Raw genomic sequence first — 144,179 nt, 5'->3', positions numbered from 1 at the left:
AGATGTAAGAGCACTAACCAACTGGTGTGGGCACGGCGGTGTGTGCGATGGCAGTCACTGCTCAATGGCGGTGCCACAATGTGTGATGGGGGTTTGGGAAACTTGCCCGAGAGCAGCGAGACAGTGATGGAGCTCGTGCCACGGCAGCGTGACGGTGGTGGACCTCATGTGCGGCAGCGTGACGGTGCTGGAGCTCATGCGCGGCGGCGTGACTATAGGCGCCAAGGATTTCAAAAATAATCAAATGTGAATTCGTTGAGTTCCTCATTAGGATTGAGATATTTTATTTTACGTATAATTTTAATTTTCAACAAAAATGTAATCCGTGGGTAACATTTATATTTCTGACAAAAAAACTTGTCTCTAGGTAAATTCCGTCAAAATTTTTATCATTTTCCCATGGATTATGGTAGGTCCATAAATTTCGTCCGTAATATAATCATTTCCAATAGAATACATTTTGTGTTCGTTCGATAATTAAAAGTTATGTAATTAAATATAATTAGTTAAGATTAAATTACAAAATTAGACATAAACATTTTAGTTATAATCTCATGTATAAAAATAAAAAATATAAAGTCAGGTGCTAATATCTCCAAAAATAAGAATAATTTTATAAAAAAAAATGTCTACAAATGCATAATGTTATTCTATTACATATTTTCTATCCTAAAAAGAATGATAAAAGGACGTGCTATTTAATGGTTCTGAATTGTTATATTAATGTAATACTGTTATATATCTTGTTTAAAAAGTGTTCAAAAAAACTTTTTTGTTTAATTCGGAATTGGTTACGCAGTTTATTAACATTTTGTATGTGCTATATACTATTTTTGGTAGTGACATTTGAAAATTAATCAATTAACAGAAACTATACTTTGTTTCAAAAAGTTACATGTTTTCCTTTTTTTGAGGGAATAATTGATTTTATACATAAAATTCTATATTAATATTTACATTTTAAAAATATAAAGAAAATTAAAATAAATAGTTAAAAATTGTAATTCACTTATATTTTAGACATTCAGGATTCGTAAAAGAATTAATTCATTTAATGGTTTGTTTTGTTTCCGTAAGAAACACCTAAACATACAAGATTTAAATACTAATTGTTCTTACCAAAATCCAAAACCGTGGCACGTTAGTGTGGTTGTGGTTGAGTGGGGTCTCGAACTTCACAGTCAGCTTAGAGAAGTGCCTTTGACATGAGGGGGAACCTACAAAATAAAGGACTCCGATGCTCAAATAAGAATATGTGTAAGGAAAGTAAAGCAAATATATGTTGTAATGGAGCTCGTATGAGCGAGAGAGAGGAACACAGGCTTGTTGTTGTGTGTTGAGTGTGTGAGCAAGTCGTGTAGAGTTGTTCAATGGAACCTGTATTTATATTAGTTGAGCGAGGATGTTTTTAGGGATTATTGTAGCCTTGTAGATAATTCTCGGCTTATAGATAATAGCTGGGAGTTTATAGATAATGTTAGAGATAAACATTTGAATTATAGATAAAGGTAGAAGATAATCATACCTTGTAGATAATGTGGCATTATAGATAATTTAATATATGCCAATAGATAAAATATTCAAACACATTTGAATATTAGTTAGGTTAGAAATAACCTGTTTGTTGGGGAGGCCAACTACTAGGGGTCAGGTTTCCACGCTCCTGTAACAGGATTGACGTGGAAGGTTGACACATGTCTCTGAGTGTCAAGTAGGATGCCACGTAGACTTTGTGGGTCCTAGACAATACATAAGCCCCCCAAGCTTTAAGCTAGCTTGCGGGTGACAAAGGTTTCCTAGTGCTAAAAGATATTGTCCCATGTCGAAGGAGTTTGTTTGATGTCTGGGGCAGTAGTCTTCACAAGCAAAGGGTGACGAGTTTGTCAAGCCCCCAAGTGTGGACGAGTATTGTCTTGTGTCAGGTGTGGCAACTTTGACGAGTGTGGGAGTTGCAGGTTGATGTGGCTTGTCAAGCCCCTGAACCTAGACATATGTTGTCTAGGCTGCCTTTGTCAAGTTGTCCGTGATGAACGTGTCTTCGACGTGTCAAGTAAGGTAAGTTGTCGGATTTGACAACTTTGCTATTTTGTGACCCTTGGAGAGTGCATTGAAGATAGCAAGTAACGACTATCTGCTATAGCAAGCGCGTGTGGCACACACACAGTACTCTTGCATACGTGTCACACATGGAGTGGGCACATACTAGAGTAATAGTCGTGCATGAGTGGTGGGATGTTATGGGGCGAAAATTTAGGGAACCTCTTTAGCTCCTTCCAGTTACCGAAAAGTTCATCTCCCCTTTAAATGGAGTGGACGTTTGAATTCAGGTCACTGTTCATTGTCTTCTTGCTTCCTTGCTTGCTCTTGCGCTTTCTGGCTTTCAGTTTCCCTTTCTTCTTCCTCCAACTTCCAAAGGTACTTCTATCCACCTCAATGTATTCTTTTCTGTCCAATTCCGCCATTGGACGGGGTGGCAGTGATTGTTCGCGGCTGACAAGTGTACCGAATCGCACAAGTAGTATAAAATGATAAGAACCGAGTATCGAACTCTCGGGGAACTTGTGTTATCTGGCAAGCTATTTTGGTAAATAGGTGTCTGGTATGAAAAGATGATTGTGGTTATGAACAGGTATGTAAACTATCTATGCAAAGAGAAAGAAAATCACGCAAGAGAAATGTTGTGTAAAAACAAGTAGAGAACGCGTTGGTCTTCCTAATATGTTCCTGATGTTAAAATGGATGTTCTCTATCTAACAATGCCCATATATTCCTATGTTGTCTCCTGGACTGCTAGACCCAGATTCCTCATGATAGCCTAACCTAATCCTAATCAAGCCTCGTCCGCAGATTCCTCTTGTAAGACTAAACTCAACCAGGACCGCATTAAGACACACATACACAACTAAGTTCTTGTACCCCGATTCCTCGTGACAGTACAACAATTTAGCCCCGTACTATCAAGGACTTTACAATCAGACCAGTTTCCACTGTTGAATGATCCTAACAAAGCATGCATCTACGTGATCAAGGTAAAGGCATACTGGAACGAAAAGCAGATAGCACAGAGAACACACAAAATATCATTACATAGATAGAAATATATTTACATCAGGTACCTATAGGGAAGATCCAACAGAGGATTTAGCTTTCCATAGTCCGGAAACCTCCTTTACAACACAGAGAAGAAAAAGATGAAAGATTGCAAAAATACAAGTGGTGAGGATGTTTCCTTCACCTCTAGGATCTCAATATCACTCACAAACTCATCTCAACCTCTTAGAATGGCTTCGCTTTGAGCTCTCATCTTTGCAGATCTTTACACAGCAAAATCTCTCAAAACTCTTTGGAACTTGGATCTTTCTCTCTTTAGAACTTCCTACACATGGAAAAGCTTCAAGCCAAGGCCAGACTCTTGTGCATGCACAGGCTTCTCAAGAAAAAATGCCAAACTCTCTCAAAAAATCTGATTTCAAGCTTAAATAGGTGGGTTGGTCCGTGCTCGCTTAGTGCAAATCTGAATCGCTTAGCGCGCATAAGTGGATTTTGGCTTAACACGCTTCTCTCGCTTAGCGTATGAGCTAAAGCGGTGCGCTTGATGACCTGGAGTGGTGCGCTCAGCGAACTTGACAGCTCATCTTCTTCTGGATTCTTCCTCACACTTAGCCACTGAGTGTCGCGCTTAGCGAATGCTCGCTAAGCCAGAAGATTGGCTTAGCGAGAAGGTGAAAACAACACTTTTTCCAATTTTCCTAATTAACCTGAAATTGAGAGAAATTGATTATTAAACACACAAAACAAAAGTATGAATTATCTATTACCTATATTTAACAAAAAGTACTTATAATATTACAAAACAACTATAACTTGGAGAAGTTTGATACAATATACACAAGTTTTATACACAAAAGTTAGTCATATTCATCGACTAACAACTCCCCCAAATTTACAGTTTTGCTTGTTCTCAAGCAAAAGAGAACAGCTCACTTGTCCTCAAGTGGTAAAACATGCAGTGTTTATGTACAAAGGTGTATGCATCAAAATTTATTGATTGCATGATGAGAAAGATGAAGCAATGTGTACCTATCACTTGTTTTCACAGAATATGCAAATAGACAAAAAGGAGAGCAAAATGTGAACTATACAGTTAGATGAAGTTAATCATAAGATAGATATCGAGGAAAGTAGCTCAAACCACAGTCTCACGGCTATTGTTTCACTCAAACACAAGTGTTTAAGCTATTCATTGATAACAACTAACAGGAGGTCCAATCTTTGCATTTCATCTCATGCCATCAAGTCAGAAATGTATAAATAGAATCAAAAGGACTTTCTCAGGCTTGTAGTGAGGTTTGGCTACAAAAATTCATTGGTTTTTCTAGGATTCAAAGGTTTAGATTCTAAGAGAGCACAAGTCCTAGACTTATCCCAATGATCTTTTCTTGTATCATACAAGTATCCTTCTCACTATTTTTCTTCTCTTAAGTCGCTTTTGACCTTATTGAAACAACACACTTATTCTTTTCTTCTTCCCTTTTTTTTTTAACATACAATTTATTTGTTGTGTGTGCTGATACTTAACCTTTTTCTTTTCATTCTAATTGACTTCCCTCCCCCAAATTTAGAGTAAATTTGCCTTGAACCATATGCTCTCCTAGAATCTAAACAAGGTATCAGGAGATAAGTTTAGGGTTCAATTCATGACAAAAATCATTCAGCTTATAGAAGGAGCAAAAGATACAGTTATCATTCAAGGTGAGCTGTTTGGTCAAAAGAGCTTGTGTATATACAAATCATGGCCTTCATCATGTTCTAAGTTATACATATCATTCTAGAATTCAGAGATTCATGCAAAGATCATTACTCACAGTTAGTCGTTCACTCACAGAGTAAGGTCACACTCTCACCGGTTTTTGGTTCAAGCTTTTTCTTTCATAATCAGTCTGTCTATTGACTAACAATTCTATTGTAAGTTCACACTCTTGTTCTTTCTTTGTTCAACATGCATATTTGTTCAAATTCATGAAAGGAAACATAGATCTCATCTTACGCAAGCATTCAATTTAAAAAAGGCATACATCCATTTCACAAAATAAATAAACTATTTCACTGCCATACCAACAAAAGTTAAGTTTAACTATTCCAGATGCTTTAAGATGAGCAACTACACTACTCATGCACAAAACTAATAAAAAGTAAATAATTTACTAACACCATAATTATACTAACAAATCAAAAAGTGCAAAAAATCAATAGAAATTTAAAAGTCCTATGATTGGTCCTGGGTGTCCTGTGTCTGAACCTCCTCCTCTTCTGAAAAATAAAGTACAGGAGTAGCTACAGGAGAGGCGTTCGGAGATTGGACTGGGGTGGTTTGATCCTCAGGCGTGGAAGGGTCTGCTGCCTGCTGTGGAGAAGTGGTATCTGCCACTGGTGCCAGAGGCTCTGGAGTGGCTTCAAGAGACTTTTCAGAGGTGGCTGCAGCTTCCTGAGTTACAACTACCTTCATTTTCCTGATTAAGGGCTCAGGAGTTAAAGACTCTGATGACTCATCCTCCGGCTGATGGGGTACCTGAGCGGCGAGATCTTTGTCTTCCCTGTGAAGAGGAGGTTGAGTCCCTGGCCAGGCTACCCATTCATTAAATTGCTCTACCGTCAGGATGGAGTCTGGAGGCGCTACCAGCTATAGGCTTTGCAGTAAAATAATCTGCCCCTGATGTATGCTTCGAAGCATGGCTTCAAAAACGTTGAAAATCTACAGGAGGTAGGGTAGAAGGAGCTGTTGTCATATGTGCTGGAGGAGGAGCTGCTGATGTAGAAGCTGGATGAGGAGCTGCTGATGTAGAAGGAACCCCAGCTGGCCTCGCCTTTGGTCTTCTGGCCCCCTAATAATAACTGTTGGATCATCCGAGTTCCAAAATTTTTTCCTTATGTAGACCAAATTAATGACCGGGCTCAAACGTTCAAAGACTAAACTGTTGGAAGCGACTCCTCTGGACCTACATAAAGCTGTGATCTATCCAGAGATGAGAGCTCCGACATTCATGTCCAACTGAGTAACTAGGCCAAAGGTTAACCTAGCTCTATCCACAGTCAAATCCAAGGTGTGGGAAGTCGGAGCCAGGTTGGAGTATGAGAGAACACTCCAGACCTGAGTAAGAGTGGTTAGATCTTTTCTGAGGATCATCCCAGGGTGACCTTCAGCATTTAAAATAAACCCTCGGCCGGGTATGCACAGAGCAACCTCAATTTCCTTGATGTCAGTAGGCATCCTGCAGTATCTTGAGTAAGCGGGTAAAGATTCACCCTCAGTAAGCACCACAGGTGTTTCTAAAAAGACATTGAGGTTGTTTGCATCAATCCTTATCAAGTGGCCCCATATTCTGACTTGTTTTGGTGAAGGTCCCTCAGGACTGTAGAGGTTGGCATAGAACTCCTTCACCAATGCTAGGTCAATGCTATTGTCAGCTAAATTGGTGAGGCGCTTATGGAAGTTACGCCTCTCCAATTCAGCCTTAAATTCATCCAGCTCTGTATGATATATTTCCACTTTCCTCTCAACTAATATATGTCTTCCCAGGACATTATCAGTGTATTTGGTCCAAGCCTTAAAAGAGTGGAATCTTCTTGTATCATATTGAGTGTTGGGCCTTGAACCGAAACTTTTTCTTTTCCTGGAAGACATATGCAGACAAAGGAATCAAACATTTGATCATGACTCAATTTATTAAAAAAAATCAAAAGAAAAACTTTTAAAAAAAAAACTGAAAAAGACACTCTTCGCTTAGCGAGACAACATTCGCTTAGCAGGCCTTCATAAAAGACACACGTCTACTTAGCGAGACATGGGTCACTTAGCGGGCTTCACAAAAAATGACACTGGGCTTAACGACATAGGAATGCCACTTAGCAGAAAATGCTAGGTTACAGTGTCTACAAAGTTGGCTTAGCTGGCAAGGAGCCCGCTAAGCCTAAGGTTAGCCGCATGGATTTGCGCTTATCCAAGAATAAGTTGTGCTTAGCGGCACTAAACTGAGCAAAAATTTCACTAAGTTATGTAGGCTTAGCGAACAGGGCCGCTCAGCTCAGCAGATGCCGCAAGGAATTTCGCTTGGCGCAGGAGATCCTGGCTTAGCGGGCGGCCAATCAATAAAAAACTTTTACTAAGTTACCCGGGCTTAGCAAATCAGCCTCGCTTAGCCACAGGTACTGTACCAGGTGGATGAGTGTTCATCCTCAAGAAATAAAATCGCTTAGCGCGGTAGGCGCGCTCAGTGAGTTCTTCAGGAAAATGCCTATATTTAACAACTATTGATGAACTCGCTTAGCACGGTAAGCGCACTAAGTGAATTCATTGCGTTTTCCAGAAAAAAAATGCAGAAATAGTGGCACGTTTTCTTCCATATTTTGGGCCTCTACCTAGTGGATTAAACATGCACAACCCTCAATATAGTTTTTAGACACAAAATGAACCTAAAGTCTTCAATTTTAAACTATTCTTAAAACAGCAAAACCCTAAAAGTTTAAACCTACTCTAGAGTTGTCTATCCTAAGGTTTGATAAAATAACAAAGAGAAAGATCAAGGAACTTACTTGTGCTGCGAATGATTGATGAGAACAAAAGGATGCAAAGCAAAAGAAACAAAACGCACAGAGAGCAGTTTGAGGGAGAGAGGGAGCATAAAGGGCACAAATTTTTGGAAAGTGGGTGTAACTGATGTTGCACCCACTAAGAACGTTTCGTTCTTTTCGCTTAGCGGAGAGGTTCACTAAGCGAGAAGGCGAGATGTTTGGTTTCTCAAATTTTCCCGCTCAATGGCCCGCGCTTAGCCAAATTCAAAATTCAAAAGAAATTATATATATATATATATATATATATATATATATATATATAGAATTTGGCTTAGCACGAGGGTGTTGTCACTTAGCAGGATCTCCAGATCAGAAAACCTGCAACTTCCGCTAAGCCAAGCTTTAGTTCGCTTAGCTGAAATTATGCATTTTATGTGCATAGAAGCTGGCGCTGAGTGGTTAAAAGCATCGCTTAGCGTGCATACTGCCGCAAGCGATTGAGCTCAACGACCATGAATGGCGCTAAGCTACATCAAATCCAGTTTAATCTGCAAGATAGTACGCTTAGCCAACAAATTCCTCGCTCAGCCCCATGGCCCTCAATTCTGGCCGTAATGAATTGCGCTTGGCAACACTGGGTCTCGCTTAGTCAAGGGAAGCCGTCGCTCAGCGATTAGTCTGTCGCTTAGCTGAATTCAATTCGAATTGATTTTGGCTTAGCTAAACCTTGGCTAGCTTAGCGGAATTAATCAGCCTCAGATGCCAGGGTTGTGCGCTAAGCACTTAAAAATCGTGGCTTAGCGCATGAACGATTATGCGCTTAGCGAGAAGCAGGCGCTTAGCGAAAGGACTAATTTTTAAAAAGATTTTCTAAGTTTTAAACTTAGTCATTTCCTAAGAAATTGAAACCCTTAATTTTACCATTCAAAGGGAGGCTGATATGCTCCAATGTTTAGATTATACAGCAAGTTCCCAATGATCAAATGCATGAAAAACCAAAAATAACACAAATTGAAACTGCGTTGCTTCCCAGGGATCGCTTCTTTAACGTCATTAGCTTGACGTTTTTACCTCACTGGGCGATCTTACGTTTTGGTTCTCACCTTCAAAACCTCTTGACCTTCTCCCATTACCCACAAGCAAACATTGTGTTCTAGAGCAGGCTTGTCATCAACAAACAAGTCAAAATCAATTTTCTAGTCTTCAAAACCTAACTCCAACTTCCTCTTCCTCATGTCAACTATACAGCTTGCGGTCAACATGAACGGCCTCCCCAAGATTACAGGGATGTCAGTATCTTCAGAGATATCCATGACCACAAAGTCTGCTGGGAAGATAAAATGCTTGACCCTGACCAATACATCTTCAATTACTCCGTAGGGCCTGGTAATGGAGCGGTCAGCTAATTGTAGAGTCATTCTAGTGGGCATAATCTCCAACTCTCCCAATCTTCTACACATGGAGAGTGACATCAAATTAATGTTGGCTCCCAGATCAATTAGAGCCTTTCCCACATTGACTTCTCCTATTGAACAAGGAATAGTTACACTCCCAGGATCTTTATGCTTAGGTGGAAGAATCTTTTGGATCACAGCACTACAATTTCCTTCCACTATGATGTTTTCCTGATGAATGTACTTGTGCCTCCTTGTCAACATATCTTTCAACAATTTGGAGTAGAGTGGCATCTGCTACAGAGCTTCGCCAAAAGGCATGGTTATTTCCAATTTTCTGAAAATATCCCAAAATGTTGCCAAATGACGATCTTTTTCTTTCTTGGAAGGTACCACAGGATATGGTACTTCCACACCTTTGTCCACAGCCTTTCCACTTCTACTCTTCTCTGAAATTTTATTTTTTTTTCTTCTTTTTCATTTTTCTCATTTTCTATTTCTTTTTCTCCTTCTTTTTCTTTTTCTTGGTTCTCCATTTCTTTATTCTGGACCATTATTTTCCTCCCTTTTTCCTGATTCTCTTTACCCTTTACATCATTTTCCTTAACCTCAACACTTGTCTTTTCACCCATTTGCTCCTTGTACACCACACTCTCTTCATTCTCAGCTTCCACAAACTTTTTACTCCTAGTCATCACAGCCTTGCATTCCTCCTTAGGATTATTTTCCGTATTTGCTCCAAAACTATTGGATGACTTGTCAGTTATCTGCTTGGCTAGTTGTCCCACTTGGACCTCAAGGTTCTTTAATACTGACTCAGTACTATTATGATTTGACATCGTTACCTGTATAAACTGAGTCAAGATCTCTTCCAACTTAGTCGTCCTCTGAAAGATGTTAGACCCTTGTTGAATTGTCCTGTTTGAGGATCCACCCTGGTCTTTATTGAACTGGTTGCCAGGGTGTGTCCTCCACTGTCCTTGCTGATTATAAGGACCTTGTTGGAAGCCTGAAAAACCTCCTTGAGTATACCCTTGCCTCTGCTGATTCCCCATGAAATGAATTTCTTGAGTGTTTTCTTCAGTTGAGATGCATTGGCCTGTCTCATGAGCTTCACCACAAATGGTACAACCTGTGACTTGCAAAATAGAAGAATGTGTAGGTTGTCCAATCGACAGTTTAGTTGGCAGCTTACCAAGTGTTTCTGTTAGGATCTCAAGTTTCTTAGATAGAAACTTGTTTTGTGCCAACAAAGAATCGTGTGATGTTAGCTCTAACAGGCTCTTCTTTATGGGTTGATAGGTTTTGTCCCTCAGAATGACATGATCACTGACTGACATGTTCCCTATGAGCTCAGTTGCTTCTTCTGGGGGTTTCAACTTTATTTTTCCCCCAGCAGAAGCATCCAGTAATTGCTTGGTTTGTGGTCTCAGCCCATCTATGAACATGTTCAGTTGGATTGGCTCAGAGAATCCATGGGTGGGAGTTCTTCTCAGTAAGTCTCTGAATCTCTCCAACGCCTCACTCAAGGATTCATCAGGTAATTGATGAAATGATGATATTGCTGCCTTCCCTTTAGCAGTCTTAGATTCTAGGAAATATTTCTTAAGGAACTTTTCCACAACTTCTTCCCAGGTTTTAAGAGTGTTACCTTTGAATGAGTGGAGCCACCTCTTGGCCTCTCCTGCCAGTGAAAATGAGAAAAGACTGAGCCTAATAGCTTCATCTAGTACACCGACAATCTTAACAGTGTTGCAAATCTACATAAATGTTGCCAAGTGTGCATAGGGATCTTCATTAGGTAATCCTTGAAATAAATTTCCTTGTATCAGATGGATCAAAGAATATGGGTAGGTGATGTTGTGCGCTTGCACTTTAGGACGTGCGATGCTAGTGAAAAATTATGGTACCAAGCTACTTGAATAGTCTTTAAGGGTAGTCCTCTGGTCGTGCTCATCTTCCATGCAAGCAATTTAAGACAATTGATTAGTGGATTCCCTTGATGATGGTGAATCAGGTGATGATGAATTAGAAAAATGGGTCTCTTCCTCAATAATGGATGCAACTGTTCTGTCTTGCAAAAGTTTCCTTCTCTCAGTTCTGTTCCTTCTCAGTGTAGCTTCAATTTCTAAGTCCAAAGGAACTAAAGTGCCTGTGGGAGATCTATGCATAAACAGTACTAACAGAACACCGGTTATCCAGTTCAATAAGAGAAGACCAATATAAATTAAAGAACAAATATTCATTGAAACAATCAAAGAATAACAAATAAAGAATAGACACCTAACAACGAGCTAACTTTCCAAATAAAAAGAACTTCCCCAACAACAGTGCCAAAAACTTGTTCGTGGCTGACAAGTGTACCGGATCGCACAAGTAGTATAAAATGGTAAGAACCAAGTATCGGACTCTCGGGGAACTTGTGTTATCTGGCAAGCTATTTTGGTAAATAGGTGTCTGGTATGAAAAGATGATTGTGGTTATGAACAGGTATGTAAACTATCTATGCAAAAAGAAAGAAAATCACGCAAGAGAAATGCTGTGTAAAAACAAGTAGAGAACGCGTTGCTCTTCCTAATAGGTTCCTGATGCTAAAATGGATGTTCTCTATCTAACAATGCCCATGTATTCCTATGTTGTCTCATGGACTGCTAGACCCTGATTCCTCATGATAACCTAGCCTAATCCTGATTAAGCCTCGTCCGCAGATTCCTCTTGTAAGACTAAACTCAACCAGGACTGCATTAAGACACACATACACAACTAAGTTCTTGTACCCCGATTCCTCGTGACAGTACAACAACTTAGCCCCGTACTATCAAGGACTTTAGAATCATACCAGTTTCCACTGTTGAATGATCCTAACAAAGCATGCATCTATGTGATCAAGGTAAAGGCATACTGGAATGAAAAGCAGATAGCATAGAGAACACACAAAACATCATTACATACATCAGGTACCTACAGGGAAGATCCAATAGAGGATTTAGCTTTCCATAGTCCGGAAACCTCCTTTACAACACAGAGAAGAACAAGATAAAAGATTGCAAAAATACAAGTGGTGAGGATGTCTCCTTCACCTCTAGGATCTCACAATCACTCACAAAATCATCTCAAGCTCTCAAAACAGCTTCTGCTTCGAGCTCTCATCTCTGCAGATCTTCACACAACAAAATCTCTCAGAACTCTCTAGAACTCTAGAACTTCCTACACATGGAAAAGCCAAGGCCAGACTCTCGTGTATGCAGAGGCTTTTCAAGAAAAAATGCCAAACTCTCTCAAAAAAATCTGATTTCAAGCTTAAATAGGTGGGTTGGTTCGTGCTCGCACGCTTAGCGCAAATCTAAATCGCTTAGCGCGCATAAGTGGATTTTGGCTTAGCGTGCTTCTCTCGCTTAGCAGATGAGCTGAAGCGGTGCACTTGATGACCTGGAGCGGTGCGGTCAGCGAACTTGACAGCTCATCTTCTGGATTCTTGTGCTTAGCCACTGAATGTCACACTTAGCGAATGCTCGCTAAGCCAGAAGATTGGCTTAGCGAGAAGGTGAAAACAAAACTTTTGCCAATTTGCCTAATTAACCTGAAATTGAGAGAAATTGATTATTAAACACACAAAACAAAAGTATAAATTATCTATTACCTATATTTAATAAAAGTACTTATAATATTACAAAACAACTATAACTTGGAGAAGTTTGATACAATATACACAAGTTTTATACACAAAAGTTAGTCATATTCATCGACTAACAGTGATTCTAGGGGCTCGATTGAACAACCTATCATGGATCGAGAGATCATCTCGGTAGGCAGTTTGTTGTATAAGGATACTCGTCGAGATGCCTCTAATAGCAAGTCCTCTTCCTCGGAGAGGGTGAAGAATTCGTGTCGAACTAGTGGGGGCACTTTTAACCCTCGCGGAAGGGCACGACCTTCTACTGTTGGATCAAGTGGCCTCAGAATAATTAAAAGGGGGGGTGAATTAATTATTCCTAAACCTTTACTAATTAAAAAATTACTCTTCTTAGGCTTTCACTATGTTGTTAAGTAAATGAAGAATAAAAAAAAACTTAACCAAAAGTAAAACCGGGAATTAAAGTGCACAACGGAAATTAAAAGAGTAGGGAAGAAGGAGACAAACACACAAGAGTTTTTATACTGGTTCGGCAACAACCCGTGCCTACATCCAGTCCCCAAGCGACCTGCGGTCCTTGAGATTTCTTTTCAACCTTATAAAAATTCTTTTACAAGCAAAGATCCATAAGGGATGTACCCTCCCTTGTTCTCTTTGAACAACCTAGTGGATGTACCTTCCACTAGAACTGATCCACAAGAGATGTACCCTCTCTTGTTCTCAGTCAAACCCAAGTAGATGTACCCTATACTTGTACCACAAAGGATGTACCCTCCAATGTGTTAAGACAAAGTTCTCAGGAGGTTAATCCTTTGAATCTTTGTGAATGGGGATACAAAAGAATTCTCAGGCGATTAGTCCTTTGAAATCTTTTGTATGTGGGAAAGGGAAGAATAAAAAGAATTCTCAGACTGTGTCTTATTGAATTCTTTGACAAGGGAGAAGGGAGACACAAAAGAATTCAGGCGGTTAGTCCTTTGTTCTTTTGGAAAAGGGAGAAGAGAGACACAAAAAGAATTCAGGCGGTTAGTCCATGGCGAATTCTTTTTGGCAAAGGAAGAAGGGAATGAAAAGATGAATAGCACAGTTTTCAAGGTTTGGAAAACCAGAAAACTTTGGAAGGATTTTGGCAAAAGGAAGAAGAAGAAGTTCAAAGAGATTCAGAAATCAGATTTGGCAAAAGTTTGTTGTGTAAAGAATTGTTAGAAAAAGTTTTTTGTTTGCAAATCAAAGCCTTGCTTTTATTGACTCTTCAAGTCTAGTCAAGAAAACTATTAGATGAGTTATAACCTTTAGAAAAACCTTAAAAACCATTTGGAAAAGATATAAATTTCAGAAAAACTTGAAAACTATTGGAAGAGTTACATCTTTTGATTTTGTTCAAAAACTATCACTGGTAATCGATTACCAAATCAGTGTAATTGATTACGCAAAGCTTTTTTGTGAAAGGATGTGACTCTTCACAATTAAATTTGAATTTCAACGTTCAAACACACTGGTAATCGATTACCAAATACTTGTAATCGATTACAACATTTTGAAATTAATTGGAACGTTGTAAATTCATTTTGAAAGCTTTTTGAAAACCATTTTGCTACTGGTAATCGATTACCAGAGAGTAAAAACTCTTTGGTAAAAGGTTTTGAAATTCATGTGCTACTCAGTTTTTGAAAAAACTTTTTAATACTTATCTTAATTGAGTCTTCTCTTGATTCTTGAATCTTGATCTTGATTCTTGGAACTTGAATTCAACTTTCCTCTTGATCCTTGAAGTGTACTTGATTCAATCTTGAACTCATTCTTTGATTCTTGAGATCATAATCTTTGTTATCATAAGTGTTCTTGACTTTTGAGCTTTTTGTCATCATCTTTGTTATCATCAAAACTCTTTGAATCAATCTTGATTCATTATGAAGCTTGCTTCTACATCTACAACTGTCGAGGAGCCAGTCTCGGTTACTATAATCCTCCCTCATTGATGCAATCCTACTCCGCAAGGGCATTGGATAGAAAAACTCCAAGTAGATTGGGCCAGAGATGCAAGAGAAGGCCCTAGGGTTCTTATGAGCCTTAGGGTAGATTTCGGGCCCATGGGCTAAGTACGAGCCCGCTTATCTTTGTAAATATTAGATTAAGGTTTCATTATTTTTGGGCCTTGTATTTAGGGCTCCATAATGTAGGTAGGGTACCCTAGAAATATAGGATTTTTCAGCCCTTGTATTTTAGGGCACCTAGACTAGTTTTTGTATTAGGGGTAGTTTTGTAATTTCACATGCACTAAGTGGATATTTGATGTGTGTGGTTGGAAATAAATTTAATTGAATTGGTAGAAGCCCAATCCAATTAAATTTTAGAGGGGGAGGTGAGCATTTGCTTACTACACCCCATTGCCACATCATATAGTCACACTTTGTGCATGTCCTTCATGCTTTTCATGCCTCATGACACCTAAGCACACTTAGTGGAGAATCTTGGAATTGATCTTGGATTAGTGGGCTGAACCATAACTAAAATTCACTAATCATAATTAGTGAAATTTTGGCTCCAAAGTTTGGCTCCACAAATTCAATTTCAAATTCAAGTGAAATTTGAATTTCCCTCCAATTTTGTGTGACACTTAGGCTATAAATAGAGGTCATGTGTGTGCATTTTTTTGAACTTTGATCATTTGAATATTAACTTCAGATTTCAGAGCTCCTTTTGAGCACAAAATTTCGTGCTCTTCTCTCCCTCTCCCTTCATTCATCTCCTTCTTCCTCCAAGCTCTTATCCATGGCCTCCTATGGTGGTGAGCTTCTTCTAGACTCATCTTCTCCTTGAAGTGGCGTCTCCTCTCTCTCTTCCTTCTCCATTCCGCTGCCATTTATCTTCCAAGAAGCAAAGGAATCCATTGATGAAGAAGATCCTAGGCCTACAAGCTCCAATGGAGCTTGCATCATGTGGTATCAAGAGCATCTTCATCTAGGTGATGTTCTTTTGCTTCCTCTATCTTTTTGTTCGGTGAATTCTCTTTAATTCCTTGTTTTTCATCTTATTCTCCATGTATATCCTCCATTGTCTTGTGGTTTGGTGCTGTTTAGAGTAGATTCAAAAAAAATAAACCGATTAAATCTTAGATCTACACTTGTTCTTGCATTTCTATGCTTCAAATTTTGTAGATCTACTCTTGAATCTTGTTTTTGTGTTGATTTTAGGTTCTATGATTTTTCATTCATAATATTCTTGTGCTGAACCTTAGATCTAAATTTTCTTCCAAAATATTGATTAGAAAAAAAAAACTCAAAAATCTAAGTGTAAATCACTTAATCCATGTTGTCTTAGAGTCATGTTTAGTCATAGTAATTGTCACATTATGTTCTAAGTTTGTGTTGAATTTTTATTTTGTTGATTGAATTCTAGATACATTTGTTCATGTATTCTTGTCATTCTTAGCCTATCTTTTGAATTTTGAGTCTAATTCATGCATGTTATTTAGTTCATAACATGTTCTAAATCAATTCCTAGAAGTAGTCTTGTTGTTGAACTCTTTTTTTTTTTTTGTTTTCTAAGTTTCCTACATGATGCCTATGATGAAGTTGAGTTGTGGTGCTGAGTTGTGGTTGGATTTGTGAATCAAAATAAGTCTTAAGCTCTCTTTAATTGTGTTATTCAAGATAATTGAGCATAAGCAAACACAAATTGTAACTATCCAAGCCTTAAGCAACATAAACACTACTCTTGATTTCTAGGTTGAAATCGCTGGTGCTGGCAGCTTGAACATAAGAACTTGTATAAATTACTGGGAATTGGTCACTACGTTTTTTGAGCTGAAACTTTTACTGAATTTTCTAAACATCTGGACCAAAATTATAAAAAAAGAACCAAGCGATTTGGATTAAAGGAAAAAATAAGAAAAATCTCACAAGTTGGCAGAAAAATCAGTGTCCAGGAAAAAAAAAAAAAGAAAAGTGAAAGGAAAGTGTGCTTGTTGTTTTGGCTCAAAATTTGTTCTATAATTGGTGCCTATTTTATACCAATCCTAGTTCTGAAATTTCAATTGAAAATTATTGTGAAAACAAGTGCCAAAACTAGAGGTTTCTTGAGTCTTTTTTTTTAGAGTTTTTCTACTCTACTCTAAAGCCATTCTAGGTTTCTCTTTGAGTCCTAGCTTGCTCTTTTGTGCTTTTCATTGCTTTAATTGTTGAATAATCCTTGGAAATTTGTCTTGTTAAAACTCTATTGGTTTAGCTTTCATTTCATTTTTTTTTTTTTGGTCTTTGGTTATTGCTTGTCTCTTTGTTTCCTTGGTTGTGAGTTGCCATATAGGGAATTGGAAAGGAGGATTGGTGCCATATCTTGAAGAATTTGAGTCAAGAAGAAAGGGGCCAACCACCTTAAGAGCTATTGGACTAAGAAGCACTCCAAATTGAGTGAAACACTAAAGAGAGAATAGCCACCACAATTGAGGACTTTTTTTTTTCTTTGTAAGTTTGTAATTGGCAATTTGCTTTGCTTTCAAATTTTGTAACAAAAAGGCCTTTCATTGGAAGTAAGTTGGGAGCCTCCGCTAGGTCACCCTACTTCCATTTGTGTGTAATAATAATTTTAGGCAATTTCCCCTTAGGATAGTGAGTGTTTTGTTGGGAACCTTAAATGAGGTCATCCAAACACTCCTAGGATCCGCCTAGTTTGCATTTCTTGCACTTTAATTTCTTGCTTATTTTCATAGCTTATTTCCTTTACCCTCCATTGTCGAACCGCCTAGATAGCTTGCCTTTTACCAATTAGTTTTTACCTTATCTTTCACACCTCTTTTAGTGTTTATTTTGGCTAGTTTCAACCATAGTTTATTTTACCTTTTGTTTTCAAACCCTCAACAAGAAAGAACCATAACTTAGGAATCAACATGAGTCTTCATTCTTCATCTAGTGTTAATGGTGAGGGTTCTACTCCTAAGGACCCCTTGTATAAGATATTAGATGAGTTGAGATCCCTTAAGTTGTGGAAAGAAAAACAAGAAAGAAAAGAAAAAGGTAAAAAAAGAGTGGAAGAAATAAGTCAAGATGAAAGAAAGAAAATAAGAGAGGAAGAAAGAAGAAAAATAATGAAAGAAATGAAAAGAGAAAAACATGTCTCCTATAATAGTCATAACTCTTGCAAGAGCCTAAGTGAAGAACTTCGTGACTATTATGAAGGAAGGCATAGGTCACATCTTAGACCTCACTCCCATAGGAGAGAAAATGAAAGAAAGCCTCAAGAGGTTAACATTAAACTCCCATACTTCCATGGGAAGGACAATGTAGAGGCCAATTTAGATTGGGAAATAAGGGTAGAGCAACAACTTAAAAGGAAGTCTACTTCAAAATCTTATGGCTCTCACTCTTATCCAAAGAAAGACCAAGGTCAAGGAATCTTAGGGGTGAGACCTTCTAAGCCCAAAGATGATAAGGGGAAGACAATAGAAAAGCAACCCCTTAAGGCTAGTATGCAGGAGAAGACTAGCTCCATGAAGTGCTTTAAATGTCTTGGAAGAGGACACATTACTTCTCAATGCCCCACCAAGAAAACCATGATTATGAGGGGCCAAGACATTTATAGTAGCCAAGATGAGGCTACTACTTCACCTTCCTCTAGTAAAAGTGAAGAAGCAAAAGGGGAAGAATCTAGTGAAGAGATCTACCCCCAAGAAGAAGGACAACCTTTAATGGTTAAGGAGGAGTGTAAGGAGGTAAGTGTCTCCTCCAAGAGGTTAGCTAAGAAGGAAAGACATTTTGAAATAAAGACAAATATTAAAGAAATTTCCCTTCTTAGACAACCTCCACATTTTCTCCTTTGTAAAAAGACACTTGTTAGCATTGCCACATCTCTTAGGCTTGAGTTTATTCCTCAAGTAAAGGAGTTGTTGGATGAGGGTTTGGTTCACAAGAGATTAAATCCTTGTGCTTTGTTGGTGCCCAAAATAGGTATTATTAGGCACCAAATCCCTAAAATAGGTGGTGTGATGAATGCTTTGGGTGGTGCAACACTCTTTTGTAAAATTACTCATGCACCCAACATCTTCATGATTTGTGTACATAGGGACTCATTAGGTAGGTTTGTTCTTATTTTTAGTTTCAATACAAACTTAGGCACTCATATGGGACACCTTAGGTTTGTCATACTTTTTGGTAGGAATAATCAACATGAAAATACAGAAAAAGGTATGTTCTATTGCTTTACTTTTCTTAATTTTTTAAATTGTGATCAAAGGGTTCCCATGAACCCTAAGAGAATAAAGGTCATTCCTGAGTGGCCCGCTCCACCAAGTGTAAGAAAAATTTGGGGCTTCCAAGACTTAACAAACTTTTACAAAAGGTTTGCCCCATATTTTTCTATACTTGTAGCACCACTCATTGAGTTGGTGAGGAACCATGTTCCTTCATGGGAAGATGCCCAGGAAATGAGTTTTCAGACCTTACCTTACTTCAACATACTAAACACCACTAATACATATGTTTTTGTTCTTTTTACAGGTGTTAAGGGAAGGAGCCCAGAGTATCAAGAACCACAGGATTTGAGGTCAAATCCTTTTCAAGGGGGAGGGAATGATGCAATCCTACTCCGCAAGGGCATTGGATAGAAAAACTCCAAGTAGATTGGGCCAGAGATGCAAGAGAAGGCCCTAGGGTTCTTATGAGCCTTAGGGTAGATTTCGGGCCCATGGGCTAAGTACGAGCCCGCTTATCTTTGTAAATATTAGATTAAGGTTTCATTATTTTTGGGCCTTGTATTTAGGGCTCCATAATGTAGGTAGGGTACCCTAGAAATATAGGATTTTTCAGCCCTTGTATTTTAGGGCACCTAGACTAGTTTTTGTATTAGGGGTAGTTTTGTAATTTCACATGCACTAAGTGGATATTTGATGTGTGTGGTTGGAAATAAATTTAATTGAATTGGTAGAAGCCCAATCCAATTAAATTTTAGAGGGGGAGGTGAGCATTTGCTTACTACACCCCATTGCCACATCATATAGTCACACTTTGTGCATGTCCTTCATGCTTTTCATGCCTCATGACACCTAAGCACACTTAGTGGAGAATCTTGGAATTGATCTTGGATTAGTGGGCTGAACCATAACTAAAATTCACTAATCATAATTAGTGAAATTTTGGCTCCAAAGTTTGGCTCCACAAATTCAATTTCAAATTCAAGTGAAATTTGAATTTCCCTCCAATTTTGTGTGACACTTAGGCTATAAATAGAGGTCATGTGTGTGCATTTTTTTGAACTTTGATCATTTGAATATTAACTTCAGATTTCAGAGCTCCTTTTGAGCACAAAATTTCGTGCTCTTCTCTCCCTCTCCCTTCATTCATCTCCTTCTTCCTCCAAGCTCTTATCCATGGCCTCCTATGGTGGTGAGCTTCTTCTAGACTCATCTTCTCCTTGAAGTGGCGTCTCCTCTCTCTCTTCCTTCTCCATTCCGCTGCCATTTATCTTCCAAGAAGCAAAGGAATCCATTGATGAAGAAGATCCTAGGCCTACAAGCTCCAATGGAGCTTGCATCACTCATTATGCTTCCGAGGTGCGGGAAGAGCTGGCGACGGCGGCGGTAGCGGATATATGAGGTTGTCTCCCCGCATAGGACCTAACATGAGTGTTAGGTCATCCTTGTCTACCCCAGCCATTGCTGGCTATGAGTGGGTGAGGGATGACGTGCTAAAATATAAGTCTTGTCTGACCTTGTTATTGTCTAGCTAGCGCTAGGTGAAGCTAGCGAACCCCGAGGACTCTTGTAAGCTGGCCGTTCAGACTTGCAGGAGTGATGACCTCCCGTTCTTGAGGATAGTGTCTGGTCCTCTGCCTTTCTTTACCTTGTATAGATGTTTGTTTGAGGTCCTGGGTGTCATTCTACCCTTGATCGCTTTTAAGTGTGCTTTGCTGGAGCACTTGAATGTGGCCCCTTCCAAGCTTCACCCGAATAGTTGGGCGATGGTGCGAGCTTTTGAAATTTTGTGTCCTTTTTTCAATGTCCGGCCTAGTGTGTCGGTCATCTTATTCTTCTTTCAAATAAAATTGTTAGGCAAGATTGGATGGGTCTCCTTGAACAATGTGTCCAAGAAGCTGTTCGAGTTTGAATCAAACGTATTTCACCATATCAAGGACCATTTGTTTAAGGTCCTGGCTACTAATGTCGTGGCTGATGGAATGCCACTGATGTTTAATAGGGACGGAGAGCCTCGCTTCCCATTCTACTGGCAGTCTTATCCCACTAGGTTCAAGTCGTATGATGAGGATTTGTTGACCCTTGTGGAGAGAGTCAACAAAGCGATTTTGGAGCAGCTACCGGCCTCGTTGGATGTGTGGGTCATCCAATCTCTTCCTTCGGTGATTGATCCTCTCGCTACCTTGGATGGTAAATGTCTAACCTTGTCCTCGTTTGTTGTATGAGGTTGGTGTCAGTGAACGTCTAACATGTGTTTGTGTTATTGTCTTTGTTGTTTTGTAGGTATTACGAATGACTTCTCTTGGAGGCGACTCGTGATGCAGGTCGAACCTGTAGTTGGGACCATGCCACTGTCTGTTGCTACTCCATCCATTGGAGAAGGGGGCCAAACTGCTGGTGAGGTTGGTCCTGTTGTTGTTGTTGCTGAGGTCGCCCCCAGTGCTCTTTCCTCTGCGTTGGTAAAGAGGAAGATGGATGATGTTGTTCAGCCGTTGGGCCGCAAGAAGTCGAAGGACCCTATGAGCCTCCGCTCCCTGAGGCAGGCTGTAAGCTTGGGGCCCACTACGGGTTGACTCACAACTGCGCAAGATGTGCCTCCGGATTCACAGGCCATCGAGGCTCCTATTGCTGCCATTGTTGTTGCGAATCCTGCTCCTTCACCTCCTCCTATGGCTTTTGTTCAAGAGGTTTCTCCCGCTGCTATTTAAGTTGTTGTGCTAGCCACTCAGGCTAAGTCTGTTATGGTGTTGTCGTCCACTATTGCGGCCCCTTTATTAAGTGCCGGTGAGGCGACCACTGGTGCTCTCCCAATGCTGCCTCCTTCTTCATCGACTCTAGTGGCCCTCCCTGATGTTGTTTTGGCGAGTATGGCATCGCCTTCTTCATCCCCGCATCTCCCTCGATCATTTGTACACATCTAGTGATGTTGACTCATTGTGGGGTGCCACTTACAAGCTAGAGTAGAAGACCCCGACTGGCTTTGTGTCAGCTTTTGACAAAAATCTCATTAGGTCGGTTGGGGTGAAGAATGTTATTGACTCTACCAAGGTATTTCTCCAAAGGAATTTGGCAATTATGAAGGAGAATGGACTGCGACACCAATAGGCGGTGCAAAAGTTTATATCCTTGGAGGCGGAGGTCGCCAAGTGGAGGGCTACTGCTCGGACTTTGTGGTGAGTGGAGCACCTTAAGGTGGCCAACGCTACTGTTGCTTTTGTTAAGGCTGTAAGGGGGAACCACCAACTATATTCTAAGGTTAGTGGTGCACTAGCCAAGTTGTTGTGTACCCGGTTAGATGGTGATGATTTATTTAGATGATGCAAGAATTTGCAGGCTGAGAAGATGGACCTGGATGGCAAAGTGAAGAGCATGGTGGCAGAGAAGGACGAGCTTACCAAGAGAATTACTAACTTAGAGGCCCAAATTAGGGAGTCAGAGTCCAAATTGAAGGAGTCCGAGTTGCGGGCTGTCAAGGAAAGGGAGGCCAGCAAGGAGCTCGAGGAAGAGCTGATTTTGTACAAGAAAAAGATCATGGAGCAATATGAGAAAGGCTTTCTAAAGGTCATTAGGTAGGTTGGTTTCTTTGTGAATGACCTTGACTTAGGTCTCTTTGATCCCTTCAACGATCTGAAGGAGGGTGTCTTGTAGGCATGGCAACGGGGCGGGACGGGGACGAGTATTGCATTTCCCACCCGCGTTGTAACACCCTGAAATATTGATAATTATAAATTGATGTTTAATTGTATTTATCGTGTTATTTGATTATATGATTGAATTGAATGAGTTGAGGTATGGTGTAAATTAGTCGTGCGTGATTTGCTTGATGTGGATGTTAAGTAATGTGGAGTTTTATTGACCTAAGTTGAAATTATGAGATTTCAAATTTCATCTAAACCTATTCCGATAAAACTATGATCCTGGATTTGTTAACTGTTGGATTGTATTCAAATTTTGATTGTAGGTTCCTAACACATTTCCTCACAATCTGACCGTTGGGATTTCAAAATTACAAATTTTCACCTCTCACTTAGCGTGAAAAGCGCACTAAGCGCAATTCCAACCCGAGAGGGAATTGCGTTGAGTGAGAATTGTTGCGCTTAGCGCAAGAGGAATTGTGCTCTAAGAATTGTCAGGCTTAGTGCCAAAAGTGGACTCCCAATTAGCAAGACAAGCTCGCTAGGTGAGATCTACAGATTATAAATACGTTTTTCAGCGTGAAAAATATGATTTTTTTTTCACTCTCATCCTCTCCAAATGCCCACCCAAATCCCAACACTTTTTTCTCCACCACCCACGACCACCGGTGGCCACCACAAGCCGTTGTTCCTAGTCATCAAACCACCACACCAAGAGAAATGTTTTAATCAGAGTGGAATCCTCAGAATCCACCTCAAGGATTCGGTGGAGAAAAATCCCTCAATTATTTCTTTTGTAGCTTCTCTGAGGAAATTGACTTTTAAGCCTTTCTCTTGGTTAGTTTGAGTTTATCTTAGTGTCTCTTGTGTTTTGGGTACTATAATAGGGTATTTTTACACTTCCTTTGAAGAATCCTTGAAAATGAGACGTTGTAAAAGTTATCTTTTTATAAAATTTATGTAATTTTCATGACCTTCATTGAACCCCGGTTATATAGGCGTGATCGAAATTTCAAAATAACGTCTCCTTTTAGTAGAATTCGAAACACCCCCTTATCCCTTTATGTTTTGACAATGGTAATTAACCCTGAATGTTGTCATTAACCTTGTTTCTGAAATCTATACTAAATTTCCTTCAATTTGGTATATAGAACCTTGTGTTTGGACTGACGAACGTGAACGAGAGAGGTCTTTGAGAGATACAAAAAGGAACTGATGTAGAGCTCACGATAGGTGAGGGGAGTTTATTATAATTTACGGTTTTTGATACTATAGATGGGGTCAAGGAACCTAACTATGGGGATGTATGCCTTTCCCTATTGCATGCTAGTTTTCAAGAAAAACAATGTTTTGACTAATGGGATCGATATGTCTATTATTGATAAATGACATTATTGTTTTTATTAGACCTGGGGAGTGTGAATCTCAGGCATGAACTGTATATGTATGTATATGTGGAATGTGATTCATTGATGATATTAACTGATATGGGATGATGTTGTTATTGATGATTATGTTGATATGAGATTATGTTGTTATTGATGATAATATTGATATGATATGATGTTATTATTGTTGATAATGTCATTGAGATGAGATGACGATGATGTTGAGAATGATATTGAGATGAGATGATGTTGATGTTGAGAATGACATTGAGATGAGACAATGTTGATATTGATAATGACATTGAGATGGGATGTTGATGATGATGAAAATGTCATTGTGTATGTACATGGGGGTGCAGTGGCCGTGTTGAATATCCCTAGTGAGGGAAATAGAGTGGTTAAAGAGTTTTAAGCATATTTGGAGGGGAATGACTTAGAATCTTTAATTATCCATGGTCAGTGCATTGATGTTGCTCATGTTTCATACTTCATATTGCATAGAAATATTATAAACTTTGTGAGTAAGTACTTGTAGTTTCTCATGAGGAGAAATACTTGTACTTGGGGGCATGTCTCTCGGTTTGAAACTCCCTTGAGACTCAGGCTAATCACCATGGGGGGGGGGAGTTGCATGTGCAAGACAGGGTGACCTCGACACTTACTACCTAGTTTTCCTAAGTAAGAGTGTCGTGTGGACACGCTTAGGCTATTTGCTTGATGAATGGTATCATATTGCATTTGAGAGTTGAGGTCAGGTGCATGTATCATACTGAGCATGATTGATTGGAATTATGGATGGATGATGACTACTTGTTGAGTGTATGTTGGACTAATGGATGCTTGTGTATGATTATGGTAATTGTTAATGTTTTCTTACTAATTATGGTTATTTGATTTTTGTGTTAATTTCTTTTAGAATAAACTTACCCTCACAATTTTTGTACCGTGTGATGATCGCAAACCTTTGTTCATGGGAGCAGAATGACAATAATAGAGTACGTGAAGTGATATTCTTTTGTGGAGCCACCAAGCCGACGTGATGACGTTGGATTATTTTGGAAGAAAGTTGTGTTATTTTAATCAACTCCTCTATAGTTGGTTCCATAATTTTATTTTGAATTGAGTATGTAAATCACAGATTTAATTATACGTATGAACTAATTTACTTTCCATTATGTGAATGATGTGTACTGAGTTACTATACCTATATATATATATATATGTGTGTGTGTGTGTGTGTGTGTATGTATGTATATATGTATGTGTGTATTCATTTAAGTAATGGTGCGTTGTTTGGTGAATGTATATCGTGAAAAATTTTCTTTCATTTTTCATAAGCAAATTAACGGAATTTTCAATTAAAAATTGAAATTTTTACAGTCTAGAGTGGTGATATCTTGACGACAAGGTGGGGTGGTTACACACGCCCCCGACTTTGTGATCGATCCCCGACCCCGCCCCCGATCCCTGTTGGGATTAAAAAATACGTACCCATTGCCATTGGGGGTCGGGTTTCCCCGCCCCGCCCCGCCCTCGCTAGTATTGATTAATATTTATAAAAAAAAGAAAAAATATTGTAACTTATTGAAAAAAATGGGGCCAAAAGACACTTACGTAGCAAAAAAAAAAAAAAATAACAAAGCCAAATTCAAAATATGGGATCATTATCATAATTTAAAAAATTACTAAAACAAATCAATCAATTCAATTAAAATCATAAAATTTGGGTATTGCATGAGAAATTGAAGACATGCATATTTAATTTCTCCTAAAATACAATACCATCTAAATATATGTTGTCCCAACAATAAGTAACATATGATTCTGTTTAGCAAAAAAAGAAATACTAATATATTATGTTGGTTGTCCTTCAAGTTCTAATTCAGCAACTTAAACATGTTTCATTCTTTCAAATTACATAATAAAAAAAGAATCAACTTAAATTGCTCAGCAAATAAATCTTGATCATTCCTCCAAATTAGTGACACTTGTACCCATCATTTCACCAACATAAAAAATAGAACAAAAGCTTATATTATATAATAACAAAAATGAAATTTAGAATATTATTTACCTTCATCATCTGAAACCATTTCATTCATTACAGTAGTACATTCAGCAACAACTTTATAGCTCATAGAACCTATAAAAATACATTACAAGTATTAGTTTGTTGAATAAACACAAATATCAATTTAACAACATATATGAATAAAACTTTACCAATATTTTCAGCGCTTCACAACCAACTTCTAGCACACATTAAAGCCTCTAAAGTAGTCCATTGAAGTCGACTACGATGTGGGATTAGTTGACCATTGGTGCTAAATGTGGATTCTGAAGCTACGGTAGATAACAGAATAGCTAATATATCCTTAGCAATTGCCTAAAGTGTTGAATACTTGACACAATTAAACTTCCACCACATCAAAATATCAAAATCAACAGCTCTTGGTAAAACCTCTTCTTCTAAATAGTGGTCCAACTTTGATTTAACATACGAACTTCTAGCCATTTTTTCCTTATAATAAATCTATCATACTCAGGTAATGCATCACCAACAACTTCATTACCAGTAACATCACCAATATTACTACCAAAAGAGTCTTTGTTCATTTTCATTTGGTAATCAGAAACTAAGTCATAAGACAATTGTTGAATGCACCTCACTTGAGTAAAAGAGTCATGTTCATACAATTTTTCATAATACTAAGAAACTTTATCTTGTACCTAGGATCTAAAATAGTGGCAACGCCCATCAGATTATGAATCACACCCTAATATTTACCAAATTTGATCGTCATATTTTTTTTCCATTTGTTGAATCATTGGGTTAGGAGAGGTAATCCATTGTTTGATTGCCAGCTTAATCTCACATATATTTGGAAAATACAAATTAGCAGTTGGATGTTTAGTAAAGAAAATAATTCAATGATAGTATTGAACAACTTCAATCTCCCATAAACATCCTTTGTAAATTGCCACTGCAAAGTACTTGGCAAACAAGTATATTGAGACTCTCGTTGCTTTAATCGAAAAAATACATCCTCATATCCTTTGGTAATTTCAAGCATTTTGTAAGTTGAGTTCCACCTAGTTTGACAATCTAAGGCCAAATTCTTAGTGTAAGGGATTCTCAACTGTTTAATCGCTTCCTCAAATTTTTCCTTCCTTTTAGGTGTTGCTTTTCAGTACACCACACTATCCCGAATCTTTTCTACACCTTCTTCCACCACTTTCAACCCATCTTTTACTATCAGATTAAGGATGTGTACACAACAACGCATGTGAGGTAAAGACCCATCCCTAAGCAAACTACCTAAGTGCAATATATCCTTAATTTTATCAATCATAACATCATTTGTGGTACAATTATCTAGGGTGATAGTGGACAGTTTTGTGTCAATATTCCAATCCATCAAACAGTCAGTCAATACATTACAAAGTCTATCACTTGTATGAGGAGCGGGAACATAAATGAACCTAACATAAAAATAGAGATATAATATAAAAAAACAACCAAAAAAAGAGATATAATATAATCATATTCAATTATTTTATAAAATAAAAGGCCTAATAATATAAAAAGTTTAAATCATTTAATTAGCTCAAAATCTAACTTTGTAAGTTCCAACAACCATAAATGTAATGAGTTGTAATAGCCATATACCCCCTCTTCTGATTGGTTGAAGTCCACATGTCTGATGTAATGGCCACTCTTCCATCAAGACTATCCAACAACTTCAAAGTTGTTGCTCGTTCATTCTCATATATTTTCATTATCTCCTTCTTAATTGTGTTTCTAGTAGGATCCTAAAACACAGGTTGAAGGGAAGCAGAGTATCTCCTAAAGCCAAGGTGATCCACAATTGATAGTGGATACTCATGAATAATAATTGCTTTTGCTAGCTCTCCCCTTGCATATTTTGCATCATAAGTTCCCGCACCGAACTCTTGCTTTCCTGGCACAATATCAGGTGTAAGAAATGTTTGGTCCTTCATCCCTCTCATAAAAATCTTGTACTAAACACAAATCTTATTATGTTGCCACAAATGCTTGGTTCCATTTTTTGATTTTCCACCAAGAAATTTCTTATAATACTTGCATTCAGCCTTGTCCAAACCATTGACTTTAATTCTTTTAAAATGATGCCAAATCTTACTTTTCAGCCTACATATTCCTCCCTGTGCCTCCACATTATTAACTTCATCTTCATGAGGTGAAGAAGAAGAATCAACAATAATAGGTGAAGGAAAAGGTGTAAGATCATCTTGAATAGGTGAAGGATTCTGATCAATTGGTGAAGGTGAAGGAGACCGATTAATTCGTGGAGGAATAGGACAAATTCCTTCCAGGGAAAAACTAATATCTTCCATTGCTTTCCTGGAAAGAAAACAAAACATTAATATCATAAAAAGTTTTTCCCAAACAAGTAGTATGGTAAATGCAATAGGCAAAATATGCAGTAAATTTGAGCAATGGCCCACTAATTCAACAGTTACACTAATTAAGAATGATTTAGTCTGGTAATCGATATACATATATTTTTCTTTTAGGAAATCAATCAATGAAAAAATCTAAAATTTATCTTATTTATAATTTTTTTTCTAATCTTTTATGGTGTTTTATTAGGATAAGAAATAGAGTAGTTTTTTAGCACTAGATATATAACATAGTAATTAACCAAGGGGAGATATAGAAAGACACAATTTGTCTAAACATGGTAGGAAACTAAATTAACCAAAAGGAGATATAGCAAGACACAATTTCTAATTTCATCAAAATCTCCTATCCACTTTCTTATAACGGATGTAGTATACAAGTCCAGTGCCTTTGATGCAAACACCCATACAGTTATCCCATAATTAACTTGGTGGGAAGGCAAGATACTTAAATTCTTATCACCAGTTGTTATGTCATTTTTTTAGTGTTGATTGTACTGCTTCATATCCTTATCGATGAAAGAAACATGGAAGAAGTTATCAGTGTCTTCAGGATAGTTGCATAAAACACTTTTGGAAAGGTTCACTTCAATACACAATTATATTTTGGATGGAGTTACGTGTACTCTATACACATTGACCAACTCATCATCAAAAGAAATAGCAATAGATAAACTGGAAGTAGACTATTAGTTGAGTGAGTGTTTCTTATTTTTTTTCTCCTACATTTTGCAGGTTCATAGCAATGTTGTTTCATTTGATATAATTTATGCCGAGCACTACTATATATTCAAGATTTAATCTTCTAGGCCTAATCAGATAAAAAACATTGATGTTAATTGGTAGCACAGGAAGACATCCATGTTGAATTAATGAGTTGGTTTTGAACAAAATTTTGCATGGCAAATTGAAGCCCTGTGGATGAGTTACTATGGGGACAAAATTTAAGTTAGAACAAAAACAAAGGTGTCTCTCAAGAGTAAAGATGTTATCATCAACTTAGATAGTGCTAATGGAATTTTGGAACCTCAAAACATAAAGTGGAAGATTGTCCAATGCTACATGATTAGGCAAAATCTACTCCTCAAAACCAATGGTTGTTACAAAGCTGCTTAAAATATTTGCTTATGGAAATATCTTTCTCATAGATAAGAGGAGCGCCGACATCGGTTAACTAACATGCCTCATTAGTCGGGAAACTCCATGATAACGTGAAATGAACTATATTAAATGGTGTTGATAAAATATTTACAATTAACGAAATTTATTTTCAATGAGGGATACTAAATAATAAATGTTAGGTATATTATATTAATGGAAGATATATTACTTTAACATGTGTGCTTGGCACAAACAAGCATACTATGCGCCCATAACACAAACAACCAAGGTAAAGGTTTTTCACTTTTTTTACTATTTTCCTGAGAACATAAACAGAACCAAAATGAAGCACTCAAAAATTTCAATCAAATTAATAAACTAATTAAATGCTAAGATATAGAATAGAACATGTCAACAAAAAGCTATCTTGATGTTTTGGGACATGTGTTTTGATGGTCACAGGAGGAGGAAATGGAAAGCTGCAACGCAATCCACTACCAACAAAGCAAACCAGACACTTCAAATACTCACAACACGATGGATGGTTAAGACAAAGAGACACCTTGGTGTCCTCGTCGATGGCGGAATTGAGATCGGAGAAGAGATCGAAGCAGAGGAGTGGGAACTCCAAATCGACACTCCAAATTGGCAGTAGAGTAAGGAGTGAGGAGCCGTGACACATATTAGGTTTTATGAATTAAGTTTTGAGTTTTGAGTTTTAACTTTCGAATATTAATATTTAATACACTATAATTCCGGGGCAGGTTTGGGGTTAGGTCGAGGCAGATATCACTAATCCTATACCCGTCCCCACCCTTGTTTTGGGTTATCGAGGAAATCTTGAATCCAACCTCAAACCCGGTCAACAAGGTTTTTCTCCATCAAAGTGGAGGTGGGTTTGATTCGGTTCCCACGGGTCGGATTCCGCTGCCATGCCTAGTGTCTTGCTTGATGAGGAGGAGATTGATGCAGAAGAGAGGGCTGTTGATGAAGGTCAGGGTGCTGCGGAGCAAAGTGATGATGCCAGTGTCTAGGTTGTCTTTGTTTTTGTCTTTTTTCTTCTTTTTTGGAATTTGACCGCATAGGCCTTGCAACTATGACAATTATTTTTTATTTTCTTCAATGCACAAGCTTTCTTTTATGACAAATTTTGAACTGTGTATGTCTTATGTGTATGTATGTTTCCTTTGTCTTTGTAACGCTCCGTACTTGTGGTCGTATGAATAGGCTGCCATGATGTAGGCAACGAGGGAAGCAAGACCTTGTTGATGTAGAAGTAGGACCGTGGTGGTCTTGTAAAGAGTAGAATGACGCAGAGTCATCTCAGGTTTGATTTCAACCTGATTAAAGGTCTTGTCACCCATCTGTTGGGGATTCCTTTTGTTTTGTGGAGCTTCTCCCCTGATGGTTGTGAGGAGTTGTGTTTGACTTGTCCCTAGTTGAAGGTCTTGCCTAACCAGTGTGGGGATAGGTCGGCTGACTTGCTAAGTTCCTCCTCTGATGATTATGAGGAGTAAGTGTGAGCTACACCTGATTGAAGGTCTTGTAATGCAATCGGGTGGTGGGTCGTCTTGACCTGCTGAAGTACTCCCTTGATGATTATAAGGAGTAAGTGCGGCTTTGACCTAATTAAAAGTCTTGCTGAATAATGGGGTGGCAATTCACTTGGTGGAACTTGGACCCTTGACGGTGGTCATCATAGTTGCTACATATGACCGGACCAAGGGGGTACCTTAGGTTTGGCAGCAATATGTATCAAGGGCAGACCTTGGGTTTTGCAAAAATGTGTACCAAGGGCGAACCTTAGGTTTTGGAGATGTGAGTACCAAGGGTAGATGTTAGTCGTCATTTACCCTACTCGCTAAGCTAATTGAGTTCCAATAGTCAATTTGGGCTAAGTGCCTGATGGCGCTAAGCCTGTTTAGTGTGTCGTGCTAAGCGAGTCAGTCTCGCTAAGCGCAATTAGCTCTCTATCAGAGAATAAGCCTTAGCGAGCCATGTTCGCTGAGCCATTGTGTTGTTTCAGCTAAGCGAGTGTGTCTCGCTTAGCTAGAGTGTGTGTTTTTGTGTTGTCACGCTAAGCGCACCCTGTGCGCTATGCGAGGGCTGTTATTTTTATAAGGCGCGCTAAGCGAGCTAGTCCCGCTCAGCCCCCAGTTTGTTTTTCAGTTTTATTTTTCTGCTTTTAGTTGAAATAAAAACATATCTAACTTGAATCCTGTGACTATTTTTGATGCAGATGGCCTCTAGGAAGAGGAAAGCCACAACATCCTAGCCCTAGGAGCCCTATGATACCACGAGATTCACTTCTAAGGGGACCTGGGAACGTTATTCTCAGAACATTCACTCCCAGAACATCCTTTCAGAGAGGAATGTTAATCTCTTTGTAAAAGAGTACGATGAATTCTGGCGGGAGCTGATCAGGCAGAACTGGCACAAGGCCTTGACCCAGTATATGGACGGGCACATTGATGTGGCTTGGTCAAGGAGTTCTACTCGAACCTGTATGATCCAGAAGATAAATCTCCAAAATTGGTTCGAGTTAGGGGGAAGATGATCAAGTTCGATGCCGTTTTCCTGAATGCCTTCCTGGAGAAACCATCGATTATCCAGCCAGGGGAGCAGTACACCTCTTACTCTCTTTTCTGTAGGATGTGCACAGATCCTCAGGAGCTTACTTCCAAGCTCTGCATTCCAAGGCGTGGATTTGTTTTGAATGCTGAAGGGGCGCCCTAAAAGCTCCAGAGGAAGGATCTGACGACACTAGCCCAGACATGGAGTGTGTTATCACACTCCAACCTCACCCCCACTTCTTATATGTTCACTTTGAATATGGATAGGGCAAGGTTAGTCTATGGGCTAGTCATGAAGATGGACATGGACGTGGGCTCGATTATCTCAAGCCAGATCTCACAGATGGCCTAGTCCTCATCACCGCCTTATGCGTTGCCTGAGGAGTTATCTCAGATTCTTTAACTTTTGAGTCCCTTTTCCTTGCCATTATTTTGGCGTACATAAAGAAGAACTGTTGGAACCTGGATGATCCCACGATCGTATTTCCAGGGACCTGCAAGGCTCGGGCTCGAGGATCTGAAGGCTCATCTTCTTCTGCTTCCCTTGCTCCTGCTTCTACACCTCTAGCTCCTTCTGCTCCAGCTCCACCACCATCAACATTAGTTCCAGCACCCTTCAGCACCTCCATGCAGAGCTCAGACGTTCTAGTGCCGATGTTGCAAAGCCTCCACCATGACTTATGCCTAGTGATGCTAAGTATTCACAACTTGGCTCAGCATCGGCCCATCATGAGCATGGAGGAATTTACAACTCAAGTGGCCTGACCAGGAGTCCAACCTTCTCCTTTGGGGGGAGGTGAGGCTTTCGTAGCCTAGGAGCCTCAGCTAGAGCCTTGGCCTCAGCCGAAGGCCACTCCAGAGACCACCCCGCAGACTTCTTCAGTTACTACACCAGGGGTAGAGGTCTCAGATGAGGAGTATGGCGCTGCAGATATAGATTATGTAGCAGATATGGTAGTAGCGCAAAACACTTGGGATCCATGGCCTGTTACAGCTAAGGATATCCCTCAGCCAGCCCAGGATGCTCCCTCCTTACCTCAGGATGAGCCCACAGCAGCACAGGAAGAGCCATGACAGGATTACCATTTATTTTTCTGCTTTTGATACATTTTATGTTCAGTTTATGTTTTTAGTTTCAGTTTTATATTTCAATTTATTTAGTTAGCAAAGTTTAAAGCTTGTTGAATAGTTTACAACTTTGATTGATTATGTAGTGGTTTGATTTGATCAAAAAAATTTGTGTTTGTGAATGATTTGAATTAATCGATTGCATGGATTGAGTGAATTGTGATACGTAGATCGCTTGCTTTGAATAAGTATGTAGTAATTAGAAGAGAAAGAACATGAATTAGGGGCATGACTGAAAATGTTAGTTGGTTTGACAGATAAATTGTGAAGGTAATCATTAGTCACAACCCGGTGAGTGTGTGATTAACTATGAAAGAACGACTAACATTGGGTACTGATTTTTGCACGAATCTCTGATTGTTGAATGAATGCATGAGTTTGAAGATGATGAAGGCCATGATTGATTGAAATAGCCACTTAGCCAAAGAGCTTACCCTGTTCATGAACGATTTATCCCTTGCACCCATGTTGAGCTGAAAATTGATTGATTGACTTAAACCCTGAGCTTGTAAATTGTAATCTCCATCTACCTTTTCTTAGGTTGTAGGAGAGCATCATAGTTCGATGCAAATTTGTTCCAAATTTGGGGAAGATTATTGGGTGATAACAAGTGTGGTAAGACAAATAACAACACACATAATAATATCAAAAAGCAGCAAGTAAAAGCTGCTAAAATAAAATAAATAAAAAAGGAAGAGAAAATTCAAGAATAAAAACTGAGTGTGTTGTTATTGAAGCTAAGGGAAGCAAAGTGTTGTAAATATTGAAAAGCAAGTAATAGAGCTGGAATAAAAGAGAAAAAGGTTGATCTAAGGATGAAAGCTCTCCTAGAACTTAAGCTTTTGCATCCTAGAAAAACCATGAATTATTTGCAGCCCAGCCTCATTATAAGCCTAGAAAAGTTCTTCAGATTCAAATTTTGTGTTTATAATTGTATGTCATGAGATGAAATTCAAAAGTTGGGACTTGTGTTGGTTGTTGATTGATAAATAGCCTAAACACTTGTGCTTGAGTGAAATAGTGACCATGAGGATTTGGCTTGATGATCCTTCCTTGATATCTGTCTTGTTTGCTAGCTTATTTCACTTGTGTTGCTTAATAATCATGTTCCTATCTTTGAAAATCTGCATATCTTGTGAAAAGTTGTTGGTTGAAGCATTGTATGCCACTTGTGTCATGTGATTGAATGCTTGGAAACAAACACAACTATGAATAACCACTGCGAGCTTGTCACTTAAGGATAAGTGAATTGTTCTTTCTTTGCTTGAGGACAAGAAAAACTGTAAATTTGGGGGAGTTGTTAGTCGTCATTTAAGACTAACTTTTGTATTGAAAAACATTATGAAATTTATGTCTTTTCCCCAATTTATAGTTCTTTCTGTAGGTTTGTACATATTTTTATGTTTAGTTTAATTTTGCTCAATAGAAATGCCATTATTGTGAATTAATGTGTTTTTGACTTCAGTTTCAAGTAAAAGGATGAAGAAGATGGAGGTCAGCAGCTGATGTCTCGCTAAGCGAGGCTTGTGCGCTTAGCGAGAATCATTCGCTAAGCGAGACACTCAGCCCGCTTAGCGAGTTGGGAGAATCTGGAGGAGAATTTGCCATTCATCTGCACGTTTAGCGCATTATCAGCTCACTCAGCGGAATTTTACTAACTCGCACTCAGCGCGAAAATGGTGCTAAGTGAGCCTTCAAGGACAGAAAGCCCTTTTAAAGGCTGAAGTTGGAAAAATCAAGGAGGATAGCATATCCAAGAGCGTAGAGAGCAAAACAGAGGCGCAAAATAGAGCAAGGAAGTCAAAAACCTCAGCTTTCAAGAGGATTCTAGGTTTAGGAGTAATTTCTAGGTTCCTAGAGGTGGAGACATCCTCACCACTGTGTAATCTGTAATTTTCTTCTAAAACCCTCATCTTGTAGTTGAAAGGTACCGCCTTGCGATGGAAGGATAAAGTTTTTGTTGGGGATTTTTGCTGAGTCTTGATGTAAATATTCTTTACTATCTATTTAATATTGTTTTGATGTGTTCATTGCTTCTATCAACATTTAATTATTGTATGCTTTTGGTTTGATCACCTATTTGTGTGTAAAGTTAGGATTTTTAGCATTGGAAAATGTTTTGAATCCTTAGAACTAGATAGAGAAGAGCTAGATAACTGTATTGTCTGGACGAGGGATCCGAGAACGAAGTTTAATTAGAATTAGCCCATTCATGTGAGACATTGGTGTTTGGGATAATTGTCCTCAGCATAGAACACAGAAACAACATTAGATAGAGAAAAACCCTTAATTGCATCAAGTTACTCAGTAGAAGGATCCAACGTTTTAATCATTTGTTTATTTTTCGTATTTACTTAGTTAATTTCATAGTTATCTTAGAATTGCAACTATATCCTGTTTTTATTTCCATTTCATGATGTTACACAAATGTCAACTTATTGAATGAACGCTTTTATGAATGAAACAAACTCCCTATGATTCGATACTCAGTTCTTACCATTTTATACTACTTGTGTGACTCAGTGCACTTGCTGATAAATTTCGCAGTTGTCCTAGAGGCAGAACAACATTGGGTTTTTTATAAGCCTGTCTTCATGCACAGATAAAAATTATGAATAGGAAAGATTGTCAAGGGTAGACCTTGCATACCTTAAGTTCTCGTAGAGATAGGACTTAGTGATGGAAAAGGCTTCAACAAGGGTGAACCTTGGGTTTGTGGAGCCTTGGACCAAGACATGTTTGTCTTGGGTTTTGTTAAGTCTGCAGAGCTCTATCGAGGCTTACCAAGGATGGGCCTTGGATTTTGTAGACCTATAAGGATCAGCAAGCGTGGAGCTTGGGTTTGACGAGTTTTGTGTGCATTGTAAGTGTTGTGCCCTTGTATACATGGCACTCACCGTGGGTGGCATGTATTGGAGACGAATTGGCTTGCTCTTGCATATGCACGTCTCACAAAGTGGCAGGTACTGGAGACGTGGTGGTGTGAATAAGTGGGACTCACCAAGGACGAACCTTGGGTTTTACGAGCCCTATAGAAGATTGACCAGGGAATTTTCCAACCTAGGTTTAAAGCGTTGTGTTCTTGCATACATGTCACTCGTCGTGGGTGACACACACTAGAGACGTGGTGATATGCTCCTGCATATATGTTACTCACCATGGGTGACACATACTAGAGTCATGATGGTAATACTTTCTTGCATGTATGTCACACGTTGTGAGTGTCATACACTGGAGACTTAGCAAAATGCTCGTGTGCACATGTCGAGGATGGCACGTACTAGAGGCTTAGTAGTTTGCTCTTGCATATATGTCACTTGTCGTGGGTGACCTATACTGGAGGCATAAGGTTATGCTCTTGCATGTGTATCACTCGCCATGGGTGACACACACTGGAGGATTGTTAAGATGCTCGTGTACACATGTCACTCGTCATGGGTGGCATGTACTGGAGTCACCAAGATGTTAGGCTCTTGCATGTGTGTCACTCGTCATGGGTGGCACATACTGGAGTCATGATAGTAATATGCTCTTGCATGTATGCCACTTGTCATGGGTGACACACACTAGAGGCTTAGTAGGGTGCTCATGCACACATATCACTCGCCATAGGTGGCATGCGCTGGAATCACCAAGGTGATACGCTCTTGCATGTGTGGCACTCACCATGGGTGTCACACACTGGAGTCGTAATGCTAGAAGAAGGGCTCAATAAGGGCGGACCTTGGGTTTTAAGAGCCTCAAAGGTATGACTATGGATACTATTGTCTTGATAAGAGAAATGTGAAAAGGAAGGGATGTAGAATTTTATTCAATTTATGTAATTGAGTATAAATTCCCTTTGTTACCCTAGATGTGCTTTGTTAAAAACCCTTCAAGTCAAAACTGTGGATTTTGTATTTTTGCGACAAAAGACTTGAGTAGAGAAAATAGTACAACATTGGGTTTAGAGTGTAGGTCAACTGAAGTAGAACTTCAGGTAGGTGACACTCCATGTTCGTGGGATTGCTTTGTCATCCAACTCTTGTAGTCAGTACGCTCGGTAGTCTAAGTTGGTTGTGACCCTGAAGGGACCTTCCCAGTTGGAGCCAAGCTTTCCCAATCAGGGATCTTTTCTAGCTTCACCTTAGACTTGGCATACGAGGTCGTCGGGTTGAAAGGCTCATAGAGATAAACATTTGAATTATAGATAGAGGTAACAGATAATCATACCATGTAAATAATGTGGCGTTATAGATAATTTAATATTTGCCAATAGATAAAATATTCAAACACATTTGAATATTAGTTAGGTTAGAGATAACCTGTTTGTCGAGGAATCTCGTTGCTAGGAGCTAGGCGTTGGTGCTCTTGTAGCAAGAATGACGTGGAAGGTTGACGCGTGTCTTTGAGTGCCAAGTAGGATGTCATGTAGATTTTGTGAGTCTAGTATAGTACATTAACTAAAAGATATAAAATAGAAAGTAACTATAAATTAAAAAAAGGCTACAAAAATGAAACTTTTCCCGTATATTATATATTTTAATTTAAAGAAGACAGAAGAAGATAATTACCAATTTTAGTAATTTTACAATTTTAGGAAAGGGACAAATTATATGTCCCTAACATAAATTAAACTAGAGTGTGTTTGGATGAGAGAATTTAAAGAATTTTAAATTCTGAGAATTTCAAATGCTTCAATTTAAATTCCTTTATTTTTAAAATTTTGTGTTTGGATACAACCTCTCTCTTCAACAATCACAAAATTACCTCCGGTTAAACCTCTCCAGCGACAATAGCACCTCGGGATCCCCGCACCTCAGCCAGCTCGACGAGAATGCTGCCACCCCCGATGATCGCAGAAACATCAGACTCGCTATCGACTTGCTCTACTGCGACGAGCTCCCTCGTTGTCGTACCTCACGCTTGACTCTGACAACGGGAAAAAACCCCTCCTCCGAAAGAACGGTGACTTCATCCCTCTATAATACCTTAACAAAAACACCCTCGGCTTCCCCAATGATCTGAATGGCGAAGGCCTCTTGCTCTAGAAACTACTACTCCCTCTCCAGTACCGCCATGGCGACGCCATCGCCGGTTCCATCACCATCCTCTCTGACGCCAAACTCCGTTCAAATCCAAACAAGTAAGACCTCTTGAGAAAAAAATCCCTAAAACAATCCTCTGAGTTAACGTTCACCAGAGAGCATGTTGTTGGAGAGGTCGTTGCCGGTGAGCTCGTTCCCGGAGAGGGCGAGGTACGGGAGGTTCTACCAGGTGCCATACTCGGGAGGGATCTGACCAGAGAAGAAGTTGCTGCCGAGGTGAAGGTGGCGGATGAGGGGCATGGCAGCGACGGAGAGAGGAATTTCTAAATTCACTCCCTTGAGGATAGAATTTGAAATTCTATTTTTTCAACTAACTAAAATCCCTTTTAAAATTCTAAATTTTTTTAAATTCCTTTTACTAAAATATTCAAACAGTTACTTTTAATAAAAAAGAATTCAATTTCCTATAAAAATACATTACCTAGTTAAATTATCCTATTCAAACACACTCTAAACAAAAACATTTATGTTAAAATTAATGTTATAGTTAACAATAAAGTACTTTTCAATTATTCAAGTATTAAGATTATCACCCCAGTAGAAAAAAAAGTTATAAACATGATGAGAACAAATTTTAAGCAAAACAACCTCTTATCTAAGATCAGTTTGTGTCACTCATTATGTTTCTGCTGCATGGAAGAATCCTCAAAGTTCAAACTCATAACTCATAAACCATGACTATGCTTTCATAAACCTACAACAATAAAGGCACAAATTATATATAACTGAAGCACTGACAAATGATATTGAAATACACTTTTTTATGCTGCGCAATGAATAATTTCAAAGGTTGAATTCAAAACACAGCTCCAAATACCCGTATGAAGCAACAAATGAAAATTTAACTTGTTCCAATACCACATATCATCAGATGAATAAACAAAACCTTGGTCCAAAAAACATGAAAAAAAATCATATTTAAAATCAAGTAGCAAAGGACAAACCTCATAAGAGAGCAGTTGTTGGATACTCATGGAGAAAAAATAGACCTTGAAGTAAAATGTCATCAGAAACAGGGGCTTGGTTAGGACAAGGGGGGTCATGGTCCCCCCAAAATTCTTACAAAAATATATAATGTGTATATATATATATATATATATATATATATATATATATATATATATAATTATTATAACTTATCAAAAAATAGTATAATTTTTAAAAATATTTATTTTTTACTTCACACTATTAATACTTTTTATAATGTTTTAAAAAAAATTAAAATTTCTTTATTTCTCAATTATTAAATTTTTTTAAATCATGGAAAGAACATAAATAAATTTGCAGATAAAATTATTTGCTCCTCAATTATCAATAATTTTAAGTTATTGAAAAATAATAGTTTTTTTTATATATTTCCATATAATTTTTCTATCGTATAAGAAAACTTAATATTTATTTTAATATTTTCACAAAAACTTGTAAAAAAAATTCTATGCTTTATTCAGTACTGAATGGGTGTATAAAAGGCATAAGAAAAATATAAGAAATATTATTAATAAAGTAAAAATATGTATTTTGATATCATAAAAGAAAATTTGTTACAAAAATAGTTAATATTTAAATTAAATAATTAAAAATGTTTATAAAAATTATTATTAAAATTATTATATTTAATTTGTAGAATATAGTTTGATTTAGTTTGGCCCCTCCAAATTATATTTTCAAGCTCCGCCACTGATCACCTGGAAGGTTTTAGTTATCCTTTCTTCAATAATAGCTTTTTGTGTATATCTTTCTGAAAGCTTTTGGCTTGCTTTTCTTCAAGTCACTTAGGGATTAAACGCTGAGAATATTCAATATAAAAATAGTTGGTTACTTATTTTTGAAAAGTATCAGACTAATAAGAAAGCAATGACACATATAATTTGAAATGTTTTTACTCTCTTGATCATAATCTGCACCTTCCTTGTTCTAATCTTCATGAAATCTCTGTTGCCCAGTCTATCGCATACTGATTTTTATTTCATTTCATATGATTTGATGAGGCAAATGAGAGGCATGGCAAACAATTTATGCATGTGGATTTTGTTACAATTAAGAGGTAGAAGAGAAATTTTTGGAAGCCAAAAAGAATTTCGTTTTAGGTTACGTAGAGGCATAGATACTCACAATTTCGTTTTTCGTAAATAAAAAAGTGATGCAATCCTCATTTAATTGAAGAGAACAAATGCATTGAAACTAAAAGTGAATTAATATTGACTTTTTTTTTTAAACGAACAGGATTAACTCATTTCATTGATATAAGTTGGAATATGATTAAAGACTTGGATTCGAGCATGAGATGGTGATAAGCTGTGCGCACTGAGTATATACACCATTCCTACTGGAACTCCAAATTAATTTGTCATTAGAGGCAACATTTAATAGAGGAATGGACTGGGTAACAAGAAAATCAGTTGTATTGAATATTTGTTACGACAAATCCAGGTGCCAAGATGAATTCTCAAGATGAACAAGTGAGGCAACTGTAAGATTCTCAAGCCCACTCGGTGTTGGGGTCATGACATGAGAATTCCTGCCATGTTTAAGCCAAGGTTGATTCCACACATTATCAAGTGACCATTTCCAATTCTCCATTTAAAACCGCTCTTAATCAATACTTGTGAAGCACGGATGTCACGCCATATAAAACTTGGATTATTCCCTAAAGGGGCATCCAAAAAACTTCCCATGGGAAAATATTTTGCTTTGAAAACCTTAGTAACAATAGCATCTTTGTTTGTGGCAAATCTCAACGCTTTCTTCCTTAGCATTGCAAGATTAAATCCATGGAAATGACAAAAACCTAAGCCACCAAAATCTTTTTTCATAGTTAATTTCTCCCAATTGAGCCAATTGATTCCTCAATGAGTCGTTTTTATTTCCCTCACGAAAATGAATTCATCATTTTCTAGAGTTGGACTTCTAAGGAAGTTGGTAACAAGAAAATGCTCATGCAATAAGATGGAATAGCTTGAGCACAGAATTTGATAAGAATTTCTTTACCAGCTTTTGATAGATGCTTAGGTTGATGCATTTCTAGAGTCTTTCCTTCAAAAAGCCAAATACTGATTTCTTGCTCCCTATAATAGAAGGGAGACCAAGATATTTGTCCTAGCCCATCTGGTTGGTAATACCCAAAAAAAGAGGAGATACTTTGCTTATCAAAATGAGGGGTGTTGATGCTAAAGAAGATTTTTTATTTCTGAAAATTTACGAGTTGACCTGAAGCTTTCCCATAAATATTTAGAATATTTTTTAAGATAATGGGTATATTCCTTCTCATTAGTCATGCAAAATAGAAAACAATCGTCAACAAATAAGAGGTGTGAAAGGAAAAAGGCCCTCTACACACCTTGATACCATGAATATCACCTCTACTCTCTATTGTTTTCTGAAGAGAAGAAAGATCCTCAATACACAAAATGAAGAGGTAAGGTAACAATACGTCATCCTATCTAAGCCTTTTCTTGGGAGAAATAAGTCCTACAGAATCTTCATTGACCTTGATTAAATAATTCATAGATTCTAGACAAAACTTTATCTAGTTAATCCACTTGTTGTGAAATCTCATTTTGGACATCACATTATAAAGGTAACTCCATTACACTCTATTAAAGGCTTACCGATGTCAATTTTCAGAGCCATTTCACCAATTTGCCTTTGGTCTTGGATCTCATGAGATGAATAACCTCATAAGAAATAAGGACATTATTAAGGATGGAATGCCCTTCAACAAAAGCATATTGCTCCTTGAAAATGCATTTCTTAAGAAAAGGTTTTAAGCGATTTGCAAGAGTCTTGGAAATGATTTTGTAGAGGATATTACAAAGGGAGATGGGTCTGAAGTCCTTCATGGGTTGGGGATTGTTTGTTTTGGGAATAAGGGCTATGGTAGTGGAATTAATTTGAGAAGGGAGAGTACCATTTTCAAGCCAAGAAATAGTTGTAGAGAAAATTTTTGGTCCCAACTGATTTTAGAATTTCTGGTAAAAAGTTGGGTTAAGATCATCAGGTCTAGGGAATTTATAAGAATTCATTTGGAAGATAGTATATTTAAACTCATCAATGATAAAATGAGAAGTTAGTTTAAGGTTATCATTAGGAGAAATGCAAGAAGAGATATAATTCAAAATTAAGTCACTTTCATTATTTTCATATGCAAAAAGGTTTACAAAATTATTCTTAGCAACATTATATATAGATCTTCTTATGATTGAAAAAGGAATGTCCATTATCATCTGTAAGAGAGGAGATGGAATTGAACTTCTTCCTAGCACTTGTATAAGAGTGAAAGAATCTTAAGTTCATGCCATCCTTTAGCCAATAAGCCTTTGCACACTATTTCCAATGGGTCTCTTCTTAAGCAATCAAGCTGATAATTTTTTCACACATAGAGGAATAATGAATACCAAAAACTTCATCATCTTTGCATATGAGATCTTCCAATTCTTTACGAAGGCCTTCTATTTTGGAGTGAAATTCGTTCCTTATATGACGACCCCAAGCATTCAACTCAGATGAGCAATTTTTCAACTTAGAAAGGATATCTTATTGAGGCAAATTTGCTAGGCCATGCTCCACAACAGAGTAATTAGAAGGAGCCACAAATTCTTAAAACAAAATTTCTTTTTGAAATGCCTTTTTTGTCATGGAATCAAGCTTGATCAAAATAGGTGAGTGATTTGATTTTGATGAGATAGTATTGAACAAACAAAAGTATTGAATTAATATTGACTTGTTTCCTACTAATTACTCTGTTGCATGCTTTGTGTTAAATGAAGCATTAAATGCCTCATTGGATGTGTTACTCCATTTATATTGGAAGAGTGTGATGTTTATTATTTTGATATCAATTTATAAGTTCCAATACCAAGTGATGTTCTTTTGCACGTTTGATGAGGAGATGAATGCACTACTAGAAAAAAGGCTTTTTACGACGGTTAATAAGTGCTTTTAACAACGGTTTTAAACCGATGTTGTATATAACATCGTTAAAATCATGTTGTTTTTTACGACGGTTATTTTAAAAACCGTCTTTGAAAGTAAGAATAATTCAAAGACGGTTATTAGTTGCGTCTGCTTTGACATTCAAAGACGGTTATTAGCTAATAATCATCTTTGAATGTCGCGTCTGCTTTGACATTCAAAGACGGTTGTTAGCTAATAACCGTCTTTGAATGTCGTGTCTTCTTCGACATTCAAAGACGACTATTAGCTAATAACCGTCTTTGAAAAACAATTTCAGAATTGATGCTTTTTAACACCAAATGTTTTATATATTTTTTTACTCTCTTTTCAGGCATTAATTGTCATTTTGTCCACACATTTTTCATATTAAAATATCCAGTTTTAAATGCAAGAACCCAAAGTCAATGTTCACATATTTTCCTTTAATCATAAGATGGAGCAAGACAATCATCAACCATATTCAAAAGGTTTAGGTTTTCTAGTGCAGCAGCCACCCGTTCTTTATCATTTAATTGTTTGTTAACTGCATATATATTTGTGACAAAAAAATTAAAATGCATTAGTGTGAGTGTCATGATCAATGATTTATATAAAAAAAAAGGATTCTAAAAGTTAACATGTTGTAATAGGTCTGGCAACAACATGCATCACTCTCTAAGAAAGAAACGACATGGCCAATCATTTAAGTAGAAAGACATCTCTGGAGTTTAGATAATATTTGAAGTAGTGCAGTAACTAACACACCCATGGGAAGAAAGAGAAAGAAGTAAGGAATTAAAAACTGCAGCTTCAGTTGCATGAGATCCAGGTGCCACTCTGATATCCACCTAACCAGAATTGGAAAACATAAATAACGTAGTATTCACAGATCAGTAGAATATTTTGTTTGATATGTAAGTATAAATTATGCATATAACAACCATAGTTTGATAATGTATACTATCATATAACTAGGTAGCAATACAAAAATAATACAGAGAAGGAAAAAAAAGTGTGGGTTATAAGATGTCAAACAGTATTGCAGGTGGAAGATATCATGAAAGGAACAGGTATACCAACCAATGGTAGGAGCTAGTATGTTCTCCTCTATATATCTTGGGAAGTTAAATTACTTTTAAAAACTAGTAAAGGATTTTTGTATTTTTTTATATAAATAAATAGTTTCTTCTTTGAAAAAAGAATTTCTAATTATAAGTTTTTATGATATGTCCATCACACACAACAAAAAGTCCTTTCTATTAATCTTATAACAAATAAGTCATCAAGACATTTTTGGTTCTCCAACTCCAAGTATCAATCAATTATCAGAGCAAGTTACTGAACTTAGAAAAATGGAGAATACCTTGTATCATGAAGGCAAGCTTCTCATGAGCTTGACACGTAAGCATAGACCTATAACTGTTGCCATACTGCAATGTTCCACTGTTGGAGTAAATGTAACCCTGAAGAAACAAGGAAATTAAACATTCCATAATCCAATAAGAAACCCAAAAAATGAAAAAATAATAATAATCACAAATACCTCACATATTATGCTGATCATCAAGTTCAACTGCTTCCTCGGTAATCACCTTAAGCTCTTCCAAGGAATATGGATGCTCAGGGTCCTTTATATCTCTTATATGATTTGTCAATGTTAAGAAAATATTAAAGTTACAATTACCAACTCTTTTTTAATTTTTTGAGTAATTACCGAAAGAAAACACAAAAGAAATGAAATTTAAATTTTTTTAAAAAGGATATCAAAAACCTCTTGTTGGTCGATTGGTTCGACATCATACTCATCATGGGGAGTAGATGGAGCTCGACGCTCTTTCTTTTCATATATGATAGGGTTCACATTGATTAACTCAGTTACCATTTTGGCCAAGAGTTGCAACTTGCTCAGCTAGGGAAACAACAAGGAGTATTAAAAAACCAACCCAAATATGATAGTTGGAGCCTGGAAGGAAGAAACCTCAAAGTTATGAACGAGACTTTTCTATGTTGCATTCATAAAAATAAATTATAAAACTAACCATAAGAATTAAAAATAATATGATTGCATGTACATTTCATCACAGTTTGGTCTGGTATAGAAAACCAAATGGAACCAAAACACTGCTCTAATTTGCCATTTCCATTATTGCAAGCATTGCTTCAGTAAAGCAAGCACAAAGTGAATAAATCATGAAAAAAAAATTATGTTTTTAACTCTTTATGTTTCTTGGTGCAAAGCTTTTCTAGTGCAATTCAACCTCTGATGTAAGGAAGTTGTGATGGGCATGACTCAGTTCAGGATGGAAGACCAAACTGATAATGTGATTCAGTTTTCATAACCAAACTATTTTTAATGGTTCATAAACCGGTTAGGATTTCAATGAATCAGTTCAGAGCCAGCTTGGTCAAGAAATTAGTTCTAGAACCGGTTTAGAATTGTAGAAGCAAAGCTTCATGGTGAATCAAAGGTGTTTTGATGATAACAAAAGATGATGATAAAGGTGATGACAAAAAGCTAAAAGATCAATCAAAGAACAACTCAAGTGAATCAAAGATCAATCAAAGAACAACTCAAGTGAATCAAAGATCAATCAAAGAACAACTCAAGTGAATCAAGAGCAATTCAAGAGTTCAAGATACGAATCAAGAAGAATTCAAGACTCAAGAAGAAAGTTTAGAGTCAAGAATCAAGATTCAAGGTTCAAGATCTCAAGAATCAAGATCAAGATTCAAGACTCAAGATTCAAGAATCAAGAGAAGGCTTAATCAAGATAAGTGTGAAAAGGTTTTTCTCAAAAATTGAATAGCACATGGTTTTTCTCAAAACATGTTTACCAAAGAGTTTTTACTCTCTGGTAATCGATTACCAGATTGTTGTAATCGATTACCAGTAGCAAAATGGATTTGAAAAAGTTTTCAAATTGAATTTACAATGTTCCAATTAATTTCAAAAGGCTGTAATTGATTACAATATTTTGGTAATCGATTACCAGTACCTTTGAACGTTGAAATTCAAATTCAAATATAAAGAGTCACAACCTTTCACCCAAAAGCTTTGTGTAATCGATTACACTGATTTGGTAATCGATTACCAGTGTTTGTTTCTGAATAAATCAAAAGATGTAACTCTTCAAAAGGTTTTTGACTTTTTCAAATTGGTTTTATGTTTTTCTAAAAGTTATAACTCTTCTAAATGGTCCTCTTGGCCAGACATGAAGAGTCTATAAAAGCAAGGCTTTGATTTGCTTTACAATACACTTTTACACTTATTCAATCAATCCTTTACAAGCCATGAATCTCTTTGAACTTCTTCTTCTTCTTTGTACCAAAAGCTTTCTGAAGTTTTCTGGTTTTCTAAATCTTGAAAACTTGTGCTATTCATACTCTTCATTCTCTTCTCCCTTTGCCGAAAAGAATTCGCCAAGGACTAACCGCCTGAATTCTTTTTGTGTCTCTCTTTTCCCTTTTCCAAAAGAACAAAGGACTAACCGCCTGAATTCTTTTGTGTCTCCCTTCTCCCTTGTCTAAGAATTCAAAACGACACAGTCTGAGAATTCTTTTGATTCTTCCCATTCCCTAATACAAAAGTGTTCAAAGGACTAACCGTCTGAGAATTCTTTTGTATCCCCATTAACAAAGTATCAAAGGTTTAACCGCCTGAGATCTTTGTCTTAACACATTGGAGGGTACATCCTTTGTGGTACAAGTAGAGGGTACATCTCTTGTGGATCAGTTCTAGTGGAGGGTACATCCACTAGGTTCAAAGAGAACAAGGGAGGGTACATCCCTTGAGGATCTTTGCTTGTAAATGGATTTTTACAAGGTTGAAAGAAATCTCAAGGACCGCAGGTCGCTTGCGGACTGGATGTAGGCACGGGTTGTTGCCGAACCAGTATAAAAACTCTTGTGTGTTTGTTTCCTTCTTCCCTACTCTTTTACTTTCCGCTGTGCATTTAATTTCCGCTTTTACTTTCTATTAAGTTTCTCTTCTACTCCTCATTCTCTTAACAATTTAGTAAAAGCCTTAGAAGAGTAATTTTTTAATTAGTAAAGGTTTAGGAATAATTAATTCAACGCCCCCTTCTTAATTATTCTGAGGTCACTCGATCCAACAAGAATCAGTTTGGTTCCAAACTAGTTATAAATAAAATAGTTCAGAACTTACATGGAATCAGTTTTTAAAACTCCCAAAGGGGCTAAACTGTTTCACCAGAGCTTTTTTGACTGAGAACCATCATGATGTGATGCATGATGCAGACAATCTAGGAAGATTACCGACTAAGTTTCCAACTTTCCATACAAATTACAAAATACCAATACACTGTTGATTTATTAAAAGATACACATCTGATATTCTGAGCAGATTCAAAATCAATACCGTAACAGTGAAGTAAAATTTTCAACCTTTATGTAACAAAGCAGTGGATCCAAATAAAAAAAAACATCAAATTCACTCATTTGAGTCTTAGGTAAAACTTAAAAGATATTAAAATCAAGGAAAAAATACCTTAACTGAAAAATGAAAGATACTGCCAAGGGGTTTATATAGATAAAAACAACCACTGAAAGGATAACCAGTTACCTGCATCAAAAACAAAGCAACACAAAGATTAGCACAAAAGTACAATAACATAGAAATATTATACTAATAATAGTAATATAAAAATTCAATTAAAATATACTGATAATGTATAAAAAAATACTCTGTCATCTAATAATAGGTTATTATGTATGATAGGATTATTAATTTCTATAATATTTCTTTTAAAATGATATTTATAGTTTATTTTTAGTTGATTAACTGTATGATTTACACTAACAATGCATGAAGTTTAACGATACATCTTTTTTGTCAATTTATAAATTATAACTACATTAATAACTACGTAAAAAAAACTTCATTAATAAAAAGCGAAGTCGATTTGCATAAATTGACTACGAGAATCATGCAATAACCTTGATTTTTGAATCAAGAAATTTTTTACTTAAAAGAATAGAAGATAATCAAATCAATGTGTTTCCTAAGAACCTTCAAATGTTTCCATAATCTTTTAAAGACGCCACAAATAAAAACTCAGATATACAGGGAGGATACGGTGTGTCAGAAACACCAGTAAAGTAGCAATCACTCAAATGGGATTCGGTAGGACTATGATGATATGAATATAAATGTGGAAGCTAAGGTGATTACAAATTAGTAAGAAAGAATAAATATAATAAGCTTCAAGAAGGAGCCTCATGTAAATATTGATCGTTAAAGTGATATAGATGTAGAACTAAGGCCTCTGCCGGTGACTGCTGCTGCAGAAGCTGGGCACTTCACATAAATTGCCCAAACTGGTTTGAATAGAAGTTATCACCGGGGGTTGTGTAGGCGAGGCCTGTTGCAGAAAACACGACCATTAGCCCTCACAAATGCTGCTATGCCGATGCTAATGCCCGCCCACATTAGCGAAAAGAAGATGTGCCGAAAATCATATTGAACTGTTGGAACAATGAACAAAAGATTTCACACCATATGAATACATAGTTTTATCAATCTAGCAATTTAGAGACTCATTCATTGCCCTAAACCTAGGCTAGCAAACTCTGTATAGAGCATTAGGTATCCAATTAACCAAGACAACAGACAAAACTTGCTTAGATGCGGATCAAATTTCAGGACACCTTAAAAATAATGTAATAAGTATAGGCATATGTCATTCTTTTTACAGTACATGCATGTCAGCAATGAGGTTGATGAGATTATTGTTTCTAATTAAAACAGGACAATGGGTGTCAGGTAACGCTTTCCCATTTTCATTATATTAACTAATAAAGTTATTAGCCTATTCGAGGATTCTCGTCGTACTAACCAATAAGTTATTAGCCTGTTTAAAGATTCCTGTGTACCTCAGTTCTCTGCTTCAATCGAATGGTTATTCCTCCTATTTTTGCTCTCTTCTCTCACCTATATTCTATTTCTCTCTACCCCCCACCCCCAAATTCTTAGTTTAGCCTTCATGTAAATTTGTATCCGAAGTTATACAAACAAAAGTCAACTCACCTTGCCTCAGTGACATGGCTGCAAAAAGGAAACCAATCAAAACCAGACCCAACGCCAGAGGAAATGACTGCAAAAATAAATGGAGTAATATTAATATCAATTGGATGACTTCCTCGAAGCATTTTATATTGATGAACTACATACCAGCAAAATAAGCAATGCAAAAAAAAATTAAAAAATCATATTAATATTTCAAATCCAGCAACATAATCACTTAAACATTTCCTTGACTGAGTAGTCTGGTTGCTTATTTGAATATCAAAGGCAGTTTTTGATCTAATAAATAAAGCGCAAATGATTAAGTTTCATGTATTTAAAACCTATGGCCCATTGCAACCCACCACTTTTCTGTAGGGTTAGGCCAGTGTTCTGTAAGCCTTGAAAGGAAATCATGTCTCACCAAACATTCAATAAAATAAATAAAAAAAGAGAAAAAAGTTAAGTACTTATTTAATTATTTTTTTTCCTTATGAGACATAGGTCATATCCACATAAATTAGATTTTAATTAAGTACATGCATTTAACCAGACATCATACAAGTTAAAATATATTTATAAATAGTGAACTTTCGAAAAGTTGATCTTAAACTAAAATAGAAGCTTCAAGCTTCATTCAGGAGCACACTTCCATCTAAATTGTACTCACAGCTTCAAGGCATCCTTTCTGAGAAGTGGCGGCTGTATCTCGGCCAACAGAAACTATATAATGTCCTTGCAAGAGATCAATTGCATCCTTCACATGATAAAAAAACATGAACAGCTTAAATCAATTACTAATAAATTTTTTAAATTAACCTTTAAAAATATTAGTTTACTCGAGATCTATTTAGCTGGCAGTAAATGATATATTGCACAAACTATCTTAAGATTATGATCCACGGTAAAATATGTACATGAAAACTCAGTATCTCCTAAAGCATAATTACTGACTGTTACACAGCAAAAACAAATCTAAAAACAACTTTGAATTAGGATGCAGAAGGTAGAAATCAAATATATAAGGACAAAACCTAGATAAGATAATGAGTTATGATCCGGTAGTGGACACTGGACGCCTAAAGATTCAACATAATAGGTAGACTACTAGAGTACCCATACATAATGATAAATGAGCTACACAAACCTACTTCGTTCCATCAACAAAATTATTGAAATAATATCGTAGAAGAGCATTGACACCATCTTGTAGTATCCCTTGAATTGTGCGGTGCCCAAATCTGAATCCCACCCAAAAAAAAGTAATTTGGGAAGACAAACAGGTAAATTCAAAATCATAACAACAACATATTTAAACCACTAGACAATGATGAATCTTATCAGAAATTTATTAAACCTCGGTATAAAACAATTTCATAATAATGTTTGTTGTTATTGGTAAGCTTTTGTGATTCTAGTTGAATATAACAGTTGATGAAATTAAATAGGAATAGAAAAAAAGCACAAACTAACATGGAAAAAACATTATGCACAATTACCAAAATGGTAAAATGATAAAACCATGAAGCCATAATTAAAATTCTTACCCTATTATTAGTTACAAGAGTCATACTTATACACTACTACTACTTTAGACAATACAATAATAGGCAGCAGTATATAATACAAGACATTAGAAATGATGGTTTAAAATTATTCCATGCCAATGTAATTTCAATATAGAAGAACCTTTATGGGCTCATAATTTCTCAATCTTCTTTATATGTGAGGTACACTAAAAGCTTTGGAAAGATTTATCAACAAATACCTGACAAAGTCTCCTTTAAGAGCAGGAGTTCCTGAGTATTGAATACTTATATCATCCCCATGATTAGCCCACACTGACCACACAGAATCAGTCAGAAATCTCTGTTTCAAGTGCTATGTAACTATGAAAATTGAATATATTAAATGAAGATAACTACAAAATATATCTATATTTCAAAGCACATAATCATAAAATTAATTATCACTTACAGATCTTAAAGTTTTCATCCAGATTTGGATGTGAACTAATGGTTTCTTCAGCACCAAAGACACCAAGCCTTCTAAGCTGATATTCCAACATATTTCGGCCTATCATGCTCTGCATAAATATTTCAACATAAGTAGCAGGAAAATGATGTCACAAACAGTAACACACGCATAGCTAAGTGAATCAACTAACCTGAGTTACATTTGTACGGTCTAAACAATCTATACAATTGGTCCTAACAACTCTAACTTGCTCCTTCATTTTCTCTCCTTTTCCATTCAATAGAAGATATCTATAATTCCAAAACAGAAATGCAACCCAGGGGTCAGATTTTTATTTTTAAATCTCTCAAATAGATTTAAATACAAAAATTTATTATAAAATAGATTTAATGTGTTAAGGTGATTTTCCAGGGAAAAAGAACTTCATATATTTTTTAGACAGCTCATAACATTATGCTTGAAAAGTGTCCAAGTTATTATAGCCGATGGTTCCAAATTAAGCAACATTACAAACATAGTAATATAAATTATTGGTATTTGTTCAAAGATTAGCAGTTCATAAAAAGCTCCCTGCGTGAAACCAATAAATGTAAGCATGAATCAAATTATTAACTAATCCTAAAGAAAGGAAATATCTAATAGCTAAACTAATAAAAAATTCCATACCCATTTCTCTCAAGGATATCTTGAATTTGATCATACAGGATTGAGAGACGATCAAAATGAACATGCCCACAGACATGGTGAAATCCAAGTGCAGATATCTACAAAAAAAGTCAAATACGCATGGGTGACCCAAAAACCCAAAAGAATGTATGTATATCAACCTAAAAATTAACTGAAAGAGACTTCTACCTTACATCATTACCAGCCACATGCTGCGATGCATCACCAAATTTTTCACACAGTCGCCCTTCTCCGCCATGCTGAAAAATACCAAGGAAAATGAAGAGGACTCAAATGTATGCACGCTGATACATAACAGCTCCATGCACGTTATCACACACTCTCAGGGACATGTATACAACATATATTTATAGCATTTTGGTTGGTGCACATAGGTTGCACACATTCTTTATGGTTGTATACAAAATTACAATGCAATTACATACACCATCAGGTAAAACCATCAACCATCGTATGAGTATTCGCAACTCATTTTGCATTGAAGAATATTTACCTCGTTAACAACATCAACAGCCAATACTGCCCCATATTTTTTCCTTAAATCTAAGAAATGCCTCTCTAGGACTCGTGGCTGCATCTTAAGCAAAGAAATTTAAGTGAAATACACATAGAACATTATACATAGATCTAAAAATTACAACCATCAACAACCACGTACAGCTTCCTCAAGTTTCAATAACTCAAACTTTGGTTTATAAGTTAAGTCAACAATTTGCTGCCAGAGGAGTGGGATAGAACCACGGACCTGCAAAAGCTCAACCAAGATGACTATGATATGAAATGAAATACATGTTTAATTAACACAATATTGGGTGGTACATATACAAGTAGCATTTATCATACAAAACTAAAGCAAGCATCCTAGCTCTTTTGGCTTAATCAAAAAGTCATGTATTTCTGGATCATACAATGGCACAAGTCACCCATTCTATAATCTAAGATAGTTACAGTGATCTCGATGAAAAACCTGCTAATACTAGTTTACATCCAACATTCCAACTATCACAACCATATATAACTGGTTCATGACATACTCATAGAAAGCAATACCTGAACAAATGAAGCAGTATACCCATTAAACTGCATAATTTGTTCTATTTCCACAAAATTGGCAACATAGCCATCAGGATCAACTCCTCTTCTCCACATCCGAGTTCCTTTAAAGAAATGAAACCATATTTGTACCATCAGTCAACCACCCAATAAAAGATGATAACGGCCTTCTTAAAGAGTTAAAGCAACCACCAATGACAATCTATGTGTTGGATCAAGTGGTCTCAGAATAATTAAGAATGGGGGGTTGAATTAATTATTCCTAAACCTTTACTAATTAAAAAATACTCTTCTAAGGCTTTTACTATGTTGTTAAGAGAATAAGGAGTAGAAGAGAAACTTAACCAAAAGTGAAAGCGGAAATTAAAATGCACAGCGGAAAGTAAAAGAGTAGGGAAGAAGGAGACAAACACACAAGAGTTTTTATACTGGTTCGGAAACAACCCGTGCCTACATTCAGTCCCCAAGCGACCTGCGGTCCTTGAGATTTCTTTCAACCTTGTAAAATTCCTTTTACAAGCAAAGATCCACAAGGGATGTACCCTCTCTTGTTCTCTTTGAACCTAGTGGATGTACCCTCCACTAGAACTGATCCACAAGAGATGTACTCTCTCTTGTTCTCAGTCAACAACCCAAGTAGATGTACCTTCTACTTGTACCACAAAGGATGTACCCTCCAATGTGTTAAGACAAAGATCTCAGGCGGTTAGTCCTTTGAAAACTTTTGTATAAGGGAAAGGGAAGAATCAAAAGAATTCTCAGACTATGTCATTTTGAATTCTTTGACAAGGGAGAAGGGAGACACAAAAGAATTCAGGCGGTTAGTCCTTTGTTCTTTTGTAAAAGGGAAAAGAGAGACACAAAAAGAATTCAGGCGATTAGTCCTTGGCGAATTCTTTTTGGCAAAGGGAGAAGAGATGAAAAGAATGAATAGCACAAGTTTTCAAGGTTTAGAAAACCAAAAAACTTTGGAAAGATTTTGGCACAAAGAAGAAGAAGAAGTTCAAAGAGATTCAAGGCTTGTAAAGGATTGTAATAGATTGATTGGATTGTTAGAAAGATTCTTTGAAAATGCAAAACAAAGCCTTGCTTTTATAGACTCTTCATGTCTGGTCAAGAGAACCATTTAGAAGAGTTATGACATTTAGAAAAACTTAAAACCAATTTGATAAAGTCAAAAACCATTTGAAGAGTTACATCTATTGATTTATTAAAAAACAATCACTGGTAATCGATTACCAAATCAGTGTAATCGATTACACAAAGCTTTTATGTGAAAGGATGTGACTCTTCACATTTGAATTTGAATTTCAACGTTCAAAGGCACTGGTAATCGATTACCAAAACATTGTAATCAATTACAACTTTTTGAAATCAATTGGAACGTTGTAAATTCATTTGAAAAAAATTTCAAATCCATTTTGCTACTAGTAATCGATTACAATAATCTGGTAATCGATTACCAGAGAGTAAAAACTCTTTGGTAAACATGTTTTGAGAAAAAACCATGTGCTACTCAGTTTTTGAAAAAACCTTTTCATACTTATCTTGATTAAGTCTTCTCTTGATTCTTGAATCTTGATCTTGATTCTTGGAAGCTTGATCCTTGAATCTTGATTCTTGATTCTTGAAATCAACTTTCCTCTTTAATCTAGAAGTGTTATTGATTCTATCTTGAACTCATTCTTTGATTTACCTTTGAGCTTTTTGTCATCACCTTTGTCATCATCTTTGTTATCATCAAAACATCTTTGAATCAATCTTGATTCATCTTGAAGCTTTGCTTCTTTTCTCATACAAAAACTTTTCAAATTGTAGATGTCAAGATGGTACAGATAATTTTAAATCTCATAATAAATCAAAAGTATTAACATGTGTAACAAATAATATTCATAAGGATCTTCATCTAGAATGAAATGTTTTTATTTCTCTCCTCAATAATTGTAATTTATAATCTTTTTATTGGTTCATCCAAAGCATGAGACCTGTTGTTTCATTGATAGTAATTTTAACTAATTGATAAATATGCTATTTGATCTCCATTGTTTCTAACTGGTACCTGCTAAAGCATTGCTTTCACAGCTCAAGTTAATCTACTTTGCTTATGTAGGGGCATCTTTCCATTGTATCTATCTCTTTGGTCAAATATCAAAATAGATGTCATGTTATTGGGAATGGTCCTCATTCACAAGTTCCCTAGCCAAAACTGTTAGTAACTAAAACATATTCTCTAACCTCTAACATCCATTTTTACATTTTTAGTGCAAACTGAAAGAAAACTATGATGCAGTGCAACTGCAAACAATTCTCATGATTTCTTTCACTATCACCACCAAATTAACCATTAACTAATTTCACAGCATCAGAAATTTTGATTCTATAAATGGTAAGGAACATAAATACATATGATATTTATAAGTGCACAGTCAAGCTGGAAACAATAGATTTTTCTTTTTTGGTGAATGGAAATAAATAGAAATTTATCCGAAAGCTTTAAATACCATTTCTTCCTGTGCATCTCCTGGCAGTCAAATTGACATCAATAATATCTTTCCCAATGACTGCTTGAAAGTGATGAAAGCCTATTTACTTGTCAAGGATAACCTTGAAAAGAAACAGTTATGTGATTGCACAATAACATTGCAAATAGTTATTCAAATAAGGATGTTGCCTTGAACTACAGGGAGCAAGTATGGTTCAAGCTGGAAAACACAGGATTGCGTACTTATTGGTTAGTAATATAAAAATGCATAAGAACTAAAGATATTGAACAGGTAAAAATAAAATTGCCACAAACCTACCTTGTTATCTATAAGCACTTCTAACATATAATTGTTCCATAGGAATCGAGGCTCTGCCTGTGATCAATAATTTAGTAGCATAAGTAGAACAATAGGGCAAGCCAAAAACTGCAGAAAAAATCAATTCCGAGATGACATTTGCATAGCCACCAGGAGTATCACTTAGGATTAGGAATAGTATTGAGAATAAAGTATGTAGGGGGATTCTACCATGGCATCAGCACCATTTTTTTAAGATAAAATAAAATATCTCTAATACTAGCAGGCTTGTGGCAAAACAAAAGGAAATAAGTACCTGTCTCCAAAGAGGAAGCAATCTAGACTCATCACCCAGGTCATTCAATCGTTGTGCACTGCAGAACATAATATAATAGAGTTTCACAATTTATTTTGACTATATACCAAAGATAATCACTTGCATCCTTTGTTACATTTATTGCAAACAAAACATCCTACAATCACACTCTAAAATCTTCCTGGACTCTAAAAAATCATATTCTTCAAAATATACCAAAAAAAAGTAATTAATTAAATTATACCTCAAAAAATGCTCCAAAGAAAGTATCTGGAATTTTTCTCACAAATCCTTTAGCATTTACAATTAAGGTTCAAGTTTGCTCTGCAAAGCAGGAAACTGTGAGGCAGGTCAAGTAAAGAAGACAAATCTTAATAGGAAGGGACATGCTTGTTTGAATTCTGTCTGTACGATTTCAAGTGTTTCTCTCTTAACTTGTATTTATAGAGGAAGAAGGGTGGAGATAACACAAAATAAAAAACTAATTTATAAATTAAAATAACAAATTAGAGATAATTTAGTTGTTTTCTATTTATGATATCTCAACTGATTTGATTTTTAATTTGCTTCAAAAAATGTCGCAAAGCTTTCTGTTGTGGGTTGAAAGTTGAAATTTAGGATTGGTGATTATAAAAAAAAAAAAAAACACTTCTATTCCAGTTATTTTGGTAGATATGACTGGATTGGTGGTAGTAAAAAAAAACTGGATTCGTGATTAACTTCTTTCCAGGAATGATTGGGAGATAATCTGGTGACTGGTGGTATACTAGTGTTGGCTGCAAGGATTGTGGAGGTTCTACCATACCCTTAAATATTAATTAAGTAAGAATAATGTATGCATACACATTAAACTCTACTTTTAAACCAATAATTATTAATTTGCATGAATGTCATCTTTTTGTTATTTAGTAATAAAATTATTACTCATTTCGATTTAATCCTTAATCACTAAATAGTTACAATATTTTTTCTTTTCAATTTAAAAATTATGAATGTTTTAATTCAATTACAGATATTGATTTTGAACTTCAATCATAGATCCGTTTCCTTATTTGCATGGCATGTTTTATAAATCTAGCAGTTGTAAATGCCAAATCCTGGACAGGTCTTTTGTGAATTGGACCTCCAAATTCTGTAAACCTTCATATTTAACAGAAAGTTATGCCACCCATAACATTTCATTTCCTCATTTCTAAATTTGACTGTCATAGTAAAAAAAATGTTTACCAGCCACTCCAAGCCTTTGTCCAAATCATAGGCTTATAGGGTCTATTTGGAGTAAATTTATGACAATAGAAGCCATTGCAGGTGTTTATCTGTTACCCCAAAGATGAAACAAATTAATTTAACAAAAGAAATGTAGTGAACACATAACTGTCTGAGTGCTACTTTTAATTTTCTATATTTTTTAATAAGTTACATGTCACTGAAGATTAAAATAATCATAATATTCATAGAAAAACCAAAAAGAAAACCAAGGTATGCTAATGGACTATCAGAAGATTTCATTTTAGTATTATACAACTTTGAAGATGAAGAGTGAGAATGCTTACCATTAGATCTGGTGCATCATCTTCCTTGCACATCACCCAAGGGACCCCAGTTTCCATTTCAACAACCATTTTTGCAGCCCAATTCACATAGTTTTGACCAGCAGCTCCTTGCAACTTACTCTATGCCCCATATTCATTCTCAATCTAAAACAACAAACACATCGTGAATCATGAATGCACCATTAAAATTCAAACTAGATCTAGAGTGAAAAGCTCATTAGTCATAGCCACTAGTGGTACGAAGAGAAAGCAATGATTTGAAGATTAAAATTAAATGCTATGAAGAGAAAGTAAAAACACATGCATACACATGAAGCCCACTACCACATTGAGTTCTCCAGCCCTTTGGAAAATTTCTTTCCCAACTTTATTTGTCATCTGCAACAATAAAACAAAAATAAACAACCCTTGTAATAAAAAATTTCTTAAATCCAATATTATTCAAATAAACATATTTATAGCCTTTATTTTGGATATCCTGTTTAATCATCCATAGACCTGTCAATAATATAATTGTGATTTACTTCAAAAGGTCCGCTGAAAACCTAAGGGTCTTCCCTTGCTTGATATCCTTCCATCTGCCCTTAATCACAAGAAATTAAAATAACAAGTTCCATTCTCTCAGCCCAACAATTTTGTAGAGACAACAAAACACAAAATTTCATAAATATATTTCCAAATAAATACAAGCCAATATTTTGACATTTGTCTCTGTAATGTTCACAATAACCAAAAAATTTCCTATGTCAACTAGGACTTTGTACATTGATTGCTTTGAACTTTAAGAAAATATACTGCCCATTTCTGACGAATTGTTGTAATTGTTTCGTTGTCTAACGTCGTTCCATCAAGAAACCACTACAAAATATGAACAATACAAAGGGTGTACTTAATGAAGATGTAAAATCAATCAAAATACTACTGAAATAGTAATTTCAAGTTGTTAAATCAAACATATCATGCTCCAATCATTCTTTAAACCCCCACTAACGATGTTCCACATCCAATGCATCACGTAATAGCCACACTCATACCCTCCACTTTGAACATGGCTCTAAATTCAAAATAAATAATAATTCGATCAAACAATTGTATTGAGGTTATCATTTGAATATACCATGCTCCAATCATTCTTTAAACCCCCACTAACAATGTTCCACATCCAATGCATCACGTAATAGCCACACTCATACCCTCCACTTTGAACATGGCTCTAAATTCAATATAAATAATAATTCGATCAAACAATTGTATTGAGGTTATCATTTGAGCATACCATGCTCCAATCATTCTTTAAACCCCCACTAACGATGCTCCACATCCAATGCATCACGTAATAGCCACACTCATACCCTCCACTTTGAGCATGGCTCTAAATTCAATATAAATAATAATTCGATCAAACAATTGTATTGAGGATATCATTTGAAGATCAATACTGGAAAATAAGCATTAATTGCATCACTAACCTTGACTTCAATCCACTTAGGAGTTCCTTGATTATTTGTACCATCCTTAGTTGTGTTTGTTGTCTTCATTGCACTGCTTATAATAATAGCAGGATCAACATCTATACGATGATAAAAAAATGGTTCACAAAAAATATTACATTGCATGATATGAGGGACAATACAAAACTTTACTTGTTAATTGCAATTTTGATATGAGTATCAGGCTTCTTACGTAACGAACAAAACCATGCAACAACATTGGTCGCAGGACACAGTACTACAAGTTGCCAATGACCCCTACAATAAACAATTATTAGGTACGCAGAACTTCAACATTATTTATAACCATTTGAATTAATATTACTTACTGATTTAAGTAAGCTCCTAGGTACACCTCTCATTGAGATTCCTTGAGCCATGCTTGTAAGTAATGCTCACATTCAGCACGTCGGTCCTTTGCATGGTGTATCGATTGTGGCTAAAGGAATCCATACACGGAAGCATGACCCAAAGTTGTCTTCCACTCATCCAAAAACCTGCTTTGATAAAAAGTACATAAAAATTGATACTGATGCATACCATACAGAATACTACTTAACAATGAATCATATTAAATTTACTTACAACATCCATAACTGTAGTATAGATATGTTCAAACATTTGTATCCTGCTACTATTTCATTTACATCAGAGAATGTTAAGAAGAATGAAGCATCAACATTTGGAAGCCCAAATTTGCTTCCATCCCACTTCAACTCAACAGGTTTGTCGTACATGTAATATAGGCTCTTAACCAGTTGACGCAACGAATCATGTTCAAAATCATTCGTCCCCCTTTCATCTGTTTCGGGAAGTTTCTTTGGACTAGTATGGGACTCATAAATGTGTAATGAAAACAACAATTTACATAATCTCACAAACTAACATATATCCATGTAAACAAACAAATGCAGCAAATATAATAACACCAAATTTACCTCATGTGACATTTTTTTCACAAGATTTGTTGGCCATGCAATGAATGATTGAAGAGCCTGCCTGACATATTGAATCTCTGATGTCGAGAAGGGCACTTCGGCGTCACCTTCTATAACACTCACCCTTACAACATCATCAGCATAAGTGACATTGTGAATGGAAGACCCCCCCTCACATATTTTCCCAAATGCCACCAACACCGTAGTATGTTGTCGTTGCACGTATAACCCCATAGTGGGTTTTAAACTCACATATTTGCTGCCTGATGGGTCAACATCAGCAGTTTCTACATTACTTCCTTTAGTGCTAAGACATGCAGCCAATGCCTGTAAATCCACCACAATAAGGGGAGAGTATTGTGATCCCATCTGACTTAACTAAATGAAGATCTGACTGGACAACTCCTTCTTAAATTCCTCCAGACTCCTCTTGTGTTGTTCTTCATATTCATTCCTTACTTGTTCCTTTATGTTTCCAATAATGTCAACCCATTGTTGCTGCATTAGTGTTGCTGAGGAACTACTCGAGGTACGTGTTGCCCTACCATAAAATTGAGTAAGGGTCATACCAAATCCCGCTGCACAAACTCGACCTGGATGTTCCGGTCGCCCAATGGTCGTATTCAAGATGTCATCCCAACCATGGGGAACAAAACTACCTTGCGTCATCTGCTCTTCTAACGAGTCCTATAAGAAGCACGACATATTGAAAGAGTTAATGAGGTACTAATTATAAAACAAACAAAAATTACTTTCAAATTGATTATAATCATGCTCCAACTCACAATTCTATCCGAAATTTCTTGTGCCGCCTTTGATGTCATATGGCCATATCGTTTTGTTCGAGCCATTTTCCACTTCACGTGCCTTTTAATGGGAGATGGTGGCTCCTCAAGATCAAACAGTGGATTCTCAGTCAAAAGTGCCTCCTACTGTCTTTGCTTTGTTTTTTCAGCTAACAGTTTTTTCTCAAGCAAGTCATAACCCCCCCCCCCCCGAGACAGTATGTGGGGGCAATCATTATTTTTTTGGATGTCCTGTGCCTTTTTTTGAATTTCCTGTCATTAACCATATATTATTTGAATGTATTTAATTGTTAAAAATGTACATTTCTAAACATATTTAAACTAAATTGAACAAACATGTAACCTGCCAATCCGGGGTCTTGCAACTTGCAACAAATTCATCCCAAGTTTGTTTATCCATACCATATTTTACTGAAGGATTTTCTTTTTGTCCGCCTTGTGTCTCAGCATAGACAAATTTAGTGGTTAATGAAGACTTAAATTGCCTCCATCTAGTGGCCACCGTGGACATTACCTTTTTCTTTGCCTTTTCAGCTTCTAGGATATCAAATTTAGCCTGCATTAAATATTCATTAGGTCAATTTTAGTGCATGTAAACAATTTTTCGAAAATAAACATGATGTTTCAATACATCAAACTGTTAACTTGACTTACCAAAATGTCCCCCCATACCATGTCCTTAAGAGTTTTCGGCACATTTTTCCAATTGCTGTGGACAATCGGGATCTTTTCTCGAGCTATGACCCCTAAAAAATTGTGGAACTTTTGCTTCTCTGGGCCTGATGCTCTTCTAGTTGCAGGATCCACAGTAACTGTTGGTCTAGGCTAATCTAAACTTCTTAAAGTCAGCTATCTAAGATGTGTGCTTTGTCTTGTCTTCGTAGGTTGTGGTTCCCTATTACCATTTAACTGCGGAGGGGACCTTGGCGGTGTCACCATGACGCTGTCCAAATGAAACAAATTTTGATTAATTTGGTACGATTAAAAATAACATGTACACAACACAAAATAAATATGAAAGTTACATATAACTCAATAACAAATAACATAATATTGTAACATTACATTGATACAATGCGGTTAAGGAGCAATGTTTTCCCATAAACCTTCAGCATGATCATGACGAATCGCATGTACGTCATCCACCTCTTCTTGTTCACGTATTGAAGGCATTTTTGAGCAAAAATGAGGAGTCTCACAAATGTCAAGGGACGCATCATGAATTTGTTCCCAAACACCAATTGGCCTTCCTTGTAGAACCATTGATAATCTACAATCATTTGGATGTAAAACACTTGCCTAGCTTGTTCTGCCATAATGAATGGTTCCTCCTTGTAGCCTACCTTGTTAAGGTCTACTAAAGTGAATCCTATTTCATCTCTATGAACACCGGTATTTCCATTAACCCATTTACATTTAAATACTGGAACTCTAAATTGATTATAATCAAGCTCCCAGATTTCTTCAATAACTCTGAAGTAAGGCATTGAGGCTTCAATTGGGTTGTTATCAGATGCTCTAGAAAAGTGCTCAGAATGAGCCTCCACCATCACCCCACTATTATGCACACTACTTTTATCATCATGTGACTTTGTATAGAACGAATAATTGTTTATGTCATACCCCTTCCAAGTGGGGACATTTAGATTCAGACCAATAGCCAACAATCTTAATGTTTTGGAAGCATTGTCATCACTCATGATTGTTTCTTTAAACCAGTTTATGAAAGTTCTATTATGATTTTGCAACAATTTCATCATGTTCAATTTTGGGTTAATAGATGCCATATATTGTTTGAGTTTGTATGTATGGAACGACCTCCTGTGTGTTATTCAAGATATACAAATGCGCTTGTGGCACATCTTGTCGACTCATGGTAACAACATTGAAGCCTCGTGTCCCTTGACCTCCTCGTGTCCGGTCATGACGACTTTTCGGTACCCCCACAGCTTCAACTGTTTCCATGTACTGCGAACAAAACTCAATAGCTTCTTCAGCAACATACCTTTCTACAATGGAAGCTTTTGGTTGGTATTGATTTTTGGTATATCCCTTCAACACTTTCATGTAACGTTCAATTGGATACATCCATCGCAAAAAAACAAGACCACACAACCAAATTTCCCTCACAAGATGAACAATTAGGTGAACCATGATGTCAAAAAATGATGGTGGGAAATACTTCTCCAACGGACAAATGACAATGGCAGCCTCATCCTCTAAGTCATCCAATTGGTGAGGATTAATGACTTTGCTACATATGGCATTAAAAAGAAAGCACAAACGGGTTACGGCAACCCTAACTTTGTCAGGCAAGATGCCGCGAATCACAACAGGCAATAATTGTTGCATTAAGACATGACAATCATGAGACTTCAAGCCAACTAACTTAAGATCATTAAGGGCGACAAGGCTCTTGATATTTGAAGAGTATCCTTGTGGAACTTTGACATTCCGCAGACATTGACAAAAACTTTTCTTCTCTACTGTTGACATTGTGTGGCATGCTTGGGGCAAATATGTTCGCCGACCTTGTGATATGGGATGCAACTGCTCTCGTATTCCCATGTCAACCAAGTCTTGATGACATTTCAAACCATCATTTGTCTTCCCTATAATGTTAAGAAGAGTACCAATTAAACTATCACACACATTTTTCTCCATATGCATAACATCTAGACAATGACGCACATATAGATCAGACCAGTATGGAAGATCAAAGAATATTTATTGTTTCTTCCACATGTTGTTGGGAGATGATGTCTTCTTCTGGGACTTCCCAAACACGGTTACAATGTCCTTTACCCGATCATGAACTTGGTTTCCAGTTAATGGTTTCGGGGGGCCTTCATTCTCCTGACTTCGATTAAAAGCTTTTTTCAATCGTCGATAAGGGTGAAAAGCTTTCAGAAATCTTCGGTGTCTGGTATATACTATCTTCTTTCCATGCTTGAGTTGGATGAAGCTTGTTTTTTCCTCATAGATAAGACATGCATGATGCCCTTTCACACTGTATCCACTTAAATTTCCATATGCTGGAAAATCATTAACAGCACAAAACACCATTGCGTGTAACCTGAACGTCTGCTGCACATTTGCATCCCACACATCTACCCCTTCTTCCCACAATTTTTTCAAGTCTTCGATTAACGGCGTAAGCTACACGTCAATATCATTCCCTGGCTGCCTTGGACCCGCGATCATCATACACAGGATAATGTATTTACGCAAAATGCACAACCAGGGGGGAAGGTTGTAAATCATCAGTAAAACAGGCCACGAACTGTGGTTGCTGCTTAAGCTACCATAAGTATTCATTCCATCAGAAGCAAGAGCAAGCCTTAGGTTCCTTGGCTCGTCCCCAAACTCTGGATACAAACGATCAATTGTCTTCCACTGTGGAGAATCGGCAGGATGTCGCAGTAATCCATCACATTTTTGGTCAACTGAATGCCATGAAAGGTTTTTTGCATCATGTGCATTAGCAAACAATCGCTTAAACCTTGGTATTATTGGAAGATACCAGCACACCTTGGCAGGACGACAATTTTTTGTTCTTGCATCATCAGTTAATTCATCATGCTGCACTTTGTATCGTGATACCCCACACGTGGGGCATTGTCGTAGTTCTGCATACTCATTTCTATACAATATGCAATCATTAGGGCATGCATGAATCTTCTTGTACTCCATTCCCACTGGACACAAAATCTTTTTGGCCTCGTAATGATTTTTCAGCAAAGTGTTATGTTCAGGAAGCATGTTCTTCAATAACACCAGCAATTCAGTGAAGCTTTTATCACTCCACCCAAATCTTGCCTTCAAGTTTACCAAAGCTAAGACTGCTGACAATCGCGTGAAAGATGTGCACCCCGAACACAATGGCGTGTTGGAATCACGTTCTATTGTATCATACAGAGGTGCATGCACTTGCTCAAAAGTCTCTTGTCCAATATCACAGATCATTTCCTTTATACGTTCTCCGTTGTCTTTGTGTACCGCCTGAGACTGAGAAACAGTTGGAATGTCGGCCAATTCCCCATGCCATATCCATTTTGTGTAATTTGGAATGATGTCGTAACATATCAGATGTGATCGGATTTCATCAACTGACTGTCGTCTACCATTAAGACATTTAACACATGGGCAGAAATAATTGCCCCTCAAGCTTTTAGCATTAAGTTGAGTAAATTGTAGAAATTGTTCCACCCCGTTCTCATACTCGTCACTGATTCGTTTTGCTTTCATCCAACTTCGATCCATGTTTCATCTTTGCTATTCATGACAATCAATAAGTTATCTGTCATGCATGATAAACTCACTTTTTTGCATTAAAGGTGTGGCCTTATCCTATTCAGGAAGACATTTTTTATAGTTGAATCAAAGGTACAGGTAAAATCTCTTTCAAGTGATTTGATGAAATTTTGGCAGCATTTTGTATTGGTCTTCATGTACACAAGATGAAGGTGGTGAATGTGTGAACAATCACCGCAGTCAAATATGCACCCGAAGAACAATGTGAAATGCAGTATACTGAAATTTCTTCAAATCATTCAAAAGATCATTTACCTCTACGTATGATTGAACTATAAAAAGATGTCATCCCAAAATGTCCAAACAAACAATTCAAGAATCAATACATTGATTAATTCAAACTATCTGTATTAATCGGTATATCGAATCTCGAACGAGCAACTAAGGTTCACTCATAATGCAACTAACTAGTAACATGAAACAATACTGATATTTGAACAACGACATGTTACAATCACACCATTTTTAAAAATAGAGACATACCTCGACAAATGCTCAATGTAAACGACAACGAGTGCGGGGATGCAGTTACATGGGACACACTAATACAAATGTCGTGATGACGACATATAATCTGTACCATCAATGGGGGGAGACTATCAGCTGGATCAATCATACTCAAATAACAATGCATCATGTTTAAGGTTTATAAAATAGTACAACCAGTAAAGAGGTTTATTTTAAGTGAAATAAGGATAATTTAAATATATTTTAAAATGGAAAGAAATTACGTTTTTTTCTTCTTCTTTTAGTAGTATGAATTTCTACTCTGATCTCTCTTTCTTCTATTCTCCCTTTCTCATCTATCATATATCTCCTTTTATTTTCTTTTCCTTTTCTCGATTACATATCTCTCCCTCCCTTTCTTTTCTACACACATTTTTTCTCTTTTTACTACTCCACTTTTCTTTTCTTACACCTCTCTTAAGTCTTTAATTCTTATTTGTTAGTAAATATATTTTTTAGCAATGAAATATATATTTACATATTTATTAGTAATAAAAATATCACTATTTACTCTTCAATGTACTATTCAATGTAACTACATATACCAACTTTTCAATGTTGATCTTGTATATCATTTCAAATGCAAACTATTCAAATGATGGATAGAAATAAATTAGCAAACTATTCAATGTCTTTGTCTAATCTATCGATGTCGTCTACCAAGCTTCATTAGGTAAAGAAAGGTTGTAGTGATTTAAGGGTAGCCAACTTTCTATATACAGTCCCCACATTTTAATCTCTATTTTTTAGGGCGTGGAGATAGCCAAGAAAATAATGTGTAAGCCTCCTCTCTCTGTGTAAGCCTAGAAAGATTGATATCTCCAGTCCCTTGAAGACATTATTTTCTTTGAATTTTTATATTCCTTTTGTAGGCTAGCAATCTTTGAGAGTAAAGTTGGAAAATGAAAGATTAAAGGCTTTATGATTGAGTGTTGAATGTTGATATTCCAAATTCCAATACAACCATTTGATATTTTTTTTATTTAATTTGTCACATTGTTATACTATATTATACTAGTACATATTTATGAGTAATTTATCTCCCCTCTTTTATCTATTGTTCTTTGGTGTCTACGTTTACTGAGAATAAATCTTTTTTCTTTTTACTCTATCTTTATAAATTTTATTAGAATACACTATGAACAGATTTTTAATTGTATTATCTAATAACATGTTATTAAGCATGATAAATTTATTATTTTTTATAATAATTATCTTAAAATTATATTGAGATGAATCTTGATTGGTTAACAATTTTTTTATATTATCCTTATATGGAAATTAAACTCTTTTCATATCCTGCAAACAATATAAACAAATGAAATAATATTATTAATCTTTCAATACTCAAATTGATTTAATTTCTATTTTTGGTCAAATTCTTACGACATGAGGGGTAGGGAAAAATAGTCGGTGTTCAAGTAATTTTACTTGTGTTTTTTGTAGAAGCAAGCTTCATGATGAATCAAGATTGATTCAAAGAGTTTTGATGATAACAAAGATGATGACAAAAAGCTCAAAAGTCAAGAACACTTAATGATAACAAAGATGATGATCTCAAGAATCAAAGAATGAGTTCAAGATTGAATCAAGTACACTTCAAGGATCAAGACAAAAGATGATGATCTCAAGAATCAAAGAATGAGTTCAAGATTGAATCAAGTTTCAAGATTAAAGTTCCAAGAATCAAGATCAAGATTCAAGACTTAAGATTCAAGAATCAAGAGAAGACTCAATCAAGATAAGTATTAAAAAGTTTTTTTCAAAAACTGAGTAGCACATGAATTTTTCTCCAAACCTTTTACCAAAGAGTTTTTACTCTCTGGTAATCGATTACCAGATTATTGTAATCGATTACCAGTAGCAAAATGGTTTTCAAAAAGCTTTCAACTAAATTTACAACGTTTCAATTGATTTCAAAATATTATAATCGATTACAATGATTTGGTAATCGATTACCAGTGTGTTTGAACGTTGAAATTTAAATTTAATTGTGAAGAGTCACATCCTTTCACAAAAAAGCTTTGTGTAATCGATTACACTGATTTGGTAATCGATTACCAGTGATAGTTTCTAAACAAAATCAAAAGATGTAACTCTTCCAATAGTTTTCAAGTTATTCTAAAAGTTATAACTTTTCCAAATGGTTTTTTAAGTTTTTCAAAAGGTTATAACTCTTCTAATAGTTTTCTTGACTAGACTTGAAGAGTTTATAAAAGTAAGACTTTGATTTGCATTTCAAGCATCTATTCATTCAAACAATTCTTTTGACAACAAATCTTTGCCAATTGATTTCTGAATCTCTTTGAACTTCTTCTTCTTCCTTTTGCCAAAAGCTTTCCAAAGTTTTCTGGTTTTTCTAAACCTTGAAAACTGTGTTATTCATCTTTTTCATTCCCTTCTCCCTTTGCCAAAAAGAATTCGCCAAGGACTAACCACCTGAATTCTTTTTGTGTCTCTCTTCTCCCTATTCCAAAAGAACAAAGGACTAACTGCCTGAATTCTTTTGTGTCTCCCTTCTCCCTTGTCAAAGAATTCAAAATGACACAGTCTGAGAATTCTTTTGATTCTTCCCTTTCCCATATACAAAAGATTTCAAAGGACTAACCGCTTGAGAATTCTTTTGTATCCCCATTCACAAAGTTTCAAAGGTTTAACCGCCTAAGAACTTTGTCTTAACACATTGGAGGGTACATCCTTTGTGCTACAAGTAGAGGGTACATCTACTTGGGTTGTTGACTGAGAACAAGAGAGGGTACATCTCTTATGGATCAGTTCTAGTGGAGGGTACATCCACTAGGTTGTTCAAAGAGAATAAGGGAGGGTACATCCCTTGTGGATCTTTGCTTGTAAAAGAATTTTTACAAGGTTGAAAAGAAATCTCAAGGACCGCAGGTCGCTTGGGGACTGGATGTAGGCACGGGTAGTTGCCGAACCAGTATAAAAACTCTTGTGTGTTTGTCTCCTTCTTCCTTACTCTTTTAATTTCCGTTGTGCACTTTAATTCCCGCTTTTACTTTTGGTTAACTTTCATTTATGTTCTTCATTTCCTTAACAACATAGTAAAAGCCTAAGAAGAGTAATTTTTTAATTAGTAAAGGTTTAGGAATAATTAATTCAACCCCCCTTTCTTCATTATTCTGAGGCCACTTGATCCAACATTTTTTCATTTGGATATTTTTTTGTACTAATACTTATAAAAAAATAAAATAAATAACATAAAAGAATTAATTTTTTTACAAGTTTAAATTAACTTATAAATCTTAGTTTTTTAAAAAATTGGATGAGACAATTTTAATAAAAGCTACTGTATAAGTTAATTTTAACTTACAAAAAAGAGTTCAATTCATTACTTTTTATTTTCTTCTTGTATAAATGCCTATGAAAAAATTTGTTCAAATATTGCCTCAACTAAGTTGGTTAGCAATGTGTCCAAGGAAAATAGCTACTTTTAGTGGTACTTATCCTAAATTTTCAACATACTTACGCTAACAATAAATGAATAAGATACTTTCCATGTTTTTGTAGTGCTGTTGGTAAAGAGACTAGACTAGAGAGACTAAAGTATGTTGATGACTTGATGAGCTACCAAATGATTTTTAACAAGCACGACATAAGAGTATGTTACTACAAACATTGCAATGAAATTATTACCAGCATATTTAAAGCCTTTTAATTAAGTGTTACCGGAAAAAAGTTTGCTCTTCAACAGAATAGTGATGAACCTGATTTGGCAGAAGCAGAACTGGATGACAGTCTTTGCCTCCTTGCTTTATCAGCTTTTTCCAAGCAATGTTGATGAGATTGGTGTTTGGTCCCTGCAAGGTAAGAAGAACCTCAATAGATTAAGTATTTAAATGTGCACAATGAAATGGAGATTTATAAGAAAAATATAAATATAAAGTCGTATCGAATTATCTACATCTGATAATCAAAAGAAACGAATCCAAAAGAAAACATCATTGAAGGTACTGCAGTTATTTAAAAAGTCTAATTTTGTTCAAGTTTGTGATAATGCTGGTAAAGCACATGGGTCGGGGGAGCTGACAAAGCCAAAGAGTATGAAATCATCATTTAAAGGGAAAGTTACTAGTTTATTCTTATGAAGAAATAAGAAACCATCCAGAGAAAAATGTTGTCAATCTCAAAGTAAAAATGAATCACAATCCACTGTCATTGAAGCATCAGATTCTCCAGTCAATTCATCTAGAGTCCTTAGGGATGATGTGTCTCAAAGTTTCAACATTGGATCCATCGGAGACTGTTCTCTTCCAGCTTCATATGAATCATGAGGCAAAACTTTACCAGATTCTAACTCTAATAGACAAGGTGTTGTACCACTGGGGGAAATACGTTCTATTATTCTGCATATTTTAATCCACTTTTTTATAGTGCATTGTGCAAATTTTATTTTATTTTATTGGCTTAATGTCACTCATTAATACCCTCTAAAATTACCACCACCTCTCAGTCCCTTGTGTCTCTCTCCCCTTGTAAAGGAAGGGAAAGAACGAAAACTATTGTTTCTCTTTCCTTTTTCTTATCTATACCAATATCTTGCCATGTAACTTACTCTGTGCCTTCTCTACCTAACTAATAAAATTAGTCCCTTCAAACTTATGGAACTATAGATATGGTTGCATGAGTTGGAGGCTGCATGGTTTACTGTTACCAAAATTGGATGATGTGGTAGTAGGTTTTATTTAAGCAAAAGTCTATTTACTTGAGCAATTTTTTAGGATTTTCTGCTACTGCTGGAATGGTGAAACAAATGAAAACTTGACCTGGTTATGAACGTCATTGGATTGAAATTGCTACTTGATAAATAATAGAACTAGCTTTTCTCACTCGGCATTAGTGGTACAACACAGTACAACCTCTTTGATTTGTTGTTATTGCATATTACAGAATGTCCTAATGATATAAGTAAAATCTTATATCTTTAATCAAAATTGGTAAGTAAATAGAGTGGAGGATTCTAACTTCTGAGACTCTTTACGCTACGTAGTTTCATTTAAGGACACTCATTGTGTGCAGATACAGTTTGCAAGAAACAAGAAAGTATATAATGAGTTTCAGAATTAGAGATGAAGAAAGGGGCACTGATTCTCCAACACAGGCTGGAGAGATTGACACATGAAATCTTTTCCAATCTGTTACAGCAGTTGTTACTTTGTTAACAACATAACTCCACCGGAGAATCTAGCTAACGACCTTTACCCACCAACCATATTCTTTTCTATCCAGCCTGAACCCGAGACTATGGTTAAGGAATCTAGGCTCAATTCCACTCCATTTTCTTTTCTCCCACCTCAATGTTATTCTATTTTTTAGATTTTGCAAACTGCAACTTTGCCTCCCATTCCAACAAGTACACCACAGCTACCAGAGTTTAAGGTAAACTATTTGCTATCAATAGAAGATTGAATTACAAATTACAATATATATATAGTTACACCACAAGTTCCAAATGGGGTTATATTCTCAATTGTTCACATTTTTCATTTTCTTTAGGAATTTCAGCTGGAAACTTAGGTTAGGGCCCATCACAATGCAAATACAACTTCAACAGAGGTGTCTCATAAGGTATCTTTTAGAAACAAGTCAAACAACTGATCCTATTCACTTCGATCCATAGTCACTCATTTTAAAAAAAAACAGTGCACCTTCATGGAAGCATCATATTATAGAACCAAAAACACCTTTACTCCAAACTTCACTAAGAGCCCGCCCACCCAAAGTGAAAACCTCATTAGAATTAGAGTAAGAGGAGCTTGAGAAGATTCCTAAAGTCAAGGCAAGACCTCTAAATAAGAAGGTAATAGAGTGCCAACTAAGACGTGTCTACTCAATTCTCAGAATTTTATTCTTTCATTTAAGTAACCGAATTTTGTTCTTTCAGATCTTTGAAAGTAAAGGGGATATTGGAGTATTCTGTCTTACCATTTAGTTTCAAATTTGAAGTATGAAGGATCAAGAGCTCTTAAAGAAACTATCTTCACATTTAACTTTAAAATCTAACAATATAAGTTGGTTTTACTTATATGATGACGTGCAAGCTAATGCAGATGAAAATCCTCCAAGATCAAAACCCGTGGACAACAATATGGGGAAGGTGCATCAACAGATTCGTTGTACCAATAATAATGGGGAAAGAAGATTATAAAAAAAATAGTCAAAAGGCTAGTCTGAGGTAAGCTACATCTATTGTATATGAACATCAACAAGAATCTGCAAATGTGGTGAAGGATTTTGAGAGAAATTTGGCTTTGGTATACAAAGAGGGACCAGACCACATAACCACAAACACTGAGACCTTCGAGGAAAGAGATAGAAAACAAAGTGGAAGAAACAAGGGAATGGGAGGGGAGGGAGAAAAACATAGTTTCTTACAAAAGGCCTTCATGAAAGGAATTGGCCAATCTCATTCAACAGACAAGAGGAAGTAGACATGTTCAATGAATTTATTCAACAACCAAATTGAAATAAAAATAAAAAATTGAAAAACAATAACATATAAAGTTTGCTAAACTACAGCTCATTGTCAAATAAAAAAGCAAACTAACATCAAGACATGAACCACACCAAATTAACAAATACCATCCATACCTCTTTCTTTTAATAGAGCTGCATAATTAACAGCTAGTGCTTTAATTTCTGCCTCGGATACTTCAAGTCTATTGATTTCTGCTTTATATTCTTCTATCTACAACAAACAGAAAAAATTAAAAAAAAAATGGCACCTTTAACCATAATAAGAACCTACCTCAGCGTATTTAAGGGAAAAATATGTGCCATAAAATTTGAATACATTTCACTTTCATGCAATAGGTAAAATTAAATTCTATAACAAGGATATCACCCCCTAAAAAGATGACAAGCATAAGAACAAAACAACTCATGTTGATCTTAATGCAAACTTTTATTATGCAGCTTACCAAGGTAAGACTAAAATTTTGATTGAAGAATATCACCAAAAATTCTTAAGGAAGTGCATCTAAGTTTTGTCCTTTTGTAAACTCATTGCATGCATTAATTTTTTTCAGTGTTTTTCTTGTTTTCAGTGCATATGTGCAAATGGAAATCCTGCTTACGTGACTATAAAGATAGACAACCAGAAGTTTGCAAAAACCAGCCAAGAAATAAACCGTGTGTGGAACCAAACTTTTCAGATTCACTATGCTCATCCAGCTGATTCATGCATCACCATTACGCTGAAAACATCGCGTTCTTCCGTATTAGGAAAATTCCATATTCAGACTCAGCAACTATTGAAGAAAGGAGAACATTAATGACTTGACTCCCTCATTTTACGTATTTTGTATTGTTAAAAGTAGTCCATGCTTGCATCTTAACATTTATATTTTAAGGAACCTTGGAAATGCTTTATCTTTGTGAAGTATCCTTATACACACTCTCAAGCCTTAGAGATGTAGTAGACTTTTACTTGGCCAAATCCTTTTGAGTTGTTCTATATAGCTTACTAAAATAAGCATAAAAGATATCTTATTTAGATTATTCATAAGATAGTCTTACAAGTTTTTCAAACATTCTCATAAGGACTTATAGATAATATAAGTATGAATAAGTTGTTTGTAAGTTCTTCCAAATGGGGCCATATGTTTTAACATTTGATTATGGGTGAATTTGTTTAAGTTTTTTTTTTAAATGTTTCTTTTAGTAATATAAGTAGTTTTATGTTTTTCTGATTTATGTTTAAACTGCTATTACTTAAAATTAAATTGTTTTTTTTTTGTTTTTTAAAAAACAAATGTTATCCGCTTAATAAAAAATATTCTTTTAAATAGCACATAAAGTAATTTTTTTTTAAGTTTAAACAAACTCATCCTATATGTATTTCATGATAATGAGTTAAAGGAGTGAGGTAAAGGTATAGGTCCTACACAAAAAATTTGAAAATTTCTTCTTATTTCTTAGCAATTTGAACACAATCGAATCACCCTCAAGAGACAAGAGAAAATGTGACTAGCATAAATAAGATAAAATGGATGTGTTACCACACAGGAATGATAAGATATGCTTCTAAAAAAAAGGAATGGTGAGATATGAAATAATTGCACCTGAATAGATAACAAAAAAATGGGTTAAGATTATTTGAATATGTACAAAAAAGGAAACTAGAAACAATGGTGAAGAGAATAAATTGGATGACTTGTAGTCTGCTGAAAAGTGTGAGAAGGAGACTAGGAAGGACATTGAGAGAAGTCGTGAAGAATGATTTGGTCTCAAATAACTTGATGTTAATTGTTTATATATGTAACTAACCTTACTGGTGAAATAAAACTTTTATCGTTGAATTTATTTATTCTAATGGATTTCGATGAATGACATAGCTGTTTGTTTGTGTGGATATGTGAAATTTCGTACAGCTGAGCAATTTATAAACTGTTTTCATATATTTTTGTGCAGGATTTTATTACCTTTTGTTTTTGTCAATACGCGCATGAGTTTATTAATTCTAAGGGCTTCCAATGTCATTGGACTTATTTCAACAGACAGCCTTGCCTTGCCCGGCATGTGGGCCCAAAATACTTTAAATACGTTGTATCGTAGAGCATGGACTGCTACTGAACATAATAATTGTATTTACTGTCCTGAGCATGGACTGCTACTGAACAAGAAGCAATACTCTAATCCCAAGTACAGGAACCAGGGTGCTAATGTTCGACTATAATGAGGTTGTTGAACTTGTGTGGCAAGGAACTAGTGCTCTCACTGCAGAGAATCATGGCATGCACCTTCATGGTTTTAGCTTCTTTGTGGTGGGTGTGGGGACAGGAAATTTCAACAATGTGACAGACCCAAAATCCTACAATTTGATTGATCCACCAGAAGTTAATACCATTGGTCTTCCTAAGGATGGATGGCTTGCCATGAGATTTGTAGCAAACAATCCAGGTAGATTTTTTCACATGCACATGCCAGCGCACAGACACATAAATTAAGATTTAATTTCAAACAATAATTGATCAAATAACAACCAAAAAATTGCTTTTGCAGGGGTATGGTTCATGCATTGTCATCTTGAGAGGCACGCTAGCTGGGGTATGCATACTGTGCTCATTGTGAGAGATGGAGGTACCATGCAAACCAGTATGGTTCCACCTCCTAAATACATGCCCCCTAGTTCTTAATGAAGACTAAGTAAATCTCAAACCATCATATGAATAAGTTGAGTCAGGGTGGAATACAGACAAGAGAAACAGACCATGTGTTTGACTTTAAAAAGTAAACTCAAGCTTTTGTGGAAATATTTGTTTGTCAATGGTGTCCAATTTTTCTTTTCAGTTGCGCAACTGTGTCCGGTGAAACAGTCAAATGAAGGCAATTGTATTTACCAAATTGTGATTTTGTGCTTCTCTATCAAATGACATGCAATTACATGTACTATACAAACCTAGTTCGGTGCATTTGGTGATCCTTTAACTTACAAAAATTGATTTATTTGCATCAATTTTCTGTGAGATGAATTATCTATACATGTTGCTAAGTATTGGACTATTGGTCCATTTCTGTCCCAGGAAGACAAAAGAATACAAGAGAGAAAAATAATTTCTTATTATGAAGGAGCAAATCAATCTACAAAATTGACATGAAACTATATGCTAAAATAAAGGATGTTTTGAAAGACAAACCAAATTACCAATATAGTAGCTAACAAATTTTCACACTAATTTAAACTGAACCTTGTTTTCTCGTTAACTATTAAAGAAACCAACAACAGTGACTCTTTGCAGAATTAGCATATACCACAATTTGGCAGCGGCGCAAAACTTCTATCAGAACTTTCTACCCCGTCAATTTATTGCCACACAGTGCTGAGCCAATTCATTGTATGACTCTAGTTTCTTATTAAAAGTAGTATTCTTAAGAAAATGGTTAGTAAAACCATGGAAGTTATTTATCAAAATATTTAAATATTTTTTACTAAACATATAATACATAATATATTTTTCAAAATTATTATTAATTAATTTTAGCAAGTATATTAAAAACATTTAAGATTTCATTATTGATTATATATATATTTTTGTAAAAAGGATATCATTTCAATCATTTTTACGTTTCAAAATAATAAATTATATATAGCTATTGATTAATTTGAAGAAGAAGAAAAACAAATATAGTACCTGAGAATATATATACCGTAATTTGAAAGGAAAAGAATCATCATCACACATGCTTAGTCATCAAAAACTTTCGTCCACGTGTTAACATTTAATTATTAGGTTCAAATAAATTGTTAGTGTTTATACCAAAATAAATACATTGATACAGTAGTATTTCTTGAATAAGAGCTCTCACCCACTAATTTTATAAAGTGTTGGTTTGCCTTCAATTCTAGCATTCAATGAAAGAAATACAAGTGAATAAGATTGGTTGAGAAAACTATAATTTTGTGCTTAACAATAGTGTGGAACATTGGCTAAAAAAAAGTCATTTAATTTTTTGCTTAACATTCATAATGAACTGGTAATTAAGCTACAAATTCAAATGTTTAAATGTTAACTTCCACTAATCAAATTTGGGATAATTTAGCTGTTTTTCACCTCATGACCATTTTTTATGCAAGGATAGATTTTATAGTTAGCTTATGTGTATGGGTCAAGAAAAGTAATTGTTTTATATTAACAGTCCTCTCATTGATTGACAGGTGTAAAAACTCTTTACAAATCAGTGTATAGAAGTTAAACTTCTCTCCTATAAACCAATAAAAGAAGTTATTTTCTTAAAATGCACAATTATCTTCAGCCAATGTTTCCTTATATCATAATCAGAGAAGTAACTCCTTCCATAGAGATCTAGATTAGCTAAAGAATGTCTCCTTAATTCACAATCACACAAGTAACTCCTTCAATAGAAGTTTACAATAGAATGAAAATACGGGGTAATAAACATTCTATATGGTTACGAAAATGATTTTAAAGAAATCAGTTTTATAATGGAATAATATATCTCTCCATAATAGTCGAGTAAACAAAGCATATATCACAATGATCTTTTTTCAGTATGCGAGTCTATTCTAATTTTCCCTTCTACTTTTTTGGTTTAGTCACTCTGATCATATATGTGGAAGTAAAATTCTAGATGGAATCATGAGCAAAATCTTATTATCATGGAGTAATGCAGAGGAGAAAAACGTTAGTAACACATTTTTGACAAAAATGAAGCAATCCACGTGAAATTCATATCTTAATAGTGTGCTTAATTACCAGTTCCTGCTGTAGTTGCCGTGTTTGTAAGACATTGGCAGCTCTTCCCTCCTTCAGACGCTGCACGGTTTCACTCTTCAAAGAAAGACAATTTAATGTAAGAACGAATGGTTAAGCAAAATAAACAGTAAAGAGATTTGGTAAAAAAGCTTAATCACAGGGTATTAAATGCCACATTAATGCAAACGTTTCACAACAAAACATGTACAATACTTAATAATATTTTAGGCATGACCATTCAAACTCACAAACAGAGCTCATCAAGCAATTACTAATTCATTCATTAATAGAAAATTAGGAAAATAATTTAATAATATATGCTCAAAGGCCAGCTGCCAAGGAAGAACACGTAAGCTTTTAATGTAAAATTAGGAATATTATGAAACTAATGTCACAACAAGAAGAAATACAATTCAACTTCACTTTATGATCTACAGCCAGTCCCACGAAGGGTAAAATGCTACTCGAATCTTTCATATATTATCTCTACTAAACCAATTTGTGACCAAGGCAAGAAGCATAATTTATTTTCCATACTTGTCATAGGTGAATCTATACTAAGGGTAGATAATCAGCTAGGTGCTCTATGCCATTTAAAGCTGATGAAACACATCTATAGTTTCTAATGCTTGTTCATATATTATTTTTTAATTTATCAAGTGTTGTTTCCTCCTGTAATTGACACTTCCCTTGTCCTTGTACATTGATGTACAGATGGCAAAAAATTGTCTCAATTTTCTTGGTAAGTTCAAATAATTTGTTGAAGAAGGTGATGAGTTGCAAGGGAGAAGAAGATATCAAAGCCATAACGCAGAAGTATCGGGTTATGCAGAAGAGGTACAAGGCTTAGTACTGGAAGATCAAAAATGCATCTCAAGTTTATTACGTAATAGTTGCAGTATATATGTACATGAAGAATGCTTTGGTTAGTTGTAACTAATCATCTTAACTAACCTAACAGAATTAACTAACTTTCACCAGATGCTGTTAAAATCCCCCCTCAAGCTGGGAATGGATATTCATCATTCCCAGCTTGTTACAAAGATTCTGAAAAGCAGTAGGAGGTAAAGCTTTCGTGAAGATATCCGCAAGTTGTAAGGAAGACGAGACTGGAAGCAGTTTAAGGAGACCCATGGTGACCTTTTGACGAACTATATGACAGTCGATCTCGATGTGCTTTGTGCGTTCATGGAAGACGGGATTAGTGGCAATCTGGATTGCTGATTGATTATCACAATAGATGGTAGATGGTTTAGTGAATGTTATTCAGAAATCTTGAAGAAGGTAGGTTAACCACTGAAGTTCACAGGTGGTTGAAGCTAGGGCTCGATATTCAGCCTCCGAAGAGTTGCGTGAAACTGTGGACTGCTTTTTAGATTGCCATGAGATGAGAGAAGAACCGAAGTAGACCACGAAATCGGTGGTGGATTTCCTGGAATCTTGACAGCCTGCCCAGTCCGAGTCACTGAAAGCTCGGAGCTGAGGAGTGCCGGTGGCGGAGAGGAAGAGACCGGAGCCTGGTGTTCCTTTGAGGTATCGAAGTACCCGATAAGCAGCTTGAAGATGAGCATTTGTGGGGCTAGACATATATTGACTAAGTTGTTGCACGGCGTACGCGATATCAGGACGAGTGTTGGTGAGGTATATAAGTCGGCCGATGAGCCTTCAGTAAGAAGAAGAAGCTTCTGCTGATAGTGGAGTACCTGTCGTAGCTTGTAGCTTAGTGGAGTAATCCATTGGAGTTGCGTTTGGTCGACAACCAAGCATTCCTGAATCGAATAGTATGTCCAAAGTATATTTTCTTTGACACAAATGAATTCCTGCAGAAGAACGTGCGATTTCCAGGCCAAGGAAGTATTTCAAATTCCCAAGATCTTTGATCTTAAATGTCTGATCAAGAAGCATGGTTACATCCTGTATTTCGGAGCTGCTATTCCCAGTTAAAATGATATCGTCTACATACACTAAGAGTATTGTGGTAATAGAACCATTAAAATGTAGAAAAAGTTAATGGTCTGAGTGGGACTGCTGAAAACCGTGAGATGTTAGGAGGCCCGATAGCTTCGTGAACCATTGACGACTCGCTTGTTTGAGTCCGTATAGTGAACGCTGCAAACGACATACCAGTTGCGAGTTCGGAACCGATAATCCAGGCGGGACCTGCATATAAACTTCTTCATCTAACTCGCCACGGAGAAAGGCGTTATTAACATCCAGTTGTCTTAGATGCCACTGATTAAGGGCAACAAGAGCAAGGAAGAGACGAACTGTGGTTAGCTTTGCCACTGGAGAGAAGGTGTCAAGATAGTCGAGCCCCTCCATTTGCGTGTAGCCCTTTGCTACGAGACGTGCCTTGTACCTTTCTATGGAACCATCTGCTCTATGTTTGATCTTGTATATCCATCTACACCCAATGGCGGTCTTATGAGGAGGAAGAGGAGTAAGTCTCCAGGTGTCGCTTGATTGTAGAGCTTGTAGTTCAGCTTTCATCGCTTTAATCCAGCAGTCATGCTGAGAAGCTTCGGCATAGGAGGAAGGTTCTACTGTGGATGAGATTGACATAATGAAGTGCTTGTGTGTGGGTGACAAACGTGAGTATGAAAGGACCAAGCTCAGAGGGTAGCGAATAATCGTTGAAGCACTGGCATTGTGTGAAGAGAGATCACGGTGATAATCTTGTAAGTATGTTGGTGCGTGCTTCATTCGTGTTGAGCGTCTGGGTTGTGAGGAAGTAGATTTCACTGTGTGTGTATGATCTTTGGGTTCTTGTATGGTGGGTTGTGGTGGTGTGGTTTCCATGGTTGGGTCATATTGGTTACTGGAAAAGGATTCTGGGAGAGGTGTACTGGGTTTTAGGTGTGAGTGTTGTGTTTCAGAGATTTGCGGAAAATGATCTTCATAAAATACAACATTTCATGATGTGATGATGCTATGCGAATGCAAGTTATAAACCAGGTACCCTTTTGTGTTTGATTTGAAACCAATGAAGATGCATGGGTGTGCTCTAGGATCTAGTTTCTTTCGGTTTGCTTTAAGTGTGCTAGCATAGCATAGGCAACCGAAAATGCGAAGGTGAGATATCTCTGGGAGATGTCCATGAAGCTTTTCATAGGGAGATATGTCATGTAAGAAGGGGGTAGGGATGCAATTTACTAAGTATGCAGCGTGTAATAATGCATAACACCAGAAGCTAGGTGGTAAGTTAGCCTGAAATAAGAGTGCGCGTGTTACATTGAGTAAGTGCTGGTGTTTGCGTTCTACAATCCCATTTTGTTCAGGCGTTTCTACACATGTTGTTTGATGCATGATTCCTTTTGATCCATAGAAGCTGGGCATGAGAAACTCAGACCCATTGTCACTTCTTATTGTTTTGATTTTTCGGTTATATTGGGTTTCAATAGATGCAATGAAGCTCACGATGATGTGTTGTGTTTCGGTCTTAGTGTGCATAAGATGTATCCACGTGAATCTCGAATGATCATCAACAATAGTTAAGAAATACTTGTGACCGTGCATAGATGGTTTTGAACAAGGACCCCATATATCCATGTGAAGTAAATCAAAAGTATGTGATGCATGTGAAATGCTCGAGGAAAAAGGAAGCTTCTTGTGTTTCGCATAGTGACATGTATTACACACAAAGTTTTTATCATTTCTCATAATGGGATAATAAGGTTTCATACATTGCAGTCTTTCTGTTGATAGATGGCCCATTCAAAAATGCCAAAGATCTATTGGGATAATATTGCATTTAGGGTGAATAATGGTCGAGCAAATGGCTTTGTCTGTTTGGTCTGGTATGAGGTGATAGAGGCCATGTCTCTCTTCAACTATACCAATCTTCATACGATTGTTCGTATCCTATAGCATACATGAAGTGGAAGAGAAGATTAATGCACAATCAGTGGAAGATACAAGCTTAGAAATAGAAATGAGATTGAAAGTAAACGTGGGTATGTATAAAACATTGAATAGGGTTATGGTTGTTGAGAGGTGCACAGTGCCTGAGTGGGTAGCATGAACATGATGACCATTAGGGAGCTTCACTGTAACTGGGTTAATGCGTTCATATGATTGGAGATTATTCAGGGAACAAGTTACGTGATCTGTAGCTCCTGAATCTAGTATCCAGGAGCTTGTAAAAGGTTGAGACATACCTGGGTTGGAAGGTTTATCAATGGTGCAGGATGAGATTGAGGCAACTTGTTTGGTTTGCTCCGATGCCGCGTTTCCGGCCGATGGCCGCTGGATTAAAGCAAGTAGGGCCTTGTACTTCTCAGGCGAGAATCGCACGAGATCTGGGACTCATGATGCTGAGTTTGATCATCCAGGGGTTTATTATCCACCGTCATCACGTTATTTACTGTGGTTCTTCTTCCATTATAGGGTTTATATCCCGGCGGGTATCCATGCTTCCGGTAGCACACATCGACGGTGTGACCTATCTTACCACAGTGAGTGCATGTCTTTCTTCCGCTAGTGCTCCTGTTTCTTGCTTCGTGATTAAGAGGCATGCCATGCTTCTTGTAACAAACGTTTTCGGTGTGACCGGTTCGTCCACAGTGATCGCAGATAGTTTTTGCAGCATTAACGGAAATATCTTTAGGTTCAAAGTTGAGGTTAGGAGAAGAATTACCTAGCAGTTGTCGTTCTTGTTGCGCTACATAAGAGAAAATTTTTGATATAGCTGGTATGGGATCCATGAGCAACACATAAGACCGAATGTTGGCATACTGTTCATTCAAGCCACGCAAGAATTGCATGGCTCGATCTTCAAGCTTTCTTTGTGCAATAATGGCGAAGGCTGAGCAAGAACACCTGATGTTGCAGGTACAGACTGGGTCGGGTCTGAAGTTTTCAATTTCATCCCAAATCACGCGCAGCCGAGTGAAATATTCCGTCACCGAGAGAGCTCCTTGCCTCAATGTCGATGCTTCTTGCTGGAGATCAGAGATTCTTAGAAGATCTCCTTGCGAGTATCTTGACTTCAGGTCTCTCCAAATGTCTTCAGCTTTGTCCATCCAGAGCACACTTTGCCTTATGGAGGCGGCAATGGAGTGGACTATCCAGGATACCACCATATTGTTGCACCGGCACCAAGCTCCGTACATCCTGTCTGTTTTCAGAGGTTCCGGCGTGCTTCCATCTACAAATTCTATTTTGTTTTTGGCGCTTAGTGCAGTAATCATGGAACGAGTCCATGAATGATAGTTAGTTGAATCCAGCACTGGTGAGACAAGAGTAGTGGCTGGGTTTTCACTTGGATGAAGATACAAATAGCTCTCGGTATTATTGAATGTTGCTTCATTCATGATGGGCAATGAACGTTTAGAAGGAAAATAGAGTTGGTGAGTGCGCAGCAGAGCTCCTCGTTAGAAGAGCTCTGATACCATGTTGAAGAAGGTGATGAGTTGCAAGGGAGAAGAAGATATCAAAGCCATAACGCAAAAGTATCGGGTTATGCAAAAGAGGTACAAGGCTTAGTACTGGAAGATCAAAAATGCATCTCAAGTTTATTATGTAATAGCTGCAGTATATATGTACATGAAGAATGCTTTGGTTAGTTGTAACTGATCATCTTAACTAACCTAACAGAATTAACTAACTTTCACCAGATGCTGTTAAGATAATTTAATCTCAAGGCAGGCATGACTAAATTCCCATGTTGTAAACTCCATAGCCTGCTTTCCCTAACATAGAGCCAATCCTATTCCACTCTTGTAAAGTGAAAAAAACTTCCTAATGCTACTGCTGCAAAAGCCAATGCCCACATTTGACTCCTTGATATTCCATCTCCAATGCTTCAGTGCCACACTCTTCCATGATGTCATACAGGATGTGAGCTTTTATAGCTCTGTTGGAGAATTGTTTCTCCTAGGCATCTTTAGGTATAGCCTTGACTATACTGTAGTGAGCAAACTGACAAGCCTTTTCATGTCTTGATCAAAACCCAAAAATAGTCACAACTCCTTTTGAATTAGTGAGTTCCAATTCTTAAGCACAATTTCAAGGACAGCCTCAGCAAGATGGAAATGTAAAAGGGATTGTATGAAGCAAAAAGATTAACAAGGACAAGTTTTGTGTGAACTTAACATGTTAAAGCATGCTCTATTAATAAGGTCATATTGGAACAATTTGTAAGCATGCCAAGGTTTCTCAACCAGTAAGGCAGGGATCACCTATGAAGCAATCTTGGAATAGCTTGTAGGTGCAGAAGCAGCTACGTGCATAAAGCAGCATACGTACCGACATGCCTTTTAAATGTGCAAGGGTTTTGGAGTACCATTCTTATATATGAGCAACTTCAAGTTGGTCATGCTTCTGTGCTCTCTTCCCTCATCATATGAGAATCTTGTTGACACCATCATGTTTGCGAAAGATACCCTCACCTTGGAAGAAGTAAAGCAACTCTGAATTCTCATGAGATGAGGAAAAAGATTACAGAGAATAAAGGTGAAGGAGGAGATGCTGAAATGTTGTTTTCTTGTGAGAGATCAGAGAAAATAAAAGGAAAGGGAAAGAATAAACATGGATTAAAATCTAAAACCAAAAGGAATTATTTTTTCTACCATAAGGAAGGACATTTTAGAAAAGATTGTCCTAATAGAAAAAAGAAGAATTGGAAGCATAAGGAGTCGAATGACATTGCTATAGTTGCTGATGGGTATGGAAGTTCAGATGTTTTGGCAGTCACTGAAGATTCCTGCTCTGATGAATGGAATCTTGATTCAGGGTGTTCTTTCCACATGACCCCTAATCAAGAATGGTTTGATTCCTACAAGAAAGTTGATGTTGGAAAGGTGTAGATGGGAAATAACATTTCCTGTAAAGTAGTTGGGATTGAAACTGTCAAGGTGAAATTCGCTGATGAGTCAACAAAGATCTTCACTGATGTAAGGCATGTACCAGAGCTTAAAAGAAATATCCTTTCTCTTGGTATGACTAAACAGGTTGGGTGCTCATTCAAAGGTGAAGGTGGAACCTTGAAAATCAGCAAAGGATCTTTACAAATCACGAAAGGAATAAAAAAAAATGGCTTGTACAAATTGCAAGGTAAGACAATGATGAACCCTGCTAATTTAATTTCAGTGTCTAAAGGTGTTTCCACAAAACTTTAGCACTAAAGACTTGCACATGTAACTGAAAGGTGTCTAGAAGAATTATATAAGCAAGGTTAAATTAGAAATGGAGACTTTGAAAAGTATGTAAGATGAAATATATAGCAAAACAATGAGTATCAAACTGGTTCTTCTTGGTTCTTACTACAGTTTCATTTTCTAAGCTTAATTGCATTTCTCCTAAAATTTGTTGGGTCAGAGCCTTCATATTCACCAGTACCACTACGTCTCTAGGCCTCTAGCAATTATCCTACATACCCTCAATGTTCCATATATTATTAACTAATTGTGATGATTTTATACACTAATCTCCATTCTACTTTAATTGGGTTTTAGCTTACATGTTTACATAGATGTCTTGGGTCTGAATCATGGGGTATGCAAAAAAAAAATTACTATTATGCTTATTAGTAAGTTTTAATTTTTAATACATGGCAACAAAATTGTTTATTGAATGTGTTACATAAGTTACCATTTCTAGGTGCTATCTCAAGTAAAACTAGATCAGAAAAAGAAGTTCATAAATGAATTACAGAAAAATAAGAACATTGTAGTAGAAATTGAACTCAGAAAAGCTCCATGAACTCAAAAACCAAAATGCAGAAAAGGAAGAAATTGACACTAACCCGTTTGCAGCCCAGTAGTTGTTGTTCAGCAACAACTAATTCGTCACCTGCGTCTTCCCTACAACCAACATCAGGAAACATCAAACCAACCTTAGGAACAAACATCAGCAGTAAAAGAAGTTTCAATCGAAGCTTAACCTAATAAAAGCTAATTTCAAAGCTTAACCTAATACGTTATTCACTGGGTTTCTTCGAAGCTTAACCTAATAAAAGCTTAAAAGATGGTTAACCTAACTAACTACTACCCTGACTAACCTGATTTCGGTAGAAGTGATCTTCGAGTCGCGAACTTCGAGCTGGTTCCAGTCAATATACTTCTTCACTCTCTCGTCGGGTTTGAGTCGCGAGCTTCGAGCCATGAAAGAAGATGAAAACGCTGTTGGGACCTTCGAGTGGGGTTCGTGTGAAAGGAACAACGTGAAGTCAAGTGGGGTTAGCAGTCAAGCCTAGGGTTCGAGTGGGGTTAGCAGTGAAAGTGCAAAAGAAGAAGGAAGAAAGGCTAGGGTTCGAGTGTGAAGTTTGAAATGCCAAAAAGTATCGCGTATACCCCCTTTAGCTTTTTTTTTTATATTTACGACGGTTATTTAATGAAAATCGGCATAAACTTCATTATACAAAACATTCTAAGGCGGTTTTCAATAACTGTCTTAGAATGTGCATCGTCAATTACAATTTTGACCATCATAATTACAAAATTGCCATCGAACCACATTCTAAAGCGGTTCCAATGACAACCGGCGTAGAAAGGGTGTCGTAAAAAGCCCATGTTTTCATTAACTTTTTTTCTATTGCCTTTTTTGGGTTCAATTAATTACCAATCATGATAGATAATCAAGTTAAAAAAAAAGGCAAAACACATGAAATTATAATGTTTATACAACTGCTTGACATGAATGCTTTGCATTATACCAAAGTCTTATACATTCCCAATACTATAATAATAAACATTAGGGTTTTTTTATCATTTTAATCCTTAAAATTTTTAAATTTTTCATTTTTAATTCTTGTACTTTTTCTTATCCCTTTTTAGTCCTTTAACTTTTTTTTATCATCCTTACTTTTAGTTCTTTAAATTTTTTTCATCCTTACTTTTAGTCCCTTAAAAGGATTAAATAAGGATGCAAAAAAAGTTCATGCAATAAATGTAATGATGAAAAAAAGTTCAGAGATTAAAACAAAAATAAAAAATTCATGGATTAAAAATAAAAATTCTAAAAAATTTAGGAACTAAATGTAGTTTATCCTAAATATTACATTGATTAGAAGAGGTTGGAGAGAATAAAAGTGATTGATTCAAATTGGAGCAATAAATTTTTGCTATGCAATAAATTTTTGGCGTGATTTAAAGTTGGAATCGAAGAGTTTGTCGGGAAACAAATAGTTTTGTGCTGAATAAACAACGTAAACATTTAATACATGTGCCTTTCTTATAAAATAAAATAATTTTTAAACTAAAGCTTTATGCATGCTTTTGTTAATGTTTACGTGAATAAATGCTATGTTGTGGGCGGGAATTGCATAGAGATTGAATGGGAAAATTTTGCAGAACTTATTAGCATTAGTAATAAAATATTTGAACCTTTTATTTTATTTTACACCAATGACTTATATTAAACTACTAAATCCACTCACTTGACTTTTGTTAATGTTTACGTGAATAAATGCTATGTTGTGGGCGGGAATTGCATAGAGATTGAATGGGAAAATTTTGCAGAACTTATTAGCTTTAGTAATAAAATATTTGAACCTTTTATTTTATTTTACACCAATGACTTATATTAAACTACTAAATCCACTCACTTGACTTTTGTCTTTCCATTTTCTAGATGACCTTTTATCTTCTCATCTCATGCCAATTCTCTATCACCGGATAGCTCTTCAAAAATGTGGTACACTCAAAATGTAATTATGCACAAGTGTTTAGTTTTATATGTGTTAATTGAGAAACTAGCCATGGATGAAAATTGAGTTTGAGTTTGAGTTTAGGGAAGAAATGATAATTGGATGGAGTTAAGAGTTCGAAGAAGAAATATAAAAAACAATGTCATGAAATGCAAATTGATCAGAGAAATAATAGTGCAAAAATTGTAGATTGTATTAAAGTATGGGTTTAAACATACACGTTTTCCTGGTAATTGGAAGTCAATTTTCTTGTGTTACGTTTTGATATAGAGATGTTTGTGTGATCTTCACAACCAAAGAAAATGATTACTATTATGCCTATATATAATCTAATTCCATTTGACAGCAAATTACAGAATTTTTATAAGTGTGCAACTTATTCAAAATAACTATATATGATGTTGACACTTTAAGCCCTCAAAATCAAAACATTTTGTACATCTTGAGAGTTAGATTGTGAGCCTCATTTGTATATGCGTTTGTGAGGTGATAACAATAGTTAGTTCAACAAATCTGCTAATCTTTGTAAGATCCAAAATGACTTTGTAGCAAAGAATATTTAGGTTATTAGTTTGGAGACACTAGTGTAAAAACTATTTGGGTTAAGTTATAAGTAACTTGTAAAAAGAATACTTGTAACTTTATAAAAGATAATGAAACTTGATGAGTTGTCAAGAACTATATATAGTTTCGATGGTTGAGACAAACTAATATAAATTTCTTTATTTTTTTATTGCTCTTATCTTTGTTTTATCTAAAGCTGAATTGTGAAGTTCTATTAAATCTGTTTTAAAAAGGTTTTTGATTGCATAGTAAAGTTCTAAAACTATCAAAATCTTTAAAACTTGTTTAATTCAGACGGTAAGTTATTATTTAAAAAGGTTTGGGAAATTTTTTTAAATTACAATTATAAATTCAATTGTTTTTAATTTAATATTTACATAAATACCTTGCATTTTGGGTTGAAAAAATTACCTTTTTTGGATGGCAACTCATCTACTTTATCAAGCAATGTCATTTATTTATTATTTATTCACTCAATGTTAAAATTACCAATTAAGTCATTAATTAAGTGAAACTAGACTTAATTATCTTAAGCTATATCTTGAATTTGAGCCTTCTGTATGTAAAAAAATTATTAAAAAGAGAGACTCACTATAAAAGTGACTAGTCATGTTATTAGTTATAGGCAAAACCATTAGATATTGTACACCAGATATAAAGCATTTTTACCAAAATCATACCTTTTTTCTTTTCCTTAAATTTTAATCCTCCTATTTTTTAGAATTTATATTTTTGATCCTTTCATTTTAAAATTGAGACATTTAATCCTTATATTTTAAAAATATCAAAAATTTTAGTCCCTTGGTCCAAATTAAGTGTTGACTATTAATTCTAACATTATCTTACATTATTGGAAAGAAAATTACTCTTTAACCCTTTCTTATTAATCCTCTTTACACCTTCTCAAACCCGACGTCGTAGCCACCACAAAACTTGCATCCGACAAAGTCATTTGCATCTTGTCATCATCTTTGACGAAAGCAATCCACACCTAGCTACCTTCCTCCAAAAAAAAACTAGGAGAAATCAAGAAACATTCCTGAACCTAAATTTCAACAATTATCAAATTCCAGAACCTCAGTTTCAACCTTGCAACCAACATCGCTAGTTCTTGGCAAGAAATTGTGATCAATAAATTAGGGATTTTTATTTTTTGACAAGTCAAACCTCAACAAAATTAGGGGTCACTATTACAAAAGCAACATTCTACATCGCGGATTCAACGACGGTTGTAGACAACCGTCTTAGAAGGTGAGGTGGTGGCATGTTTGTAATTAAGAGCATGAGAACGACATCGTTTGCTGATACCCATCGTTGACATGCAGTCGCGCGTGGCAATTTGTAATTACGTGACTAACATACAAAGACGGTCTTGTGGTGAGAACCGTCTTTGTATCGTTAATGGTTACACATGGCAAACACGTGAGTGGGCCGAGAACTATACAAAGACGGTGGTGTGGTGAGACCGTCTTTGTATCGTTAGTAGTTTCACGTGGCAGCCACGTGATTTGAGGCTTTAAAATACAAAGATGGTCTTATCGACAGACCCATCTTTGTATTATTAAGGTGCAAACACGTCATCATTTTCGTCATTAGGATACAAAGACGGCCTTTTGGGAAGACCCATCTTTGTATTTTTGGTGGTTTCACGTGGAGGCCACGTGATTTGAGGCTTTAAAATACAAAGACGGTCTTATCCTCAAACCCATCTTTGTATCATTAAAGTGCAAACGTGTCATCATTTTCGTCATTAAGATACAAAGAAGGTCTCTTGGGAAAACCCGTCTTTGTATTGTTGGTGGTTTCACGTGGAGGCCACGTAATTTGAGGCTTTAAAATACAAAGACGGTCTTATCCTCAGGCCCATCTTTGTATCATTAAGGTGCAAACACGTCATCATTTTCATTAGTAGGCTACAAAGACGGTCTTGTCGGGAGACCCATCTTTGTATTCATGGTAGTTTCACGTGGAGGCCACGTGATTTGAGGCTTTAAAATACAAAGACGGTCTTATCCTCAGACCCATCTTTGTATGTTTGGTGGGCACACGTGGCAGACACCTCATGTTCCATTTAGGACCCATCTTTGTATCCTAGATGGTAGCACGTGGCGAGCACGTGCTTGTTCCTTTCTCTAACTTTGGCGCGCCCTAGCAATTGCAAGCTCGAAATTACCATAGAACTTACTCACAACTACGTGCCCTAGCTAGCTACAGAGAGCATCATCTCCGACAAAGAGGTTCGTCGTTGCTTCTTCTTCCGTTTGCACTCGCCGCCGACAAAGGCCAGGCCACAATTACGTAATGTTTGTGTATCCCTTCATTTGCATTGCTTATATTCCTTCATTCATTGATTCCTCTTTGTTGTCGTCTCAGGCTGTTAGTTGTTGTTGGTTGTCTACTATGTGTCGGCCACACATTATCATGAAGTTGCATTCCATTAAAGGTAAGGTTTATAACATTCTAGTTTTTATAGTTTTTGTGCATAATGCAAAGGCTGGTGTTGTTGTCTTGTACTATTGTGCGTGTTAGTTTTGTTATTTTCATTTTTCCTTTTATCCCTCAAAAGCAAACTATTATTTGGTTTATCAACAAAGTTGGTTCCATAAGGTAAGATACATTGTGTGTTTTGTGAAAGAAGCTTTGATTTTTGTTTATCTTTTTATGTAATATGAAGCTGTTAATTTTTATTTTTTATTTTTTGCATTTCAATGGGGATTATGTGAAATGTAGTAGTGCAGTAGTTGGTCATTTTGGATTTTCGATTTGTGTCGGTAGTTTGTAGTAATGAGTTTATATTACCTACTTTTGCATGTCTTATGCCTTTTAAGGAATTTCTCCTTTCACATGCAAAGTTGTAAATATCAAATTCACTTAATTAATCCCTCTAATCCAATTTGGACCTATTTGTAACCAATCCCTTATTGCTAAGTAATGGACTAATGGACTAATTGCCTAACTGCTGCCATTCACAAGTAATTGACTAGTTTCCACCTACCAATCCCTCTAATCTAATTTCCACCTATCAGTAACACTACTGCTAGTTGGGGGGAACTCTTCATTCCATGTACTAGATGATGTTTTATGCTTTTTGACCAATGTACACCTTCTCTCTCCAGCAAATTCCCAAAGTACACCACTTTGAGAAAAATTTCCCCAACTACACCTGTTTTATTTCTTATAGGGGAGTCGAGTTTGGGCACCTTGATTTCCCTTCGTGTCCTTTTTTCAAATTAAATATTATATTATATAAAAATATTTTTAATTACTTTTTAAATTATTTAATTACTAAATTATTTTTTTAATATTGATTAAATTAATTTTTTATTAACAAATTGATATTATAGAATTTAACTATTTTTTACATTATTTAATTTATTTGAGATATTTTTGGTTGAATATTTGTTTTAAAATCTGAATTTTGTATAATAATATATATTTTGGAAAAAAATATATATATATTAAATTTAATTATTTTACTAAATATAATTAGTTTGTTTATGTCATTAAATTTAATTAAAAATGATAAAACTAAAACTTTTAACAATTTATTTATAAAAGAATATTATACTGCATTATCAATAAAATATTTAAACAATGACATTTGGCTAAAGAAAAATTTAAGTTCAGGATATATTAGGACAATTGTTTCTGCTATGGTCATCTTGTCGGCAAAGTCCATATTTTTTTCTACTTGCTCGTTCATTTTCGTCTTCGTCCATCTCAGTGGGAATGTGAGTTGAAACGGGACGACCCTTTGCAGTCCTCTTTCTCCTTGGATTAGGACCCCGCTGATCTCCTTCATATTCTTGCCACATTGATTCGTGTGACAGTAAACCAAAGGAGTTGTCATAGATGTGCAAAATATGTTGTAAAGTGAATAACATCGGCACATAGGTCATGGGATCAACATTGACAGATTTGCAGGCAGCCATGACGTGAGAACATGGTAAATGTTTAGCCTGATATTCACCACAATCACACTTTTGGGATTGTAACATTACTCTAAACCTTTCAGGTGGTCTGGGTGTTTCAAGTGGGGATTGAGTCTCTGTTATAATAAAAGTGTGATTGTGTCTGTCGAATTCATTTACAATGTGTGTATTAGATTCTTGTTGACCGCTATTCATTGCATCGAAGATGACTTCAAAATATTGTGAGCCGAAGTTGATCATTGTCTGAGTTTGTCAACCTCTATTAGCAAAGAGTTGTGCGGTCTTGAAATACGTCTCCTCAACCAACGATGACACTGACGGCAAATGTCTTGTGTTTTTGAACATGGAATTAACAGACTCCGACAAATTGGTAGTCATATGTCCCCAACGTTTCCCCTCATCGAAGCATTGTACCCATTTTTGTTTGGGTAATTGATCAAACCATTCAGCTGCACTTGGCTTATTCGCACGAGTATCCCCAAGATGTCGCCAGTGCATCTTCTCCGTGTATGCGTAACCTGTAAATATTCAATCAATGTATTATGTTATAAAATTTGATTGAAAGAAAATTATAACGAATAAATAAAATAGATTCTCACTAGCCAACATGAGTGGTTTCTTTAAATGTTTGCAGTTTGAGTTACCGCGAAGAAAGTTTTGTCCAATGTGGCACAGGCAAAAGAAATGGGATGTGTCCTGGACCTATAAGTTACTTGGGTTGTTGTAGGCACTTATAATTGAGGGGTTTCGGTCTGAAATAAGAGAAATGTTAATTTGCGGAGTAACATGTCTTTTCAAATTCTTTAGAAAAAAACCCCAAGCTGAAGTTGTCTCCCCTTCTACAATGGCATAGGCATTCGGGAAGATATGGTTAGCTCCGTCTTGTGCAGTAGCTATCAACAGTGTGTCAGTATACTTCCCGTAAAACCATGTACCATCTACTTGTACTATGAGTTTACAATATGCAAAACCATTAATGCATGGACCAAATGACCAAAAGACATGTTTAAACAATCTTTTGCCCGATACTATTTCTCCCCCCTCATACAAGGATTCTGTTTGAGTAGCGACCACAGTCCTGGGAACACAAGATTGCAAAGCTCCAAAAAGTTTTGGCAGTTTGGCATATGATTCTTCCCAGTTTCCATGAATCATCTCCAATGCTCTTTGCTTTGCTAACCATGTCTTCTTGTAGGAAGGGGTATAATTCATGAATGTTTTGATCTCTGCAATCAACGTCTTGATGGAGACGGTTGGGTTTGTTTTGACAATTGGTTGGATGATCTGTGCTATAACGTGTTTGTCGAGTTGGCGATGATCTTGTCTGAGCATCGGCACGAGACAAGTGTGATGACCTCTGATACTCTTGATAATCCATTTTTTATGCCTCTTTGAATTGCATGCGTCCAAGCTCCATGTACAACCATTTTCATGTAACTTGCAGACGAAGTTTAGCCTTCTCTGGTCAGAGTAAATTGTTCTGCAATCAAAATGATTTTTGATGTTGTATTCTTTGATTGTCCGAATACATTGTGCTTTTTCATCGAAGGTCATGCCAACCTCGAGTATACCAACTGGTGGTTGTACATTGTGTTGCTGATGAACAAAATGGTGTCGATCAATGTAGTGAGGTAGGTGATCAAAGTTCAAGTCTACTGGACACCTAGGTTACTGATATTGCAACGGAGGTGACGGAGGTGTCGTTGGTCTGCCAACACCCTCGTCATCGGTTTGGTCATCACTTTGGTCATCGCTTTGGTGATTGATGTGATCAAAGAACTGTTGATCCTCATCCTCAGTAAAATCATCCATGTTTTCATCATGAAATCGTATAATGGGATCTTCGTTAGCAATGGGATGTTCATCTCGGTTTGATGTTTGCGTTTGTGATAGTTGTGAAGGTGGCGTAAACGGGGATGAAGGATGGTTTTGTTGGTCAAAGGAGGTTTGTTGGCCATGAAAAAAAGAATCATTCTCGGATAATATTTGTGTGTACGAAGTATAAATGTCAAAGGGGTCTTGTGATTCAAGGTTGTTGTATGAAGATACTGGATTATTGAGGTCTATGTTGTTGTACGGTAACTGTTGTGGAGGCGGTAGTTGTAGTTGTGGACATGAGGGTTGTGGAGACGATGATTGTGGTTGAGGAATAAGCTCATTAACAGCATAGAATTCAACAGAATTCAATTGTGGATTCTGGAGAATTGTTTCCATCGCGCCTCTAAGATCATCATTGTCGAATAGTTGAGTTGAAATAAAACGTGTCTGATCGAAATGAAATGAAATAGGAACACGAAATAACAATTGAGCAACTTGTTCAGTTGCTCGAGTAGGGAGACGATTGTTAATTTTTCAAATGAATTGTGTAAACGTAATAGAATGATTGGCGTAAAAAAATATTGGGGTCGTACACGTGTACATTGATCCTTGAAATGGATCGTCTACAATGTAACCATTGTGGTAAATGATGGTCGCAATTTCTTTAGGTGGAGCCATGGTGGTGCTTATGGAATATGAGTGGAAATGGTGTGAGAGTTACAAATCGAGTTTTGTTTTGTGAGAAAGTTGTTGTGTGTGATATGTTGTTGTCAAATGGTGATATTATATATAGGAGTTAGATTGGAATGTTAGGTGGGAGAGTTAGATTGGAAGGCCAGGTTGCCAGAACTAGTTACCGAGGGTTAGATTGGAAGGTTAGGTGGGAGAGTTAGTTACGAGGGTTAGATTGGAATGTTAGGTGGGAGAGTTAGATTGGAAGGTTAGGTTGGGAGAGTTAGTTACGAGGGTTAGGTGGGAGGGTTAGGTGGGAGTGTTAAATTGGAAGGTTAGGTAAGAAAGTTAGATCGAAAGGTTGGGTGGGAGGGTTAGGCAGCAAAGTTAGTTACGACGGTTAGGTAGGACATTAAGTGCATGTGAGTAAATTAGTGTACACATGTGAGTGAACAGTAAGCAACCTCACACATTAATATACATGACAGATTGTTCGTTTAATCATGATTGTTGACTGTAGTGCGCCGTATCGCATGCCAAGGTCACATGGATTGTTTAGAAACATGTTAATGGGATAAACATATGCAGGTGAGTGAACAGTGTGCAACACCACACTTTAATGGGGTGTCAATGCATATAAGAGTTAGGTCTGACATTGCTCCGCATATATGAAATCATGCATATGTAGACTATTATTACTGAAGTAAATTGAAAATAACAACTTCAAAGCATGCAACAACTACAACTAGATAATAAAGACGGAGAAAAACTTCAACGCAATACAACAACAAAATATGTTAAATTATTCATTCCAATTTCAGGGTATTCTTCAGCTTCTGCTCTATGTCGGCCCAACTTAGGTCATTAACTTGAGTAGGTGATAATAAATTATGAACATTAATTTTAAGTTCCATACATATTACACATGTCATATTGAGAAATGTATAAGCATGCATGAGACACCTTCTTCGTCAATAATTTGAATTGCCCTATATTGAACTTCACCATTTAATTGATATACAGGACAACGATACCAAAGGGCATTAATTATAGGCGTAACACCATTATCTGTAATTGATGACTGTATTGCAGTGATTATATTTGGCAGCGTCATTGTTGGATTCAAGAGTAACAACTTTGTGTTGTCACCTCTGAAAATTGCATTTGCACTTGAACTTTGAATGATTTCACCATTGATATAAACGTACGCACAAATAGGCTCTGACCTCATTGCTAGCCCTCTCTGTTTTCTCTCACAATTTGATTAGACGCAACTGTGCAAAGTATTGGGTGACATGGTAGGTTTATATATGCAATCAATCACGGGTCCATGGTTCACGTGAACTAGAATCTCGATGCATCATAATACCACAGTCGTGTTAACGTGCTTTGGAATCTCGAGGCCTTGCAACGAGATAAAATATAAATGTGGTTTGGAATCTCGAGGCATTACAATTACATTAAGTGTAATGTTGAGGCGATGCGAAATGTTGAGAACGAAGCTAATGCGGTTATCGTACGCATGCAGGTGAATAGTGTGCATGAAAATGTCATTGGTTCACGTGCATTAAAATCTCAATGCGTGACAGTACCACAGTTGTTGTTAACGTGCTTTGGAATCTTGAGGCCTTGCAACGAGACAAATTATAAATGTGCTTTAGAATCTCGAGGCATTACAATTACCTTAAGTGTAATGTTAAGGACATACGAATTATTGAGAACCAAGTTAATGTGGTTAACGTACACATGCGGGTGAACAGTGTGCACGAAATTTCATTGATTCACGTGAATTAGAATCTCGATGCATCATAGTACCACAGTCATGTTAACATGCTTTGGAATCTTGAGGCCTTACAACTAGACAAATTATAAATGTGCTTTGCAATCTCGAGGCATTACAGTTACCTTAAGTGTATTTGTGCTTGCAAAACTGAACACAGTTTAAATGATAAATAGATGAGAGGTGCATGTCAATATCACATTTGCATCACCCAACTTCAAATTTTATATCATTTGTATTCAGTTTACCATTTGACATCATTCTCATGGATGATAAACCTCTATTGCATCATCAACACGTTCATCGTTCACGTACTACGATTAATGAGTTAATCACTTCCTATTACCATACAATACCTGAACCAGAACCATAAATTATACCATTATCGTGTACCGGGTTCCAACATATTGCCCTAATCAAACAGTGTAAAATTGATCCTGTATTGATCACTACATTGGTTGAACGATGGAGGCCTGAAACACATACCTTTCACCTGCCATGGGGAGAGTGCACCATCACACTCGAAGATGTTGCACTTCATCTAGGCATTAGAGTCGATGGTTGTGTTGTGGTTGGACCTAGCTTCTTACATTGGGATGAGTTATGCCACGAGTTACTAGGGGAAGTCCCTCCCGAAAATGCACGTAAAGGAGCTGCACTGAAGCTGACATGGTTGCTAAGCTTGTTGTGAGGCGATCATTACACTGATTGGATGGAATACCATGCAGATTGGATTAATATCTGGAAAAACAAACACAACGATGTTTTAGCTGGGCAATGGGTTGAAGGAATAGTGACACATACACCAGCGTACATGGAATGGTATAGGAAAAACACTACTTTGTTCTTGTCTGTTGCACAACAACTACATGATCCACGCACAACAATTACCCAAAATGTTGCAGGGTCAGGTGTTGAACAAACACATTTTGAAATTCCACATCCCCAGTCAATGTATTCTACTCCTTCACATGTTCATCAAACTTTTGGCCACACTGGCGAGTCAGTCACCGCAACCACCCATGAATGGATGATCGATTTATTTGGCATCGATTTCAATACACCAAATTCAGCGACATCATATTTAGCTACTTTACAACAATTCGATGCACCACATTCGTTTGGAGAACAAGGTCAAAGTTCTTCAGCTGCAACAACCAACATTGAAAATACTAACATAGAACAACAACATCATCAGGACGTGGGAGAACCAGTCATACTGGAAAGAAGAAATTCGCTACGTAATCGGCGTCCACCACCTTGTGGGACTATTCATCGTCTTGGTCATTGAAGTATAAAATGTTGTGATAATGGGATCAAATATGTTTAAGTACCCCTGTAATGGCATCATCAAATATGATTTGGACCCTTACAATTATAGTTAAGTGCATATGTTATGTATTTTTTTAAAATTATGTCGAACACATTAATGATATTTGTGACTTGTTTTTCCTATGGTTTGAACATCAAAGAATCCAAAAAAATTTATTTCCTGCACTAGTTCCATGGAATAACACCTCAAAATACAAGTACCAAATCAAAAAAACTATGATTTGGACCCTTGCAACTATGCTTAAGTGTCCATGTTCTGCATTTTTTTAAAATTATGTCAAATACATTAATGATATTTGTGACTCATTTTTTGTATGGTTTGAATGCCAAATAATCCCAAAAAAAAATTATTCTGTGCACCAGTTCCATGGAATAACACCTCAAAATACAAGTACAAAATAAAAAAAACTATGATTTGGACCCTTGCAACTATGCTTAAGTGCTCATGTTCAACATTTTTTAAAAATTATATCGAACACATTAATGATATTTGTGACTCGTTTTTTGTATGGTTTGAACGCCAAAGAATCCAAAAAAAATTATTTCGTGTAACAGTTCCATGGAATAACACCTCAAAATACAAGTACAAAATAAAAAAAAAAAACTATGATTTGGACCCTTGCACCTATGCTTAAGTGCCCATGTTCTACATTTTTTTAAAATTATGTCGAACACATTAATGATATTCATCACACACTTTTTCTATGTTTTGAAAGTCAAATAATCCAAAAAAAATTATTTTGTGCACCAGTTCCATGGGATATCACCTCAAAATACAAGCACAAAATAAAAAAAACTATGATTTGGACACTTTTTCCATGGTAATAACGTCAAAAAAATCCAAAAAAAAATATTCGTGACACACTCTACAATTTTCACAAATCAATTTTTTTTACTCTAATATTTTAATGGACTTCTGTTGCATCAATTATCAGGGATAAATCACAGTCAAAATTGACAACACTCGACAATTTGCACAGGTCTCTAAAAAATAAATGTTTCACTAGTAAAACTGACATGACATGGACTACTCAATTTTTTTTCATTCTGATATTTATAATGGACTTCTACTCCATCAATTACCAGAGATAAATCACAGTCAAAATTGACAACACTCAACAATTTGCACGCATCTCTAAAAAAAAAAATGTCGCACCAGTAAAACTGACATGACATAGACAACTCAATTTTTTTTTCACTCTAATAATTATAATGGACTTCTGCTCCATCAATTACTAGGGATAAATCACAGTTAAAATTAACAACACTCAGCAATTTACACACGTCTCTAAAAAAAATGTCGCACCAGTAAAACTAACATGACATGGACAACTCAATTTTTTTTCACTCTGATAATTATAATGGACTTCTGCTCCATCAATTACCAGGAATAAATCACAGTTGAAATTGACAACACTCGGCAATTTGCACACATCTCTAAAAAAATTAATGTCGCACCAGTAAAACTGACATGACGTGGACAACTCAATTTTTTTCACTCAGTTGTTTTTTTCACTCGACAATTTGCACATTATGGACCCTTGTAAATATGCTTAAATGTTCATTTACCCGTTCATCAAAATGCACAGTTAACTAGTGACTCACTCAACTATAACCAAATTCTATAAATACCACTACAACTAAAGACATTCGTAACAATTTCAAATTTTCATCTCAATCCCTACCACAATGTGTCACCTAACTGCATATGTTTGTATTTACTACGACGACCAAATTTGCAATACTAATGAGGGCACCACCTTCATTAGTAACAACACAAAAACTTTCATGGTTGACAAGGTCATAACCTTTACACAATTGCTTGAACTTGTTCACCAAAAACTAAACATTGACCCAGAACAACATATCCAACATCTCCACTTTCGGTGCCCTATATTTGAGTCAGGACAACGTTATATGTACACATCTTTTATTCTGCGAGATGATGCTGATGTTCGACAAATGTTCAACATTTTTTACAACAACCCATCACTACCATTTGTGGAGTTATTTGCCATAATCTGTCACAATAATAACCCACCACGCAACCAACATGGTTCAACCTCTAATCTCGAGGACTTATCAGATGAATACAAGACTTGTTGGGTCAAAAACCATGATAGTGATACTGACTCCTCTTCCGGGCCTGAAGGAAGTAACCTGTCTACATCCCACGAACCTATATTCAAACGGGATTGGTAATCTACGGATCATTCATGTCTAAGTTATTTCTTCTTTGACATTTTCATGTAATGTCTTATGCTCGTCTTCAGTTATCACTTTACGTATTGAAATAATTTTTCCTTTAAATTTAAATTAGCAATTTTCAGTTTACCCATTTTTACTGCAGTAGTTGACATGGTAACATAATTGTCAAAATTCACAATATTTTGTCATTTACACTACACTGTTTCTAAAAATTAAATGTCTCATCGACAAAACTGACATGAAATGGACAACTCATAATCTCTTTGTTCACTCTGAAAATAATTATGGGCGTTTGTTGCTTTAATTACAAGGGAAAAATCACAGTCCAAATTGACAATACTCTGCAATTTTCACACATCTCTAAAAATTAAATGTCTCACCTGCAAAACTGACATGAAATGGACAACTTATAATCTCTTTGTTCACTCTAAAAATCATCATGAACGTCTGCTGCTTTAATTACATGAGAAAAATCACAGTCCAAATTGACAACACTTTGCATTATGAGCTGTCCATTTCATGTCAGTTTTGTAGGTGAGACATTTAATTTTTAGAGACGTGTGCAAAACTGACATGAGATGGACAACTCATAATCTCTTCGGTCACTCTGAAATTATAATGGGCGTCTGCTACATCACTTATTAAGGAAAAAGAAACATTGGATTCCAATACACATCAACGTAGCAGAATACTCATACAACTATAAATAACACAACACATACACAATACAAACACACAATCTCACACAACATAATTTCACAAACCAAATTCAATCTTATTACTATGTCATTTTTGGGAGAAACAAACAGTCAGACCATTGCTAACTCCAGATTAGCTTTCATTTTTTCAAATGGATCAATCACTCACAACCAAACTGGTGTTTATTTTCAAAGTCTCACTCCAACACCAATGCGAGTTCCTAACAACTGTTCTTTTGATGCACTCAAGCGTAGAATGCACAACACCCTTCAACTAACCAACGATCAATTACTGGATGAAATCTACTACCGACAACCATTCATAGATGCAGGTCAACAATATTTTTTTCAATCTCTACAATTGAAAAATGATGATGATGTTTACACAATGTTAATGTGCAATGAACAATACTCGTGTGTTGGTCCTATAGAATTATTATGTACCATTATTAGAACACCGAATGTTATACTCAACCTGCTTCAATCAATCATCACTCCTACTTATGATGCAATTATGTATTACAACACGTCAATGTGAGTTTTTGGGTTACTCCTTTACTGGAACTAATCCAATAAGATTTGGCATTCTTTCGGGATGTGGCATGGAGAAACTCAAGGATTTAATCAAGCAAGTTGCACTTATAGGGGTTCCCCCTAATGGAATTCATGGATCACAATTGGTTAGATGATTATTCTTTCGACAACCATGTCATTCTAAGTATTCCGAAAATTTGATTGAATATGAGATAACAGAATTGAAAAATGAAGACGTGCTAAGAGTGTTAGCACAATCCAAATATTGGAAACGATTATGCACAATAGAAATTTTGGATTATGCACAATAGCAAACCAGTAATCCAAATAGAAGAAGACATGTATTATGCACAACATATTTTAGATCCTCATTAGTTTTGTTATGTTTGCGTTGTAATTGTAATTTTTAATATGTTTCATTATTGTCGAATATCATTTTAGTTACTGTAATTTGAATATTTTATCTAATTTATAAGACAGATGTGTCATATATTTTTTCGCGGTGTTTTTTTTAGTGTATTTTAATACTATTAACTAATTTTATTATTTTTTTAATTATAACAACATACAAAAATTAACAAAACATAAATTTAACTACACAATTACATATAACATAAATAAAAAATCATACTATAATTTTATTCAATTTTTATATTTTTCTTTATATGTATATTTTTGTTAATAAAAAATTAATTTAATCAATATTAAGAAAATAATTTAGTAATTAAATAAATTTAAAAATAATTAAAAATATTTTTATATAATACAATATTTAATTTAAAAAAAAAGGACACGAAGGGAAGTCGGGGTGCCCAAACCCGACTCCCCTATAAGAAATAAAACAGGTGGGGGATTTTTTTTTTCTCAAAGTGGTGTACTTTGAGAATTTGTTGGAGACAGAAAGTGCACATTGGTCAAAAACCCTGATGTTTTATGTCTAACATCATGAAGCAGTTTTTATGACACCGCAGAAGAATTTTTCTGACTCTCATTTTCAATCTGTACAATGAGGAGTTCAAAGTATACACACTTTCTAAATGAAAATGAAAAAGATAGTAACAGTAATACATAACCTACATTATTTCACATTATTTTTTGGGTTCAAAAAAGGAGAAACAAAAGTGTTTAAGTATAAGGTTTCAAAACTACACCATCACCTTCCGAACGCTTCTTCTTCTCACATTTTAAATGTGATTTCGTAGCATATATCTTCAAATATGATTTCTTGGTATTTTTTGTGATGGAGACTATTTGCACCATTTGGGTTCCGGTGAATTACAATTCCAACCAGAAAAATGGAGATTTAGATATAAATGGAAGGGAAAAAGAGGATGAAAATAGAGGAAAGGTATAATAAAGAGGCGAGAACATTGATAAAAAAATTGGATGGTGCGAAGAACATTAATGGAAAATGATCGAAGAGTAATTTTCTTTCCAATAATGTGAGTTAACATCTTAATTTGGACAGAAGAATTAAAATTACTGATTTTTTAAATAAAAGAATTACATATATCAATTTTAAAACAAAATACCAAAAATACATATTGTAAAAAATTAGAGGAACAAAAGTCACATTTTAGCCGACAAAATAATAACCATTCACATTTCCAAGGCAATGTTCGGTAAAAAGAATATTCAGTTCAATTTTGGTGTCAAAATTTGTGGTCTTGCGCTAAATCGAGTCAATGCTTCTGCTCCCACAAGTTATGTTCCAAAAAAAAAATAGAATACCAAACAAACCACAATAAAATATTTTCCTTTGCACCTTCCTTGCACTTTCCAAACGCTAAACAAACTCGAACCTCTTTTTTCACCTTGGGTTGAAAGCCTCTTTCAACCTTTTCCAGAACTTTGAAATTTTAATTTTCGGGTAAACATATCACCATCTCGTTTCCTTGACTCTTCTTCCGTTGTGAATGGAGAGAGAAGGAAACGATTGTGTTGTGGGCGACACGTCTCTCACAGCTTCACCTTTTGATGGTGAAGCTTCCATTTTGAGTTCCACCCTTTTGTTGGATCACGTTGGGGAGGTCACCCTCACCTTTCACTCAGATAGGCTGTCTTGGAAATTGGTTGAACCATTGGATAATGTAAGTCCCATTGGATTGCATTTAAAGTGTTTGTGAAAATGTCTGGCTTGTCTTTTGATTTTGTCAAATGGGGTGGCAATGGATGATTGATATCACCCCATGTTTAGATTATGGATTTTGTCAAATGGGGTGGATGATTGATCTCACCCCAAGTTTAGATAATTAGAGTGGTGATTGAGTTGAATCATGGTTACAGAATTCTCTCAATAACCCTGTGTATCGAATTCACCGTACTATGTGCCAGGTTTTCTTTGAAGGAAGTCTTGTAATAATAATTAAAAAGTGATGGACCATCGCAAATAGTACCCATACTATGTTCTTGGTAACTATGAGTTGAATATCACTTTTGATTCTGAATTGCATGTGAATGTGTTTGATGTAGTTGTCATGTTTGATAAAATGTATTCATGCTGAATGGGGTTTGAGCTTTGAAGGCAGAGCTTAAGTGAGGAGCTAAATTTGTGGGTGATGGATGAATTTTTTTGGCTGTTTTTATGGAATGCAAGTTTGAGTTTAAGCGACCATGAAGCTTGTTTGAACCACTAAGGGAGTCATTTCATGCTACATGATAATACTAGGAGGGACAAAGTGCAGCATCCGAAATTATTTTTGAGAACTGTCAATGTAAGACCATCCATGTTCAAGACAACACAACACATACATCCACTTTCATGATTAGAATTTTTATAGATCTTTATACTAGAAAGCATGTGAACAAAAACAACCATGAACATGCTGCAAATCAGGCAAACACATTCCTCTTTCTCTGTTGCAAACTGAAACCTTAATCCGTAAAGATGAAGGAACATATACATTCCATATGAGCAGTGATCTCAATAGATAGCTAAATATTCACAGATTCATATGTAGTTCTAAGCAAATTATATAACTTGTAATTCTCATTAAAATAGAACAGCTTCCATAGAGTTTGGTATATATTAAACTAGGCCAGCATTATAGTCATGTTATATTAGATTTGGCCATGCGTAAGTTTTTACTACAACCAAACGGCCACCCTCTTTGCTGCTGAACAGAATGAAATACTACCATTGTCAAGTAATAACAATCATTTTTCAATCATTTTCTGATAAAAAGAAATTTTCCAATTATTTTTCATATTCAAATTAAAAATGGCAGAGTTTCCCTTGTCTTTAAATTTCTTATAGAATTTCATCACTGTCATGGCTTGCTTGGTTATGTTATATTTTTCCACGTTCATTCTCATATATCTTTATAAGAAGTTGCAATAATATGACCTTATAGGCTGTGGATAATTTTTAAACTAATAATTACTAAAATGAGCATATAGTTTGGGTTTCATCTAATACTATTCTTCTTATATTTTTAATGGAACAGGATGTTTCAACTTGTTTAGGCATTAAATATTTTTCTAAGGTTGCTACTGGGATCAAACTTTCTGACATATATGCTTTTGAGTTAAATGATCATGGTTCAATTCACATATCAAGTCTCCCTCCTGCTACTGAATGTCTACTTTTAGGTCAAGACATAAAGGTTTGCTCTTGTTCTTGGTTATGCAATTTTGTTCCTTATAGTTTTATAATGTTTCATAGTATTTATCTTACAATTATGCAGATGTACAGCTTTACTGTGCATGGTTTTATAAGGAACAAGAATCAACCTTCTCAATGCATCCTGGTTGAATATACTTTTGGTCATAAAAATTTGCCAACATGTCAGATGTGGGTAAATCAACTTAATGCTTCCTTGAAACATGAAGTTGGAAGACCAAAGAATCTTTTGGTATGCTCTAGTATTGGTCAAACATTTATATTTTTCCTTTTCCTTTTAATGATTAATTAAAATGAACTTTTCCCAGATATAATTTCTGATTCACTAGGTTTTTGTTCATCCAAGGAGCGGGAAAGGTAATGGGTGTAGAACCTGGGAAGCTGTGGCTCCTATATTCTCTCGTGCTAAAGTAGAAACAAAGGTGAAATTTTAGCTTCTCTAGAAATTTCCTAAATGGATAGCTACTGATAAACTTTCAATGTTAAGTTTATGTATGCTTAACTCCTATCTACTATATTTTGCTTAAGAAGATAACCAAGTCTCCAAATGTGCCATCAACTCCTTGCACAATAGCTTTTAAAATCTTATTTTTGGACTGCGGGCAGTGATTGTATCACAAATAAACAAGTCCATTTCCATTATTTTTCATGCTGTTAACTTATGGAGTTTAATAAATAGTCCTTTTTCTTAATTTCTGAACTTCACAAGGATGAATATTCTATTGTCTCTATTCATTTTTATGATAATATGTTGTTTTTTGTTATACTTGTCTTGGCTAGTCAATCCTACTGCTTATGACTGGTGCCATTAACAAATAAAACCAATAGTTATTTATTTGAGCTTGTCTCATGAAAAGTTGAGTTATAATTGCATTTTATAAATGTTTAAAAAACAAGTATATGAATCTTGGTAGATATTGATTGAGAACATGGTCAATTTAGATGCTTGATTAAACAGATGCAGATTTGTTATGTATATTTAAGAATTAAGAATATAAATAACAAAAATGACCTGATTTTGTTGATAATTAACAAAAGGAAATGTATTAGATGAAAATGTGTATTAATGTTTTGGAGGAAAGGGGAGAATAAAGTGGCGAGCAATTTTATGTGCATCTGTTTCTTCAAATGATCATACTGACTTGCGCTCTATCTGTTTAAGCACAAGAAAGATTGATATCTTATGTTTGAGCTTTTGCTCAAGATTGATATATGTTGATTGAATTAGCTTGAGGTGATTGTCTTTTAACTTTGCTCAGCTTAGTTGCCGTCCAACTTTTGGATCTGCAACTGCAAGTATATGTGTTTAACATAAATCTATTCATATCACAACTGTTTTTGTTTGCTCAGGATACTGCAAATTAGAGCAGGACAACTTAGCTTTATGATAATATCAAGTAGTAACAGATAATTAAATACGATTGTTGATCTGTTTCCTAGTAATAAATTTGCTTTTCATTACTAGGTGATTGTGACAGAGAGAGCAGGAGAGGCATTTGATGTGATGTCTTCTTTGACAAATGTGGAGCTTAACTCATATGATGGTGTTGTTGCTGTTGTAAGAACTTAACTCCCTTCTTTTACATTCTGATAGAACTGGACTGGAAATAGCTAGTAATACTTTATTATACTGAAAATTTGTTGCTGATAACACTCAACATGGTATATTTGAGACTGGAGGAAATAATTGAAGAAGTATGTATATTTCGGATTGATTAAACTGTAAAAAGGATACATGAATAGAGGTAAATCTAAAGATACAATGGCACTAGAAATATGATCCTAATTACACTATAGAAAAGATCTCATCTACATAAATACAAATCAAATCTGATATAACTAAATCGAACTCGTATCATGTCTCTTAATATATATCTCTGTAATCTACATAATATCTCAACTCTCCCCCTCAACCTGGAGCATATAGGTTGTATGCATCAAGCTTGCAACATATGTAAGTTATTCTAGGTCCTTGAAGAGACTTGGTGAAAATATCTGTTAACAGCTCATTAGAACCAACAAATGAAGTGGTAATTTCTCCAGACATAACCTTCTCATAATAAAATGGCAATCGATCTCAATATGCTTAGTATGCTCATAAAAGATTACATTGGAGGCAATGTGCAGGGTTGCTTGGTTATTACAAATGAGATTCATTGAGCCTACTTCACAGAGATGCAATTCTTGGAGGTGTTTCAGCCATATGAGCTCACATGTGGTGAGAGCTGTAGCTTGATACTAGTCTCTGCATTGGATCTGACAATAACATTCTACTTCTTCCTCTTCCATGAAATCAAGTTACCTCCAGTTAGGGCACACTATCCTAATGTGGGTCGTCTGTCGGTTGAACAACTTGCCTAATCTGCATTTGTGTATGAAACAGTATCATAATGACCTCTATCTTATACTAAACCTCTTCTATAGGATCCTTTTTAATGTATCTCAAAATTCTAACCACAACATCCCAGTGGCTATCACAAAATTAAGGAATTGATTGACAACATTCACATCAAATGAAATATCTAGCCGCATCATGGTCTCAATAGTTTCCTGGATTTGTAAAGGACTCCCCCTAGTTAGGTAGAAGCTTGACATTAGGATCCATAAGAGTATCGATTGGCTTGCAATGCAGCATACTGGTTTCCTCCATCATATCTGAAGTGTTTTTTCTGTTATATGACAATTCCTGCCTTTTGTTGAGCTACCTTAATTCTAAGTACTGCAACCGTCCTAGATCCATTTTTGAAAATGGCAGACTGAGTGTTGTTTTAGTATTGCTATCACTTCATGATCATTACTTGAAATAACTATATCATCAATATAGACAACCAAATAAATATATTGATTAGAGGAGCATGTATGAAACACGTTTTAGTGCTCCATATACAGTTCTTCCATGTCTCCATGAAGAAAGGCTTACTTGATGTCTTACTAGTGCAATCGACAATACTGCATGACTGCCATAGAAAGAAAGAGATTAACAACGACCAAACTTTTGGTTATATCCTGTACCCACCAAGCGAGCTTTCAGTCTATCAATCTGCTTGTCTGGACCAACTTTGACAATATAGACCTAACATCCAACAATAGATATTCTAGGAGGAGAATGTTATGAACCTTAGCATAGGATTGAGTCACTGGCCTAGACAGGGAAGACTTCTTTTGACCTATAGTGAAAGCAAAAAGTAGACTCATCCTTGAAAGAGCCCCTCCTAAACTAACACACATTTTAGTGAGAGTGAGAAGCAGACTTGTCCTTGACAGATCCCCTCCAAAACTAACACAAGTTTTCTGAATATTTCTTCTTGATTGATTTCCATCAAGTCCACCCTTTAAATAGGCTACAAAAATATCCTAACAATTATCCTAATTGATAAAATAAAAATAAAGAGAATATATTACTGAGTTTGAGATATGTTTGGGTTCCCATAAAACAGTTTCAGCACCTACGTTTGACTCCAACCCAGGTTTGGCACAAAAGCAAGTGATGCCATGCTTTTTGCTTCTTCAGTTTCCGATGGGGCTCTTTATGAAATTTAACTTCCAACTTGAACCCCCACTTCTTCACTCATCTTTCATTATTGTTCCTTCGTTCTATCGTTTAGTCTGTATATGCATATTTAAGATGCATGTGCGGTGTGCCCCAATTTTAAATGTTGCGCACTCCAATCAGTGTCTATAACTATTAATAAAGGTAATTACCCCATTTGGTGTACACATTTACTATTCCTAATTTACCCTTTCAACTACTTTTAAAACCACTCACAATCACAAGTTGTTACTGTCTAATAGCTTTTCATCATGACATTTATTATCTATAACTATTAATAAATGCAATTGTCCCATTTGGTCTACAAATTTACTATTCCTAATTTACCCTTCAACTACTTTTAAAAACCACTCACAATCACAAGTAGTTACTGTCTAATAGTTTTTCAACATGACAATTATTACAACTACATCTAACTAAAAAAACAAAAAAGGCAGTTAAGGCACAAGGAACGGAGTGCCTGTTTTTCAACTAGTCAATATAAAGCTGTTACATGAAAATGCCCAACCACAAACACAACATTACTAAATGCACCCCCTATTCCACTACTGAGACAAAAAACAAAAACAAAAACAGCCATGTCTTCACATATAATATGAAACCAAAAGTCTCTATCATTACCAAAATAGTAAAATCTTTGTTAGTCTTATTATTTATTAATAATATTATATTAATATTTTAGTGATTTATTGATTATTTTTAACAATATATTACTAGTTCATATTTAATAATATATTATGAATTATGAACTTTACCCTTTGAAGTAATTACACATTTAAAAGTACTTCTTACTATTATCCAAACAAATTTCATTTCATCAAACATACATTTGGGCAAAGAAATACCCAAATATAAATTTCATTGTGTAAACTCATTTCTTAACAAACTTAAGTTTCCAACATACTTTTGATTCAAACTTAAGTTCACCAACTTTAATCCAAACACATTAAATAATTCAGGATCTCTAATTTGTGGCCATATCAGAGAAGCAAGAAAGGTCCATGTTTAGTTAGATTCTAAAGTTGTCATCTTATCAATCATAGCCTATTACCAACCTGGGTAAGAAAGAGATTCTTGTGAAGAATAGAGACAGAGGAATAAATATATGGTGATGATTGAGGAATGTATATCCTTTAGGATAAAAATATGATTTTAGTTCCTATACTTTCGTTGAATCTTGTTTTTAGTCCTTGAACTTTCATATCGTGCAATTTAGTCCCTAAACTTTATAAAAAAAGTGTTTTTGGTCCCTGGGCCTACTTCCTAATTTCTGCATGCTTTTTAACTTCAGGTTGTGATGAGGGTCTAAAAACATGTTTTTTATAAAGTTCAGTGACTAAATTGAATGATATGAATGTTCAAGGATTAAAAACAAGATTCAATGAAAGTATAGGGGCTAAGAACATATTTTACCTATCTTTTATGATGTGCAACGGGAAGTTTGACGACTCAGTAGAATTTCGAGTAGAAGGGAGAGGGACAAGATACGAGACACTTGAACTTTCCGCAGTTGTGTCAGTGGAGATATGATGCAAATGGCACTGGTAATTTCTCAGGAGACAAGGACTAGGAGACTGTCATGGAGATGATGGAGTTGACTTGTTTGGGATAGAAGTAGATGGAACTACCAGGGGTGAGTGAGACACAGAATAGCTAGTACTTAAGAAACAGACTCTGACTCCAAATGTCATAGGCGGAGTTTAACATTGTATGATTATACTATAGTTTCTTTTTTCTGACAATACTTTGATGTTTGGAGTTTCTTTTTGGTTAGATGTCTGTCTGTCTGACAATTAATATCTGCATGTGAGAGAGTTAGTTAGTTGTTAGGACGAGATAGATAAGAACTAAGCCATATTACCTATAAATAAGAGAGTTTGACAAGGAAATCTATCGTTTCATTTGCAAAGGATTGGATTGGACTCTTAAAAAGTGGGGAGAGGTCAGGGTCACTCGAATACCCTAAGTACTACTGTAGTTCATCTCTTGCTCTATTACCAGAGAGTTGTACTAGAGAATAATACTCATTTCATCACCTTTCTTCATTTATATTCTCCACTTTCTTCTCTGTCCCGATCCAGTTCTATCACTTTCTGTTTGCATCTTACCTCAACAATTGAAAAAAATAAGTAAATAAAATGAGTTGAAGGAAAATGTCTTCTTTTGTTTGTTGTCTAAACTATGAAACCATAAATGAATATGAATAACTTAGCTTTCTGATCTAATATACTCTACTAAATGATGCAGCATCATAAGATGTCTTCTTTGATATGATGAGCATATGCAATATTAAGTTTGGCATTTGGATTTGATATTTATTATACTGTCTTGCACAACGTTGTAAATCTAATTCTGCGATCATTCTTTTGATATGTTTATGAGACATTATGTTTGTAGAGTTTCAAACCTTTATATTTTAGATGTAATCACTTTTCAAGTTTCCTTGTTGCTTTCAAGTGTTATGTTCTAACTGTGGTGGTTCCAGGGTGGTGATGGATTTTTCAATGAAATCCTTAATGGGTTTCTTTCTCCCAGGTTTAAAGCTCCCTACCCACCAACTCCATCAGATTTTGTTCATTTGGTTAAAGATAATGATGATTCCTTGGTTCTTGATGAAGATGAAATAGTTGATGAGACTTCAAGTCGAAATGAAGACCAGTTTCCTCTGATTTCAAGTCCAAAACAATCTGGGTCTAGAATCTCAAATTCAAGTGAGTTCAGTTTATCCATACTTCATTACTTTTATTCACAAAAGACATTAAATAAGCATTGAGATACTTTCTAAGATCCGAATGTTTCCAATGCTACATCAACACCTAATATTTCTAAAACAGTATTTTACTGTGTAATGTTCCCGGTCAAGGATGAGTGGATGACGCACTAAGCCTTTATTTATAATGAGCAAATAGGATCAGTATTAATCATGTAGGATCAATCTAATAATGAGTAATAAAGATGAAATCACTAATTAATATCTAATTGCAAATAACAGAATAATATGTAATCTTAACAATTTCCAATGCCCCTAATATTTTGAATGCTGCATTATCACCCAGTATTTCTAATGCTGCATTAATTACAGTCATCATTCTAACACTTCATCAATTGCATTTATCATTTCAATCAGTAAATATATTGGTTTTTCCATACTTTAGTAACTACTGTGAAATGTTAGTTTCTGCAATCACCCTTCCCCCCCCCCCCCCCCTAAATAGGAAAAGGAGAAAGAGAAATGGCAATTTAATGGTTGATTATTATGTGGCTTTTGAAGATTCTGAAGATAAGGCTGCTGAATTTCCTCTTCCTAATGAATGGTTTAGATTTGGGATTATTCCTGCAGGTTCAACTGATGCAATTGTAATCTGGTAACTTTTTTCCTTCCTACTTTCCATTCTGCACGAGAGAAGATATATTTGTAATCTAAAATCAATTTAAAGAAACTACTTTTGCAGTATAATCTGCTTTGATTTGCATGTGTTAAAAACCAAAACCATTTTTGCAATATCTTCTATCAAAAATTTCATTATGCCTTGTTCTGCATTAATTACATTCAATTGTTACAATTATATTTTTAATAGATGGATGCAGAAATTAAGTGTCAGAGTCACACACAGGGAGCTGAGTATATTTTAGTCATATGATAAATACAAGCTATAATCAAGGAAGCCTAATTATGGTCATTAAATGAAAGGGATTGACTACTGACTGCATGCACTGAACCTGGACAAAATAATTTCAGTAGAGCATAATGGATCTATTGGATATCCATGCTTTTTCTTTCATTTTGGGTTTACCTTTATAAAGCACTAGCTACCATGTTGAAAGAGAAAAAATGGAGACAGTTGCAAAACTAGTGTCTCAATCACATATGGGAGCTGAATATATATATATATATATATATATATATATATATATCAGCTATAATCAAGGAAGCCTAATTACAGTAATTAAATCTAAGGGATTGACTACTCACTACATAGTACATACATTGAATGTAGACGTTAAATTTCTTGATGGTGCACTGATTGCACATATGCCTGTAACAGCATATTGGTGTTGTATGATGATCTATCTATAAATTAAAGTTGCATACTGTTGAGATTATAAAGTTTAGGTAGGGAAAGAGGAAAGAAAGAAAGGACAATCTGAATAGTGATGCTAGATTGATATGATATTGTAATGATAAGATCCTAGTCACTAGATATTGTCCTAGTGGTCCTATATATTCTAATATAATAATTAGGTCAAGTCGATAGAAACTGGATCAGATTGTAGATGGAAATGATCTTTATTGTTGGGAAAATGTTACACTCCCAGTATTTGAGAGACCTGGTTTTTTCCCAAGGACTTCCCAAATCAAGTCCAAATACAACCTTTTCCCTCTTAACCCCTCTTATTTATAGGCAACTCCTAACTAATTATTAATTAATAGGTAACTAACCTATCATAACTAACTGGTACCTAACACAAGTACTAGTGTAGTATTACTATTGCAAGCCGAAGCCTATCAATACAATAAAACTAATAATCCTAATTAAAGGAGGTAATAAATAAAAAACATAATAAAATTAGGAAACAGTTTTATACCTTAATTAGATAACTAATTTATTCCTCATTATATTCTGAAGATCTTTTATGATATTCTAAGATACACTAAATATATTCTAGATTTTTTGTAAATATTCTAATGTATACTTTTGAAAATTACATGCTATTTAAATTTGTGTTGCCAATATTTTTCAGTGTATCCTTAATAGTTTTCTGATACAATTCACATGGGTTATATGAAATTCTGAATTCACACTGTATTTTGTAGTACAACTGGAACTCGAGACCCTATTACTTCTGCATTGCATATTGTCCTTGGTAAAAGGGTGCACCTTGACATAGCTCAAGTTGTACGGTGGAAAAGAACTCCTAAATCTGAGGTTGAGCCTCATGTGCGCTATGCAGCTTCCTTTTCAGGGTAATTTCTATCTGTTATATTATCTGTTGAAAGCAAATTATCTTTTCTTTAATTGTCAAAACAATACTATCCAAACTCTTGCTTTAAGCTTACATTAGTTACAAATGTTTGTCTTTCAAGTACTACCCCTGTCCCTAAATATAAGACTATTTTAACTAATTCACACCCTTTAAGAAAGTTGGTTAATTTAGTTAGTAGAATTAAATTTGTATTATTTTGCCAAAATTACCCTTAAAATTATTGGGACTCACCATCTCACTCTTTCCACTTAATTACATTCTACCTAATTAATAAATGTGTGCTAGTTATCTTCTCCAATCCTCATAAGAGAGAGAATGAATTTATATTATTAATTTATAGCAATTATTGTGAAGTAGTTGAGGATATTTTTGTCAAAAAATAATTAACACAATAGACAACTTTAAAAGTCTTATAAAATGGGACAAACTTTTTGAATAAAAGAGTCTTATATTTAGGGACAAAGGTAGTATCTTTTTTGGCTTTATTTTCAAACTTTCTCAATGTCTTTAGCTCTTTGTAGTTGGTGTTATTGAAGGTTCACCAAAGGAATTTGCTTTGCTGCTTTGCTTTTTTGTCAATATTTATTTTCAGTTAAAGAAAATTAACAGTAACTAGAAACTAGATCTTCTCTCTTTCCTGAACTGGAAGACATGATTGGGACACCTAGGGAAAACGAATATGTTCAACTGTCATCGTTTATATATTAAGTGTTCACAACCAAGTTCTGTATGGAAGATGAAGAAATTAAACTTACAAGCTTTTGTTAGTAGTCACTTAGTCTGATTCATGAAAAATTTAGAAATTCAGCTTACTAATTATACTTTGAGTTTTGATCTAAATAAACCTATTTGGGAGTCCTAAGCTCTCTCTTAGTTATTGGCTTTTACTTGCTGTAAAGCTCATGGTCTTTTTGAAGGGGTTTCCCTTACAGAGATGTTTAGGACTGGGTAACTTAATTGATTTTTTTTTGTCATCTTTTTTTGGTTGAATTTTCCAATCTATTGTAATCTTCTCTTTTTATCTCAACCAATTTCCTCTTTTATAAATATAATTTTTGGTTGGGTCTTGAGTTGACTAACACATGATCACTAGCTGTGCGTAATCCAGATAGTAAAAATCAAATATATATTTGATTTCTACTATCTGAGAATTGCGTCCAATTTTTTTTTTTTGTAGTTTCATCTATTTGATTTGTATTGATTCCAATGAATCTGAAATAATCGAAAAATGTGAGAATAGAGTGGAGAACATTTCTGAAAATATAATAAAAGCACGTTTAATCTGCCAGCCTAATTGCATTCTGAAAATATAATAAAAGCACGTTTAATCTGCCAGCCTAATTGCATTCTTACATCTTGAATGACATTTTTGCTTTGATAACTAATCAAAGGTTTATCTATATTCATCTTCAAATGTGCATCATTTTCCTACTCACTTTGCCAATGTTCACAGTTCTTTTCACATTACAAACAGAGATGTAAATGTGAAATTTTTTCTGCCTTTGCTTTGTAGTTTTAAACTCTATTCAATTTATACACATTGAGACATGTACTGGTATAGTCATCTTGCGTATGCTACATGTTAATCCTTAATTATTATATAGATTTCTTCAGTATTATATCCTACATTATTGACCTCAGGTACGGATTTTATGGTGATGTCATCACAGAGAGTGAGAAGTATCGCTGGATGGGTCCCAAACGTTATGATTACGCTGGAACAATGGTATTTTTAAAGCATAGGTAATCTCTAAGTGGATGTGATATCATGCTTTGATTACCTCTGTTTTAAATGTCCTTTCTTGAATTCCATACTTCTCTTATTTTACACTCTTATTCAGTTGTTACATGGTGGACTATGCTATGTGAATGCTTTCTTAGTTTTTAACCACCATCAGAGGTGCCATTTTCATAAAAATATGTTTTTTTCCTCATACGTTCCATTATTAATGTGTTGGAATATATGAAAAATAGTCAATAATATCTTAATTGTATTTTATAATAATTTAGAGTACCTTAGATTATCTCTTAGGACTACTTTCCTTATTTTCTTACAATCTCTTAGGAAATAACCTTGTCTTTGATGAAATATGCAGTTTCCTCATCTCTTAGGATATAAAATTGTAATCATGGAATCATTTTTTGTTGGTGTATCATAAGGGTTTTGTTTTCTATTGATTCCTCTGATTGGCATCAAAAGCATTTCTTGAATGAATTATTCAACTCCAAGGATTAATTGAAAAATCACTCTGTTGGTTCTACCTCCTATTTTCTAAGAATAGAATGAATCTTTTTATCTAAGGATTGTAAGTGTATATGAATAACTAACTCTGGTTAGTTTTTCAACTGTAGTCAGTTAACAGTTAGCCTTAGCTGACAGTTATAACTGAATCTCAGCAGTATAAATACTGCTCTTGTAAGAGATTTCAGTGGCTTTGTATTTTCTTCATCTTAAGTAATACAAGTCCTGATTCTCTCTCTGTCTCTATATCTTCTCTACATGGTATCCAGAGCTATCTGATCCATTTTCATGGCTTCCGCAAATCCTGGTGCTACTCCGGTTAACACTGGCGCAGGTGCTGTTCTGACCGGCAAAGTTCTGGCCAGCGAGATTCCGGTTAACTCTAATTTTTTGTTCTACTCTGAAATTCTGATCAATTCTGGTGCGGTTCTGAACAACTTCGGCGTGATTCCAGTCAACTCCTTTCCGATGAATCAAGATGTTCCAGTTTCTTCAGTCATGACAAATTTTTCACATCAAATCATCAAAAAGTTGAATGATAAGAATTTTCTTCTTTGGCGACAAGTTGAGCCAGCGATCTCTGCTCTTGGTCTCAATTGCTTCGTAGCTAGTCCTCAAATTCCTCCATGATACCTTTCGGATGCTGATCGTGATCTTGATCGTGTTAATCCTCTGTTTTCATTGTGGCAGAAGCAAGATAAATTTCTGTTGTTTGGCTTCAATCTACTCTTTCGATTGATTCTTGCACGTGTTCTTGGATCAACTCACTCGTATCAGGTATGGGATAAGATCCACACCTATTTCCATCATTAAACACGGACGAAAGCTCATCAACTTTGATTGGCTCTTCGTCACACTACTCTTGACGATTGTCCTGTTTTGGATTTTCTTTCTCGCATTAAGGTTCTCATCGATGAGGTTTTTTCTGTTGGGGATGCTGCTACCCATCATGAACACATGGATTTGATCCTTGAGGGTCTTCCTTGAGAGTTTGATTTTGTTACTACTTTGATCGAAAGTCGCATCCCTCAAATCACCATTGTAGAGGCTGAAGGATACATCTTTGCACGGGAGCTGCAGCTTCACAAATTTACCAGACTTGAGTACTTGTGTAATTCCTTCATGCCAACAGTTAATCTCACTCAAACGAGTACATCACATTCTTTCGAGAATGACAACTCAAATTCATACTCAGACACCAATGCTGTGAATACGAATCAGTATTCTTCAGATTCGCAAGGTTCTGGTGGTCATAATAACCATGCAGAAGGTGGTTTCAACCTTGGTGGAGGACGCCGTGGTGGTCATGGCAGTCAGAGCTCAGTTCAATGTCAAGTTTGTTTCAAGTATAATCACACAGCTCTGACCTGCTACAATAGGTTCAACCCTCAGTATTAAGCTGCAAATAGTGGTAACAACAGCAATTATGGGAGTAACAACAATCGTTGTCAGAACAACAGTTGGAACAATTGGAATAGTCATCAAAATTTGGGTCAGAATCAGAATCAAAACAACAACTGGAACAATTCCTCTAATTCCAATTGGAGTTTGCAGCGAAGTCAAAATCAGAATCATAATTATCAGAGTGCTAATTCCAGGTCTCCACAGGCTATGGTGGCAAGTTCTGACTCCAATGCTTCATCTTCGTGGTTTCCAGATTCTGGAGCATCCTTTCATATGACCAATAACTCACAGAATATCCAGCAAACTTCTCCTTTTGAAGATCAGATCTTCATTGGTAATGGACAAGGTCTGAATATCTCAGCTTCTGGTCACTCCAATTTTGTTTCTCCTTTCAGTCCTAATGTCAAACTTATTCTTAAAAACATGCTTCTTGTTCCTCAAATCACCAAGAATCTGATTAGTGTAAGTAAATTTGCCAAAGATAATCATGTTTTCTTTGAATTCCATGCTAATCATTGCTTTGTTAAATCCCAGGATTCCAATATGATCCTTCTACAAGGAGATGTTGGACCTGATGGATCGTATCAGTTTCCCAATCTTCAATTCTTCTCTGCTGTCTTCTCCAGCTTGTATAAACACTGTTTCTTCTGTTGCTTGTAATAACACTGTGCCTAACTCTATACATTTGCACCTTAGGCTAGGACACCCCAATTCTCAGGCTGTAAAGCTTGTACTCAATCATTGTAATTTCAAGTTTCCTGTAAAAGATGAACTGCCCTGCTGTTCTGCTTATTGTATGGGCAAGATTCATAGATTTCCATCTAATCTTTCTCAAACTGTGTATAATTCTCCTTTGGAATTAATATACAATGATCTGTGGGGTCCTGCTCCTATGAATTCTCATTCTCAATTTTGATATTATATGTCCTTTGTAGATACTTATTTAAGGTTTACTTGGATATATTTTTTAAAGAATAAGTCTGATGCTTTATCTGTTTTTAAACAATTCAAATCTCTTGTTGAATTGCAATTTAACAAAAAGATTAAAGCTATTCAAACAGATTGGGGAGGGGAATTTCAAGTTTTCTCTTCTTTTCTGTCAGAATTGAGCATTCATATGCTGAATTGTCCACATACACATCACCAAAATGGTGTAGTGGAAAGGAAGCATCGTCACATAGTTGAATTGGGTCTGTGCCTTCTTAGTCATCTCTTCCTCTTTCCTTTTGGGATCATGCTTTTCAAACTGCTGTGTATCTCATAAACAGATTGCCTTCAGCTCCACTTAAGTTTGCCATTCCTTATACTGTTCTTTTTCAAACTGAACCTTATTATCAGTTTTTAAGAGTGTTTGGTTCCTCATGTTTTCCCTTCTTGCATCCTTATAATGCCCATAAACTTGAGTTTAGGTCCTCTGAATATGTGTTTTTGGGTTATTCACCCAGTCACGAGGGCTATAAGTGCCTGTCCTCTTCTGGGAGAATTTTCATTTCAAAAGACGTTATTTTCAATGAACATCAGTTTCCTTATCCTACACTGTTTTCTACCTCTCCTTCCAGTTCTATACCTACTGAGTCCCTTTCCACCACCTTACCTGTTATTGAGTCAGTTTCTCATCCTCCTCCCACTTCTAATCTTTGTCACCCTCAAAGTCAGATTTCCTCACCCTCTATTGAGGCTCCCAGTTCCTCACCCTCTGTTGAGGCTCCCAGTTCTGATAATGTTGCCTCGCCGTCATCTGATTCTGCACAATCTCCCAGTCAGGCTTCTTCTGCCTCTGTTCATACTGATACATTACTGTCTGATGATCAACCTCAGTTGTCTGCAACTGAATCTTCCAATCCCCAACAACCTGCTCTTGTCAGACCAGAAAATGTGCATCCTATGGTTACAAGAGCCAAAGCTGGAATAGTGTAGCCAAGGATTCATCCTTCCTTGCTTCTTGTTCATACTGAACCCAAATCAGTTAAACAAGCTCTTCAAGACACAAAGTGGTTTGCTGCTATGATTGATGAATTTCAGGTTTTCCAAAAGAACAACACTTGGACCCTAGTCTCTCTTCCACCTCAAAGAAATGCAATTGGATGTAAGTGGGTCTTTAGAGTTAAAGAAAACTCTGATGGCAGTATCAATAGGTACAAAGCTAGATTAGTGGCTAGAGGCTTTAATCAGAAGCTTGGTTTTGATTTTCAAGAGACACTTTCTCCAGTGATTAAACCAGTGACCATTAGGGTGATTTTAACTCTTGCCATTACTCACAAGTGGTCCTTGCAGCAGCTGGATGCAAATAATGCCTTTCTTAATGGACTGTTAGAGGAAGAAGTTTATATGACTCAACCTCCAGGGTTTGAGTCCTCTGATAAATCCCTTGTGTGTAAACTGAGTAAAGCAATTTATGGATTCAAACAAGCTCCTAGAGCTTGGTCTTGGTTTGAGAGACTTAAGCTACTTTACTGAAGTTTGGGTTCACTGACAGCAAATGTGACCCTTCTCTGTTCATTTCCAAGACTTCCTCTCCCATTACTTACATTTTAGTATATGTAGATGATATTATTATCACTGGAAATTCATATGCACCGATGCAAAAGTTAATTCAACAACTAAATGCCTCATTCTCTCTCAAGCAGCTGTGCTCTCTAGACTATTTTTTGGGGATTGAAGTTCATTCATTATCCAGTGGAGCACTTTTAATGACTCAGTCTAAATACATTCGAGATCTGTTGCAGAAGACCAATATGCTAGAAGCAAAGCCCATTCTTCCCCCTTGCACTCCAACTTCAGGCTCTCCAAACATGGGTCTGATTTACGGCAAGATCCTTCTCTTTAGAGATCTGTTTTTGGAGCTCTGCAGTATGTTACAATCACTCATCCTGAACTCAGTTTTGCTTTTAACAAAGTATGTCAATTTATGGCCTCTCCTCTTGAATCCCATTGGACAGCTGTAGAGAGAATTTTTGAGGTATCTTAAAGGTGCTTTTCATTCTGGTCTTATTCTGTATTCTGCTTCTCTTAATCAAGACCTTTCCATTAGATGCTTTTGTGACTCTGACTGGGCTTTAGACCCAGATGACAGAAGGTCTACCTCTGGTGCAGCTGTGTATTTTCGTCCTAACTTGGTATCTTGGTGGTCTAGAAAGCAAAATGTGGTTTCCAGGACCAGCACTGAAGCTGAATATAGAAGTTTAGCTGCTGCCCCAGCTGATATTCTCTGGATTCAGACTCTCCTCCAGGAACTTCCAGTTCCTCACACTACACCTATCGTGCTTTGTGACAATTCCAGTGCAGTGCAGCTAGCTCATAACCCAGTTCTACATGCTAGAAATAGACATATGGAGTTGGATGAGTTTTTTTTCCGGGAAAAGGTCCTCACCAAGCAGCTAGTGGTTTAGCATATACCTGGGACAGATCAGTGGGCAGATTTACTTACCCAAGCCCTTATCTTCTACAAGGTTTACCTATTTGAGTTCCAAACTCAATGTAGCTGAGCTACCTTTGGTTTCTCAGCCCCATTGAGTTTGCCGGGGGTGTAAGTGTATATGAATAACTAACTCTGGTTAGGTTTCAACTTTAATCAGTTAACAGTTAGCCTTAGTTGACAGTTATAACTGAATCTCAGCAGTATAAAGACTGCTCTTGTAAGAGATTTCAGTGGCTTTGTATTTTCTTCATCTTCAGTAATACAAGTCCTGATTCTCTCTCTCTCTCTCTCTCTCTCTCTCTCTCTCTCTCTCTCTCTCTATATATATATATATATATATATATATATATCTTCTCTGCAAGGATCATAAAAAAATTGGTCCAGGGCTCTTGTGGGAATAAATTACATTTTTTTATGCATAACTAATGGTTGTGTTATTTCAATTTTTGACATTTAGCATCTTGCTTATTTAACTTGGCCTTTCTTTTGCATGATCATTCAGGTCATATGAGGCAGAAATAACATACCTAGATGTTGAATCAGATGAAACCAATTTGACTTCCAGAAGGGATCATGAGGGTAATCTGTTACAGGCAATAAGGTCTCCACAAAAATCAGAAAGATGTATCTGCCGAATTAATTGCAAGGTTTGTAATGAAAAGCCAAATCATGCATCCGTTGGAGTTTGCAGCCTCACACCTCATCTGAATTCAGAAGAAACAAGATGGGCAAGATCCAAAGGACGCTTTCTTAGTGTAGGAGCTGCTGTAATCTCTTGCAGAAATGAAAAAGCACCGGATGGATTGGTGGCTGATGCACACCTGTCAGATGGTTTCCTTCATCTTATATTAATTAGAGACTGTCCTCATGTATCTTATTTATGGTAAACACCACCTATCTTTCACAAAAATCAAATATAGCTTACACATTTAGTAACAATATCATTTTTTGTTTCCTTATTGAATGATACAGGCATCTGACTCAACTTACAAGAAGAGGGGGAAGTCCCTTGAATTTTAAGTTTGTGGAACATCATAAGGTTAGTTTTTCTCTTACCCACACCACCTTATCCAAGGACCACGTATAATTTACTAATTTTATTTAACTTTCGCAGACCCCTGCGTTTACTTTTACTTCTTCGGGCAATGAAAGTGTATGGAATGTGGATGGAGAGATTTTTCAGGCACACCAACTCTCAGCTCAAGTGTTTAGAGGCCTTGTATGCATGTTTGCATCTGGTCCTGAAGTTTAATTGTGAACATAGCTATTTTGTGTAAATTGTTTTGGCTATGCCATTAACAGGAACCGTGATGAAGCTTATTTAGCTCCAAGGAATTGCGTATAATGTATCTATTTACCAATTCCTAACTACCAATTAGGTGGAAGGTTTGGGACTTGTAATCATGGAGGGGAAATTTGCTACATTTGAATGTATATCTTTTTGTGATTTGTACATGATTTACTATTGTAGATCCAACGAAGTGCAAGAAGGCTTGAATGTAGATCATGGTTTTCTATATTTAGTAGCAGGATACCGTGCGATTGCAGGGGTTGTATTTTTGGATTTTATAATTTGTTAAAATATTATTCGTATGTGTATCTATAAAAATAGATGTATAAAAAGAATATAATAAGTTTAAAATGTTATATGAATAAAATCATAAACAAAAGTAGTTTATACTTAATAAAGCTATTTTAAAATTAATATATATATATATATATATATATATATAATTTATCCCGTATCATAAATAGGAATGACAAAAGTACATGTATCCGCACAAAAAATTCCCGACAGATAGGAGATGGATTCATTAATGGGTACTCGTGCATAATTTAGACGGATATATGCGCTAACCTTTAATAAATGGGACAAAGATGAAAATCAAGATACTCGTCCTGCGGGTTCTCGTTAAATATCCATTATAATAAAATTACTGAAATGTTCCTATTTAAATAATTTTTTTTGGACTTCTAATGAGATTGAAGTATTGAACATTAGAAAGTTTTGTTGGACTTATGAGATCAAACTATTTTAGTTTATTATCTTTTATTTAGACTTATGAGATTGAAGCATTTTAAATTGTTGAATAATTTGAATAAAATCCTTTAAAAAATGTGTAAAGTAATTGTATAAAATTAATAGTTGAATAAATTTTGTTTTGATCTTTAACCTGTTTTTTCAAAAGAAAATGTTAGAATAAATAAAAATTATAGTTTAATTATATTTTAAAATTATTTTAATATCCATGGATACTCCTGAATGTTCAAAAAAATCTATAGATATCTAATTATGGGTACCCATGCAAGTATGAAACGAATATTTACTTAGTGGGATGGGTAGTTATTACCTGTATCCACTTCGTCACCTTGTCATCCTCATCCACTTCGTCACCTTGTCATCCTCATCCCTATTACTAAATAGTGAAACAAATGTATAAAAAATTTAGCTTTAAATGTAACATTCCAATTTTTGTAAACTAGATTAAAAAGGATTGTTATTTATAAATAAATAGAGTTTTAAAAAAATGATGAGATTTTATAAATAAGGAGATATAATTATTATTTAAAATAATTATTTGAGAGAAAATAAAAAGGGTATTTTATTTATTTGTTTGATAGAGAATAAAATAAAGTTTGTTTTTATAAAATAATAAATAAATAAATAGAGTAAACCTAGCTATAAATAGCGTTAGGTCAGTTTTCACACTGACAGCGCCTCTTCTTTTCCTCATTTTCGTTTTTCCCCTCTTCTTTTCAAAATCCTCTCTTTTTCCCGCAGTCTACCAAACCTGTTTCAGAAAAATGACGATCTCGGACTCATTCACCGTTGCATCATCGTGAAATTTGAGCACCACGTTCGCAATCTAATTCCAAGAATTCTCAATGTTGGTAATTTCAAAATCATGTCTGAGCTTAGAGAAAAACCTTTCACATTGTAGCCTTTTATTTTCCCGCAAAAACCCAAAACAGTCTCAGTAAAACTATGATCCCGGTTTCGTTAACCGTTGGATTTTCATGAAATTTAGATATGTTGTTAGAAATTCAATTACGCACACTTTCGCCGTTGGGATTTGCGAGATAATATTCGTGAAGGGAGAAAAAGGAATTGCATGAAGATAGTACAAATGAAGGTTTAAATCCCTTCTCATTCTCTCTAACGTTTGGGAACTCTATCAGACCAAACAGAGAAATCTCAGGAACTTGTTAGAGATGTTTCTATCGCTGTCAGAAGACACGTGAGTCCGCTTAGAGGTAAGGGATAAGTTTATCACAATTGGGGGTTAGAATGAACATGTGTAGGAATCCTTAGATAACTAAATTTGGGTTTATTTTGGGATGTTTATTGAATTATAATTTTCTCTTTATGATTATAAATACAATATTATTTTGTTCTATGTACCAATTGATGTCCTTATGAGAATTGATTGATAAACTTGAGTGCTCTTGATGTCTTTGTGTTTAATCCATGAATTTGATTAATTGATTTTGATATAATTATGAGAAACTATTTCAGGGGTTTTACACCCCATGTTGTGATAAAATTCTTTGTATAAATTGTTATGTTGAGGTTATGAAATGATGATTCAAACTGTGTTTATGTGATAAATTGAACATGTGACGGATGATGAAATACATGTGTATTGAGATGAGATGTGTGTATTGAGTTGTGAAATATGAACTGTGTAATCACACAATTGTAAGACCCTTTAAGGGCGACGAGTATTATGATGGGATCCATTGTGGGAACCCGAAGAGTTAAAATGATTTTGAAAACAATTGAGTAGTTGTGTATATTGCATAGTTCATAGGTAAAGTGAATATGATTCATGAGGTGTGATAATATGCTATTTTGATATTATACCATTGTGATTGAGATCGAGTGTATGTGATAAATTGTGTATGTATGTGATTAAGATGTTGTGTGCATTGAGTATAAACTATGAATTGTACAATCACACGACTATAAGTCCCTTCTTGGGCGACGAGTTAATGTTAAGTCCTTTTTTGGACAACGAGTTAATGTTAAGTCCCTTTTTGGGAGACAAGTTAATGATAAGACCCTTAAAGGGCGACGAGTTAAAATTATTTTGAAAACAATTGAGGAGTCGTGTGTTTTGTATAGTTCATATATAGAGTCTGTGTACTAAAATGTTTTCTGGGTTGAACCTGAATCATGAGGGAGAGGCCCTGACGGACTCTTCGGAGTGTAGGCCTTGGGAGTCACCCGATTTGAGTGCTCCTTTAAGCCTATGTTGATCCCATATGGTTGGAGCATTCTCGCAAAACACTGTGACCCTGACTGGTCTCCCTATGATATTACCTAGTGAGAGTGACTTGATCTACTAGTGTGTGGTTTGTCTTGTCATGTACTCCTAGGCGCCCGATGAGATTTTTCACTAACATGATACCACATTGCATATAGGATTGAGTCTTAGTGTATCTGTTGCATAACGCTTGTGTATTGTTCTATATTAATTGATTTGATGATATTGTGTTTTGACTTTTGAGTATGCGAATGTTGTGAAAACGAATGAGACATGTGGTGAAATAACGTGAGTTATGCTCAAGTAAATTGTATTTTGCTATACAATATTTATACCTATATGTTGTTTTATTTTTCTCTATTAGTTAGGAATGTGATAACTCACTCCCTGTGTGTTGTTTGTGTTTGGATCCTGTGATGATCTTGAACATTGTGTTCGAGGGAGCAGATAGCTAGGTGAAGTGCTTTAAGGAACTTTGTGCTGAAGGACGTCGGGACACAATGCTCTGATAGGATGTGACAATGAGACATGAGTTTTATATTAATTGCATGATGTTAGTCTATTTTATTTTATCTCACTAATTTTACAAAATACTTTTGTAAATTTTGACGGCCTTTTCGAGCCGAATATATTTTTAATAAGTTTTAATTGATAATAGTGAAGTGAATGTGAACCTTTTACCCGTGTGAATTTGGTTACCGATATTTTTATATGTTTTATTTATTTATATATATATCGGGGTAGAGGGTGTCACATTAAACACAACAAAAAATAACTATTTCCAAAAAAAATTATTCAAAAATGTTATAAATGTATTTTTTATTGGGCACTTGTTAATTAATTGTTTTAATTTATATTTAAACTATCTTAATAAATGTTTTACTTGAATTATTTTATAGAATCAAATATTTTTTTAAATTTTTTAAAATAATTTTAAAAAAATAAAATTTACATCAAATTAAGAGTAATATATTTTTTTTATAAAATTATATTTATTAAATAATGATTAAAAATTGTAAATTATATTTTTTAAAGTTTATTTTATAATATTAAATATCAAATGAAATATTTTATTATCAAGTTACGAAAGAGTTGATAATATCATTTTATAATAGTAAATGAAAGTAAAAAAATAAGTTTCAACTAATATGTTAAACAAAATTTAATAAGAAAAATATCTTTTTTTAAGATAGAGAGAGTGTGTGAGAACTGAGAAGTGATGAAGTAATAAAGAAAAAGAAAAAAAAAAGAAAGAAAGTATGAAAGGGTGTGAAGGAAGGGAGGGGTATGTGAGACTATGGGAGTGGGAGAGATGAAGAAGGAAAAGCCAAAAAAAAAAAGGAGTGGGAGATGAAAGAGGAAAAATGAGAAAGAGGAAATGATAACGTGGTAAAAAAACAGTTTTGACATCTGTCTTCAAAAGACATACTTTTATATAACTAGAGAGACGCCCGTGCCAATGCACGGGCTCATACTAATATTTGAAATTTCATACATATAAATTATTACATGTATACACTTACATAATTTTGTTTATTTGGATAATAATAATGTTTAAGTATTGGCAGAAAAAAAATACATTAAATAAAATATGAATTGGAAATATGGGTCAAGGTCTGTACCGTAGACTTGTTAATGATATTACAAATGAAGTCGTTCGAATTAGTTTGAGTGGCCATGGAGACTTAGAAGGAGACATACTAATTTTTGTTATAAACATTAACTTTTTTTTATCAATAGTGTTAAAATTCATAATGAAATGATGAAAAATTTAGTTTATTTGTATAATAATAATGTTTAAGTATTGACAGAAAAAATACATTAAATAAAATATGAATTTGAAACATGTGTCAAGGCCTGTACTGTAGACTTGTTAATGCTATTGCAAATGAAGTCGTTCCAATTAGTTTGAGTGACCATGGAGAATCAAAAGGAGACATACTCATTTTTGGTATAAACATTAATTTTTTTTATCAATAGTGTTAAAATTCATTATGAAATGACTGAAAATTTAGTTTATTTGGATAATAATAATGTTTAAGTATTGGCAAAAAAAATACATTAAATAAAATATGAATTTGAATATCTCCTCTTAGTTTGAGTCATCGTTCCTATTAATTTGAATGACCATAGAGAATCAGAAGGAGATATTTCATAAATATAAATTATTACTACATGTACACACTTATATAATTTTGTTTATTTGGATAATAATAATGTTTAAGTATTGACATAAAAAAATACATTAAATAAAATATGAATTTGAAACTAATATTGAGTTACATGTAGGTAATAAAACATAATTTTAAGGTAATGTGTAATATTATATATTGTTTGATATTGTTTGGAATAAAAGAAAGGATGTATAGTAAAAATATATGAATCAAACGATTACATGATTGAATAATATGTACCTCATTAAGTTATGAATCATCAAGAACACTAAGTCATGAAACATCAAGGGGCAGGAAAAAGAAATGATAAAAATATAAGTCAACGAAATAAATTCATAATTAATTAAAACAAACCATAAACTATTCAGTTAAAATTAAAATGGAATTGAAAAATTGTTCGATACCCAAAGGTATTGAACTTACAACATTAATAAAAGTATGAGAAAAAGGCACATGAAAGAACCTTTGGAATGCATATAACTAAAATCAGACATTAGTAGTGTTAGCCCGGACCTTCAAATTGTTGGGTGTATTTCATTTTTTTTTATTGAATAACCTTTGGAATGCACATAATTAAAATAAGATATTAGTAGTGTTAGCTCATGCCTTAAAATTGTTAACTGTATTTTTTTGTCTTTTTTTTATTGAAGAATCTTTGGGATGGACATGACTAAAAATAGATATTAGTAGTGTTAGCTCGTGCCTTAAAATTATTGGCTATATTTTTTCTCTCTTTTTGATTAGAAAACCTTTGGGATGTACATGACTAAAATCAAGTATTAGTAGTATTAGCCTGTGCCTTAAAATTGTTGACTGCATTTTTTTTTTCTTTAATTGAATCTCCTCCACCATAAATTAAAGAAAGTAATACACACACAAAAATTACAGAGCATAAATCTTTCGTTCAAATTTAATCTACAATTAAAATTCATAGAACATAATAGATGGTAACCGAAATAAGACCACACAAAGAAAAGAATGGAGATCTCATATGGAAATACGTTTGGTTGAACATTATGGGTTATTATAAATCGTCTTATATTGCTTTTAATTACTAAAGATAAAACAAAATAAAAAAGGAATAAGTCAACGTGCAAATTATGTTTATTGCGATATCCTAATAAAATTGTTAAGTAGTTCAGAATGAAATGAAAAATAACCAAAATAAAAATAAAATATGGTTATTAAGTAAATGTTAATGAATTGAAAATGACGTTGACAAAAATAAATACAAAATTGAAGCTGATTTGAATAAAATGTTAAAATTGATAATGTAATATTTAAAATTGATTGTTTAGTTCAAACTAATTAGGAATAAGTCAATGTCTAAATTATCATTATTTTGATATCCTAACAGAACATGCTTATTAAAATTGATCAAACTTTTATAAAGTGACAATGATTACGACAGAAATAAATACAAAAGTGAACCTGGTTTTAATAATTGGTTAAAATTGATATGGTAATATTTAAAATTTATTGTTAAGAACCTACTAATTAGGAATAACTTAACTGCTAAATTATTATGTTTATTAATTAGAAAATCATGAATATTTTAATATACTAACTGAATATTTAAAACTGATTGTTAAGGACCCATTAATGGAAAGGTTTAAATTATGATTATTTACATATCTAAACAGAATATGTTTAGTAATTTGAAAATCATGATTATTTTCATATACTAACAGAAGATTTAAGATTGATTATTAAGTACCTATTAATGGAAAGGTATTTTAAATTTGCCTAACGCTTTGTTTAATCTTTAAATCCATAAAATATACTTTTAAATATAATCGATTGTTAAGTTTCTATTCATTAGGAATAACTGAACGCCAAAATTACTTTTTAAGATTAATAGTGTAATATTTAAGATTGATTGTTAAGTAAAATGATATTATGATTAAATTTTTATAAATTGACGATGATTAAGACAAAAATAAATACAAAAGGGAACCTGGTTTTAATAATATGTTAAAATTGATATGGTAATATTCTAAGTTGATTGTTAAGAACCTATTAATTAAGAATAATTCAACGTCTAAATTATGATTATTTACCTATCCAAACAGAATATGTTTAGTAATTTGAAAATCATGATTATTTTAATATACTAACAAAATGTTTAAAATTGATTCTTAAGTACCTATTAATGAAAAAGGTCTTTTAAATTTGTCTAACATTTTGTTTAATTTTTAAATTCACAAAACATACTTTTAAATATAATTGATTGTTAAGTTCCTACTAATTAGGAATAATATGTTAAGTTCCTACAAAAGTGAACCTGGTTTTAATAATATGTTAAAATTGATATGATAATATTTAAAATTAATTGTTAAGAACCTATTAATTAGTAATAACTCAATGTCTATACTAATTTGAAGATTAATAGTGTCATATTTAAGATTCATTGTTTCCATCTCCTACCAAAATATGTTTATTAATTAGAAAATTATGATTATTTTCATATCTTAACAGAATATTTTTAATTGACTGTTAAACAAAACAAATTGATTTTATTATTCATACATTAATTTCCATAACTGGTCCTAGATTATGTGACCCAGATATACCAATTAAATGATAAAAGTATAAGAAAATATAAAAAAATAAAAATTAAAAACTAACATTCCAATGAAAGTTAGAAGTTACTAAAAGAACTTATTTACTGAATAATCAATTAAATGAGTTTTTTAACTAATAAAAAAACTAAAAACTACTTAAAATGTTTTGTCGAATATAACTTAAGTTGACTAAAAAATTAGTCAATACTTTTGAATTTGTTTCATTTAAAATGATCATGATAGGAATGAAAATACAAATATATCGGGAAAGAAGAAATGCAATAAATGAATAAAAAGGACAAAAACAATTAAATAATTAAAAAATAGGAAATATGGGGAAGCGTGAAATGAAAGTGCAAAAGCAAAGTGTATTGATAAACGTAAATATAAAAAAGTGCATCAATAAGCGTATTAATTACATTTTTTAAAAAAAGTACATCAATAATATTGTGACATTTAATTACAAAAGAAAAAAAAGGACAAACGTCTTGTCATGTGGTCATAATTGTTGTTGGTTTTCGAAAAACATTAGTAATCCAAAAGCATGGATATTGGTATTCGAAAAACATGAGTATTGGAAACACATCTTTCTTTCAAATGTTTAATTTATTATTTAATTTATTTTTAATTTGAAACACATCGTTTTATTTATTGAAAATGCGTCGTTTAATAAAACACTATATCACGAATTGACATTTTTAGGCAGGAATTACGGTGAACCACAACTTGACGTGTAGGCCATCCATGGCCTTGTTTGTATAATCCCTTCCTTTCATTTTCGATTTTAAAGTGTACATCTTCTTTGTTTTGATTTTAAGTTTTTTTCATTTATGTGACACGGATATAAACTGGAAAACAAAAAAAAAACCAACAAATTTTAACTTAAGGGTCAATAAGAAAAAAAGAAAGGGAAATAGAAAATAAAAAGTAAATATTCATTGGTAAAACTGGCTGTTGTAATTACAACATAGTATCTAGGCTGTGAATATTTTTATGAGTGATCTGGACAATTTATATACAAAAGATTCAGATGCTTATTAAAAACAAACTTGAAATTAGAATTACAACACAAATGTCCTATTTTACAAATTCACTAAACAGGTAAAAAGTATTTTGTGATGAACTGTTGAGTGATCCCATTGAAGTAGCTTTTCTTGGCCTAATTGAATTACTGGTCAATCTTCAGCTTGATGAAGTGAAAAACAAATAGAAGTCAATCTCACTGATGTCACACAAAAAAAGGATTGAAGTTAAGCAAATTGGTTCAAAATAACCCCTAACCAAACAACAAAATAAAAAATAGAATGCATGCGAAAATTGCAAACCGATAATATCATCCTGATGACATCGTGGCTACTCCCCCGTGCGTGACTAACTATTCCAAGGAATATATTAGGACATAGTTAATGTTGCTTTCGAAAAAAACCAAAAATGGTTACATTGACACAAATCTGAAACGAAAGCAAAGAAAACCAAAGTTCTAAGCTTTAGAACATTTAAACTGCATGCAGTGAAAAAAAAATCCAAAAAAACGCATACAAATGCAAATACAGGTATAAAGAAAACGTAGAAGAAGACAGGGAGGCAAAAATCAAAGCTTTTTGGGATAAAGCAAGAAAATGAATCTGTATTCATGGAGTTTGGAGATAAAAATCGAAGCTTTTGGAGATAAAAATGGTAGCTTTAGAAGAAACAATAAACATGCAGTGAAAAAAAAAAGCACATGGAGAGGGAAGACGAAGCACATTCATGGAGTTTGGAGATAAAAGTCGAAACTTTTTGAGATAAAAATGGTAGCTTTAGAAGAAACAACGAACATGCTGTGAAAAAAATCGAAAAAAAGCACATGGAGAGGGAAACTGAAACACATTCATGGAGTTTGGAGATAAAAATCGAAGCTTTTTGAGATAAAAATGGTAGCTTTAGAAGAAACAATGAACATGCTGTGAAAAAAATCGAAAAAAAGCACATGGAGAGGGAAACCGAAGCACATTCATGGAGTTTGAAAATAAAAATTGAAGCTTTTTGAGATAAAAATGGTAGCTTTAGAAGAAACAATGAACATGTTGTGAAAAAAGTCGGAAAAAAAGCACATGGAGAGGGAAAACGAAGCACATTCATGGAGTTTGGAGATAAAAATCGAAGCTTTTTGAGATAAAAATGATAGCTTTAGAAGAAACAATGAACATGCCGTGAAAAAAATTGAAAAAAAATGCACATAGAGAGGGAAAACGAAGCATAACCTTTGAGTTTTTCGTTCGGCATCTCCGTCATTTCCGTTCGGCATTTGGAGAACAACAGCACCAAGGCATAGTCTTCGAACGATGGTAGGAAAAAAAAAGGTAGCTTTAGAAGAAACAATGAACATGTTGTGAAAAAAAAAAAGCACATGGAGAGGGAAACCGAAGCACATTCATGGAGTTTGAAAAGAAAAATTGAAGCTTTTTGAGATAAAAATGATAGCTTTAGATGAAACAATGAACATGTTGTGAAAAAAGTCGAAAAAAAAGCACATGGAGAGGGAAAACGAAGCACATTCATGGAGTTTGGAGATAAAAATCGAAGCTTTTTGAGATAAAAATGATAGCTTTAGAAGAAACAATGAACATGCTGTGAAAAAAATCGAAAAAAAAAAGCACATAGAGAGGGAAAACGAAGCATAACCTTTGAGTTTTTCGTTCGGTATCTCCGTCATTTCCGTCCGGCATTTGGAGAACAACGGCACCAAGCCATCGTCTTTGAACGATGGTAGGAAAAAAAAGGTAGCTTTAGAAGAAACAATGAACATGTTGTGAAAAAAAACGAAAAAAAGCACATGGAGAGGGAAAACGAAGCATAACCTTTGAGTTTTTCGTCCGGCATTTCCCTCATTTCTGTCTGGCATTTGGAGAACAACAGCACCAAGACATCGTCTTCGAACGGTGGTAGGAAAAAAAAAAGAGAGAATGAGAGAGAGAATGATAATGAGAAAAGGTGGGGAGAGTGAAATAGAGAGAACAGTGGAAGGAAAAAAAAAGAGAATGAGAGAGAGAATAGGAATGAGAAACAGTGGATAGAGAATTGTGGAGATAATTGGGAAGGCGTGTAGCAATGGAAAAAGTGAAACAATGAAAAACGTGAAAAATTAAAAAATGCATTGATAACTGAACGGCCAACACAGAAAACGACAAAAGTAATTAATGTATACTAAAAAGACATTTTTGAGCGGGAAGATGGGTTGCTAGCATTGCGACACGTAAGTCCTGGCAATGCCACACCAACATTGTCAGGGCCTTGTTTGTATCATGATAGATGATAGTAAATAAATAACAGGAATCCTTATACCATGAACATCAAATATTCAAATGCACGCTACTTAATATTTTTCAGTAAGAGGATGTAATCTTGCATGGATGTTGTAGTTATTTTATATATTTAGCAAAGTCATGGATGTTGTATTTTTAATATATATATATAGACGATGATAAGAGTAGTGATAGTAAATCAACGGATATAATTGTATAATATATCCAAACTTAAATATGTTTTTAATATAAATTATTTTTTTAATCCTTTGAAATTGTTTAATTTCTGAAATCTACAAAATATTATTTTAGTACTTTAGCACAGTCAAATAAGAAATAAAAAATTCACAATTTGTAATAATTTTGATCATCAAAATTTGATTGTTTAGTTTTTTCCAATTTTAAAATGTCATAATTAAGTTAATAAAAAAATTTAAGTAAATTTTAATACAATTAATAGATTTTTTAATGACTTGATTTTTTTGGAGTTTTTAACTATCAAAAAATCACTTTAAAATATAAAATAAAAAATCAAATTTTGGTGTTCAATGTTATCACAAATTGTGAATTTCTTAGTCTGTTTGGCTGACACTATACAAAAGGACTAAAAACAACATTTTACAGATTTTAGGAACTAAGAAAAACAACTTCAGAGGACTAAAAAAAATAAGCTACATTTAAAATACTAAAAGCATATTTAACCCTTTATCTTTATCTTATTAAATATTTTGGATCTAGCAGAACGGTAGTTCGTTAATATATGTAGCTAAAAGTTGGGTCATACTATTGACACCTCGTTTCCCCTAATTACACCCATTTTTCACAATTTCATCTTCCAAAAATACCCTTTATTCTATAAACACTCCCTCCCTTTGCCTCCTTTAACTTCCAAAAACTCACTCTTGTTGCTTCTTGCTACCTTCCACTTTCTCTACCTCACTCAGCCTTGAGCTCGAGCTTGATTTCCCTCCTTCATTGTGTTTTTTCTTCTCTCTACGGCCTTAGGTCCTTTCATCTATTTTAATTGTTTTTTGCCTAATGCTGTATGTGCTTAAAAATCTTATTTCTGGAATTGATTTGTGATTGAAACACAATTCGAAAATTATGTGTTAAGCACAATTCTGAAAATAAGATTTCAAAATTATATGTATATATTTCCAAAATGAATGAAAATAATAATGATTTCTGCAATTTATATTATAAAGTACTCATGTAAGAACAGTTCTGAACGTTAATTTTCGAAAGCGTTCTTACAAACTTTTAGAATTTAAATTCCTAAACAATAAAACCAAGTTTGTGTATAAGAATACTATTGGAATAAAATTTGAAGAAATTGGGTGGAGAGATAGCAAAAAAGGAGATCAAAAAATAATTGGCTAAGAAGTTCTGTCCTTTAATAATTTGGAGCACAAATGTTTTTTGGACACAATTTGGTTATATTTTTCAATGATCAAATTAATTTTCCAGATAAATTTTCTCAACATATAATGACTAACTAAATTAACTACCAACCCCGTGAATCAATTTACATAAGATTTTTTCAGCTTAACCAGTATTCGGCTCAAGCAAAATTGCCTCCAATGGAGGATACATGTAATTTAGATTAAAAAAAAAAGACCAACTAAATTATATTATTGGTGATATCAATTTTAAATTTCGATATCAAATTGTTTTTGAATTGATTGATTGTACAAATAGGAGCCATGATTATTAGGTTTTTCAAGGCATGATTATTAGTCATAATATTTTGAATTTGATTAATCACTATACCACTTATAATAAACTTCTTCACTAATCAATTTTGAAATATTTGGAGAAGTAAAGTATCAACGCAGATGAGTTTCCAAATAGGTGTGTGGAGACGGGAGACGGAACATATCTTGAGTTTGTTCAGATATCTATATATAGGGATTTAGGGTACATGTGAAATGCTAGTTATGGTCTTGCATGGTGTTGCATGAGTACAAGTACTAGTACTCTTTGTTTGTATAATATTTTTTCTAAAACTAAGGTATGTATTCAGGAGGATATATCATTCATAAATAAAAGAGTACACATGAATGTTTATACATTAGCTAGCCTTGAATGTATACATGGTTCTTATTTTATTTATAGTAAGAACAAGATTTGACATATGTATGTATACACAGAATCAGACAATAGAATCAAATTTATCTACACTTGAAATCGCTCTACCTAAATTAACCAGACAGCATGCTTGGAATGGTACAACTACGAAAAAAATCTGCATCCAAGACACTGCTAAAAGTCATACCCACCAAACTTTCTAGCCACTCTCTACATCAGAGAAATCATTGGTCTCAATATTAACATGGAGAAAGATAATGCTGATATCACGATTCTCTGGACTTCCACTCCAAAATTGCTGAGAGCAGTGTGTAATTAGGAATTAAATGCTTATGAGGTAAAGCCATGTTCGTCATTGGTGATTTGTCGTTCTCTTCAAGCCACTTTTCAATTGCTTTGCGATCATATGTATATCCATCAGCAGCAACACAAGGGTCATCCATCACATCCTGCATCAAACAAAGTATAACAAACATCTTCAAGAACATTAACATGTTAGTTGAAAAGTAAAATATAACTCAAGCCATGAGCCATGATGTTAACTAGTTAATATGGAAAGAATGTTCACTATGTTTCTGCCAAGGATGTTTCCAGAATCTTGTGGAGACTGAGAAAAACTATAGGTGAAATCATTGAAAAGGATTTATAAGTTAATAGTTTGTTATCAGACATGATTTACAATGGAACATTATGACATTGTATGATCTGTGTAGCTGACTTACCCTAGTAGAAAAAGGCTTGTTCAGTTGTTTGTTATTGTTGTTACTATAATCTAAAAAGGATAGATTATCCAATTTATTTATTTATTGTGGCATAGAAAATCAACATATTGCCATTATGGGGTATTTAATTACCTGAAGTATTGGACAGATAAAGTGATTAGGAGGTTTGGATTTAATAGTAACAATTGAAGCTGAGCATTGGGCCCTATCAACAACTTCTTTCAATCTCTCTAGTGTTGGAAGGACATGATCTTGTAAATCAGGCCGGTCTCTTCGCCGAAGTTCTGCACAGCTCAATCCTAGCAAAGCCAAGTCTAGTGTCTCTTGATATGGCCAAGCTCCAGCCTCTGGATCCAGTATGTCTGTTAAATTCCCGCTATCAATAGCTGTTTCAACCTTATGAGCAAGTGCTATTGCTGGTTTTGCTGTCAATAACTGTAAGATCACCATTCCAAAAGCATAAATGTCAGATTTTGGAGATATCAACCCGGTCCTTTGATACTCAGGATCTATGTAGCAGAGTGTCCCAACAGGTGCAGTGTCTTTGGACATGATAGACAAATTATCTGAATTAAGTACTGTAGAAAGGCCGATGTCACCAATCTTGCTGACAAGGTTACGATCAAGCAAGATGTTTGCCGGTTTCAAGTCGCGATGAATGATAGGTTCTGGCTTTGAGCTATGAAGAAAGGCGAGAGATGATGCAACTTCCAAAGCTATTCGAAACCTCTCAAACCATGGGATTGGGGAAGTGTTGTTTTTTCGTAGTAGTCTGTCCTCCAAGTTACCATTCTCCATATATTCATACACAAGGCATCCATGATCCGGACATGCACCAAGAAGAAGAAGCAAGTTTGGATGACGAATTCTGCTCAAAATCTCTAACTGGGATAAAAGAAAAGATGTAAATTAGTCCTGTTGTCTGGTTCAATTCTAGTGTTATACTCATTGTTATGAGTGATTCAACTTCCTGGACACTAATTATCCATGAACACTAAATGCATATAAACACGAGATACATGAACATAATATTTCTTGAGTATATTAAATACCATTATTTACAATGATCTCCACCAACTTCATTGAATTAGTGGGTATCTTGTAATAATAAAAAAGAATGAAAGAAACAATTAATATCTAAACCATTTTTAAAAGGGAAACATACGTAGAGCTGGTTAATCTTAAGAACACTACATTAGTCAATCTAACAATAAAGCATTATATTTGAATTAGGATTATAAACTTTGATCTATCAATGAGAATATAAAAACTTACCATCTAAAATGCTAAAAAATTTCAGCAATAAATCAAGCACTATATACTTATTCCTTTGTCTTATATTATGGAGCATTATTTTGCATAACCATTTTATTTATATAACTTCCATACCTCCTGCTGGAATTGCTTTCTTTTGCTGTTTACGTTAGTGTTGAGAGTGAGAACTTTCACAGCAACAGTTGTGTGATACAAATTGCACTTGTATACTACTCCGTACGCTCCCATTCCAATTTTCAGATCTTCAGAGAAAGATGAAGTAGCTAAGATTATTTCATCCCATGTAAACTTCCGGTACTGGGGCGTGGAACCACTGAGAGCATCCTCCAGCTTTTCTTTCTCTTTTGCAGCACGAATGGCTCTCAACTCCATTTCTTTCTTTTCTGCCGCTTCTCTTTCAGCACATTCTTTCAAATATTCAGCTTCTCGTGATGCATCTTGATATTTCTCTCTTTCTAGTTTTGCTAATTCTTTTGCCTTCTCCTCCTTAGAAATGATCTCTTTCATTCTCATGGTTTCTTCTGATCGTCTCTTGCTTAGGTCATTTAGCTGTTCAAAGTAATATAGCATGTTACTCTATTTGACAATGCCAGTAAAAGAATTCAATTGCAGGCATATGAAAGGTGAATTCATCCTCCTATTGCTATCATAAGGTAATGTATCTTTATTGGAGATAAAGGAAAGAGAACCTAGCAAGGAATAAACTGAGACATGAAAGGGTGCAGGGGTTCCTTAAAATCACTGTACTTGTTAGGTAGCAGAAAGTGTTTCTGGCCAAAAGAAAATAGATATTACCTTTCTGGATGCTTCAATTTTCTCAGTTTGAGCTACTGCATGCAGTCCTTGGGCATGTCTTAGTTCAATTCTCAACTTTTCCAGCTCAAGGTTATATTTTGCCTGATCAAATAAATAACCACAAAGAAAGTTTACTTGCAAATGGGAGTTGTATCTAACCAGAATTTGCTGAAGCAATAGCTGTCAGACAAACTACACATAGTTTTCTAATCAAAAGTAGGGCTTTTGCACAACATACTTGGACAAACATATTTCCAATTTTGCATTTGCATGAAACAGGAGTGACACAATGATTCTAGTCAAGATGAAAATTTTATTGTGTTGCCGGAGACTTGTCAAATTTATGATACAATGAAAACCAAAAAAGATATGAATTCTCTACCCCCAACGTTAACTCATATCATAAGTATATATATGACTGTTTTTTCTAAGAGGGTACCACCACCTGATGAAAGGAATTAAAATAAAGGAATAAGTATCATTTCATCAAACCAGAAGAAAGGAATTTCAATTACCTGCCTATTAGGTGATGGAAGTGTAGTTGCTAGTTGCACATCCTTGCAAGAATTTTGATCATACATCCAAGATTCAGTATCTGAAATGAAGCTTTTGCAACTAGAGACTCGACTTAAGGCATGATCAATGTCTGAGTTTCTAGCAGAACTTGAAGCAGTATTTTCTCTCCCAAGATCTAGAGATTGGCCTCTAGAATGGTTAGTGTCAGCAAAACTTGGATTTGTGCTAAGAAGGGCACTATTTATACTTGAAAGAGCTTGAAATCGTTGTGTTGTTAGGGAAGAGGACTGTAAAGCAGCATATGATGAAACTGAGGCAGATTCTGTATGCATCAAAAAACAAAAATAATTATACTCTGGGTAGTAAATTTTGATGTTTTCCATGATGCAACAAATGCTAGAATTTTCAGAGAAAAGGTAAACAGATCCTTGGAAACCAAGCATACAACATTGTTACCTTTATTAGCAATATAAATGAGTAATATGAACATTATATAGTAGAACTCGTAAATACAGTGTCATAAGTGCATATGATTTTTTTCTATATTTCCTTATTCCAATAACCCAGTGGGAACTGCTAGGGAAATTATGAATTGAAGAATACACGTGAAAGTCTACCATTTACAGGAGCATGAAGAATGTTGAATTAGAAAGTTTCAGGTATTGGATAAGTACCTTACCAATGATAATAGCAATGCTAATATATAGACTAAGACATTTGGAAAACATTTTTTATTAGCAATGCTGTTGACATTTATTTAGGGTTTACAATTTTCTAAACCATTGTATTGTAGAAGTTACTATCAGTATTATACCTGTCTGAGAGGTGGAAGTGTAGTTAGATGAGCTGCTGGTGGACAAACTGGTTTCACTTTCACTAGCGTCATCTATAATATTTCCATCAATAGGCATGTCTGATGGCCGAATGGACAATTTTCCCTTAGAAATAGCATAAATTGTACAAAATCTTGGAGTGGATACTGATATTCTTGTAGACATACCCTTCTGTTTACTGAAAACAATACATTATTAATAGGGTGAATATGATCAGATACAGACCACAAGAAAAAGCTGTTTGTTGTTTGAAGTGAAACGTTATATAATTGACACTATTACAAAATGGAAAATATTACAGGCTTATCATTAATTTCTGTTTAAAAATCCATAAATATATAACGCTCTATATGTTCATATATTGACCAATTCATCCTAAAAGCTCAAAGTATTAAGAGAGGAACAGAAATGGTTTTTATCATGAATATTTTTAATTAAGTTGAAGTTGTAGTTCAAGTATTTCAAACTACTCAATTTGGATTTTCAAGGCATATCAAAAAGAAACAAGAAGGAAGGACTCCTGAATTTGTCAACGGCCTAAATTTATTTAATTTTAAAAATAGAGGGATTTGATTTGTTCAAAAACAGAAACTTGGGAAACCAAAATCTAAACTAGAAGGACCAAACCAAAAAGTACAATTGAACAAAAATGAAGTCTTTTACAACGAGTCAACATTTTAAGCAGATCTTAAAATTGTAAACTTACAATAATGCTCTAGGAGATCACACATTTTAAACAAAATTGCCAAATAATACAAGATCACTATTTAGCCAGGAGTATTCACCTAATTCTGTACTAAAATGTCTACGTAAGATAAGATTTCATTCATTTGACTTTTTATGATAAAGCAACCTCGAGTGTTCCAATCATACTTCAAAAAAGAGACACACTCTTTATTATTGGTTAAAATTTATTGAAAATCATAAAATCATGAATGAGACTCATTCAATAGGATATGGGATCTACATAATTTTGTGATTCCCAGTAAGTTTCCAGTAATAGAAAAGAATGTGTTGTTAGTATTTCTCATATCAGAAATATTGATAATCAATTGTTTTGTAATCAACTATGGCAGTGATATAGGTTCACAAAATGAAGCAATGTCTTTTCATATTCACAAAGAATCAATAAGAAACAAATGAAATACCATTTGTGAGAAGCCAACAAATAGTAATTTTAAAAAATAAAGATCTTCCTAAATCCCAATATCCAATGGGAGATTACTGATTAGTACTTTCGTTTGGTGCCTAGAGTGTATGATTTTCACCAAAATGAATCATCTGTCAAGGAAAAAGGTAGAATGATTTTGTTTTTCATTATATAAGTACTTTCTTTTAATTATTAAACAAATCAGCATTTCAATAAATACCTTTTAAATAAGCCACGAGATGAAGCTCCAACAACAAGTTTGGTTATTGCACCCTTAGCAACTTCATCTGCTATTGCAGTTGCCACATCATCTGATTCAATCACTATAACATCCACATGCACCTGCAACAACAATATAACAATATAAATCCTATATTGCATTAATTATTCGAATTAATCCCCATGATCAATAATATCTGACCTTTCTTTGCTCACACATTCTCTTGAAAGGTAGAAGCATTTGATTTGTTTGCCACTCCACTTCCTTCTTGAATGCAGTTGCTACATCATTACGCACTTGTGAAAGAGGGATCACATTTCCCACTGGAAATTCAAACATGTTGTATTATCCTAATGAATAATCTTCTGCTAATTCATAACCACCTCCTACCAGTTTTCACTTATGTATAATCAAATTACTTGTTATATAGAAAATCTCAACATTAAGCCACATAAGTTACTATGCTGGTAATGTTTAAATATTAAAAAGAAAACAGAATAAGGCACATGGCCTAAAATTATGTTCTAAAGTTTTGTCATGTTAGCAAAAGTAGTAATGCAAGTATAAAAATTCACTAACTTCAAGATACAATGCAAGACTGCTAAATGAATATTCCTTAAAACTTTTACAAATAGATCAGACCTCATAAACCAACTTCTTTAGGATACAAGTGTAATTGTTGCAGTTTTCATTACATTTAGATGTTTCTAAGTGTAATAAGAAAACGTTTTGCAAATTTTAAATGCATAAAATTTCTACTTTATTGAACACAATAAGCATAATAATATATTACATGGCGTTGGAACTCCTTTTATACCACCATGGACATGAATCAGCTTGAAGATAATCATTCCCTCAGGAACAAACTTATTAAGTGCCCATTGTACCACATATTTGCTTTTCTTGTTACCCTTGATTGCTAGAGCAACAACTGAAGACGAGGAATGCTGAGACATATTATTTGCATCGGCCTCCAGAATCTTATCCATCTCTCTTCCCTACAAAGAAGAAAGTAAATTATCTTAGTAGTTGAAAATAAACAATTAAAAAGAAAAGTGTTCCATCAGAACAGCAAGTTACTAAAGATAACAAAGCTCAAGCTGTGTAATAACAACATCATATTAAAACACTTGCAACACAAATTTCTCAAACCAAACTATCCTTTGCTCCTGTACTACCACATATGAATCATAACAAAAGCAGAAATACAGTGAAGACATATGAAGAAATGAGTATTATACAAAGTTTTTTCTTTAAAAAGATGAGAAAAGGAGAAAAATAAATCCCAGGTGACTGGACAAATAACCAGCTAAATCGAGGAAAAGGATTTCAAGAATCAAATTTAGATATTCTCCATAAGCACTAATAGAAGAAGAAAATAAAAGAAAATGAAATAAGATTTTCTTATGAGCTAAAATTAGCTTACACACAAGTTAAAATCAGCTTTTGGAGAAGCTAAATGAGAGAAATTCTACGAATTAGATTATGTATAATCTAATCTTAGATTATGGAAGTTGTTAATTTCATTTTACCTTAAACTTTATCCAAATAAGGCCTAATTGAATTCCTGAATTTCATGGGGCAAGCTTTTTATCTGAATGCATGAGACAAAAAACCTAATCCCCAGAAAGGGAAAAAACACCATTTTCCCCCAATTCCCATCTTTGCATAACAATCCCCAGAAAGAAACTAGTGTACAATTATTAACTTCAAATGAAAAAGGGAAATTTCAAAGATCCAACTACATGGACAAAGGGAGAGAGAGAGAGAGAGAGAGAGAGAGAGAGAGAGAGAGAGAGAGGGAGGGAGGGAGGGAGAGAGGGAGGGAGAAATTCAGAAATCCATATGCTTAATATACGAAACAAAACAAAACTCAAACAAACAAAACAGCCACCATAACAGGATTTTAACAAACCACTTAGTTGAATGTTGATACTATGAAGTGCCTCAAGTTCTGGCTGGGAAAGAAGATACTCCCACCACTCTTCTCCTATGTGAAACCATTTCCAAGTTTTAAACAAAAACACCAGCAGGGTACTCCAACATTTCTTAGAAGTTCGTCTCACATAAAACAACAAATAACGTGAAACACAGAGCAATTCATGGCCCTATCACACTTTCTATTAAATTAAATTTAAATGCATCAACCTAACCATGCCTTCAGCCAATTTCTATCTTATAAAGGAAACGGTCACTATCATATTGAGATTTTTGTTCATGCAATTAAACAGTTCAATTATAATTTCCTACAATATAAAAAGAGTACAACTACTTTGACTTTTGAGAACATTTTCATTTCGGTCTGTGGCTTTTAATTTTCAAGGCAAGCTAACTCACAAGTCGACTTAGTCAAACCTCTAGCCGCCTCAGACATGTTGCTTTTGTTTAAGATAAGTTTACCCAAAGAAAATGAGAGATGTAATAGTGATACTTTGTGTAAATATAGAATAATTTCTTGTCTTGTGCTGACTGCCAAAACTAGTTGATGTGTTACATGGAATATTTGGAATCATGTGGGATGTTAATTTAGTTAAAATTGTAGTAAAAAAAATAAGAAAAAATAGTTTCTATAAATATCAATTAATTTTGTTACGACTCTCCTTGTCATTATGATATCACTGTTTTAGATTATGTAAATTTTAATTTTTAAATAAAAATTCTGTTAATTTATTTATAAAAAAATAGAGTAATTTTTCGCAATATACATTCTTCAAACAACCAACAATTACTTAAATATATATATATATATATATATATATATATATATAATAACTCATTACAACATCATTCAATATGTGATTTACATCCTCAATTAAAAAGAATTATAGAATCGGCTACGGAAGAGTTGATTAACAAAACACAATTCTCTCCCAAAATAATTCTAAGATCTTCACATCAGCTTGACGGCTCCAAAAAAAAATTTCACTTCACATACTCTACTGCAATCCATATGCTCCTATGAACGAAGATTTGCAACCATCATAGGTATCAACCACACGATACAAAAATTGCAATGATGAGTTCATTATAAAAGAAATCAACACAAAAATCAAATGACCATGATTAGTAAGAAAATATTAACAAATATCATAATTATACAAAAACATTTATTAGTCGAATATACACTCAACAAATAGTTATCAACCTTTCATAATTCTAATCAATCATGCTTAGTATGATATATGCATTCGATCTCAACTCTCAAATGCAATGTAGTACAATTCATCGGGAAATAGCCTAAGCATGTCCACGTGATGTAACACTCTATTTTTTTGTAAAATAAATTAAAAATGTTTTTTATTTAAAAATAAATAGAATTTTAAAAAAATGATTAGGTTTTTATAATTAAATAAATAAGAAGAAATAATTTTGTTAAAATAATGGTTTGAAAGAAAATAAAAGGATATTTTATTGATTCATTTGATAAGAAATAAAATAAAGTTCTTGTATATAAAATAATAAAAATTAAAAAAATAGAGTAAATAATAGGTTGAAAGTACCCTAGCATGTTAGGTCAGTTTTCATACTGACGATACGTCTCTATGCTTCCTCTTCCTCTCAATTTCGTTTTCCCTTCTTCCTCTCCCAAAACCATCTCTTTTTCCCGCATACACCTACACCTATCTTAGTAAAATGATGATTACAAACTTGTTAACCGTTGGATCATTGTGAAATTTGAGAATTAGGTTCAAAACTCATTTTGAAACATTCTCACGTTAGAATTAGTAAAACAATGTCTAAGGTGAGAGACATGCCCTTCGCATTATAGTTTTCTTTTTCCCACATACACTCAAATCTGTTTTAGTAAAATTATGATCTCAAACTCATTGACCGTTGGATTTTCATGAAATTTAAACACCGGGTTTGAAGTTCAATTTTGAACATCTCCACCGTTTGGATTTGTGAAATAAATTTCATAGAGAGATAAACGTTCCTCACACGGAGATAGTAAAATGGAGGCTTCAATCCCTTATCTTTTGCTCTAACACTTGAAAACCCTAATAGAACAACCAGAGAAAAGCTTGAGAAATCTTATACAACTGCTAGAGATGCCGCTATCACTGCCGAAATACACACGTGAGTCCGCTTAGAGGTAAGGGATGAGTTTATCACAATTGGGGTTAGAATGAACATGTATAGGGATCCTTAGGGGATCAAATTGAGATTTATTTTGGGATGTTTATTGAATTATAAATTATCCTTTATGATTATAAATATGATATTGTTGTGTTTGATGGACCAATTGATATCCTGATGCAAATTGGTTGATAAAATTGAGTGTTCTTGGTGTTTTCATGTTTTTAACCTAGGATTTTGATTCATTGATTTTGATATGATTGTGTGAAATTGTTTGATGGGTTTTACTCCTCATATTGTGAGAAACATTTATGTACAAATTATTTGTACTTTGGACAAGATCTGTTAGATTGTGATGATAAATTGTTATATTGAGATTATGAAATTGTGATTAAAATTATGCCTAAGTGATAAATTGAATATGTGATGAATTGTGAGATAACATATTGCTTTGAGATCATAACATTGTTATTGGGATTGAGTATAAGAGCAAAGTTGAACATGCGTTGATTTGTGAGATACACGTAAACATGTGATGGTGGATTGTGACGTTGTGATATGTTAAAATTGTTTATTATGAAATTTGGTTGTGAATAAGTGTGTGGTTAACACTTGATATAACAATACTTGTATTGTGAGCTGTGAATTATACAATAACCCGACTGGTGTTTACCTTGAGAAAAGTGTTTATGTGCAGTGTTAAAGGAAAAGTGTAAGATTCCTAGTTAGAAACCTAAAGTGTTAAATTGTAACGCAGTGTGTTAAACGCGTCTGAAACACTAGTATGAGGTCGTGAGTATTGTATAATTCATGAGCAGTGTCTACGTGCAAAAATTGTTTTAGGGGTTGGACCTGAATCAGGAAGGTGATGCCCTAACGAATTCTTTGGTGTCCAGGCCTTGGGGGTAAAGGCACTCGATTTGAGTGCTCTTTTAAGCTTATGTTGATCTCATATGATTGGAATATTATCGCAAAACAGAGTGACCCTAACTGGTCACCTTATGATTTTACTTAGTGAAAGTGACCTAATATACCCATTTTGTGGTGTGTCTTGCTATGTAT

The 144,179-nt window shown here is 35.0% G+C and overlaps 6 protein-coding genes, 2 long non-coding RNA genes and 3 pseudogenes across 11 annotated transcripts; 2 read left to right on the top strand and 9 right to left on the bottom strand.

Annotated features, from left to right (window-relative positions):
• Window positions 1–43,511: 43,511 nt before the first annotated feature.
• On the bottom strand, window positions 43,512–44,950 carry LOC100819126 (protein AE7-like; annotated as a pseudogene).
• Window positions 44,951–48,416: 3,466 nt separating this feature from the next.
• On the bottom strand, window positions 48,417–55,448 carry LOC100818592 (phosphoinositide phosphatase SAC6-like; annotated as a pseudogene).
• An 89-nt stretch (window positions 55,449–55,537) lies between these two features.
• Window positions 55,538–56,243, bottom strand: LOC102661220 (uncharacterized). Its single transcript, XR_413899.4, has 3 exons — window positions 56,148–56,243; window positions 55,904–55,961; window positions 55,538–55,665 (listed from the first exon to the last, which is right to left on the bottom strand). It is a non-coding gene; the product is annotated as an uncharacterized lncRNA (long non-coding RNA).
• A 688-nt stretch (window positions 56,244–56,931) lies between these two features.
• Window positions 56,932–61,629, bottom strand: LOC113001410 (beta-galactosidase 3-like; annotated as a pseudogene).
• Window positions 57,810–61,035, bottom strand: LOC121174699 (uncharacterized). Its single transcript, XR_005890992.1, has 6 exons — window positions 60,670–61,035; window positions 59,532–60,571; window positions 59,276–59,443; window positions 59,100–59,204; window positions 58,926–58,998; window positions 57,810–58,314 (listed from the first exon to the last, which is right to left on the bottom strand). It is a non-coding gene; the product is annotated as an uncharacterized lncRNA (long non-coding RNA).
• A 2,220-nt stretch (window positions 61,630–63,849) lies between the features above and the next one.
• On the bottom strand, window positions 63,850–64,953 carry LOC100818053 (uncharacterized). Its single transcript, XM_006579058.1, has one exon. It carries the CDS (start codon window positions 64,951–64,953, stop codon window positions 63,850–63,852), a length of 1,104 nt encoding a protein of 367 aa, XP_006579121.1.
• A 9,145-nt stretch (window positions 64,954–74,098) lies between these two features.
• LOC102661303 (laccase-14-like) lies at window positions 74,099–74,681 on the top strand. Its single transcript, XM_006578298.4, has 2 exons — window positions 74,099–74,430; window positions 74,533–74,681. The coding sequence occupies exons 1-2, from the start codon at window positions 74,193–74,195 to the stop codon at window positions 74,664–74,666; spliced, it is 372 nt and encodes a 123-aa protein (XP_006578361.1). The 5' UTR covers window positions 74,099–74,192; the 3' UTR covers window positions 74,667–74,681.
• A 15,897-nt stretch (window positions 74,682–90,578) lies between these two features.
• Window positions 90,579–91,127, bottom strand: LOC102666784 (uncharacterized). Its single transcript, XM_006579057.1, has one exon. It carries the CDS (start codon window positions 91,125–91,127, stop codon window positions 90,579–90,581), a length of 549 nt encoding a protein of 182 aa, XP_006579120.1.
• A 12-nt stretch (window positions 91,128–91,139) lies between these two features.
• LOC102666662 (uncharacterized) lies at window positions 91,140–92,441 on the bottom strand. Its single transcript, XM_006579056.1, has 2 exons — window positions 91,703–92,441; window positions 91,140–91,405 (listed from the first exon to the last, which is right to left on the bottom strand). The coding sequence occupies exons 1-2, from the start codon at window positions 92,439–92,441 to the stop codon at window positions 91,140–91,142; spliced, it is 1,005 nt and encodes a 334-aa protein (XP_006579119.1).
• Window positions 92,442–101,640: 9,199 nt separating this feature from the next.
• On the top strand, window positions 101,641–120,600 carry LOC100816467 (ceramide kinase). 3 transcript variants are annotated; one of them, XM_014774639.2, is made up of 13 exons: window positions 101,881–102,019; window positions 102,402–102,643; window positions 103,376–103,534; window positions 103,616–103,783; window positions 103,881–103,973; window positions 105,017–105,109; window positions 109,587–109,812; window positions 110,373–110,466; window positions 111,918–112,067; window positions 113,729–113,830; window positions 119,654–120,034; window positions 120,124–120,190; window positions 120,266–120,600. In XM_014774639.2, the coding sequence occupies exons 2-13, from the start codon at window positions 102,578–102,580 to the stop codon at window positions 120,401–120,403; spliced, it is 1,737 nt and encodes a 578-aa protein (XP_014630125.1). In that variant the 5' UTR covers window positions 101,881–102,019; window positions 102,402–102,577; the 3' UTR covers window positions 120,404–120,600. The 3 variants fall into 3 exon arrangements, with proteins under 3 accessions (XP_003523893.1, XP_014630125.1, XP_006578362.1); XM_006578299.3 differs by having other exon boundaries at window positions 102,001–102,019; window positions 102,454–102,643; XM_003523845.5 differs by lacking the exon at window positions 102,402–102,643 and having other exon boundaries at window positions 101,641–102,019.
• A 12,917-nt stretch (window positions 120,601–133,517) lies between these two features.
• Window positions 133,518–141,323, bottom strand: LOC100801699 (U-box domain-containing protein 35). 2 transcript variants are annotated; one of them, XM_006578300.4, is made up of 10 exons: window positions 140,956–141,323; window positions 139,834–140,038; window positions 139,242–139,363; window positions 139,041–139,162; window positions 137,652–137,848; window positions 136,837–137,159; window positions 136,322–136,423; window positions 135,641–136,075; window positions 134,384–135,136; window positions 133,518–133,978 (listed from the first exon to the last, which is right to left on the bottom strand). In XM_006578300.4, the coding sequence occupies exons 2-10, from the start codon at window positions 140,027–140,029 to the stop codon at window positions 133,796–133,798; spliced, it is 2,433 nt and encodes an 810-aa protein (XP_006578363.1). In that variant the 5' UTR covers window positions 140,030–140,038; window positions 140,956–141,323; the 3' UTR covers window positions 133,518–133,795. The 2 variants fall into 2 exon arrangements, with proteins under 2 accessions (XP_006578363.1, XP_003522847.2); XM_003522799.5 differs by having other exon boundaries at window positions 139,242–139,321; window positions 140,956–141,269.
• Window positions 141,324–144,179: the final 2,856 nt, after the last annotated feature.

This window comes from Glycine max, chromosome 4 (assembly GCF_000004515.6).
Source record: "Glycine max cultivar Williams 82 chromosome 4, Glycine_max_v4.0, whole genome shotgun sequence".
Taxonomy (NCBI): Eukaryota; Viridiplantae; Streptophyta; class Magnoliopsida; order Fabales; family Fabaceae; genus Glycine; species Glycine max.
This window is presented reverse-complemented; position numbering and strand designations above follow the sequence as displayed.

What these genes read in the sequence shown, in the direction of transcription:
- LOC100801699 (XM_006578300.4), bottom strand. Translation starts at nt 140,029, where the DNA reads ATGGATAAGATTCTGGAGGCCGATGCAAATAATATGTCTCAGCATTCC. An exon ending in GAATGTGTGAGCAAAGAAAG is followed by an intron (nt 139,163 to 139,241) that starts GTCAGATATTAT and finishes TTGTTGTTGCAG; the next exon opens with GTGCATGTGGATGTTATAGT. An exon ending in TCTCGTGGCTTATTTAAAAG is followed by an intron (nt 137,849 to 139,040) that starts GTATTTATTGAA and finishes TATTGTTTTCAG; the next exon opens with TAAACAGAAGGGTATGTCTA.
- LOC100816467 (XM_003523845.5), top strand. Translation starts at nt 101,846, where the DNA reads ATGGAGAGAGAAGGAAACGATTGTGTTGTGGGCGACACGTCTCTCACA. An exon ending in GAAGACCAAAGAATCTTTTG is followed by an intron (nt 103,784 to 103,880) that starts GTATGCTCTAGT and finishes CTGATTCACTAG; the next exon opens with GTTTTTGTTCATCCAAGGAG. An exon ending in ATGGTATTTTTAAAGCATAG is followed by an intron (nt 113,831 to 119,653) that starts GTAATCTCTAAG and finishes ATGATCATTCAG; the next exon opens with GTCATATGAGGCAGAAATAA.
- LOC102661303 (XM_006578298.4), top strand. Translation starts at nt 74,193, where the DNA reads ATGTTCGACTATAATGAGGTTGTTGAACTTGTGTGGCAAGGAACTAGT. An exon ending in ATTTGTAGCAAACAATCCAG is followed by an intron (nt 74,431 to 74,532) that starts GTAGATTTTTTC and finishes TTGCTTTTGCAG; the next exon opens with GGGTATGGTTCATGCATTGT.
- LOC102666784 (XM_006579057.1), bottom strand. Translation starts at nt 91,127, where the DNA reads ATGATCAACTTCGGCTCACAATATTTTGAAGTCATCTTCGATGCAATG.
- LOC100818053 (XM_006579058.1), bottom strand. Translation starts at nt 64,953, where the DNA reads ATGGATCGAAGTTGGATGAAAGCAAAACGAATCAGTGACGAGTATGAG.
- LOC102666662 (XM_006579056.1), bottom strand. Translation starts at nt 92,441, where the DNA reads ATGACCTTCGATGAAAAAGCACAATGTATTCGGACAATCAAAGAATAC. An exon ending in GGAGACAACTTCAGCTTGGG is followed by an intron (nt 91,406 to 91,702) that starts GTTTTTTTCTAA and finishes GAATATTTACAG; the next exon opens with GTTACGCATACACGGAGAAG.